The 112,401-nt window shown below is 54.9% G+C and overlaps 2 protein-coding genes across 5 annotated transcripts; both read left to right on the top strand.

Moving 5' to 3' along the window:
- The first annotated feature begins 5,008 nt into the window (after window positions 1-5,008).
- Window positions 5,009-40,404, top strand: CCDC69 (coiled-coil domain containing 69). Its single transcript, XM_008255430.4, has 9 exons — window positions 5,009-5,196; window positions 20,326-20,395; window positions 22,365-22,471; window positions 24,945-25,032; window positions 34,423-34,496; window positions 36,143-36,244; window positions 36,712-36,831; window positions 38,303-38,400; window positions 39,080-40,404. Exons 1-9 carry the CDS (start codon window positions 5,149-5,151, stop codon window positions 39,255-39,257), a joined length of 885 nt encoding a protein of 294 aa, XP_008253652.3. The 5' UTR covers window positions 5,009-5,148; the 3' UTR covers window positions 39,258-40,404.
- Window positions 40,405-64,601: 24,197 nt separating this feature from the next.
- ANXA6 (annexin A6) lies at window positions 64,602-111,504 on the top strand. 4 transcript variants are annotated; one of them, XM_002710318.5, is made up of 26 exons: window positions 64,602-64,743; window positions 75,195-75,238; window positions 81,702-81,792; window positions 82,439-82,533; window positions 82,936-83,049; window positions 83,963-84,053; window positions 84,776-84,855; window positions 87,477-87,533; window positions 88,241-88,334; window positions 89,309-89,404; window positions 90,396-90,454; window positions 91,310-91,432; window positions 92,557-92,615; window positions 93,854-93,932; window positions 95,577-95,658; window positions 96,741-96,835; window positions 97,445-97,558; window positions 97,660-97,750; window positions 98,463-98,542; window positions 98,872-98,925; window positions 102,334-102,351; window positions 103,004-103,097; window positions 103,805-103,900; window positions 107,411-107,469; window positions 109,058-109,180; window positions 110,789-111,504. In XM_002710318.5, exons 2-26 carry the CDS (start codon window positions 75,221-75,223, stop codon window positions 110,846-110,848), a joined length of 2,022 nt encoding a protein of 673 aa, XP_002710364.1. In that variant the 5' UTR covers window positions 64,602-64,743; window positions 75,195-75,220; the 3' UTR covers window positions 110,849-111,504. The 4 variants fall into 4 exon arrangements, with proteins under 4 accessions (XP_002710364.1, XP_051699507.1, XP_002710365.1 ...); XM_051843547.2 differs by having other exon boundaries at window positions 64,612-64,743; window positions 81,702-81,796; window positions 82,443-82,533; XM_002710319.5 differs by lacking the exon at window positions 102,334-102,351 and having other exon boundaries at window positions 64,612-64,743.
- The last annotated feature ends 897 nt before the right edge of the window (window positions 111,505-112,401 follow it).

Below are 112,401 nucleotides of genomic sequence, written 5' to 3'. Positions count from 1 at the left end.
AGGAGCCTGAAATTGCATCTGGGTCTCCTACGTGAGTGTCAGAGGCCCAAATACTTGTGGCCATGTTCTGCTGCTTTCCCAGGTGCATTAGCAGGGAGCTGGATTGGAAGTGGAGCAGCCAGGACTGGAACCAGTGCCCATGTGGGATGCTGGTATTGCAGGCAGCAGCTTTACCACGGTGTATGCTGGCCCCAGTATAACAAACCTTAATGATTTATGTATTGGATAGAAATAGCATTGTGCTGCTAGTGACAGAATCTCATTGTCGTTTATTCTAATGTGTGAAAAAGTTTGGAAGTAGTTGCTCAAGGCTGATATTGGGCTCCATAAAGATCAAGGCTCCTGCTATCATTTTGTTCAAGGTAATAAGACGGCTTCTGGATTTAACCATCATGTCTCTGTTCCAGGTAGGGAAAAGGAGGGACCAGAAAGAAGGGGAGGCCTGCTTCCAGCTAAATCATTCCCCTATTAAAAGTGTTCCTGGGGGCAGGCTTTGGCACAGTGGTTAAGCCGCCACTTTGGACACCCACATCTCGTATCAGAGTGCCTTGCCTTCAAGTCTCAGCTTGCTTCAGACTCCAGCCTTTTGCTAATGCGTACCTTGGGACACAGCAGGTGATGGCTGAAGGACTTGAGTCCCGGCCACCCACGCAGGAGACCCACATGGAGGTCCAGGCTCCTGGCTTTTGCCTGGCCCAGTCTCAGCTGCTATGGGCTTTTGGGAAGTGAACCAGTAGATGAAAAATCTCTCCCTCCCACCCCTCTCTCAAATGCAATTAAATATTAAACAAAAAATTTTAAATATTTGATGTTTAAATGAAAACAGTTTTCCTGGCTGCCCCACCCAGCCGTTCCCCTTGTGTATCAGCGGCCTGTGTGCAAGGGATTCTGGGTCAGGAGCACATTAGCCCAGTGCTCCGCAGTCCCACAGAGTGTGAGGATTCTGTAAGGAAGGAAGAGAGAAGAAAGGCAGCTGAGTAAGGCGACTGGCAGTCCCGGCCCCTGCCTCCTAAGTGCCGGGTGGGGTGGGGTGGGGTGAGGAGGAAGGAGACAGGGCTGTGTAACCCTTGGTCATTTAGGGAGAACTCACGGAGCACGTAAGCAAGTGTAACTGGGAGGGGAGCTGCCACGTGTGCCCAGAGATGTAGAACCACCGCTGCAAGGCTCCGGGGGGACGGGGCCATGAGCTGCCCCTTGATGTTAATGCATAGAGAGGGGCCGGAGGAAGTCGGCCTGGGCAGGGGCCGCGTGTCTGAGGACAGCTGGGCTCACACAGAAACACCTGCACTCCAAGAACTTTCAGGACTGGAGGGACCTTTAGTTACCTCTGAACTGAGAGGTGCTGCTGGCACCCACACACGGCCCACAGGGGGCTCAGGATACCCCCACTGTCCCTTCTAGTCCTTCCCCATCAACTTTGCTACCAACCGGAGTCCCTCATGGCCTACCTCCCCAGCCTCCGCCCTCACCCCTGACTGACTCACTGAGATCCAGAGGGAAAGAAGTGATTTCCTCATGATGGGAAGTGTTACACACACGCTGTATCATCCCCCAATGGGAGATTATTAAAAAAGATTGTATTAGTCAGGGTTCCCTACTGGAAACAACAGAAGCCAACATCAGATGCTATCCCAGTTTCAGGTTCTAGAATTTGGGCATGAATGTCCTTTGGCTTTAGTATTCCTCCAGGAAGCACTCCCTGACCACCTCCATCTACCTTGCTCCGTTATCTTTCTTTAATACCAATCCCTTCTGCATGGAGCACACAACTTGGCATCAGTTTTATGTCCTACATTGTATTATTTACCATGTTTAATGTAAAAAAAAACCAGATTATAACAAATTCAAGAGCAAGAACTGAGTCTTTCTTGTTCCTTCACTGTGCTAAGCCATAGTGCTGTGTGCCTGGGACATAGGAGCTTGAGTAATCAAAGTGGGAAGATTCTGGGAAAACCAGTCATCCTTCTTGTCCAAGAAGTGGGCACACAGTAGGACCTGCTTGTTGATAGCTAATCCTGGTGACGTCACCACTGTTTGCAGTATTTCTGCACTGCTCCCTCCCCTTGAAGTTGAGCACGGCCCTGTGACTTGTCTTGGCCCAGGAAATGGAGTGGACCTCAGGTTGTCACCTCCAGGGGATAACACTGCCGGCTGTGACTCTTCTCTGTACACACTCTTTGCCCAATGCCTGGAGCCATGACAGAGCGAGGCTGCATTGTAGGATGCCGGGGGACGCTCTGTGCACAGAGCCTCCTACCTGCCCATGCAGGACGTGAAGAGTGAGCCATGGCTTAGCTCCTCTCACCCGGTCACAGGGATCTTTTCCATTATTGCAGCACAACCTAACTCCACCTGACTGGTACAGCAGCATCAAAAATCACACCGCAAACTTTCTCAAACTCAAGCTGCTAAAACAAGGAGAAAAGTCTTCCAAGTGCCTTCTTGGGCAGGAACTCAAAGCACAGGACAAACAGTCAGCAGTGGGAGAGTGGCAAATGTGAAGCTGCGCTCCCAGGGGGCTCAGCAGAGGCCCTGGTAAGGCCCCTTGGGAACAGAGGCTCCTGGGCCAACTCACACCCCTACTTTCCACCTACAACCCAAGTCGCCTACGTCAACAGTTGACATGGAAGTTCAAGGTCAATTTTAGAAAGTTCAACTCTTCAGTCTGTAGATGGAGACTCTTGGAGAGGAGAGACAACGGGCTCGGGTCGCGTGGCTGCTTGAGGCCTCCTCATGTGCGAACCGTAGCCAGCTCTGCTCTTGCTGTGAGTTAATTCAGAGGCACTGTCCATGTGTTTGGGATTTCACTAACTTGTCCATGGACAAAAAAGAAGTCACAGTTACATGTATAGGAATAAAAACATACTTTTTAAAAGTCTTTTTTTTGTAATTGTAATTGTATTACTACAATAGTAATAAAGGGGTACTACTTTAATACAAGAAAATAAAGAATACCTTTAAAAATCCAAAATCTCACCCATCCAAGTGAAATTAATGTTTTTTTTTTCTGAAATAAAAGTGGATTTGTTGGGGCTGGCATTGCGGGATAGTGGGTAAAGTCGCTGCCTGTGATGCCAGTGTCCCACAATGACACCAATTGTGTCTCGGCTGCTCTGCTTCCAATCCAGCTCCTTGCTAATGGCCTGGGAAAAGCAGCAGAAGATGGTCCAAGTGCTTATGCCCCTGCCACTCACATGGGAGACCTGGCTGAAGCTCCTGGCTCCTGACTTTGGCCTGGTCCAGCCCTGGCCATTGTGGCCATCTGGGAAGTGAAACATTATATGAAAAATCTCTCTGTCTTTCTCTCTCTTTCTCTGTGTGTGAGTGTATGTCTCCCTCTCCTCTGTAACTCTGACATTCAAATAAATAATCTTTTAAAAAATGGATTTGTTACATTTTATAACATTCAAAAACATCTATCATCAGCATTTTTACTGGTTACATGAAATTCTGTTTTCAAGGATCTATCTCAATTTACTTAACCAAGCTATTTTTTTATAAGTAGGTTATATGGGGGGGGGGGTCTTTTTGGGTTTTGGCTTGTATGATTGGTTATTTTAAATCCTGAGCACTGGGGCTGGCATTGTGTTGCAGGGAGTTAAGCTGCTGCCTGCAATGCCAGCATCACGTATCTGAGCAGCAGTTTGAGTCTTGGTCACTCGGCTTCTGATCCAGCTCCCTGCTAATGCACCTGGAAAAGCAATGAAGGATGACCCAACTACGTGGGCCGCTGCCATCCATGTGGGAGACCTGGCTATAGCTCCTGGCTCCTGGCTTCCTCCTGGCCCAGCCTGGGGCTGTTGCAGCCCTCTGGGGAGTGGGATGGAAGATCTCTCTCTCTTTCCTTCTACCATTCAATTAAATCAATCTTTTTAAAAAAACAGATCATTCATGAGCAGTGTTTGACAAATGCTGTTTGTTTTAACACTATTTCCTCCTCACCTGTTGAGCACATCCTACAGCAAATGTTCTCAAATGTTTGCCTGGCTCAGAAGCACCTGGAGGGCTTGGGAAGCCCTAGATTCCTGAGCCTCATCCCCAGAGTCTGTGATCTGTAGGTCAGGTGAGACCTGCGGATTTGCACAGTTCCCTGGGCACGAGGCTGCTGCTGACACGGGTACCACACTAAGGCCCTACAGCCCCTTTTCCCTGGGAGCCTTTCTTAGACCTTCCTGCAGCTGGCTAATCCCCGTTCCATAGAGGGGGACTGCCTCTCGACGTCTCCTGTTTTTCCCCGTTCTTCACTCTGAGGTCCGTGCAACAACATCCCTTTCCAAGAGTTGCTGGGCCTGACTCCACACAGATGCACATGCTCGGTGAAGTTCAAAGCTAGGGCTCTTGGTGTTGCACTGCCACTCCCAGAAACCCCTGCTCCTAACCGAGTGAGAACAAAGTTTCCTCTTCCCAGTCGCCCAGGTTTTGTGTCTTGTTCTTACTGCATCTGCTTATCTGTCTCACAGATGGATAACATCTGTCCAGGATGGAGAGGGAACATTACAAGTGCTTATGGATTGCCTCACAAGCCATCGACCCGGAAGCGACAGACATGACGAGGCGTGACTGTTGGACGTGGTATTACTGTTATTTATTTGTAGGGGAGTGGTTCAAGGCTTAGGTTCTGGATTTAGAACTGGATTCTATCTGGGCTCTGGTTCTTATCTGTGTGACCTTAGCAAATCTGTGTGCATCTCTGAGCCTCATTTCTCTCACCTGAGATACAGAAGAAATACAGACCATTGTTGCAACGGCTGGGGCAATAACTATGGTTAACATGTGTCAACAGCCGGGAACACAAAGCAGCCCTCAATAAGTAGCAGTAAATAGTTGTTCTAATATTTCCCTTTCTCAGCTGAGCGTCCGGAAAAGCACCTGTCGCTCCTGCAGAGCGATCCCCTCCTGCCCCAGGCCGAGGTTCCGTCATTTAGAAAGATTCTGGTCACCTGCCCGAGGCGCCGGCGGCCCTGCTCTTCGGGTATTTACGGCGCGCGGCCGCCCCGGGCCGGGCTCAAGTCTGCGCTTCCAGGTTCAGTTTCAGGGTCCAGCCGGCAGCCCCGGCGGCGGGCGCGGAGCGGGCGGCGCGGCCCCGACCGCGGGGTCCTCTGGGGGCCCCGGAGTGGGGAGGCGACGCCCGGGAGCCCCCGGCGGAGGATGGGCTGCGGACGCAGCAGACTGAGCTGCTGCAAACCCCCCAAAAAGGTAAAGGGCGCCGGCGAAGTTTGTCCGCTTCCGAGGGCGGGGGTGCGGCACCGCTGCGCCGCAGGGGACTCGGCGCCCAGCGCTCTCGCCGGTCCGCGGGAAAGCGCGCTGAGCGCCGCGAGAGGCCGCGCGGGGACCGGGAGGGCTCCGCCGGGAGGCGCTGCGTGCCCGGGGCCCGGCTCCGCTCCGCCGCGCCGGGCAGCCGACTTCACCGGCACGGCGCCCAGGCCCGGGGACGCCCGCGGATTCCCGCTGCCTGTCTCAGGCGGAGAATCGTGTGGTGTGCGTGGCAGGTGTCCTCCCACTTCGGCTTGGGGCTGCTCGCTGTGTGGTGGTACACACGCGCCGGGACCTCTCTGGGCCGGGTCGGAGGCAGACCCTGTCGCTCCCGGTCGGTGCCCTGTGGCCCAGTGGCCCGCGGACTTGCAGCCGCAGCATCCCCTAGAGCTGTCAGGAGCTCAGGCTCTGCCCCAGACCCTACCACACAGAACCTGCTTTTTAATCAGGTGCCCAGGAAGTCACCAAAACGCCTTATTTGAGTTTGAGAGGCGCTGGTCCAGGGCCTTTGCCAAGCCCCGGCGCTTTGCCTGTGGGCAGCCCTTGGGGTAGCTGGGAGGGGCCAAAGAGGGAGGAGGTCCACAGCCTCCTGGGCCCTCGGCTCCCTTCCTGCCCCTCCCCCAAGGAGCCTAGAACCCAGTGTGGCCTGGGGGCTCCCCTCAGGTTTCTTGCCTCTAGGGGTTTGACAGGCCTAGAAGGTCAGAGTCTGGAGCCCGAAGGGCAGCCTCCTAAGAGGACATGAGACGGGAAGGGAGGACCCTCAAGTCCCGGCCCTTTCCCTACTATAGCCTGTCTCCAGGCCAAGTGGGAGTAGACAGTGCCTTCCACGCCACGCTCAGTTCCCCTGAGACCTCAGGCGGCCCCAGACTGTGACACTATTTCGTAAATTTGTACACAACTTGCTGTGTTCTCTCTCTGGCCGCTTTGCATGTGTCTGGAGCGCAGACTTTTTTGCCTGTTGGGTGCTGGGTGCTGTGCCTCGTCCAGGGATGTGAGTTTGCGTCTCAAGTACAAATTGGCTTTCTTTGCTCTCCTTTTATTCTGAGCTCAAAAACACACACCAAAGCTCTGTCCCAGAAACCCTCAGGTCTTTCCCAGCTACTTTGGGGAAACCGACGCCAGGTTCTCCCTGGGGGAGGAGGGGCTGGCTGGTGATGGGACAGCCAGACCCGAACCTGGCCTGAGTGTTAAGTCTGAGCAGTTGGCAGGTCGGCATTGATGCTGAGTCCATCCTGGCTCAGCCACAAACTTGTTGTGTGACCCCCACCGGGCCCTCACCAGTCCTCTGGGCCTCGCTTTCCTCCCTCAGTGAGCAGGATGGCCTCTAAGGGTCTGAGAGAGTCTGCACCTGTGTCAGCCTCCCAGCCTGCAAGGGGCCACCGGTGAGTTCCAGGCTTGATCCTTGCACAGGCTGGAAGATGAGGCCCAGGGAGCATGGCTTCCCTTACCTCCTGGTGCCTCTGAGAGCTTTACCAGCCAGCCCAGAACAGCCTGGGCTGGACCCCTCCCACCCACACCATGAAGAGCAGGTGCACCCAGCCTGAAGATGGGAGGTTAAGGCCTGGAGAGAGAGGGCCTGCACTTGACCTTGTCACAGAGCAGCACAGCAGAATGCAGGCATCTCGTCCCCTGTTCTCTATCTCCACCCTTCTCTGTACTTCCAGTAGCTGCCTGATGACTACAGAGCCTGCACCCAGAGCAGGCAAAGCCAGGCTCCTGCCCAACACCAGGCAGCAGCTGGACTGCTTTTAAGTGTGTGCCTGTTTGCATCCTGCAGTGCTCCTGCCTGGTTTCTCATGCCGATGCTGACCCCTAGAAGGCCTGAGCTCCCAGGTCCATCCCCACTGGGCTGTCAGTCCCCTAGGGAGAGAACAAATCTAGGATGGGATGTTGGAAAGAGTCCAGACTATGAAAAGCTCAGGTCATGATCATCCTGCCCTGCCCTGAGTGGCAGTCTGCAGAGTCCTTTTGCACCCTACCTAGCCTCACCCAAGCCCCATGTGCCAGGCTGAGCTGCAGGATCTTCCCCAGTTTACATGCGAGCAGGGATGTGTGCAAAGTCGTGTATCCATGGGTGACAGAACTGTGCAGCTGAACTTGGCTTTCTGCACGCCCCACTTGATGCTCTAGCCTTCTGCAGCATGCATGCCGGTGCTAAGTGTTTGAATGTGTGAAGGCCAGCGGAGGGTTAGCCCAGGGTGCCACGGGAGCATCCCACCCAGCCTTAAGAGCTACAGGAAGCCTGCTTGGATAGGGGGTGGTTTTGAAGCTGTGGCAGGAGTTTCTCAGGCCTGAGCCAAGGCTGCACCACTGGAAGCACAGGCTGAGGGCGCTGTGTGTGTGTGTGTTGTGGGGGGGGCAGGCAGCCAGCAAGGAGGCTGCAGCTTTGAGCAGGAGCGACCCTCACTAGGGACAGGGACAAAGCCACTAGGACCCCTCCAAATTCAACATCAGAGGCTATCGCTTAAGTTCTGTGGTCTGCAGTGCCCGCTGGCCTTGGATGATCAGACCTTGGGTGGATCTAGGACCTGTGGAGGGCTCTGCCTGGGCCTAAGTCCCTGCCTTCATTGTTGGGAGTGAATGAGTGGGTTCCCTGGCAGGCTGTAGTTCAGGTGCTGAGAAACCATCTGGATTGTGGTCCTTCCTAACCCGTTCTTCTAGGCAGCTAATGTGGTCCTATCCCCCAGGTGGGCTGGGGAGAAGGCCAGGCAAATGAAGCACTAGGGGCTTCCCTGTAGGGGTGGCATGGGGTGAGGAGAGCACTTGCTACCCTCAACAGGTTACTACCAGCCTCCTTGGGGCAGTGGGGCAGGGAGGCATCCATGGCCAAGCCCCTGGGTAGCCTGCACCTGCAGTGTTGTAGACAGGGTGTCTAAGCTGTGCAGTTCCTAGGACCCCTGAGCTCCTTAGCACTGCTATAGAGCTGGGCTTCAGGCACCAGGTAGTCAGGGGCCCTGCATGAGCCCTTCTAGGGAGCGGGCCAGGTGAGAGAGAAGGAGAAATGTAGAAGTGAATGTTGTAGAAGAGGCTGGTGCGGGCCTGAGTTATAAAACAGAACTGTAGATGCTAAGAGGCCCTATTATATCAGGCGCTGGGCAAGGTGCTGATTCAGTCCTGGCTCCATCCAGGATCCAGTAAATGATCTTGGAAGTGAGTTGGCTTCTCCATGCCTCGCTTCCTAATCTATCAGATGGGTGTGCTATTAACTCCTGTGTCATAGGGTTATCTCAAAGATTAGATGTAAGAATGCGTGAAGTAGAGTCTCTGCTAGGCTGACTGGAAGAAGGAGGCAATGAGGCCTAGATCGAAAGTCGCACGGTTACAACATCCCTGCCCGGAGTGCTTCCAAGGAAGGCAACCAGGGAAGCTGATATGGGGGAGGCCGGGGGGATGCAGCCCAGAGGCTGGCCACTGCCCTCAGATCTCTGCAGTGCTCTCAGGGGCCATGGGAAGCAGCCTTGTTACCAATTCTTCTAGAAGACAGAACAGTGGGCAGTGGGGGAAGCTACAGGGAACCAGATTTCTACTTCGCAAGAGGAAGAAGCAGCTACCGGGTAGTAAGTCCCCCGTCATTGGAAGGGTTCAAGTAGAAGTCAGGCGACATTTTAGCAAGGGTCTTAGGATGTAAGCCTGGGACCAGCAAGTATTTAGGATTCCATTTCATCATTATTCTAATGATTTTGATTATTTTGAGGCCATCCAGTTCTTCCAAGTGGGTGGCAGGGGCCCAGGGGCTTAGGTCATCTTCCACTGCTTTCCCAGCTGCATTAGGGAGAGAGTGTGATCAGAAGTGGAGCCGCCAGGATGCAAACCAGCCCTCACGTGGGACGCTGACACCTTTTGATAACAGGCAGCAGGTTAACCCGCTGAGCCACAACGCCAGGCCCAGAAACATGGTTTTCTCTGTGCTACCCCATGTCCAGGTCAGATGCTTGGTAGTTACATTCTCCACTCCCACCCTGGTCACTGACGAGCATCCTAACCTGGGGTTAGCATGACCTGGGGCTCCATGACGAGTTAGGGAAAGGTGACTGAGAGAAGTGGCATTGTGGCTGGGTTTGAAGGTGAAGAGGGGTATTGGGAGGGTGTCCTGGGCTGAAGAGATACAGGAGAGGCTCTTGACACCAGGTCAGTGGGAACGCTGCAGATCTTAAAGCTTGGTTTGCCAAGGGCAGGATACAGGGGGAGTTTGAAAAGGAGTTGCCTGTTCAGTTGTGCAGAGGCAGCACCTAGCCTTCTGCCCCATCTCAGGGCCTTTGTTGTGCACTTGACCTTTGAGCTAGAAGGTTTTGTCCAACTGAGAAAATCATGCCCCACAAGTCATCCCAGACAAAGGCAACACAGGCTTGTAGACACATGGTACCCTGGCAGACACAGGAGCTTGACCGCTGGGTTTCTGTGTCATAGGGACAACTGTCCCTTGCAACCTAACGAAACCAGAAAAATTCCTAATTATCGTTGCCTTTGTGACACAACCTTTGGCAACATACTTTCTGCGCAAGTACAGGTCCTTATTTCTGTTCATTGCTTTGCTGTTGAATTTGCAGGCAGCCAGAGTGAGCCTCCTGTGAGCCTGGTGTGCAACCTGCCACTTGCTGGGACCCCCATTTTTGCCTCACTTGGGTATGAAGTTGGGGCTTATGCTTCATGTCAGTATTTGTGTTTCTATTGTATCATAAAAGGGAAAAAATGGCCAAGTTTAAATTAATCACGCAGAGCAGGTTGCTGTGTGGGTCAGGATGGTGGTGCCCAGCGGGAGGGACTACCAGCTGCCACCTCAGTGATCAGAGATCAGCTAGGGGACAAAAGTCTGGAATCTGCCTGGAAAAGGAGCTCTAAGGGGTGAGGACCCTCCCTCTGCAATTAAAGGTGGGATCCGAAGGACCACACTCGTGCCAGCTCTGACGTCTGAGGTGTCTTTGGGTTTCCATCCCCAAGGCCTGCCCTTATTCTCCCAGTGCCTCCACCCTGGGTACTGGGGGCCTGCAAGAGGGCCAGACAGGTAACCTCACAGAGCAGGGCTGGCAGGTGCAGGGAGAGGGAGCTCTGTCACCGCACCTTACGTCCAGACAAGGAGTGAAAGGAAGCCCATCCACCTCGGGCCCATCTAAGTCCGAGCGTTACCCAAACACAAGCCAGCCTCCTTCCCCCACCCAGTGAATTCCAATCCCTAAAAATAGTTTATCTTGTGTCACTTTATATTCAAACCTGGACCTTCTAGAACATCTAGGGCAAACACCTCACAATACCTAGAGTATCTCCCCCAGATCAGCGATGCACCATCTGACCTACTTCCAGTCCTCTTCCCCCAGTTGCGGAGGAGGGGGTCCTTTTACCCTGAGTGCACAGTGAACTTTGTAGACCCCTTCCTGTCCTCCCACTGCCCCCTGCTACCCTGCCACCTGCCCTTTCCTTGAGAGAAGAGCCCAGACATCAGAAAAGCTGATCTACACTAGGCTCAGTAACAACCCCCGTATTCGTGTACACCCAGGAAATATGAATGTGACCTTAGTTGAAACAGAGCCTTTGCAGATGTCTTCAAGTTAAGATGAGGTCAGCAGGTTGTAGTCATGACAAGTGTCCTTATAAGAAGAGGCAAAGTTGGACAGGGACACACACAGGGAGGACACCGGGGGGGGGGGGCAGCAGCAGAAATTGGAGTGATGCATCTACAAGCCAAGGATGCCACTGGCTGCCCACCTGCACCAGGACTAGCAGCAAGGCGTGGGATGTGGTCTTCTGGACCCCCCCAAAAGGAACCAAACCAGATGATGCTCTGCCTTTGGGTTTATGGTTTCCAGAACTGTGAGAGAATGAACACCTGTTGTCTTCAGCCACCAAGATTGGGGTGGTTTGTCACAGCTTCCCCGAGAAGCTTCTGTTTCTTAAAGTTAATGATGCTCCCCCTCCCCGACCTCTAAGGCCTCAGGCCAGCTTGCCATCATCATAAAGGACTGTAAGAACCCACTGCCCCCTCTTTGGAACCAGAGCTCGGTAGCAGGGCAGCAGCATTCCCCGATGACCCAGGAGAGAGACTGACAGGTGGCTGGAGAGGGAGCAAATACTGTCACTCGATTTGAGCAGAGAAGAGCGAGAGGAAACCCAAGGAAGTTCACAAGGAGGTGCTTGAACGTGGCCATCTGCTTCTGGTCGCCAGTGCTGCATCTGTAGAGGGGAGAGCGCTGGACTGGGCGGCAGGAGTGGTCCTGCTGCTTCCTCTTTCACTGCCTCTTCTCTGCTCGGGTCTTGATCTCCCATCTGTGCAGTGACTGACTGCTTTGGCAGATTTTGAGAGAGGTATTTTTTTCTTGTTAGTGTCTGCTGTTCGTGAACAATACTTGAATGCACTAGTGTTTTGAAAATTCTTAGAACTCAGGTAATGTATTTATTTAATTAAAAGCCAGAGAGAGAGAGAGAGAGAGAGAAATGGGCAGAAAGAGGTAGAGAGACCTTGGATCCATTGGTTCACTCCCCATTTGCCCACAGAGGATGGGGCTGGGCCAGGCCAAAGCCAGGAGTCCAGAACTCGCTCTGGGTCTCCTGCGTGGGTGGCAGGCACCCAAGTACTTGAGTCATCACCTGCTGTCCCCCAGGTGTGTGTTAGCAGGAAGCTGGATTGGAAGCTGGGGCAGGGCTAGAAGCAGGTGCTCCATCGTGGGATGTGGGCCTCCCAAGTGATAGCTTTAACCACTGCGCTGAACGCTCACCCTTCTAATTAATTCTTCTGCACATGTGAATGGCATTGCATCCTGTTAAGTCCCTGCATGGATCGAGCCAGTGCCCCACTGATGGACATGAGGCTGGTTCCAGGGTTGCCCGACCATCCCCGAGGTGCCTCCTGGGCCAAACCAAAGGAGACCTCTCACTGCTCAGAGTGCACTTGTGGTTCCCTGGGGTCCCCTGCACGTACCGTGGGAGGTGGCTGCCTGCCCTGTCACGCTCTGCCCACAGGCACTCGTGCCCTCACTGTTAGCACTGTCGCACACCGGCTGCCCAGGCCGGACTGGGGAGTGGAGGGCTTGGGATCTTCCCCTGCCCTCCTGAGTCAAGGCCCCTCCTTTCCCAGCCTCCAGAGGAGCCTCCTGTTTGACAGGAGAGGACAGCTGAGCGCTGCAAGTGGCTGGCCCCCGCCCTGCCCAGAGCCAGGGAGCAGAGGAGGAGCTGGCAAGATGATGTGCTCTGCCGCTCCCTCCCCGCCCCCAGGCTGTCAAAGCCAGAGGGCTCTTACGTGTCCCATTGCCCAGCTCCATGCCAGATAGGGAGGGGAGGCTGCTCCCTCAAGATCACACAGCAAGGGGCAAGCTGGGGCCCTGACTCTGGACTCCCAGTTGGCCACTGGGTTGGGGTGACAGGTGGCCCTTGGCGATATGTTTGGGTCCTCCACCTGGCTCTCCTCCCACCCCCACTCCAGCCACTGACACCATTTTCTGTCCAGCTCCTGCAGGGTCCCCCTGCCTGCCTGCCTGGCTGACCCAGATGCTGGATGTGCTATCTAGTGCTTATGCCGGCTCTGGGCCCAGAGACTGGCTGGACCAGAACTGTGAGGGAGGCTGATAGGGGACAAGAGAAGAGGGGCTCTGGGGAGGGAGGAGATCAACAAGGCAGAGGACGGAGCTTTTCTTGAGACCACCGACTCATCCAGCCTTGCTGGCTTGGCCTGCCCTGCGCCGGCTCAGCAGGTGCAAGGCACCGAGAGGAAGTACTGCTTTCTGTCCCTGAGATCTGTTTCTTCTGTGGGTCAGGGAGCGGCCAGGGAGACCACATCTCCGCCAGCCTGGGGTGCCCAGGGTGGGCGGGGGCAGCGCTGCTGTCTGTGCTGGTGCGCCCAGCTTTGAGGCCGCTGAAAAGTTGCCTCGTTCTGCCCCCCGGGCGGGCTGTGCATGACGGTGGCCCGGACTGTGTACAGGAAGAGGCCGAACTGAATCTTCAGTTTGTGTGAAAGTGAAATCACATCCAGGCATCGCTTTGGCAAAATATTCCTGCCCATTTAGAGATGGAGCAGCTGGGGTGCGTGTTGACCGTGTTCTCCCTTCTGAGCCCCTGTGATCTGGGTGCGAGTGCTTCAGTTTCTCCACAGCCCAGAACATTTAGGCCCCGCCCTCCCCAAGCTCTGGAGGGGGCCCCTGGGGCCTCCACCCCCACCCCCACCTCCTTCCTGCCTCTACCCTCAGCCAACGGGCTCTGCCTGTGGTTACTCAGATCCGAAACTAATGGTGCCTGGCCCCACCCAGGCTGAGGCCAGACACCGGAAAGGCAGCTCTGATACTGTGCAGGGTGTGACCCAAGTCCCTCGAGACCTGGGACCACCCTTGTCCTAACGGCCCAGCTGCTTGGATAAATCTGGTGCATGGACTTGGGAAACGGAAGAGACTCCAGGCCCGGCCGTGAACCTGAAGGCTCCTTTGCTCCATGCTCCTCTGGCCAGTCACCTGCCTCAGTTCAGGGGTTGGAATAAGCTACCTCTAGGGGCCCTTCAGCCCACAAAGCCTGCAGCAGTCGCTAAGCAGGTGACAGCACTATGGGAGGTAGCCAGGGCTGTGGCTTATGGAACCAAGGATGAGCCAGGGAGCTCCAGTGACCCTTTGATTACCAGGGGAGGAAGGAGGACATGGTGCTTCATCAAAAATGCACAAAGCCAGGGGCTGGCACTGTGGCATAGCGGGTAAAGCTGCTGCCTGCAGTGCCAGCATCCCATATGGGTGCTGGTTGGAGTCCCAGCTGCTCCACTTCCAATCCAGCTCTCTGCCATGGCCTAGGAAAGCAGTAGAAGATGGCCCAAGTCCTTGGGTCCCTGCACCCCTGTGGGAGACCTGGAAGAAGCTCCTGGCTCCTGGCTTCAGATCGGTGCAGCTCTAAACGTTGCGGCCAATTGGGGAGTGAACCTACAGATGGAAGACCTCTCTCTCTCTCTCTCTCTCTCTGCCTCTCCTTCTCTATATATGTAACTCTGACTTTCAAATAAATAAATCTTAAAAAAAAATATATTAAAAAATGTACAACACCAGAGCTAGCTGTGGCACAGGTTAAGCTGCCACCTGCAAACTCAGCATCCCCTGGCTGCTCCTCTTCCCATCCAGCTCCCTGCTGATGTGCATGGGAAAGCATGAGAAGATGACCCAAGAGCTGGGCCTCTGTATCCATGTGGGAGACCCAGATAGAGGTCCAGGCTCCTGGCTGCAGCCTGGCCCAGCCCCAACCACTGCAGGCACGTGGGGAGTGAATCAGTGGATGAAGATGCTTTCTCTGTCTCTCCCTCTCTCTGTAACTCTACTTTTCCAGTAAATCAATCTTTAAAAAAAATACACAATGTCTTAAAGGGTGGAGCAGTGGTCCTGAAAAAGTCCAAGTGTTTGCAGGAAGCAGTGAGTGTTCCTCAAGGCCACACTTCGACTCTGCTCTTGCAGCATCCCGAGGTGGGGAATGTCCGGGCGGCTTCCCGGCTTGCTGCTTCTGTTTAATTTGCACTTACCTGGCGAGACTCAGGATCTGGAGAGTGCTGGGCCTAACCCGAAGGCTTCAGTTCATGATGGCCCTGACCCTCCCAGTGCCGCTACCTGCCTGGTACTCAGCAAAGCTCCCTACGGCTCTGTGGATGCCAGGGGTCTTTGTCGAGCACTTTGAGAAGCTAAGCGCTGTGTGCTCACTCACCAGAGGGCTTTGCTTGACCAACCTCAGGGACGTACCACGGAGGTACAGGCTGCTGCAGTTGGGGACCCTCAAAAATGGCTCCATCCAACGTGCAGGATGAAGTCGTCCTCTCCTTGCTTGCAGCCAGTGGTGGGGAGCTCGCCCCTGGCAGCAGCAGCTCACCCCACCCTTGCTCACAGCAGCCTGCCTTTGATAATGACAGTACTGAGATTCTTGAGTTCTGATTGATTGCAACTTCTCCTTGAAACGTCCGGTGCTGGGCCACAGGCCTGCCCTCCAAGGCTGCCGATGACACAGCAGCAGTTTTTACCCTGTGACACCAAAACCAGCAGTTTTCTGGCCTGTTCCTGGTGCTGAGTGACTGCGGTCTGTTAACGGCGCCTCCTGTGATGTGGCTTGGAGTGTCTCCTTCCATGTTGTGTTGCTTTCTTGGGGACACCTTCCAGTTTGTCAGTTTACCCTAAAAAGTGGGTGTCACCAGGCCCAGTCTGAGCTCTCCTGGCTGCTCCATGGCCTGGACGCTGCCCTCCCTTGCCGCCTTCTCTCCTGTCTGCTTTCTGCAGCCAAGCCCTGCTGCGCTCCGGGTTTGCTTTGGGCTGCACCTGCAGCAGGGCTCCCATCTGTGTGGCCCACAGAGCTGGCCCCACTGCTGTGCCAGCGCTCGGGTGTCCACGCTCCATTTCCAGCCTCGGGAGGAAGGCGGTCCTGGCCCTTCAAAGAGGGGGTGCTGAGAGAGGGAAGAGGGAAGTGACCTAGCTGAAGTCACACAGGGAAGCTGACCTCCTCCCTCCGGCCTGGCTTCTCCTGGCCGCCTGTGCCGCCGGCTGCCTCCTCTGCAGCGTTCATGGCCTCAGGAAGCCGCCATGGTTCTTCCAGCGCTTGGCCCGGAAGCCCCCCCCCCCACCCCGCCTCCTTTCGGAAAGGAAAAATCTGTGTCCCCCCTCTCTGCTGTCCACCCCCACCCCCACCCTGCAGGGTGCACCCTGCTCTGTGACCTCTCAAGAGGATGTGGCCAGGGCCCCCGCCTGGGGTTTTTCCAGTCAGTGGTTGGTTACTGAGTGTACCTTGGCATTGGGTCCTGTGTCCCCAGGCTTTTGTGAACATCAGGATCTCCTGGAGGGAGACACGGAGGCTTCCAGCACACATGCTGCCCCCTGGAGTTCTGTGGGTTATGTGACCTTGGCCACTTGGGTTAGGCCAGCACCAGGGTGGTGCTGTAGACAGTATTTCTAGAAATATGGATCTGCCATCATGGCGGGCACTGGGGCAAACCCATGGTGGGTTTCAAAAATGGTCCCCATCCTCAAGGAGCCCTTGGGAGAGAGAGACAGCCACTCGGGGTTAGGTACCCAGGGTGCCTGGGGCAAGGAGGGGACACGGGAAGTGACTCGCCCCCAGGAGAAGCCACAGAGAAGTGAGTGTGAGCTGAGCTGGAGAGGGAGTTGGCAGTGTGTGTCGAGGCAGTGGCCTGCAGTGGCGTGGGGTGTCTTGGACACGTTGGGTGTGCCCGTCGAGGCCAGGAGTGCCACAGGTAGCGCTCGGTTGTTTGCTTTGGTTTTGACCTAGCAACTTGGCCAACGTTTTTGAAGAAGTCAGAACAGAGTGCTCCAGGTTGGCAAGGCTGCTGTGCAGCTGGCCTCCTTGTGCGCCGGCGTGGGGGAGTACAGCCAGAGAGCTTTGGGGGAGGCAGAGCGGGTACTGCCAGATGTCTGAAACGTGCTAGCTGCTGGTGTGTTCATTCAAGCATGGGTTGCAAGTGTGAAATCGGGGGCAGCCGAAACATGCGGGGCAGCCGAAACATGCAACAGTAGCGATTCGATGAGTGAATCGACCTTAGAGATGCTCCACTCGGATATTCACAGGAAAGCTTCTGTAGAATAGCCGAAGCTCCACAGCAAATGCTCACGGTGCGTTTGAAAAGGTGAGAGATAAAGAGGTACAGGCAGTACTCCGCTGATAGGCACGTGAGCAACACGTGCCACCATGCTCCAGGGTTCTCTCCAGCTAAGGAGGCTTTCTTGGGATATTTTCCACGTTTCCCATACTTTATGCAATGGATGCTTGCTTAGTAATGCTTTAGCTAGAAGAAGATGTTTTAACTATTTAAGTATTAAGAACATGAGGGGCTCGCATTTCACACAATAGTTAGGATACTACCTTGGGACACCTGCATCCTGCATCAGAGTGCCGGGGTTCGTGTCCCAGCTCCGCTTTCCAGAATACACACCCTAGGACACAGCAGGTGAGGGCTCAGGTACCTGGGTCCCTGTCATCCTGGTCCCAGCTCCTGGCTTCAGCCTGGTCCAGCCACAAGTGTTGTGGGCATTTGGGAAGTGAACCAGCAGATGGGAGCGCTCTCTCTCTTTCCATCTGTCTTTCTTTCTCTCTGCCTTTCAAATAAATGAAAATGTAGAAAAAGAAAATAGGGTTGGGATGGTAGGACAGGAGCAGATTGTGACGAGCCTCGAATGTCGTTCTGAAGGATTTACCCTAGGGAGGGTTTGTTGGGATCCAGGGCCTCCAGCATGCGACTGCATCCTGCCTGGGCTCCCGGAGTTGGTCATGGAGAAGGGTTCTCCACCATGCTGTACTGGCGATTTGGGAAAAAGCACTATTCTGTGAGCTTATGATCTTATTTCAGGTGACAAAACTTGAGACCCAGAGGTAGCCTAAGAGCTCCGCCGAGGCACTGTGGGGTCTTTGTTCTTGCCATGTATCTCAAACACAGAGCAGTCATCTTGTGCAATATTTAAGCTCTTAGAATGTCCCAGGCGCTACAAGTGCAGGATTTCATCTAATCCTGAAACAGTGCCGTGAGGAAATTAAGGCCTAACAGGGACTTGTGGTCATGTGGTGCTGAAGTTAGGTTTGGAATCCAGATCTGATTGTAGAAACCCACAGTTCTAGGGTGTCCACCCTTGCTCTAGGGTCTCCACCATTCTGACACCTGGTTCTTGTGCTGGCTGGGCAGCAGGGCTCAGTGCGAGCATGCCTGCAACCTCCCCATGCCTCAGTTTCCACAGTTAGAGTCACCTTTGCCTCCCAGTGCCATGGAGAAGAGCCAAGTCGGGTGAACACCATGGAATCCTTGAGTTAACCTACCAGATCCCTCGTCTCTGCAGGGGAGGAAAGAGTAGCCCCAGGCAGGGATCCATCTAAGTGCATAGCAGAGCCAGGCCTGGAATCCAGACATTCCCACCCCCAGAAGAACATCATCCCGATTTGGCATACCCGGGGGTGGCTCCTTCCTGCAGCCCAGCGCGGGAGGCTGCGTCCTGTCACTTCCCCAGGTCCCTGTGTTGACAGCTTTCCTGCCTCGCCTGGGTCAGGCTGCCTCCTCTCCCGCTGGAACGAAAGGCCGAGTCTCCACCAGGGTGGACAGAGGGTTACCAGGTCAGGCCTGCCACTGCTGGGCAGGTTTGGGGCATCAGGCCCAGGGAGGCTTCACGCAGTTTGCCAGAGGCCAGGCTCTATCCAGGAGGTGCTGACTGTTCTAGAAAAGTCCCTGCCATGTATCCTCCGTCCTGAGACAGAGATCTGCTTGCTAGCGGTTCTGCAGTGCTTCGTGGGGTTCAGGAAAAAATTTTTAAAATTGTATTCAAATAATTTGCTTTTCCAAATCTGTTTCCATAGTGAAAAGTAAAGTTTTTCTTTGATCATGATCATTCACAATTGAACATTTTCATAGCCTTTCCATAGGATAGGCGGACTGATTGTTTTTTAAAAGTGCTTCATAAAGTACTGTCTTGCTTTAAGAAATAATCCTGGGAAAGGCGTCAGTGGTGCCGTGGGTTAAGCCGCTGCTTGCATCCCATATCGGAGTGCCAGTTAGAGTCCCAGCTACTCCGCTTACAATCCAGGTTCTGGATGGCGGAGTTGGGAGGGGTCAGAAGATGAATCAAGTGCTTAGGTCCCTGCAACCCATGTGGGAGTCCCAGATGGAGTTCCAGTCTCCCGGCTTCAGCCTGGCCCGGCCCCAGCTCTCGTGGGCATCTGGGGAGTGAACTGGTAGATCTCTCTATCTCTTTTTCTGTCTGTCACTCTGTTTCAAGTAGATGAAAAATAAACATTTTAAAAATTCTTAAAGTGTACCAATGGGCTTAAATTTTTTTCCACCCCGAATTCTGGTCCAGTGCCCGACCTGGCCGACTTTTGACCTGTCTGGGCTGTGTGCTTGTGTAAGTTCAGTGGTTGTATCAGCTCTCCTCCCCTGGAGGAGCTGTTTCTGCTCTTTGGGAGGTTAAAATGGCCTTTATTTTATAAAGTCAGAGTGATTATCTGCAAATGATTTTTTCAGCATCCTTGCTTGTCGACCCATATCCACCCTCCCACTGAAGCTATCGCTCCTCTATGAAATCTGGGCACCACTGACCATTTTGTGACGTCGAAGGCCCTTCTGCATCAGTTACGCCTTTGATCAGATTCAACAACACTAACCAGGGTTGGTTGAGGTGTCCACTGGGTAAGGCTGAAATCGTGACTTGGCCAGTTATCCTCTAAGGGGCTTTGTTGAAGTCCTAACTACCCAGCCTCAGCCTCCTCACCTTTAAAATGGGGATGTTGGGGCCAACATTGTGCTGTAGTGAGTTAAGCTGCCACCTGCAGCACCACCACCCCGTATGATGCCAGTGTAAGACCTGGCTATTTCACCTCTGATACAGTTCCCTGCTAATGCACATGTGAGAACAATGGGGGTGGCCCAAGTACAGGGCACTGAGCTCCTGGCTTCAGTCTGGCCCAATCCCGGCTGTTGTAACCACTTTAGAAGTGTACCAGCAGATGGAAGGTATCTCTTTCTCTCTCTCATTCTCCTTCTAGTCTCTTTCCTCTTTGTAACTCAGCTTTTAAATAAATAAAAATAAGTTGCAGATATTCATGTTTTCCTGGGTGATTCCAAAGTTTAGCTAAGACAGCATAGTGTCTGGCACCTCCTGTGAACCAGGTCTCGTGGTAAAACCCTGGCTTGAAATTCTAGCAGCACATAACCTACAGCAGAATGTGAATGGAGGTTGAGTCACAGGCCCTGAGCAGAAAGGAATCCTCTGAATGGAAGGCACAGAGGCTTGGGGTCCCTGAGCACCACAGCCAGGTGAGGGTAATAGCAGAGCGGCTGACCAGATCCTAGGAAGAGGAGCAGGTGGGCCAGGAAGTCCTCCACGGCGGGCCGCAGGGCTGTCAGGGAGGTCACCCAACGTCAAACCCCCCCACAGAGGGTTTCCCTGGAAACCCTATTTGGGGAGCCCGTCCTCAAGCAGAGGGAGGCCACCCACGGCTGGTGAGGGAGGCAGCCTCGGTGGACAGGCCGGGGGCAGGGTCTGCTGTCACTGAAAGTCTGGCTTTGCCTCTGGAAGGCTCCTACTGCAGTGACCATCCTCACGTTGACCCCTACCCACTCCCCTCTCGTCATAATCTCATTTCTTCTAGAGACGCCAAGAAGCAGATCAGCCACCCAGACCAGAGCCCCAGGAACTAGGTCCCCTCAACAAGGACACAGGTGAGTAGCCAGCCCCATTAGTGCCCTGACTGCCCTCGGGAGGTGTCTTACCTTGTCATCAACAAGGGTGATCTCGCTACTCAAATGTCTCATTCGTTCTTAGGTAGGTTACATTAATAGGAGTATCACGTCTAAAACCAAGGAGGCGATAGTCCTGACCTGTGCTTTCCCGTTCTGAGGGGTGGATCCCGCAGCTAGAGTGTCATGTGGAGTTCTGGAAAAGACACCTGCACCAGGATCCAGAAAAATTGAGTTGGAAGGGTGGGTGGAGGGGGCACGATCAGGCTGGTGCATTCTGCCCTGAGAGGAGAGGCTGAAGGAACAGACAGCGTTCTCCTGGTAAGAAGATATGCCCATCAAACAAAAGCTCTCTCCAACTGTCTGAAGTGCCCGAACAAAGAAAGGCCAGCCTTGTTCCTGTGACCCTGGCTCCATGCTGGAGTCTCGGGGCAGCCACAGCCTGCAGGCAGAATCGAATCGAGCTCCGTCGCAGAGAATTGTCTGTACGGTTGTTGGTTTCAACCCGTCAGAGCTCCGTGGTGATAGAATGAGCTGCTTGTGTCTGGAGGTGTTGCGTTACAGCCCAGAGGTGGCCAAGGGCATTGTAGATGAAATTCAAGTACCTGATAAGCAACTGGACCTGAATTCAGAGGTTCTGCACACCAACCGGATGTCAGGAGAGCCTCGCGCAGCTCCGTGTGGGACTGCTGAGGCCTGGTGCCGGGGCGCCAGCATCTCTGGGGATGGGGCTGATGAAGCGGCACTTCCGATAGGGAGATGTTTTCCTAACAAGCGTCCCTCCAGCTGCAGCTGGGCTGGCACAGGTCTCGTGGGCCAGTGCTCGAGCCTGATGCTCTGAGAGTCTGAGGCTCCGTCCTCTCCACTGTCCCCTAACGTGTGCCTGGGAGCTCAGGACAGAGGGACACCAGCTCACTGCTCCTGCTGCCCTGATGGGGCAGCCACAGTGTTGGCTTCTCTCTGGTCCTCCTATCACATCCACGTCTGCTGCTGGACCCTGCTTCGGGAGCTCTCCAGCGATAATGCTGACAACACTAAGTAGCATGGCCTCTGTGTGCCTTGGTTTCCTCTTCTGTGAAATGTGGATGATGGTAGAACTCGGCACAGTGGGTTCTTTTGAGGGTGAAGTGAGCAATGGCTGTGTGGCTCTCAGGACTCCTTCCCTGTTTTACTGTTTTTGTGTCAGTGTTTTCTATCAGTCTCTGTCGCCCCATGGGGTAAGTACCGTAACTCTGCTTTCAGACTGGAGTATGGGTTAACTAAGGCACAGAGAGGGTGGTCTCTCTCTTCAGTTACACCCAGCATGTGTTTAAGAGGTACTGGCAGGGCCCATTTTGGGGTTTCCCCGAGCAAGGGCTGCACTTCCTGTTAGCAGCTCCTTCCTGCTTGTGGGCAGCCCCTCTGTCTGCAGCCGGGAAGATGCAAACGGTGAGGGGGTCACGTGCTCGGATGCTCACAGCCCCAGCAGGAAATCAAATGACATCTCAGTAGAGAGCAGTGAGGACCCTGGCCAAGTGCAGAGGAAACCCTGGCCTAAGGAGGAGGCGGCTGCCCCCTCCCCCTCCTTGACGCCAAACCTTGTGCTGCCGTATTTTGGATGCTTCGAGAAAAGCTGGCAGCCAGCATTATTAGGGGACAGCTTCGCAGTTACTGAATCTCAGCAGCCAGTGTTTTTCTAACCCAGAGTCAGGCCGGAGCACATAGACCATCCGAGTGGGCTGAATCTTCCCCGTGGGCGGCCAGCCCTGCTGTAGATACCAGGGACCCCGGGACCACAGGCTCCCGCCTTGAAATAGGGTCTCCAGTGCCCCGCAGAGATCGGGCCCCAACTGAAAGCATTCTGGATGTTTCTGAGAACTGTCGCCAGCCCCTCACCCAGCCTCCCGCACGCACTGTGCCGGCCTCGGCTCCCCCGTGCTCCGTGTGCCTTTTTGTGCTTTCTCACCTGCAGCCACAGCTGTCCAGTCCTGTGCACCTGAGGGGGCTGAGCAGCACCAGAAGGACATCAGCAGGATTCTCCAGCAACATGAAGAGGAGAAGAAGAAATGGGCCCAGCAGGTAAGCCTAGGTCACCCCCACCTGTCACTCAGCTGACCCTGCTGCCGCCCAGAGCCAGGACCTGCTCTTGGTGCTCCTCGCTGTTCTAAGAAGGCAGAGCCCTCGATGGGCTGCACATATATGAAGGGGTTTCAAAATGTGCATGGGAAATGCTTCTTCTGAGAAAAGCTGCTCAATAATAAGCTTATTTTCTCATTGCACTTTTCCAAAACCTTTTTGACGACCTCTTGTGTTTATATCTGGGCTAAATCCGGTACAGCAAGCGGCTCCTCCCACAAAGCTGATTGTTTATTTGATAAGAGCAGAAGTCATTGTTGCTGCTGGATTAATTAGTTACCCTTCTGGGCCTGATTTGTGGCTGGAGGGAGCGCGGAGCTAGTTCTGGCCACTGTGTTGTGAAAGAAAGAGCCAGCGTCACTTCTGGGCCAAGCATTTAATTGCTGGTTCAAGACTTTCGCAAATTGCTGGCTCAAGACTTTCGCGGTCTTTCTGTCTGGCTAAGTGTCTGGCGTGGTCTGGAAGAAGGCTGCTGCATCGCCCTGTCCCCCTGGCTGGTGGTCGCTGGGCGGCTGAGCTCCCGCCCACCTGAGGTGGACGTGCCGTGAATGCAACATACACCTTTGTTAGAAGCCTCTGAGACTGCGCCGTTGTTGCTTATGGCAGCGTAACTGCGCCTCTCCCGACTTAGAAGGGAAGCCCGATGGGAAACAGCATTATTTACCCCAAACGGGAGTGCCCTGTAAAGGTTAGCATACTGGGAAATTGTCACCAGGCCTGCGGGACCCAAGGAGGCTCTGTGCAGGCGACACCGAGCCCTCAAAAATTATTTGGAAACGAAAATGGAGGGCTGGTCCGCACAGGTAGCCTAGAATTAGCCACGCGTCCAGGGCGTGAGAGCGGAGGAGCAACTGAAGAACAATTGCAGAGGAACGGAGACTGGAGGGGTGGGAGGAGGTGTGAGGCCTGAACTCCTCCAGGCCAGGGCTTCCCCTCTCTCTGTCTCGGCTTCCCCCTTAGCAGAGCAAGATGGTGGGGTGGCAGGAAAGATCCTACGATGACGCACATATAGTTTGCTCTAAGTCATCTTTATTGGTTATTCAGTTATAAATATGTAACAAGCTCAGTGTGTGTATTCAAAATGCTGACTTTTTAAAAAAGAGATTTATTTATTTGAAAGGCAAAGAGAGAGAGAGAGAGACAGAGAGGTAGAATCTTCCATCCACCGATTCACTCCCCAAATGACTGCAACAGCCAGGACTGGGCCAGGCAGAACCAGGAACTTGGAACTGCATCTGGGTCTCCCACATAGGTGGCAGGGGCCCAAGTACTTGGGCCATATCTTCCACTGCCTTCCCAGGTATATTAGCAGGGAGCTGGATTGGAAGCAGAGCTGCCGAGACTCAAATTAGAACTCCGATATGGGATGCTGAGTCACAGGTGGCAGCTTAACCTGCCATGCCACAACGCCAGCCCCCAAGTGCTGGCATTTAAAGTCTCTTTCTCAGTGGCCCCGTGTTTATAGACCAGTTGCTCTATTAAATTCTATGGGCGTCTGTTCTGGGAAGGTTTCTGTCCGGGTGTCCTTGAGCAGAGTCACTGAGGACACACATGTGTAGGGGGGATGCTGCCCAGGCTCCGCGGGTCAAGTGCACAGCCCGGCTGCAAGGTGCTCAGGAGGTGGAATGCTGCAGCAGTACCCCAGGGAGCACCCCAAGCACACTGACACATTGCTTGCTTAGCCAGTTAGAGAAGCACGCCTTTTACGAAAGGTGGATCACCTGTATGTGTGTGTCTACGGGTCTTCAGCATGTTACGGTAGAGGCGCCGTCCTGATGTTTTTTGGCCCTGACCTTCCAAGTGGAGTCTGTAGCCCTGACACCTGTCAGGGTGCCCACGAGCCATCAAGTCGGGTCCCTTCCTTGTCCAGAGAGAGGGCCGCTGGCTGAGGTGGGCACGCAGCGAGTAATCATGGAGGGTTGAGGCTGGAGCCCCCTTGAAGCTGCACCTCCCCTCTGGCCGTGGGCATCCACGCTGCCCTTCCAGGCAGTCTTGGTGCAGGACAGTGGGCATGACAGGGAGCTCTGTGCTCAGGTCCCTGAGGGAGCAGACTGGTTCTGTGCGAGCCCAGAGGAGAGATCCAGGACCTGATGGCAGGTGTGGTGGTCGCTGGGAACAGTCAGCTGGAGGAGGAGCTGTCTCCTGCTCCTTTTGCACACTCAGAAGGCTTTCTTCATGCCTTGAGGGGATGCCAGGATTGGAAGCCTCCTGGCCCCTTTCGATCTGGATGATTCTCTGGGAACCCACTTGTGAGCCCTGAACAAGTCCAAGTCTGTCCTGCCTACCGTGCCTGTGTCATTCCTGTCTCTCAGAAGGGGGTGGGACTCTGATCCCCAAAGGGCAGTGGTGAGTGCGTGAGAGATGGCTGTGCTGCACCTGCCCAGTCTCCATCCTGCTTGGGACCTTGTTCCCCTAGGTGGAGAAGGAGAGGGAGCTAGAGCTTCGGGAGAGACTGGAAGAGCAGCGGAGAGTCCTGGAAGGGAAGCAGGAGGAGGCCCTGCGAGGTGAGGATCGGGACGCTCCACGGGGGAGGGGGAGGGGGACAGAGGCTTCCGCACCTGGCCGCACCTGCTGCCTCCACTTGGAGCCTTCCACGGGCTCCTCGCTCTCGCTCTGCTTCAGAGCTGGAGCCTACAAGGCTCTGGGCCCTGGAAGACACTGTCACCCCCACAGGAAACCCCACATCCAACAAGTAGTCACTCCATATCCCCACGCCTACCCCAGCTCTGAGTGGCCACCAGTTTGCTCTGTCTCCATGTCCCTGTCCATTCTGGACAGTCACATAAATGAAGTCATAAAATTGTGATGCCCCCCCCCCCAACACTTGGCTTTCTGCTCCCAGCATAACGTGTCCGAGGCTCATGTGTGTTTCAGCAGGCGCTATGCTCCCTTGCTTTGGGGGCTGAATAGCATTCAGTGGAATGGACCCACCACTCTGTTTATCCACTCATCAGGCCATGGACACCTGGCCCATGGACACCTGCACCCCTGAGCCTCTGTGAACAGTGCTGCTAGTTCAAGCAGGTGCTGTTTTCAGTTCCCCTGGTTCTACAGCTAGCAGAGTTGCTGGGGCATAAGCTAATTCTGTACTCGGCTTCGGAGAAACCACCCAAGTGTTCCCCAGTGGTTGCCCATTTCACGTTCCCAGCAACAAGTCTTGTGGGTCCCAATTGCTCCATCACCTTTCAGCACTTGTTATTTTCTATAATTGTTCCTTTGGTTGCCATCCTAGTGAGTGTGCAATGGTATCTCTTTGTGGTTTTGATTTGCATTTCCCTAAAGACTGATTTTATTAAGTGTCTTTGCATGTACTTGCAGACCGTTTGTTTATCTTTGAAGAAGGTTGTGTGTAGTCTGACGCTGTTCAAATTTACCTCAAAAATGCTGTAACTGATTTTACCTTTCCTCATCAGTGTTTGCATGACTTTTCTCCAAAAGAATTTATCATTTTAAAATACAGTTGTGATTAGTTCATATGTAAAATTTTATATCCTGTTCTTTCCACTCAGCCTTTTTTTAAAAGATTTATTTATTTACTTATTTGAAAGTCAGAGTTATACAGAGAGAGAAGGAGAGGCAGAGAGAGAGGTCTTCCATCTGCTGGTTCACTCCCCAATTGGCCACAAAGGACGGAACTGTGCAGATCCGGAGCCAGGAGCCAGGAGCTTCTTCCCTGTCTCCCACGTGGGTGCAGGGCCCAAGGACTTGGGCTATCTTCTACTGCTTTCCCAGGCCATGGCAGAGAGCTGGATCAGGAGTGGAGCAGCCGGGACTTGAACTGGCGCCCCTATGGGATGCTGGCACTGTAGGTAGTGGTTTTGCCTGCTATGCCACAGCGCTGGCCCCTCCATTCAGCCTTGTATTAAATGCTTTTCCAAGTAGTGATGCTGCTACTAAAATACTTACAAAGGCTAAAACGTTACATTCCTGGTTTTCATTGTTTTCTGTGAGTGCAGGCATCTAGATTTTGGGTATTCTAACAAACACTGCCCTAAATGCCTTTCACATAAAGATGTGCGCACATCCCAGTTTATGTCCTTAGAATCCCAAAAATGGAACAGCTTGCACAGAGGAGGTCTGAGCAGTTTTAAGAATCTTGAGGCCGGTGCTGTGGCTCAATAGGCTAATCCTCCGCCTAGCGGCGCTGGCACACCGGGTTCTAGTCCCAGTCGGGGCGCCGGATTCTGTCCCGGTTGCCCCTCTTCCAGGTCAGCTCTCTGCTGTGGCCCGGGAGTGCAGAGGAGGATGGCCCAAGTGCTTGGGCCCTGCACCCGCATGGGGGACCAGGAGAAGCACCTGGCTCCTGCCTTCGGATCAACGCGATGCGCCAGCCGTAGCGCGCTGGCCGCGGCGGCCATTGGAGGGTGAACCAACGGCAAAGGAAGACCTTTCTCTCTGTCTCTCTCTCTCACTGTCGACTCTGCCTGTCAAAAAAAAAAAAAAAAAAAAAAAAAAAAAAAAAAAAATCTTGAAACATTGCAACATTAGCAGAAAACATTTTGACATAGGATTAAAACCCTTGCCTGGGGATTTGAAGAGTTGCATTTCAGTATTAACACATCCTGTTACAAATTGCTTTGGAGTTCTGCTGGGTGTTACAGTGTACTGATGAGGGAAAGTCCTACTGTAAAAGCCAGCTGGGAGACTGTTACCTGTCTCAGGTTCTCCCCATCAATCAGAGTTCCTGTACAGTTATTTTTTAATTGCTTGGCACAGAAGCAGGATCTTCAAAAACTTAATGTAAAGTACACATTATGAAAATGCTAGGCATGAATTTAAAATTTTTCATGCACCAAAATCAACTTAACCTTGTACTTGGATTTTTTATGAACTTCTTGAAGTGTCCTTGTATGAAGTACCTTTGTGTGAAGCACCTCCAACGTGTTTATCACTTGGAATAGGAGCATAGCACAGAGGAACTATATGGGATTTCATTTTTGGGGGGAAGATACACAGATCACTGGGAGAGACTGGTGCTGGTTTTCTATGTTCAATAGCACTCTGTTGTCTGAAATTTTCTATTTGTGTGTGTGTGTGTTTTAATTAACATATAGTTAAAATTGACCCTTTTTTACTTTAGTGTACAATTCCATAAGTTCTACCATATGTGTAGATTTTTATTTGAGGATTGATTTGTAAAAATTTATTTGAAGGAGAGAGAGAGATCATTCATCTGCTGGTTCACTCCCTATCTGGCTGCAGGGGTTAGGACTAGTCCAGGACGAAGCCAGGAGCCCAGAGTTCCATCTGCATCTCCCACATGGGTGCAGGGGCCCAGGACCTTGGGTCAGCTTCTGATGCCGTCCCAGGCACATTAGCAGGAAGCTGGATCAGGAGTGAAGCAGCTGGGACTCAAACAGGCGCTCAGATACAGGATGCCAGCACTGCAGGCAGCAGCTTAACCTGCTGAACCACCATGCCAGCCCCACATGTGCCCCTACAAAACAGTCGGCCGCCCCCCAAAAGCCCTCTGAGACTAGCCTCTGTCCTCCCTGAGCTGACCTCCGGCAGGCGCTGGTCTGGTCTCCATCATTCTAGTTTGTCTTTATGAAGCTATTATACAAATGAATGGTATTGGCTTTTGGAGAATATCTTGGCTTCTTTAACTCACTGTGACTGAACTTGTTGCTCGTGTCCATAAGTCGCTGTAGCACTGTGAAGTTGTATTCCACTGTTTACTCGTTCACTTCTAAGACACTGATTTGGGTGGCTTCCAGCCTGAAAGAGAGCTGTCCTTAACAAGCAGGCACAGGTTTTGTGGGAATGGAAGCTTTCCCTGCTCTTAGGTAACTGAAGTGGGGTTGACAGGTCATACAATATGTTTGCTGAGCTCTATGACAAATGGCTAACTATTTTCCAGAATAATTACCTCTTTACATTACCATCCGTGACGTGTGGGTTTCACAGTCCTTTCCTCTTGCCAAACTTCTTGTTACTGTTTTTTATTTATTTATTTATTTATTTTTAAAGATTTATTTATTTATTTATTTGAAAGTCAGAGTTACACAGAGAGAGAGAGAGAGGTCTTCCATCCATTGGTTCATTCCCCAGATGGCTGCAGTGGCCGGAGCTGCGCCGATCTGAAGCCAGGAGGCAGGAACTTCTTCCGGGTCTCCCACACAGGTGCAGGGGCCCAAGGACTTGGGCCATCTTCCACTGCTTTCCCAGGCCATAGCAGAGAGCTGGATTGGAAGTTGGGTCTTAAACCAGCGCCCATATGGGATGCTAGCGCTTCAGGCCAGGGCATTAACCCGCCGCACCACAACGCCGGCCCCACTGTTTTTTATTTTAGCCATTCTATTTTTAAAATAATTAATTAATTTATTTGAGAGATATAGGGTTACAGAGAAAGGGAGAGAAAGAGAGGTCTTCCATCTGCTGATTCACTCCCCAAATGGCCGTAACAGGCAGAGTTGGGCCGATCCAAAGCCAAGAGCCCCGAGATTCTGGGTGCAGAGGCCCAAGCACTTGGGCCATTTTCTGCTGCTTTCCCAGGTGCGTTAGAATGGAGCTGGAGCCCCATGTCAGCAGGAAGTAGCTCTAAGGACAGATCATCGTCCCTTCACCCCTCCTGAACTTTGGGGCTGGTGTAATCCCATACAGCAGTTGCTTTATAAAAAAGAAAAAGGGGGAATGTTAGTAAAATGGCGCAGTCTTATCTGTGGCACAATTTACATCCTGGACACCATCCTAGGCTGTAGCCCCCACCACCATTGCTAGGAGTCAGGGGACCAGATGGCCCAACCACAGGTGTCAGTTCTTCCCCCACCCTAATGGGATTCCCTGTTCCTACTTCCCTGCTCCCCCCTCACCCCCCACCCTGGCAAACGTGTAACAGGGCCTGCTTCCCACACACGTGCTCTCTCTCTTACTCTCTTGCCCTCTCCCTCTAGCCTGTCGGCCTTCCCCCAACCCAACAATAAACCTTTCCTCTAAAAAAAAAGAAGAGAAGGGAACTGGATTGGAAGAGGAGTGTCTGAGACTCAAACCAGCGCCCATATGAGATGTCCGCACCACAGGCAGAGGCTTAGCCTACTATGCCATAGCTCCAGCCTATTTTATTTTATTTTATTTTATTTTTAAAGATTTATTTATCTATTTGAAAGGCAGAGTTACAGAGAGGCAGAGGCAGAGAGGGACAAGAAAGAAGTCTTCCATCCATTGGTTCACTCCCCCAAATGGCCACAACAGCGGAACTGGGCTGATCCAAAGCCAGAAGCCAGGAGCTTCTTCCGGGTCTCCCATGTGGGTGCAGGGGCCCAGGCACTTGGGCCATCCTCTACTGCTTTCCCAGACACATTACTAGGCAGCAAAAGTGGAGCATCCAGGACTCGAACTGGCGCCCATGTGGGATGCTGGCACTGCAGGTGGCAGCTTAACCCACTGTGCCACAGCACCAGCCCCAGGTTGACTATCTCATCCATCACGAGGTTCCTGGAGGTGTTCAGTGCTTTCTCTTTGCTGGATTTCTGTCTATTGACTACAGAAGAGAAGTAATGTCACTGACTGTGACTGCCCTTGTCTGGTGCTTCTTTTACTTCATCTGGATTAGTATAGCCAGTATAGCTTCTTTTGGTTATTAATTCTTTTTCTCTTTTACTTTTATCCTACCTAGGACATACATTTGAAGTGAGTTTCTTTTTTTTCTAAGAATTATTTTATTTATTTGAAAGACAAAAGAGTTACAGAGAGAGGTAGAGCTGGAGAGAGAGAGGTCTTCCATCTGCTGGTTCACTCCCAAATGACTGCAACGGCCAGAGCTGATTCGAAGCCAGGAGCTTCATCCAGGTCTTCCATGTGGGTGCAGGGGCCCAAGGACTTGGGCCATCTTCTACTGCTTTCCCAGACCACAGCAGAGAGCTGAATCGGAAGAGGAGCAGCCGGGACTTGAACCACCGCCCGTATGGGATGCTGGTGCTGCAGACTGGGGCTTTAACCCATTGTGCCACAGCGCCAACCCCTTGAAGTGGTTTCTTATTAATAGCTGGGATTTTTTAAAATCCCTTCTAGCCTACTGTTTACTTGATTTGAGATGTTCAGACCATTCAGCCTATCGTTTTAGTATTTGTTTTGTTTGGTCTTTCTGTTTTTAATCCTCTATTCCTCCTGTACTGCTTTCTCTTGGAGTATTTGGACATTTTTAGTATGCCTTTTAAACTTATCTGTCATCTTTCTTACTGCGTCTCCTTGGATTTTTTTTCACTGATTGCTCTAAGGATTACTATATATTTACTTCACCAGCTGCTGAGAGTTAACGTGTTAGCTCTACGGGGCATGTGGAAGCCGTCCCCTCAGCAGCTCCGTCTTCCCTCTCCCTTTTCATTGTACTTGTCGTACACACATTCCATCTGCACACACTGAATACTCATCAGGCCCTGTTATCCTGTTTGCTCTTCTTCATCAGTGATCTTTACAAATCTCAGGAGAAGCAGCAGGTGCTGCAGCACAGCGGGCAAAGCCACTGCTTGTGATGCCCACATCCCATATCGGATTCCCTGCTCCTCTCTTTCCAATCCAGGTTCTGGCTGATGCACCAGGGAAGGCAGCAGCTGAGGGCCCAAGTACTCAGGTTCCTGCCACCCCATAGGAGACCCTGGGAACTCCGGGCTCCTGGCTTCAGCCTGGCCTAGTCCCAGCTGTTGGCAGCATTTGAGGAGTGAACCAGGGGATGGATTTTCTTTCTCTGTGTGTCTCTCTCCCTTCCTTCCTTCCTTCCATTCCCCTACCTCCATGCTTCCCAGTAAGTAAATCTTTTTTCAGAAGAGCTCAAGAGAAGAAGCATCTGTTACAGTTACCAGTCCTGTTGTCTTCTCATATTCCCAAGCCTCCAGGTTTTTCTCTGGTGTCACTCAAAGAAGATCCTTTAACATTTCGAGCAGGCCTGCCAGTGATGAGTTCTTACTTTCCCTTCGGCTGAGAGTGTCTTGATCTCTTTCATTTGAGCAATTTCAAAATTTTCTTCTTCCTTCCACTCTCCTAAGATTTCTGATGAAGAAACTTTTGTTCCCTACAAGTACTTTTTGTCTGTTTCCATTTCCGATTGTTTTTCTGGGTGTGGATTTTCAGAAGCGACATATCAAGGTGTGGATTTCTTTTGGTTTACTTTGGGGTTCAGTGAGCTACTTTCATCGTAGCTTTACAATTTGCCAAATTTGAAAAGGATGCAACTGTTCTTCAACAAACTTTTCAAGTTTTTCTTTTCAAATAAGTTTTCTTCCTTGCACCCTTTCTTTTCTTTTATTCTGATGACACAAATGTTAGACATCGCGGATTGCCTTAGAGGTCCTTGAGGCTCTGCCCATTTTCTCTCTCTCTCTCTTTTTTTTTTTCAAGATTTATTTTATTTTATTTGAAAGACAGAGTTACAGACAGTGAGAGGTAGAGAGAGAGACAAAGGTCTTTCATCCACCGGTTCACTCCCCAGATAGCCACAATGGCCGGAGCTGCGCTAATCCGAAGCCAAGAGCCAGGAGCTTCTTCCAGGTCTCCCACATGGGTGCAAGCACCCAAGGACTTGGGCCATCTTCTTCTTTCCCAGACCATAGCAGAGAGCTGGATCAGAAGAGGAGCAGCCGGGACTCGAACCGGCACCCATATGGGATACCTGCGCTTCAGGCCAGTGCGTTAACCTGTTGCGCTGCAGGGCCAGCCCCTCTGCCCATTTTCTTTCTAATCTGTTTTCCTTAAGAAGTGGGGATGAACACAGTCTTGAGAAGAAGGCCCAAGTCAGCAGCCTAGAGCGCCATTTGGGCCTCCCCTGTGGGTGCAGGGACCCAAGCACTTGGGGCATCCTCTGCAACTTTCCCAGGTGCATGAGCGGGAAGCTGGATTGGAAGTGGAGCAGCTGAGACTTGATTCAGCACTCACATGGCACTCTGACATCGCAGGTGGCGGCTTAACCCACTGCATCACAACGCCAGCCCCTCCATGGAGCATTTATATATTGGGTGCCATAAAGAGTTGATTATTCCAACATCTTTGGCGCCTCAGGGATCACATCCTTAGAACATCTTTTCTTGGCCAGGTTGAGATTTTCCTGTTTTATGCTGAGCACCTTTGGATGGTATTCTAGACATTTTTTAATATTTGAATACATAAGTCTCTGGGTTTTGTTTAAATCTGCTGCTTAGCGCTGTGCCATAGCCGGTAAAGCTGCTGCCTGCAGTGCTGGCATCCCTAATGGGCGCCGGTTCATGTCTTGGCTGCTCCACTTCTGATCCAGCTCTCTGCTATGGCCCGGGAAAGGAGTGGAGGATGGCCCAAGTTCTTGGGCCACTGCACTATGTGGGAGACCTGGAAAAGACTCCTGGCTCCTAGCTTTGGATCAGCCCTATTCCGGCCATTGCAACCACCTGGGGAGTGAACCAGCAGATGGAAGACCTCTCTCTCTCTGCCTCTCCTTCTCTCTGTGTGTAACTCTGACTTTCTTTTTTTATTTTATTTTTTTATTTGACAGGTAGAGTTATAGACAGTGAGAGAGAGAGATACAGAGAGAAAAGTCTTCCTTCTGTTGGTTCACTCCCCAAATGGCCGCCATGGCCGTCACTGTGCCGATCCGAAGCCAGGAGCCAGGTGCTTCTTCCTGGTGTCCTATGTGGGTACAGGGCCCAAGCACTTGGGCCATCCTCCACTGCCCTCCTGGGCCACACCAGAGAGCTGGACTAGAAGAGGAGCAACTGGGAGTAGAACCTGGCACCCATATGGGATGCCAGTGCCGGAGGTGGAGGATTAACCAAGTGAGCCACGGCGCCGGCCCCAACTCTGACTCTGAAATAAATAAATAAATCATTTTTAAAAAAATCTGATTATTCTGTGATACTTCACATTCTGTTCTTGCCCAATCTGCCACTGCTGTTTACTTTCCAAAGTCCCCAAATCACTGTTCTATTCATTCTGTCAGGTTTCATCGCTGTGTGCAGCAGGACAGACTGGGTAGAGCGTGTCGCCACTACCTTACCTAGAACGAGAGCCTGTCTCCATCAATTAACAACTTTGGCTGGATTTTTCAAAACCTAAGGCTGTCATTTGTATACAACCGGCCTGGGCAGCTTTGACAGCTGTGTTGCATTTATGTTACGGAAGGTTCTCTTCTGTGTCGCTACTGTACCCCCGGCCCCTTGACTCAGTTCCACTCTCCATTCTTGTCCTCTCTGTCTGGTTCCCGTCCTGCCCACTGATTAGTCATCCTCTGAAACGAGGGTGGAATTTCCTACCGGAACTCTGTGGAAGAGGTGGGATGCTAAGTAAAGCTGCACTGATTTGGGGAGCGATGACGGTTCCAGCTCTGGGTAGCTCTGCCCTGTGTGGGAAGCCCTGGCCCATCCTTCCCTCCCGGGAGCCTCCGGTCACAGTGACAAGAGGGCTGGGCCAGGCTCGCTGGCCGCATTTTACAAATGAGGCTTCCAGGCTGTGAGATATTTGACATGATCTTCTCAGGGTCCCTTGGTTGGGAGAAGCAGAGCCAGAACCAGCCGGATCTCCTGGCCACAAAGCTGGTGTACGTACCAGTTTTGTGCTTTGGTTGGACAACCAGTGATTTCATGGTTTCGGGAAAGAGCCAACACAGCTGACGAAGCGCTGGCCCCGTGCACTTTCTGTGGCCTCATAGGGTCCATGGTGAAAAGTGCTCACGGCCTTTGGGTCGTAGCCTCCGTGAAGCATGAGTGATACACACGACCTGGTAGGGCTCTCCTTTCTTCCCAGGCTATAATTTATCTCCATTACCATGCCCACTTATTAAGTCCCTACTCCGTTTCTGGCATAGCCCCCAGGCAAGCCTAGGAGACACAAGGCTGAATAAGACCGTTCCCACACCCCTTGCTGCCAGGGGCCCCAGGTGGCCACCGCGGGCTCTGAGAAGTGTCTAAGCTTATGGAGGTCTCTCTTCCCTACAGTTCTCCAGGCCTCACATGAACAAGAGAGAGAAGCCCTTACCCAGTCCTTCCAAAAAGCTGAAGCTGTCCTGCAGGTGAGAGGGGCTGGGTGCTGTCCATGGGAAAGGGAGGACTGGCAGGAAGGTGGCGTAGAGTCCCCAGAGCAGCCCCAGCTGTTGGCCTTGACCTAGGCGTGGGCTACTGAGGTGTCTTCCTTGGACCCAGGCCCCTTGATCTGGTGACCAGGCTATTAGCTGAAGAGGACTTGTTTGAGATTAGGTTTGCCTTAATTTCCCAGGGATTGTTGTGGGGATCTTGGAGACTGCCTGACCCACAGTGGTCCTGGTGGCTCCCAGGGACCTATGGAAGCTTGGACAGAGGCACTCACTCAATTCGGCTGCTCAGGGGAGACATCCTAGGGACAGTGAGATCTCAGCAGGAACCTGACAGATGTGTTGGAATTCTCCAGGTGAAAGAAAGGCAGGGAGAGTGACCTAGGCAGAAAAAAGCAATGTGCTCAAAGCCATGGAGGAAGAGGGGAAAATGAGGACCTGAGAACCCTAAGAAGCTCAGGGTGCCTGGGGTGTGGAGTTGGAGAAGGAAAGAGAGGCTGGAGGTGTGGCAAGGACTAGAAGGTGGGCGCACAGGAGCCGTCGTAAGGGGTGAGCTCGGTGCCGAAAGTAATGGTCAAGGCTTCGCTGGAGGAAATTGCAGGCAGGGGAAACGTTGGAGGTGAAGGGAGTAGTGTGACACCTGGCGGAGGAGAGAGTGCGTGGAGGCGAGCAGTGAGAGATGAGACTTGGATCATTCACGGAGCATGGTTAGATGGGCTGCTTTATTATTATTATTATTATTATTATGACAGGCAGAGTGGACAGTGAGAGAGAGAGACAGAGAGAAAGGTCTTCCTTTTTACCGTTGGTTCACCCTCCAATGGCTGCCGCAGCCGGCGCACTGCAGCAAGGAGCCAGGTGCTTCTCCTGGTCTCCCATGGGGTGCAGGGCCCAAGCACTTGGGCCATCCTACACTGCCTTCCCGGGCCACAGCAGAGAGCTGGCCTGGAAGAGGGGCAACTGGGACAGAATCCGGCGCCCCGACCAGGACTAGAACCCAGTGTGCCGGCGCTGCAAGGTGGAGGATTAGCTTACTGAGCCGCGGTGCCGGCCATTATTATTATTTTTTTGACAGGCAGAGTTAGACAGAGAGACAGAGAGAAAGGTCTTCCTTTTCTGTTGGTTCATCCCCGAAATGGCCGCTATGACCGGCGTGCTGCGGCAATCCAAAGCCAGGAGCCAGGTGCCTCCTCCTGGTCTCCCAGGCGGGTGCAGGGACCCAAGCACTTGGGCCATCCTCCGCTGCCCTCCCAGGCCACAGCAGAGAGCTGGACTGGAAGAGGAGCGACTGGGACAGAATCCGGTGCCCTGACTGGGACTAGAACCCGGTGTACCGGCGCCGCAGGTGGAGGATTAGCCTAGTGAGCCACGGCGCCGGCCTTTGAATGACAAGCTTTGAATGACAAGCTAACACTGGCCTTGATTACAGGACACAGTGCCTAGGTATGGGAAGTGATCACATGTGGTATAGCGAGAGTTAGGGTGGGTGTGTTGGAGTCGATTCGCCCTGTGTTATTATGTGGGGCAGACTGAAGAACTCAGAATCTTCCCTCCTGAGATGCGGTGCTGTCCACCCCCAGCCCACACGAGCCAGGCTGTGGTCATGTTTTCTCTGCCCACTTCCCCAGGAGACCATGAAGGGCCTGACCTCCCAGCTGGAGGTCTTCCAGGCCAAGATGAAGAGGGTGGAGGAGTCCATCCTCAGCCGAGACTACAGGAAGCACATCCAGGTAGGTGGCCTTTTCTCCTTCAGTCTTCAGGGAGGCCAAGGTCGGGTAGCAGGGAGGTCTGGCCGCTCTTTAGGACCACGGCTCCAAGTTGACACCCCTACCTTCTAAAGGGTCTCGAAGCAAGAGGGTCCTCATTTCCCTGAAGGAGAAGGTGAGGCTCAGAGGGAGGCGTGTGGGACAGTCAAGTGCCCAGGCTCTGCACTCTGAGCTGGGTGCAAATAGTAAACACCTCTTGGCACAGGCCACTCACCTCTCAGCTGCACTTGCCCTGTCTGTGAAGGTGCTGGTGCACACCTCCCACGGTGTTCTTTGGGTGAAACGAGATTAAGCACAGTAAGCACTTAGCATGGGCCGAGAGAGAGGTGGGGTGGACAAGTCCGGCAGTGAACGGGTGGCAGAATTGGGGGGGACAGCCCGCGCCCCACTGCACGTGCTCTCTGATGAGGCCACACTGCATCCCTGTCTAGGATTATGGGAGCCCCAGCCAGTTCTGGGAGCAGGAGCTGGAGAGCCTGCACTTCGTCATCGAGATGAAGAACGAGCGCATCCATGAGCTGGACAAGCGGTTGCTCCTCCTGGAAGCCGTGGTCTGTGACTGGCAAGGCTGGGGCTTGACTTGTGCCCTTGGGGTGTTTCCTCGGCTCAGTGCCCGAAGGGGAGGTGGCTTGGAGGAGACCTTGGCCTGCTCCCAGCCAGCTTTCACCTCCTGACCGTGCTGACCAGCTAAGGGCCAGGCTGTGGCCAGTCCGGGTCAAGCAGTGGCTCCTTGTCATCTAGGTCCCGTGCCTTTTCTTGACCACCAATGTTGCTGTCATTTGGGCAGTGCTGGGGGCAGACAGCCTGGCTTATTGGGAGAGATTGGCAGATGTCACGTGTCAGGCGGGGCCTGAGGAAGGAGGCAAGGCCAGCATCAACAAGGACAGGGCTGGGGAGCTGTGGGTGTGGGGGACACAGGTGGCCTTGTCCCCAGGAGAGCAGATGGCCCAGAAACCCAGAGCCAAATCTGAACAGAGATCGTGTTGCTCTGGGAGAACTCTCGCTGCCCTGTGTGCCACACACCCTGTATTTCAAGCAGAGTGTCTCACGTAGTCCCTGTAAATTATGTTGAACATAAAAGACAAACTGAACTTTATTTATATCGATCTTGTTCTTCTGGCTTCTAGAGAATACAGAATATCCTTTCTCTGTGAATAATGGTGATATGAGATTGTCAGGGCTTTATTCTAGGCAGAGAGACAGAGAAGATCTTGCATCTGCAGGTTCACTCCCCAGTTGCCTGCAGTATCTAGGACTGGGCCAGGCTGAAGCCACATGGAGGGCAAGACCCTGTGCTTCATCACCATCCACTGCTTCCCAGGCACGTTAGCAGGCAGCTGGATGGAAAACATGGAGCAGCCGGGCACTGTGATGTGGGATGCAGGCAACCACTGTGCCACAAAGCTCGTCCCTGTGTTCTCTTTCAGACACTCTCTGGTGGCAAAATTAAAAGTGGGCAGCCCTTTGCTAACACCCTGGGTTTTTGTATATTTTTTTAAAGATTTATTTATTATTTGAAAGTCAGAGTTACACAAAGAGAGGAGAGGTGGGGGGGGGGGAGAGAGGTAGAGAGAGAGAGAGAGAGAGAGAGAGAGAGAGAGAGAGGTCTTCCATCCGCTGGCTCACTCCCCAGATGGCTGCAACGGCCGGAGCTGTGCCGATCCGAAACCAGGAGCCAGGAGCCTCTTCCAGGTCTCCCACATGGGTGCAGGGGCCCAAGAACTTGGGCCATCTTCTACTGCTTTCCCAGGCCAAAGCAGAGAGCTGGGTTGGAAGTGGAGCAGCAGGACTCAAACCAGCACCCACATGGAATGCCGGTGCTTCAGGCCAGGGCGTTAACCCACTGCCCCACAGCACCAGCCCCTGTTTATTTTGTTTTCAATTACCATATTGCTCTGTGACATGTCCTGTCTAGTCTAGAATGAATCAGTGTTTCAGGGACTACAGATCAGGGGGCAGTGACGGCACACGCTGTGCCCTGGGAGCTTGGCGGTTTTCCGAGTGCATTCTTGTTTGTTACAGAAAGAAAAAAATCTGGTGTTGGAGGAAAAAATCACAATCCTGCAGCAGGAGAACGAGGACCTCCACGTCCGAGCCCGGAAGCAGGGGCTGGTGTCGAGGTAGCGACCCCTGCTCCTTCACCCCAACCCAGCCTCACCCTTTTTTTCGGTCTTTCAATTGGGAGGGTCTGAGTGGAGTCTGGGAGATGGATTGACAGGTGGTCCTAGTGCCTGTCTAGGCATCTGGCTCCTCTTTCCTTGGAAGTCAGGAAACCCAAGTGACCAGCTCTGCCTGGAAACTGAAGTCCCAGTACCCGATTTGTACCTGCCCGTCTGCAGTCTGGCTGAGTGGGCTCCATGGGAAAGCCCAACGCGAGCAAGAGGCACTCAGCCCTGTAGAGCTGCACAGGCCTCGTGGAATGAACTAGTGCCAAGGCTTTGTCAGCGAGATCAGGCTTCCTACAGGCGTCCTGATTTATTGAATCCTTTACCTGTTCTCTAATCTGATCTTCTGGTTCCTCCAAGTCCTGGATTCTTTCGTTATCATTCCCATTTTGCACAGGAGGGACCTAAAGTTCAGTGGGAGCCAATGACGGGTCCAGGATGACACAGTAGGGATTTGGAGCAGCTGCGAATTGTCTGCCTGCCAGCCCTAGCTCCTTGGTCACCAGACAGACAGCAAAGGTGGCGGGACGCTGGGGTGGGCTGGCGGCCCACGTCGGGGAGGCTCCTGGAGGGACGGGTTGGTCCTGCAGCGGCTGTGCCCAGGAGGCAACCCTGGCCCTGTCTGCATCCACAGGCAGCTCTCGGAGGACCTGCTGCTGGCCCGCGAGACCCTGGAGAAGGAGTCACAGTTACGGCAACAGCTCCAGCAGGAGAAGGAGGAGCTGCTGTTCCGGGTCCTGGGGGCTGATGCCTCCTCTGCCTTCCCCCTGGCCTCTGTTCCCCCCACCGAGGTCTCCTTCCTGGCCACCTAGGCTGTGGGGCCTGGGCCCGCCATGACACCTGTGGTCACCGCTCTCTCCAAGGACTTTCTGGAGAAGACAGCGGGGACTGGCCATGTTCCCGGGAAGGAAGGAGATGGGGGGTTGAGGGTGAGATAGGGAGCCAGGGTGTGTGCTCCAGGAGTCCCCCGGGGGCGTGCATCTTGTAGAATTGCCTCCCTCAGGAAGGCCAAGACTTCTCCCAGGGCGACCTGTGCTCCTTGGGCCAGCCAGCAAAAGAGGAGATGCCCCTGGGCCCAGCTTGTTGATTTGCTGTCTTGTCAACCTCCTGTAGGGATTCCCAGCCCTGCCCTGGCCTTGTCTCAGCCTCAGTTTACCCTTGCTCTAAGATGGTTCGGGCAGTGAGTCGAACGGCTCTGTGGTGTCTGAAGGTGAGACTAGGGTTTGCAGCAGCAGGAGGGGGCAGACCCTGCAAATCAGAAGTCAGACTGGGCCAGCTGAGCAGCAGGGAGGGAATCCCTGAAGGCCCTGGGGACTGGCAGGGCCAGGCAGCCAGCTTGGCCCAGGAGCCACAGCCAGAGCGCCTCCTGCCTTTCCTAGGCATAGCTCATCTCCTCAGTCCTCCTGGTCCCCTAGGCTCATGCCCCCTGGGCCCCTGGGCCACCTTAGTGGGGCTGAGTACCCTCAGTAGTCAGAGCGGGAGCCCCATTCCCCTACAGAGGAGGAAGCTGGGTGGTGAGCGGATCCCACAGTCGGGACCGCAACCCTGCCTGCCACCCGAGGGTCATCCTGCTGCTCTTTGGCTTCTTCCCCGAGCTGGGAAGAGTGGATCTGTGACTTGGCCCCTCTCCTCCTTCCCTTACCTGCCCCAGCTCCACGCCCTTCTTACTCCTGCTCTCTGCCTTAACTTCTCCTCTTCCCACTCCTGACCCAGGCCCGGGAAGTTCAAGTGTGACCCGGTGCCAGGGAGGGGAAGTGTGCTGAGCTGCCCCTGGAGCCATGGTCTGTCGGATTCTGTGGGAGCCGGGGGACGGCTCTGGAGGGAAGCACATGTGTACTTGTTCATGCAGCTTTCTCCAAAGCACATCTGGGACACTAGTTGATGGGACATTCACAGCCACAACCTGGAAAGAGTCGGTGGCCAAGTATTGTGGGAAATAAAACAGATCTGCAACTGGCAGGATTTGGCAGAACCTTTAATATGCTAATGTGCATTGCCAATTTGCAAGAAGGGAGCAAAGCATCCAGCATTTCCCAGACTTCTTAGGCCAAGCTTCTAACCCCTCCTCTCCACCCCCACCCCCCAGCAAGCACTTCAAGCTGCAGAGTGCACTTTAGAAGCACGGTTTTCTTTGAAAGGGTCAGGGCTGGGGAAGAGTGTCCCTCACGTAACCTGTGGGTGAGTCGGGGGAGATGAAGTGTGGTCATAGCCTCCCTCTGGGCAGGACAGCTATGGGAACCAGAAAGAACCTGCAGAATCTTATTTATTTGGAATTTCTGCTTTCCTGGGAGATGGAAGGACTAAGGACTTCTCCTGGCTGTTTGGTTTGATTTCAGTTTTGGTTTTGCTTGTTTTCAATAAATCCCAGGGCCTCTGGGGCCCACCGGCAGTTCTGGGCTCCCTCCGCAGGACCTGGAGCCCACTGGCCCTAGCTTTGCGCCAGCCTCAGAGGTGGGGCCAGAGGTTGAGCCAAGGCCACCTTGAAGGACGGCTCTCAGAATGGATGGGAGGGAGTGAGGCTGAAGGTGAAGGGAGGGATGCAAACAAGGCCTGAATGAGAAGGTGCCTTCCTGGAAACACTGAGGCTGCCACAGGAGCCGACCCCCACTGTGGCAAGGGAGACACGAGGGCTTCAGGCCACACGGACACGGGTGGTGGCCGATCCCATGCCCTGAGGGTTGGTGGCCCAGCGTGTGTAGACACCAGCATCCCCAGCCTGGGCTTCTTCCACGTGTAGGGTACTCTCTGCCTCTGGCTGCACTTGACCCTGCTGGAGGACCACAGCCCTCTCGCTGATGGACAGGGCCTGGCCCAGCCATAGGGGACAGAAAGTAACTGTCATCAGGTGCCATCTCAGACTTGCACCCCAGCAGACAGGTTAGAGGCTCTGTGCATCCTTGTAGGGAGAGGGAAATGACTTGCTCAGGGTCCTACCTCGGCCTGGTACCAGAGCAGCTTAAAGGCCAGGTTCTTTGTGAAAACCTTTAAGCTTCTCAAGTCCCTGGAGAGAGGCTGGGATCCTCTCCACCGCCCAAAGAACGTTCTGGAGCTGACAGCCTGGACCAGCATTTTCTGATGTGGGGTTGGGGACCCCCTGGTTCTGTAAGGATATCGAGAGGGGCTGCCTCTCCCAGTGGGGTGATGGGGATTCCATTCTCAAAAATGCTTGGCAACACGGAGGGGAGACAGGGAAACTGACCCCAGATTCCCTCGCGTGTGCACGTGTCTTTGGAAACTCCAAGCAGGGCCGGTGCCGTGGCTCACTAGGCTAATCCTCCGCTTTGCGGCGCCGGCACACCGGGTTCTAGTCCCGGTCGGGGCGCCGGATTCTGTCCCGGTTGCCCCTCTTCCAGGCCAGCTCTCTGCTGTGGCCAGGGAAGGCAGTGGAGGATGGCCCAAGTGCTTGGGCCCTGCACCCCATGGGCGACCAGGAGAAGCACCTGGCTCCTGCCTTCGGATCAGCGCAGTGTGCCGGCCGCAGCGCGCCGGCCGCGGTGGCCATTGGAGGGTGAACCAACAGAAAAGGAAGACCTTTCTCTCTGTCTCTCTCTCTCACTGTCCACTCTGCCTGTCAAAAAAAAAAAAAAAAAGAAAAAAGAAACTCCAAGCAGGTGGTGGCTCTGAGAGGCAGTGTTTCACTGCGTGCACGTTTCTGGGCAGTGGGCAGGGTGGGAGGGAACTTGCTGGGATTCTGCCGTCCCAAGGAACACGGCTGGGGAGACGCTGGCAGAGCAAAGCATTCACTTCCCCTTCTTGGGTCCCAGTTTGCTCTTCTGAGCAGGAGGATCCCTCTCTATCTCCTGCGGTTTCTGTGGGGCTCACCTTGACCGAGTCGGGTGACTCCAGCTCTCAGCCCATGCAGGAAACGCAGACCTAACCCCCAGGCAGTCAGTGGTCTGCTCACACCGCCCCAGTCAAGGGGCAGCAGAGCACCCTGGCTGGTCCCCTCGGCCTCCCTCTGAGGGCTGCGGAAAGTGTGATCTTAGCAACAAGGCGCAGCCTGCCGAGCACCTCGTTTCTTCCTCCTGTACTTTCCTTACGTGGCCTGGCACTCAACACCAGCTGCTCGTGGCTCTCTCGGCCCTGCCCTTTCCCTTCCAGCGTACATACGGTCAGCTCACAGCTCAGACATCCTCGGTGGTTCCCAGGAGCCTGGGACGTGAGGCCTCAATTCCTCAGCCTTACCTCACCCTTCCTGTGCCTTCTCAGGAGGCAGAAGTGTGGACAGGTAGGCCTCTGGGTCTTGTGTGGGGGACACGCTCACCCTTGCTCTTGGTCCTGCTGCCATGAACCTGGAGGCCTTCCACTCCCTGAAACCCACCCTCCAAGGAGCATATCAGATTCTAGCGGCCCTTTCAAGGCCTTCTCAGGTCCTCAGTGTCGGTAGGATACTGTTTGGCACAGCTGTTCTCCAGATGTTTGACGTGGATGCAATTAAGTTCTGGAAGAGGAAGGAATACCACCACAACACCGTGAGAAAGTCTGGGCCCACAGCTGCAGCCCCAGAAACAGTTGCTAATACATTTGGTCCATTTCCTGACACCCAGCCACAGGGCCTTGCACTTGCTCAAGCCCCATCTTTTTGTGCTTGGGCTCAGTCTGGTCTCAGCTTAAACGTCCCCTAGGAGTTGATGGCCTCACTCCCCATTAAATGGATCCTGTCTGTTGCCCTGTCTTGTTCTCATTGTAGCACTTGGCCACCCCTCCATGGTCGTGTTTGTGGTTCCCACTTCTTCCCTGCTTATGCAGTCACCTTGCAGATAGAGGAAGCTGTTTCTCGTTTTGACTCATCTTTGTGGCCTTAGTACCTAGGACAGCGTCTGGCGTGTGGTGGGAGCTCCGTACTTACTGTTGGATAAGTTAACGTTCTTGTATAGTAAGCTGAGAAGTAGCTCTGTTTGACAAAGGAGGAAATAGAAGCCTGGAAAAGAGAAGTGACTTGGCCCCAGAAGCAGTGTTAGAGTTGGGGCTAGCATCCAGGCTCATCACACTCTGGGTCCAGCTGTGGCTCCAGTCTGCCATAGTCCTCATAGGCCCTCCTCGGAATCCCTCATTCCCACCTCCCTGTGCCAGGGCAGCCACCCCTTACCTTCTGCCCTGGATACTCCCATGTGAAGTCTGCGGCGATATCTGGCTCACCCACAACTGTGCAGTTCCCACTGAAGTTCTCCCCTAGCTGGACTACTGTTGTGGATGCTTGGGTTGTGGGTTTGGGGGAAGAAGATGGGTCTGCCATGGATAAGACGGGGAGAAGATGGGGACAGATGTGTTGACCTGATTGTTAGACTGGTTGGAGTGATAGGTAGATGGATGAAGGGAAGGATTGGGTAGAATGGTTACATTGAGAGAGGACAAGTTGAGGTAGCAGAACTGGTCAAGGATATGTGGTTATGCTAATGAGTTTAAATAATTCACGGAGGGACAGATGGATGAGTGAATGGAATAGTGTGACTTGATTGAGAATTGGTGGATAAAGAGACCAAAAGATGCAGTTGAGCCCCATGTCTGATTGGCTAGTTGGTTGGATAATTGGTTGGCTACATGGAGTGTTGTTGAAAGCTGATTTGTATTAAGGTGCTTCAAACAACCCCAGCCCTCACACCCGAGGGTCCTCAAGAGTTCTCTCTCCCCACATCCGCCTCTTCCATGCCCACTCAGAGCCCAAGGCCCATGCGCAGTTGATGTCGATCAGCATGCACTTGGTAGAGGCTTGTCTCCTGCTCCTCGGCTGGCCCAATGGGAAAGAGCAGGGAGGCTCGGGGGCGGTGGATGGTGAAGCCTTCCTTCACCTCCGAGGAGATGTTGGTCCCATCCACCGGGACTTCCTCCCGGGGAAACTCCTGGTGCATTGTCACCTGAGCCAGGGGAAGCAGGGCTGGCTGATGGGTGCACAACTGAACCCCACCTCCTAGTAATTCTCTGTAGGGACAAAGAGCTCCTCTGGGTCTGGGAACAAGGGAGAGATAAATAAGCCCGGGACAGAGATTTGTTGCTTCCCGAAACCATCCAGGAGCAAGAGGGCCCTCCAGGGAATTTGAAAGCACGCTCTGCCTGCCTCCACATTCTCTTCTAAGGGATCCTGGACTGAGGGTGCTGGAGACAAACCTACTCGCCCCAGCTCTGCCTTTGGGTTCCTCCACGTCTTAAATCTCTATCTCTAGTCTTCACTGTGCTCAGTGATGGATTCAGACTGGTCTCAAAGAGCTCTTCGATGCAAAAAGCATTCCAGGAAACAGTGAACCTGAAGTCTGGATTTCTGGTTCGATTCCCAGCCCTGCCACCTATTAGCCATGGGATCTTAAGCCACTCGCTTTCTTCCTTGAGCCTTGGCTCTTCTCATATGTCAACTGGGAGCCATAATCACATTCTGGCCTACCTTGCAGAGTTGATGAGAAGCAAATGAGATATTGGATACAAGGCATCAGGCCCAAGGGAGGCAAACATTCATCAGACTCTTTCAAGGCACTTTTAACAACACAATGTTGGGTCAGATTCTTGGGTGTGCGATGGTGCAGTAAGCAGGAATTACCTGGAGACCAGCTTTCTAGAGCGGTGCTTCCCGATAGAACTTTGTGTGACAATGGAAATGTTCGGTATCTGTGTTGCCCAACGTGGAGTCACTATCCACATGTGACTGTTCGGCATTTGAAATACAATGAAGGCAACTGAGGGACTAAATTTTTTTTTTTTAATTTAAACAGCCTGTTTAATGGCTTCTGTATTTGGGTGACGGTGACATGAATCTAAAATTAGGCAAATGCAATGGTTCTTAATTTTGGCTGCCCATTTGCCCTCTTGGAGTGCTTTTATTTATTTATTTATTTTTTAAAAGCTTATTTGAAAGGCAGAGTTGCAGAGAGAAGGAAAGATAGAGAGAGACCTCCCATCCACTGGTTCACTCCCCAAATGGCCACAATGGCCAGGGGGAGGCCAGGCCAAAGGCAGGAGCCAGGAGCTTCATCCTGGTCTCCCATGTGAATGCAGGGACCCAAGCATTTGGGCCATCTGCTGCTGCTTTCCCAGGTGCATTATCGGGGGGCTAGATCAGGAGAAGAAAAGCTGGGACTTGAACCTGCGCCCATATGGAATGCTGGTCCTTTGGAGTGCTGTTAAAATGACCAATTCCTGGGCACTACCCCAAGAGCAAATAAATCAATCACGAGCTGCCTTGGTGTAGAGCAATGAGGGTGGGTATCTGCAGTGCCCCTACTGTGCGGCCAGAACTGGGAAGTGCTGGTTGCTTACTCCCAAATCTGCCTGGAGATTGGATTGCCTGAAGGACTTGTTGGCATTACAGGTTTCCAGACTCCATCCGCTTGTATTAGGAGGGGGGCCCAGGAATCTGTTTTTAACAGTCTCCCAGGTGATGCGGCCATCAATCATGATCATGAACCTCTAGAGCCAGTGATGACTGCCACTGTGGTTGGATGTGAGTGACATTGCTGGCTCCAGACATGTGTTCCTCCCTTGGCCAAAGTCCAGCTCTGTGGCTGCTCAGTTCGCCATGGAACTAGCCAGAGAATCTCATGAATGTCACAAGGATCTGAAAGACTAAGCCGGCACCGCGGCTTAACAAGCTAATCCTCTGCCTAGCGGCGCCGGCACACTGGGTTCTAATCCCGGTCGGGGCGCCGGATTCTGTCCCGGTTGCCTCTCTTCCAGGCCAGCTCTCTGCTGTGGCCCGGGAGTGCAGTGGAGGATGGCCCAAGTGCTTGGGCCCTGCACCCCATGGGAGACCAGGAGAAGCACCTGGCTCCTGGCTTCGGATCACCGCAGTGCGCCGGCCGCAGCATGCCGGCCGCAGCAGCCATTGGAGGGTGAACCAACGGCAAAGGAAGACCTTTCTCTCTCTCCTCTCTCTCTCTCACTGTCCACTCTGCCTGGAAAAAAAAAAAAAAAAAAAAGACTGGCTAGTGTGCTCTCCTTGTTCTACAGATGGGTTTGAGGGGAAGCCAGGGCACCTGGAAAGAAGACGAAGGTCTTGCCCTGGTGGTCCTGGCCCTCCATGCGCTGGCTGTTCCAGCAGTGGTGAGCCCAGCCGGCTTATTCCCCCCTGTGTCTGCATTGGTGGAGTTCACCGCCAACAGCTGTCAGTGCTAGCTGGAGTGCTTGATTCTGGAAGACAGTGGGCGGGGACAGGGCAGGAGGTGGGGACAGCCCCAGACACCTACTGGGCAGCATGTGGTCTGTGGACAGTCCTTCTTCCTCACCCGCCCACCTTCCTTTGCCCGATGGAGCTGTTAGGATTTGCATTGGCCCCAGCCGCAGCTTCTGATTGGCTCACCTAAACCCACCGGCCTCAGGCACAACTTTTAATTGGTCCATCTCCTCCCCAGTGACTGCTGACACTCTGCAAATAGAGTCCCCTCGCTCTGCTCTGCCCGCGTTGGCACCTTCCCTGGTTCCCTTTATTTGGGCCAGTAGTGTTCTCCAAGCATCTCGCGGAGGAAGGCAGAGACGCAGGAAAACCCATTTAAAGAGGCTGAAGTGAGAGAGGATAGACATCCCGCTCCAGCCTCTGGCTGGTTTTCTGCTGGCATGAAGGGGTCAGCTTGTTTGGCTTCCCTACGACGGCGTCCCTGGCAGAAGGGTGATCTGACATCCAAGCACAGGCAGGTCAGACAGCTCTTTCTACTTGTCTCCCTGCAAGCAGTGTTTGCCCCCTCCTCCCCTGAGACACCCTTGCCCTCCTCCTCCAGGTAGGCAGGCACCCTCCCGCGGACGCCTTCCCCGGCAGGCACAGCTCCAAGGGCTCCCCAGCCTGCAGGCTCCAAGAGTCCCCTACCTTCTGAAACTGGCCCTTCCCTAACACCTGGGTCAGAACGGAGCAGGACGAAGGGCTGGGGGCTGCAGGGACTGCAGCCTCAGTGGGGTGTTTGCCTCAAGGCCCCTCTTTCTGAGCTTTGGAATTCTGCCACGCTCCTGGGTTCCAGCTGCAGAGAGGCCAGGGTGGGTCTGGGGTCACCAGCCTTCACCTTGAACTCTGTCCTGTCTTCACTTGAGCTGTGGAGGCAGCTTGAGTTCAGTCACCTTTCACATTTAGTACACTACACAAGGAATTCTTGGAGAAAAATTAGAAAAAAACAGACAAACCAAGAGGTAGGATTGCGTTTTCCCCAAAATGTAGCCACTGTTCTCTCATTTTGAAATGTATTTTCTAAGGCTTCCAAATGCAAGTACTGTCAATATTTTTGTTAAAAAGTAAAATGTAACAATATACATATTTTTAATAATCTGCATTTTCACTTAGGAATGTGTTGTGATTACGTTTCCATATCAGTGAACATTTGTGCACCAACATTTTGAATGACTTCCATAGTTTTTGTTTTTGTTTTTTTTAAGATTTATTTGAAAGGCAGAATTAAAGAGAGGCAGAGAGAGAGAGGTCTTCCATCCACTGGTTCACTCCCCAGATGGCCACAACAGCCAGAGCTGTGCCAATCCAAAGCCAAGAGCCAGGAGCTTCCTGTAGGTCTCCCACACAGATACAGGGGCCCAAGGACTTGGGCCATCCTGCACTGCCGTCCCAGACCATAACAGAGATCTGGATTGGAAGTAGAGTGGCCAGGACTTGAACAGGCACCCATTTGGGATGTCAGCACTGCAGGCAGCAGCTTCACCCACTATGCCACAGTGCCGGCCCCTTGCATGGTGTTTTATGACAAGAATGTACCATGAGTTACTTCCTTCCTGTTGAATATTTAGGTTGGTTCACATTCTTAGCCAAAACACACAGTTGTGGAATAAACACGCACCTTTAAATAGACTGCATCCTTAGAAGGAGAGCTGGGGCTGTTCTGCAGAGGGGACCTTACACACGTGTTATCCAAGCTTCCAGTGATATTTCAAAACCACCTAGAACATACTCCAAAGCAAGTCAGTGAACTTGAGTTTAGATTCTCCAGCGACAGGGAACTCAGTGCTTCGCTACATCAAAGCTACTGCTACCAGCGATGGAACTTGCACTGTAGCCCCTTTATATCCATTCCCCTATCTCAACCTCTTAATACTGCACAGTAAGAATTATTCTGATTTTACCTGCGTGGAGGCGGAGAGTGACAGGCGCTAGCCTTGCCAAGGTGCTGGCCCAGTGATTCAGACACCTGTCACGCAAAGAACGCGGGATGCCAGCGCCAAAGGCAAGGATTAGCCTATTGAGCCGCGGCGCCGGCAAACAGGATATTTTTTAAAAACTCAAATATAAAGCCAATGCCTCTAAAGTCCAGTGTTTGTGGCCAGGAGCAGAGCCAAGCGAGGAGGAAGGCAGAGTGGGAGAGGAGCTAGGAGCCCCCTCTGCTCGTTTTGATGGCTTGACTGTTCTAATTGCCAGGCGGCTGTCAGGAGGAAGTCTCTGGAGTCCGGTCACTCTCCTGCCTGCGTCTGGAGTTGACATCTGACCAAGGGCTGGATTAGAGGGGCTCCCAGAGCTGGGTCTGTGCTGGCTGGATTCAGGCAGGGCCCACCGCAAGCCCTGACTGAAGCGTGGCTGTAAATACACCTTCCTCAGCAGAGGGCCCCGCTTCTGGGACCGCATGGCTGCCGGGCTGTCCGATGCCTACAGCTTTGGAGCTCCTGGGCTTGTGAAGTCAGCTCGGCCGACTTCCAGGAGGCCCCGAGCGTCCTGCGGTTCAGTTCTCACAAAGCCCCACGGGAGCCTTCCCTGAGGGTCAGGTCAGTTATGTGGTTTGCCCAAGGTCACCAGATCAGATGCATCCTGTCTGACACTACCTGTCCAGGTCTCAGTTTTCCCATCTGTAAGATGAAGAGATTGAACTAAACCAGAGACTTTCAAGTTTAAAAACCAAACCAGTCAAGAGATGGATTATAGAAAGCAGAACCCTTCCTTGAAATACTGAAAAGCCAGTGTTAGAAAAGAAATGAGGAGCAGGCATTTGAGACATCTGGATCCCACTTGGGAGTGCCAGCTGCAGTCCCGGCTGCTCCACTTCTGATCCAGCTTCCTGCCAGTGCACACCCTGGGAAGCAGCAGGCGATGGCTCAGCTACTTGGGTCCCTGCTACCAAGTGGAGACCCAGATGGAGTTCCAGGTTCCCAGCTTTGGTGAGTGGACCAGGAGATGGAAGATTCTCTCTCTCTCTCTCTCTCTCTTTGTGTCACTCTGCCTTTCAAATAAATAAATAAATATTTTTTTCTTTTTTTTATATATATATATTTTTAAATTTTTGACAGGCAGAGTGGACAGTGAGAGAGAGAGACAGAGAGAGAAAGGTCTTCCTTTGCCGTTGGTTCACCCTCCAATGGCCGCCGCTGCAGCCTGCGCACCGCCCTGATCCGATGGCAGGAGCCAGGATCCAGGTGCTTTTCCTGGTCTCCCATGTGGTGCAGGGCCCAAGCACCTGGGCCATCCTCCACTGCACTCCCTGGCCATAGCAGAGAGCTGGCCTGGAAGAGGGGCAACCGGGACAGAATCCGGCACCCCAACCGGGACTAGAACCCGGTGTGCCGGCGCCGCAAGGTGGAGGATTAGCCTATTGAGCCACGGCGCCGGCTTTAAATAAATATTTTTTAAAAGAAGAAGAAATGATAATGTTGTGGTTGAAGAAGGCTGAGGCTGGAGAAGTCCCCCCCACCCAGATTCTCAATCACCATCCCCCTCCCTCCCTGCCACCCACCTCCAGGCCCCCAGCACCTCCTAAAGCAGGCAGAAGGCAGTCGAATTGCGCAAAATGTCATTTTTTAAACTGTGAGCTCTAGGGGCTTCTCGCTGCTCTGAGATCCCCTCATCTCCAGTGTCCCCCTTCACCACCTCCTTTCCCTTCACCTGCCAAGGAGAAGTGGCCAGCCTTTTGCTGAACTGCTGCTTTCTAACCAGGAAGAGACCTCGCATCCCTTCCGTGTGAGGCTCCCTAAGCAGTGCCTGACAGCACCAAGTGGGCAGACGGTGTCCGAGTGGGGACACCTAAGACAGCCATCTTATTCAGAGCTTCCACTGTCAAGTTCTGGGCTACAAATCTTTCAGGCCCTGCCCCAGAGCAGCCGTAAAAGTATTCGTCTTTGTAAGCATAAAGCTGTTGGGAGTCAAAGAGCCTAGAGGTAAACACTTGTTCTTAGGATTATGTAATCTTAGAATAGCTGCAGGGGGCTTAAAATTAAAATAGTATTGCTGGCTCTTATCAAATACATATGTCCTAGGGTCTAGGTTAAACATACACACACATACATATATAAAATCATTTAAAACCACCGTATAATTTCAGGATTATTGTTATCCCATCTAACTCCCTCCCACATAAATTGAGTCTTACAAACTTAGTCTCATCAAATCTTGTCAGTGAATGGTGGGGGCAGGATTGGTTCTATCCAATTCCAAAGTTCCACGCCCTCTGAACCACAACATGAGTCCCAGAAGGCTGGACTTATATCCTAGCCTCTGACTTCCAGCTCACAGAGCCCTTTTAGGTCTGCAAAAGGCTTAGAAGTGCAGGGGCCACCCTTTGGCTGTCCAGAGAGGAGCCAGCCCAAGCGGCACAGGCATGCGTGGGGCTGAACTTGGAGCTTAGCCTCCTGACGCGGGGTTCCAGTGCTCATCACCCTTCCCCAGCCTATCAAGATGGAGCTCCTGGGCAAGGCAGACACACGGGGTCCCAGGACATCCCAGGGGAGTGAAAAGATTCATGGGGATGGGAGATGTTCATACCCGAGATGACAGCAGCGAGCAGGCAACAGGCCAGGAAGCAGAGGGCTCTGGGGTCCACGGTGGAGCCATTGGGAGCTGATGGTGAGGATGATGTGGCCCCGCAGAGTGCAGGGGAGAGGCTGCTGGGCTGGTAGGGCTATGAGCAAGGAAGTGGCCGGGGACCCTGGCATGGGGGGCAGGGGCTGGTTTCAAAGGCTTCTCCAGGGCTCCAAATAAAATTCCGGTCTCTGGATTCCCCCTGCCAAGGTCAATGGAGCTATTCAGAGCCCTGATCGGGAAAAAAACACTCCTAGAACCAGGAGCAGAGGGTCCCCAAGGGCAGCCAGGCAGGGCTGGGAGGCAGCCAGAGGGGAGCACAGATGGCAGGGGGGTTTGAGAGGCAGGAATATTTGAGGACAAAACAAGTGACTGTGACTAGGAGCAAGGTGGCCTTGAACCAAGGACTTACAGCTTAAACTTGAATTCGTTTCAAGTTTTGAGGGAGTGATGCTGTCTTGAAATCCCAGAAAGAGGATCTCACAGCACTGAATCTTTTCTTATTTTTAAGATTTGTTTATTTATTTAAAGGACAGAATTAGAGAGAGAAAGGGGCGCAGGGAGAGAAATCAGTCTTCCACCTTCTGGTTCACTCCTCAAATGGCTACAATAGCCAGAGTGGAGCCAGGAGCCAGGAGCTTCTTCTGGGTCTCCATGTGTGTGCAGGAGCCCAGATACTTGGGCCATCTTCCACTGCTTTCCCAAGCACATTAGCAGGATTGGAAGTGGAGCAGCCGGGACTTGAACCAGCGCCCATATGGAATGCGGGCGCTGCAGGCCGTGGCTTAACCCACTCCACCACAGCACCAGCCCCAGGGCACTGAATCTTAATCTCACAGAATATTAAAACCAGCCTGGTGAGCAGAGTCTGAGTGTGGGAGACACGGAACCTCTGCATGGAGAGCGAAGGGAACCGTAAGACACAACTTCCCTGCCGGCCAGAAGCAAACCTGAGCTCAAGGTCAGAACCAGCCAGAACGAGCTCTCACCCCTTATGAATAGGTTAAAGCCTTATCCATTTAGTGAACAATAGCAAAGCTCCTATGTATCTGCTCATTATTACCACCTTGTTGCTGCTGGATGGTTTATATCACTGTATCAGTGCATACCAACAGCAGTCTCGGGAGCAGGTACCTTTGTAATTCTCATGTATTACAACTCAGAAAGCAGAAACTCAGACAAAAAATAGGTCAGCGGTTCATGGTCACTTGGCCAGGGTGTGGCGCATCCAGAACCCCAGGGCCTTTTTGTTTGTTTGCTTTTTAGTTTGCGACTGTGCCGTAAGACGCTCTGTTCCCTGGCTTTTTCTGATGACAGCAGTCTCCCAGGGACCCCACCCGACCCTTCCAGAACTTTCCCCGTGGAGCTCTGCCTGGGAGATTGGTGAGATCCACACCCACCCTCAGAGAAGCCTCTGAGACCCTACACGTGCTGTATAAATGGAAGCTGTGAGTTTGCTTATGGGACCCAGAGGACAGCCTGGGGTCATGAAACAGTCTGGGGTTAGGAGTCAGAAAAGCCCAGTTCCAGCCAGAGTTCAGAGACCGAATGGCTCTGTCACTGGGGCAAGTCCCAGAGGCTCCCAGGCTCAGGCCTCACGTCACTTAGCCAGGACGATGGGGTCCGTTCTGTCTGCTGTGCAGTGACCTTGGTTGCCACCATGTTTCCTGGACAGCGGAAAACAGCCATGCACTGCATAACCATGGTTTAGTCAGCAGTGGGACACAGATGCGAGTCTGACGGTGGTCCCTATCCCCTAGTGACGCTGCGGCTGCTGTCGCCTCAGCAGAGGGCGGCACTCACTTGTCTGGGGTGACGCTCACGGGAGCGAGCCCGCTGCACTGCCTGCGGCTCATATAGAGGTATGGCACGTGCACTTACGCGCCGTGTTGAAGGTCGTGTATTGACTGTACCGCCCCGTTCATCGCTGAAGTGTGCTCTTCCTTCTTACAAAGCTAGGCTACTGTGTAACAGGTGCCTCCTTAGGCCAGCAGCCGTCTTACACATCCCCTTTCTCTCTCAATTGTGTTGTTTTCTTGCGCTGATTTAACCGCATGTTGTTTTGGACATCACGGCCCCCAAGCGTACAAGAAAGCCACTGCTGATGCTGGCAGGAAGAAGTCTTACTGAGCGATTGACCAAAAACACGGTGCAGAGTGAGGAAGGACCACGAGGGTGGGAAGTTGGGGACGGCACGCCCCGTCCCACTGAAGCCACGATCTTGACCAACAAGAACAAGGCGACAAAAGGCGCTTAGTTTCATTGCTTTCTGGCAATGAAACTAAGAAACGTTTGAGAAGGGCCTCAATGGAGAAACTTCTTTTTTTTTTTAACTTTTATTTAATGAATATAAATTTACAAAGTACAGCTTATGGATTACAATGGCTTCCCCCCCATAACGTCCCTCCCACCCGCAACCCTCCCCTTTCCCACTCCCTCTCCCCTTCCATTCACATCAAGATTCATTTTTGATTCTCTTTATATACAGAAGATCAGTTTAGCATACATTAAGTAAAGATTTCAACAGTTTGCTCCCACACAGAAACATAAAGTGAAAAATAATAGATGATTTTTTAAATGATGATGAAATCAGATCAGACCTATTGTCATGTTTAATCCCAGTGAGAGTCAAGTTGGGAATTGATAATTTCTTCTTCTTCTTCTTCTTTTTTTTTTAAATCTTTACTTAATGTATACTAAACTGATCTTCGATGGAGAAACTTCTAATGACCTGGATTGAAGACAGACGCAGGAATGTCTCATGCTCCACCATGATGCTCACGGCCAAAGCAGGGAGTTTGTTGGTGACAGTGAAAGAAAGGGCTGGGGCTGGCATTGTGGCGCAATGGGTTGATGCCCTGGCCTGAAGCGCCAGCATCCCATATGGGCGCCGGTTCTAGTCCCAGCTGCTCCTCTTCCAATCCACCTCTCTGCTGTGGCCTGGGAAAGCAGTGGAGGACGGCCCAGGTCCTTGGGCCTCTGCACCCGTGTGGGAGACCCGGAAGAAGTTCTTGGCTCCTGGCTTCGAATCGGCACAGCTCCGGCTGTTGCAGCCATCTGGGGAGTGAACTATCAGACGGAAGACTTTTCTCTCTCTGCCTCTCCTCTCTCTGTGTAACTCTGACTTTCAAATAAATAAATAAATCTTTAAAAAAAAAAGAAAGAAAGAAAGGACTGGGCCTGACCTCGAAGCTGAATTTCCTGCTAGCTCTGGGTGGCTTCAACCATTCAAGTGCCACGTGCACCACACAGCCTGAAAGCCAGCAGCAAGTCTGCGTGCAGAGGGAAATGGCTCGCAACAGCGCGTCGTCAGTCCGCGGGGCCTTGCCATCCTGGAAAGCACCTTCATCCCCAGGGATGCCAGGTCCCAAGGTGTGAAAGGCAGGATGACAGCCTCGCTTGAGGGCAGCGGTGCAGGCTACAAACGGAAACCCTTTGTGATGTGGCACAGAGATTGGCCCATGCAGCGACGTCACACACGTCCAAAGTTGAAACCGCCCTTGCACTACAGGAGCAGCATGAGGTCACAGGCCACCCAGCTCCTCTTCCACGACGCCCTCCAGAATCGCTCTGCCGGTGAAATGGAGAAGCCCCACTTGAACTCACGCACATGTCCAGCTGTGACTGACCCCTCCTACTCTGCATAGCTTCATGCCTGTATCCAGCGCCAGCCCTCCACACACCGCCTCCTTGGTCCAACCATGGGCTCGAGGAGTTCCACTGGCTCCTGAGGCCGAGTACCTGACGAAGACCTTGGCCCAGGCTGTTGCTGCAAATGAGGAAGACACTGGTGCCATTCTGGAGGCATCAAGGGCCGTGCTCGGGCTGGGGGAATGTGTGAATGGCACCCGGACGAAGACACTCGGGAGATTCAGCTGCGGCTTCAAAGGGCTTGCTGAGGGTGCGGGTGCAAAACTTGGGAGGGCTGTGGGGAGATGGCACCTTGAGCGTGGAGGTGGGTGAGGACGGCACTGATGCGCTCCAAGAGGTGGCGCCCGAGGAATCGATGAGTGAGGAGTTGTGGGAACTGGAACAGGAAGGCGTGGCTGAAAAAGACGCAAGAGAAACAGAAACTGCGCAAGAGAAGAGCCCACCCCACCCCCCAGGAAAACTCACAAGGCAGGGGTCAGCAGGAACTTTTGCAGGCCTCAGGGAGCTCCTCAAAAAGTTTGGAAACTTAGGGGTGGGCTTTGGGGCCGCCCTTAAGACACCGCTTGAGTGTCTTCATACCGCCGGTGTCTGGGTTCAAGTCTCCGCTCACTTCCAATCCAGGGTCCTGCTAATCGCACACCTGGGAGGCAGCAGGTGATGGCTCAAGTGATTGACAGCCACCTACCTGAGACACCCACTAGGAAATCTGGACCCCCGGCTTCGGCCTGGCCCAGTTGTGGCTGTTGCGGGTATTTGGGGTGTGAACTAGCAGGAGGAAGATCTCTCTCTCTCTCTCTCTCTCTCTCTCTCTCTCTGTCACTTGCCATTCAGATAAATGTAAGTAATTTTTTTATAGTTTGAAAGTGCAGACCTCAACACGAACACAGAAGGATGTTCATGGTGCTTTATCTGCTAATGAGCAAATCTACGGTGAAGAGAAGCAAACCAAACAATACTGCTCTGTGGTCTTGCCTGTGGTATTGGGTACTGTGCGTGCTGCACAGGTTTGTACCCTGGGAACAATGGGACATGGCGTGTGACAGGCTGAGGCGTCTGGGTTTGTGCAGATGCACTCCCTTATGCTCACATAGTAACAGAATCACTAGCAACGCATTTCTCAAACCATCCCCTTCATTACTGCATACCCAGTGATTCTAAGATTCAGGGGCTGCCGGCGCCACGGCTCACTAGGCTAATCCTCCGCCTTGCGGCGCCGGCACACCGGGTTCTAGTCCCGGTCGGGGCACCAGATTCTGTCCTGGTTGCCCCTCTTCCAGGCCAGCCCTCTGCTGTGGCCAGGGAGTGCAGTGGAGGATGGCCCAAGTGCTTGGGCCCTGCACCCCATGGGAGACCAGGATAAGCACCTGGCTCCTGCCATCGGATCAGCACGGTGCGCCAGCCGCGGCGGCCATTGGAGGGTGAACCAACGGCATAGGAAGACCTTTCTCTCTGTCTCTCTCTCACTGTCCACTCTGCCTGTCAAAAAAAAAAAAAAAAAAAAAAGATTCAGGGACTATCTCCCTGCATCTCTCCATAGAGGACAGTTGGGCAGTACCCATCAAAAGGCTTAAGAAGATGCACTACTATGTTATCTGGAATCCAAGTTTTAGAAAACAATGTCAAAGCCATGCTGAAAAAAATTAGACAATCTAAATATCCAACCATAGGCAAATAGATAAATTAAATGGAACTTAATGCAGTTATTTAAAATATCTTAGAGAAGACTAATCACATAAAATGTGTTCATAATAAATTTTTAAAAATTATTTATTTGAGAGGCAGAGTGACAGAGAGAGAGCGTCCATCTACTTGCTCACCCCTCAAATGTCCAAAACAGCTCAAGCTAGCCCAGGGTGAAGCCAAGAGCCAGGAACTCCATTTGGATCTCCCATGTGGGTGGCAGGAACCGAAGGTGGGCCATCACCTGCTGCCTCCTGGGCCCATTAGCGGGAAGCTGGGTCAGGAAGGCAGAATAGCTGGACTTGAACCAAGCACTCTGATATGAGAAGGGGTTGTCCCAAGCATCGGCTTAACCCACTGTACTACAATACCGGCCCCTGAATTAAGTTTTGAAAATGACAAAGCAGTACTCACAGTAAGTTCCCATTTTTTTTGTAAATAGGAGTGTGAGTGTGTTGCTATGACTGTTGACATTACTATATAATGAAGGAATGATATGCTAGCAAAGTGTTTTGGTGGCAGAATTACCGCTTTTTTAACTTTTGATGGGCTACATGAACACTTTTTTTTTCATAATAAGGACAGTGACAGAGGTGGTTCTGTGATTTTTTAAGCCTGTGTTTGTCATGCACACTGCTTGTCCACCTCTCCACCCTCTAAGCCACGTTTATTTCAAAAACTGAGGGTTCTTCTGGGGCTGGGACGCCCACAGCAAGAAATAATCTGCTTCATGCCAAGTGGTTAGAAACCCCTCATGTTCTCACAGGCCCTGAGTGGAGTTGTGGAGGAAGGAGGTCTTCCGCGTGGTCACTGAGACGAATCCTTTGGGGCTGCTTCCTCTAGGGAGCAGAGGCAAAGCTCAACTGCACAACTTCTGATGGGGCCCTGCAGACCTGGGACTTGCCAGCAGGTGGCAGCATTTGTCTATGTTTAGCTTCTCGCCGGCCGCTTAGCGCTCTTGAACCCGAGGCGGGAGGCGAGCGGCGAGCGGCTTGGGCGTCCCAGTCCGTTGTCCAAGGCCTGAGTCGTGGTATCACACACAGCACCTCCCTTACACACACTTATGCATGCGCCACTGCATGGGGGAAGGCACCAGGCACAGTGCCAGGAAGATGAAGTCATCTTAATGTTTGTTTTCCTTCAGGGTTTTTTCCCAGGGGCCAGTGAGGCTGTGTGGCACCTGCTTGCCTGCTATTCCACAGCTCTGTGTGGTTCCTTTTTGTGCTTAAAAAAAAAACACACAGTGCTGGGCCCGGAGCAGTCTCTGTATTTCAAGCAATTTTCCTAGGACCGATTCCTGGAAGTGGGACGATCAGCTCCTAGAGGACCAGCAGTGTCTGGACCGCAGCTCTGGAATTAAGACCCGGGCTTTGCCCTCAAGGGGACCTGGGCCACTGGGGCTGACTTTGGGCAAAGATCGTAATTTCTCTGACCTTCGGTTACTTTTACTGCAACTAAAGGGTACAAACAGCTCCTCTGCTTAAACACTAGATCCAGTTCTCTCTCCGAATAGTGCTTTAGTCATTCTCCCCTTTCTCTTATGCATCCCTTTTGCACTGTCTGATCATTGCCATCAGCATACAAGAAAACTGCTTTGCTATCCATCTCTAAAAAAAATCGAGCCCTGTTCTCTTGATACCAAGCCCCCTGCCAGGCTCTGTCCCGTTTGCTTGCTGGCCCTCGAGGCCCCACTCCCGGAACAAGTCACTGAGACTCGGCATCGTAAGTTGGTTCCTAGGGGCCCTTTACCCGCTGTGTTCCATCTGCTCTGCTCTCTGCAGCGATGGAACTGGCAAGGGCAGAGCCTGGGCTCAGTGGTTCCCATGCCTGTGGCCCACATGGGAGGATCTGGGTTCTCGACCCGCCTCCACCTCCTGAGTCCAGCTTCCTGCACTGCAGACCCTGGGAGGCAGTGGTCGTGGGTCAGGGTCCACTCCTATGGGAAATCCAGATGGACTTTCCAGTTCCTGCCTGTTGCAGTCAGTGATCCAGCAGGGTCTCTCTCCCTCTCCCCTCTCCCCTCTGCCCTCTCCCCTCTCCCCTCTCCCCTCTCCCTTCTCCCTCTCTGTCATAAATGCAGAAACATGGACTTTGACGTACCTACATCCAATGACAGCTTATTGGGCCTCGCCCTGCATGACCGAAAAGCAGCCTTTGGCACCACAATCGCGCCGCCTCCTCCACGTGCTTGTATCCCTTGCCTTCCACACACTTCCAAACTCCCATCCCATGGAGCGAATTTTCCCAGTTATGCTTCTCCTCAGCTCCTGATGGAAGTGTCTCAGGTGCGGGCCTCAGTCCCCACCCCTGTCCAGAGGCTCATCTCTCACCCTTAGGACCTGTCTGTCCGAATGCCTAGTTGGCTTCTCCTCTTGAATGCCCAGCAGAACTCCCAGGGGGTAAGGTGGCTCCAGGGACATGAGCCTGTGCGTGTGGGGGGGGCCAAGGGCTAACAGGGCCTCCGTGAGATGGAGCAAGGAGCAGGCTTTGCAAGCAACCAGCGTCTACACATCAAGTCTCACAGATGTCCAGTAACCTGCCTGTGTGGGCCCCAGCCCTCTCCCTGGGGACATTTAGGGGACTCTCACCCGCCCTTCCCCCAGGGCCCTGTGACGCAGTTCTGGGAGGGACTGCACACCCTCAAAGCCCTCCCCTCTGCACTGTTCCAGAAAAGGTGTCCGGGCAGAGAACAAAGGCCCACGCCCAACATGCTTAAGAGCTGCAGTTTGGATGCAGATGGGGCTCGCTGCCCGCCCGGCCTGTCAGGTGCACCCTCCCCATGCTTCCTCTTCATTAAGCTTGGCTCCCTCGCTTCACGTCTGAACTCTTTCTTGTGGGAAGACAAGAAGCCTCTGACCCCCGGTGACGCTAAGCAAACTGGTGAGAACTCCTGGTCCTCTCCCGCTTTCTCCCAAATTATTCTTCCTGCGGCCCTGCTCACCTCCGTCCTTCCAGTGGCTCGGGCCAACATCCTTGCCATCTCTCTGGCTTTTCCTTCTCCTATCACATCCATCGCCCTGGGAAACCACGCCCATCGGGCTTCCCAGCCTCGAGGCACTGCCCGCCACCTGCACTTGCAGCCACCCTCCCCACTTGCCTGGATCCCTGCAGAACAGGGTCACTGCTCTCTGGCACCCTCGTCCTATGCAGTAATGTCAAGTACTGCTAACACGAAAGTCTAAAAAACACGAGTTAGGGGGATACCCTTTCATTAACTACCGGCGCTATCTCTTTACCTTACAACAGTACATAGCTATATTTTGTTTTACCTTACAATAGTACCTTGTATATTTTATTTTACTATACTTATTTGCAGTTGTGTCAAGAGATAACTATTTCTTGGGCTATTTCTACAAGTTGTTAGAATCTTAAGAAAGAACTCAGTATCTTTTTTTTTTTTAATTATTTTGAGACAGAAAGAGCTTGCATCTGTTGGTTCATTTTCCAAATGCCCAGGAGCTGTGAACACACCAGGTCTCCCACAGGGGTGGCAGGGACTCAACCCCCCAAGCCAGCACCTGATGGCTAGAGTATGCTTAGCAGGAGACTGGAATTATGAGTGGAGCATGGTTGAGTCCAGGCACTCTGATACAGAATAATTTTTTAAATTTGTTTTTATTTATTTGGAAGGCAGAGGGGGAGAGATCTTCCATCCATCAGTTTGTTCCCTAAATGCCTACGAAACCCAGGGCTCAGCCAGGCCAAAGCCAGACCATGTGGGTGTCAGGGACCCCGAGTCATCTGCTGCCTCCCAGGGTGGCAGTAGCAGGAGTCTGCATTGGAAGTGGGGCGGGACTCAAACCCAGGCGCTCTGATGTTGGGGGCCGGAGTGTGATCTGCGGCTTAACTGCCAAGGCACAGCATCCGCCCAGGCGTGATTTTAAAAGACCACCCAAGCCCCTTGTGTTGAGGCCGGTGTTTGGCACAGTGGGTGAGATGACCCTGGCGAGTCCTCGTCCCCTAAGAGAGTGCCTGGGGTGCAGCCCTAGGCCTGCTCTTAACTCCAGCTTCCTGCGAATGTGCCCCCGGGAGGCGGCAGGTGAGGCTCAAGGACTTGGCTCTCTGCCACCCACATGGGAGACCCAGATGGAGTCCCAGGCTCCTGGCTTTCGCCTGGCCCAGCCCTGGCTGTTGTCGGCATTTGGAAAGCAAACCAACAGACGGAAGATCAAACTCTTAGTGTCCCCCTCTCTCTGTCTCTTCCTCCTTTTGAATAAAAATAAAGTTGACAATTCAGTGTTAAAAAAAGAAACAGCTTCTTTTTACCAAGTCATATCTAGAATACATAAAGAGCGCTTGCAACTCAACAACAAAAATAGACAAGCAACCCAATTAACAAAGGAGGAAAGGACTTGCATTCTTTTTCTCCAAAGAAGATGTACGAACAGCCAATGCGCTCAGGGAAGATGCCCCTGCATCGTTGGGCAGCAGGAAACCAAAACCACTATGAGATACTCTCGCACAGTGACCAGAACAGCAGCAAACCAGAAATCAAATATGCACGTCGTCAAGGATGTGGAGAAACGAGGACACAGAATGGCGTCTCTACTGTGAAGAGGAGCTCAACAGCTGCTCAAAAGCCAAACACAGACGTAACACGTGACCCCGCAATTCCACGCTTGGATAAAATACACACGAGAACTTCAGAAACAGGCGCTCCAGGAAGTGTCCACAGGACATCGTGGCAGCAGTTTTCATGCTGGCCAGGAAGCCGAGGCGAGCCAAGCGAAGCGTGGTGGAGCCGCACCGGGAGTGTGGCGCTGCCGTGGAAGGGGAGGAAGCTCTGGGACACGTTGCAGCGTGGATGCCCTTCCAAGACACTGCCCCAGATGGAAGACACCAGACACAGAACACGCACAGTGCCTGGTTTTCTGTACGTGCAGTTCAAAGCAGGCAAATCCAGAGAGGCAGCAGGCACAGCGGTGGTTGCCAGGGAAAGCGGGAGTGCCCGTTTCACAGGGGCAGGGTTTTCTTTGGCAGTGATGCAACCTCTTGCTGCAGCCGGCGGTTGCACAACGCTGTGAACGCGCTGAAGTCACGTTCCCCCTTTGCTCGACACCTCGCGTCGGCTCCCCCAAGACAGTCCCTTTGAGGGCCCACAAGCCTTTCCCACCCCTCCTCTCCTGCTCCTCTCCCGTCACTCACTGGGTCCACACCTGCCCACTTGCTCTGCTCTGACACTGAGGTTTTAACTCCTGCTGCTTCTTTGGCCTGAACATTTTTTTTTTTTAAAGATTTATTTATTGGGGACAGCACTGTGACGTGGTAGATTAAGCCTCTTAACAGACAGTCCACATGGGCACCAGTTCGAATCCCGGCTGCTCCACTTCAGATCCAGCTCCCTGCTGATGGCTTGGGAAAGCAGCAGAGGATGGTCCAAGCGCTTCGGTCCCAGCACCCATGTGCAGACCCGGAAGGAGTTCCAGGCACCTGGCTTTGGCCCTGGCCCAGCCCTAGCCATTGCAGCCATTTAGGGAGTGAACCAGTGAATGGAAGATCTGTCTCTCTCTAACTCTGCCTCTTGAATAAATAATAATAAGTCTTTTAAAAAGGAGACCTATTTATTCAGAAAGCAGAGTTACAGAGAGAGGAGGGGAGACAGAGAGAGGCCCGAATGCTCTTTTCACAGATAGCTGTCTCTGCTAACTTCCTCATTCCTCCACATCTTTGCTCAAATCTCGCTGTCTCGGTGACAACTCTGCCCATCTCCACTTCCCCCCATCCCCACCCGACAGAAAACTGCAACTCTGTCACCTGGGGCTCTCGCTCTGCTTTGGCTTCTCGTTGTGCACAGAACTCGTCACCTGCTACCCTGTCAACAACTTGGTGGCATTTTCACCGCATTTTCGCACGGACTTTTGGAAGCCCCTGTGCTGTCCTGTTTGCTTATTCCCCAGCGCAGGAATGCAGACTCCAGGAGGGCAGAGATCTTTGTTTTGTGTGCTGATAACACTCCTAAAATAGCGCCCGGTCCAAAGTAGCTGCTGCATAAATATTTATTAAACGAACAGTGGGAACGAAATGGGACATTTCCAGTAACAGTGCCTGGTGCACAGAACGCTGCTGAGTGGCAGCTACTGCGGTGACACTGGGGGGCCTCCACCCCCATCCTCACTGGCCCCCTCCTGTCCTATCTCTGAAGCTGTGGCTTTAACAGACAGCCGATTGTCACTTAGGACAGGGATTTTTCACTTCTTGGTTCCCCACTGGCGTCTTCTCTCCCGTCTGGCTGGCATCTAACATCTCTCTCTCAGAGGCCGACCTGACACTGGGTCCTCCCATCCGAGCCCCAGCTGGAGATATCGCTGTATCAGTCTCACCATCTGCTCCCCAGAGAGGAAGCCACCCCCCCACGCCTCACTTGCTCACTTCCACTTCCCTGCTCAACCTCTGGCATACAGCAGGTGCTCAATAGCTGTTGGCTGGGGCACCGGAAGGGCAGAGGACACAGCTTCCAGCCAGACCTGCTGTGCACACCTGCTACATCCTTGACACCTAAGGCTGAAGTGTCAGGTCTGAAGGGCTGGGTCAGCTTAAGCAAACTCCATACTGCCTGCAGGCGCCCTTTGCTGTTTTCTCTGTCTGACCACCAGCCTCTGCCCCGTGAGAGCGGGCAGAGGACTTTCTGGAAATTGTCAAGCTTTGACATATAGGGGTTGATTTACCATGTTCTGTTTAACAACGTAGTCTGTACCTGTAAATCAACTTGCAAAAATGATAACAGTGAAATGTTACCCCACTCTACCCCGGTCCTTGGTCCCGTTTATCCCTCCCCTAAATGAGACTGTGTTTTTTTTTTTTTTAAATTTTTTTAATATTTTTGACAGGCAGAGTGGACAGTGAGAGAGAGAGAGACAAGAGAGGTCAGTTTTCCTTTGCCATTGGTTCACCCTCCAATGGCTGCCGTGGCCGGCGCGCTGCGGCTGGCGCACCGCGCTGATCCGAAGGCAGGAGCCAGGTGCTTCTGCTGGTCTCCCATGGGGTGCAGGGCCCAAGTACTTGGGCCATCCTCCACTGCACTCCCTGGCCATAGCAGAGAGCTGGCCTGGAAGAGGGGCAACCGGGACAGAATCCGGCGCCCCGACTGGGACTAGAACCCGGTGTGCCGGCGCCACAAGGCAGAGGATTAGCCTAGTGAGCCGCGGCGCCGGCCGAGATTGTGGTTTTAAAAGCTTTAAAAGACTGACTCTTGGTTCTGCTCCAGTTGAGAGATCTGGAGGTGATAGCTTGCTCTTAGCCACTGGCTAACAAAAATTCCAAATTCTTGGTGTGTGGTGCTTCTCTGTGACTTGCTTCAGGCACAACAGGACACCCATTGGAAGCAGCTTTGGGCATCCCTGTCTTTCAGATAAGCAGACGGTCACCGGGGTCACCCAAGGCACCCTGGAGACCGAGCAGCTGAGGGGCAGCCCCTGGGGTAAGACTTGGCCCATCTCTCCTCAAGCAGGACTTCTGCTTGCGAAAGATGGGAGGCTGCTGCAGCTTCTCCCGCTCGGAGAAGTCTTTATAAATCCAGGGGCCCGGTGATTCTGTGTCCTCCGGAATCCCAAGAGTTTATCGTTTTTCTTGACCTCGGCCGTATCTACAGCCCTGGATGGAGCCCAGCTACTGGTCTCCCTAGCCTGCCTTCCCGTGGAGCACGGTACACCCCAGAGCCCCGAGCGACCCGCTGAAATCGCCCAAATTCACAGCCCAGCCCAGCCCCGGCACCTGCGAGCTGTGTGACCTTGGTCAGGGAACTGCACTTTGGGCTCTCCTCTGGAAATTGGGTCAACAATGCCTCTGACCTGAGCGGGCTGTTGAGGAATGGAATGTGATCAGGCCGATAAGGTGCTTGGCCTCAATTTTGGCAAACCTCGATATTCTGTTTCTCAACCAAGCTTTAGCGCGTTGCAAGAATCTGGGGGAAAAGTGTCCAGAATCGGGCCTCCGGAGCCCTGGCTTCTACCCCAGCAAGCCCGGGCTGAATCTCCCCCCACGCATTCTGGGCCTCGGGTCTGGGGTCTGGGGACCCACGCTGGCTGTCCCGGCCCGGTGACTTGCTAACGCCCCCAGCGCCAAGGAACGAGGGGTGGGGGTGGGGCAGGGTGGGGAGGGAGGAGGCGCGCGCGGGATTGGCCTGCGCGCGCCACGTGTCCGGCGCGGAGCCCGGGCCAGTCCTCCCGGCCCACCCCCGCGCTGCGGCAGCTGCTTCTCGGCTAACGGGCTCCGACTCAGCGAGCTCTGCGTCCGTGCTCCGTGCGTCCGTCCTCTTCCAGGGCCTCCGCCGCGCGGTGAGTGCGGGGAGTCTGGGGAGGGACTCGCTCTAGGAGACGCCGCTCCCGGGGCTGTGGGGGCGCGGACGAGCGGCTAACGCCCTGGCGTCGGCTCCTGGGCGCCCTGCGACGGGCTCTGGGAAGGGGCGCAGACGGACGCGGGGTCGCAGGGGGTACTGGAGCGCGCGGTCACCCGAGGGCGTTGCGGGTTGGATGCGTCTCGGGGGCGTGCAGCGAAGCAAATCTCTGGCCGCTGCCGGACTGCGCCCAGGCTGGGGGAGGGGAGGGGAGCTGAGGGGAGAGGAGAGGGGAGACCCAGCTCTGCAGAGGGTGTGGTCGAGGGCCCGGGGCTCCGGGGCTCGGGCAGGGCAGGGCAGGGCAGGCTGCTGGTCCCGCTGCCTTTAAGCCGGGAAGCTAAAGGTCCTTTGAAAGCTCTGGGTCGGGGATGGCTGGACGTCCCGGCCAAGAGCCTTGGGTAAGAATGTACCGGGGGCAAAGGCGGAGTTGGGAGAGCGGGACCCTCCGGCGTCCAACATGGCTCATGCGCGGTCCCGGGGGAGGGCACTGTGCGTGCAGACGCCGGCGGGAGCCGCTGTCCATGCCTTGGGCCCCGTGGACCTGCCCACATTGGCCACTGCTTGTTCATGAAGGACTCCCACAGGGTACAGGGCCCCCTCTTTTTCCTGCCTCCCCTGAGCACATTGTACGCCTTGCCTGAGCTTGGGGGCTTCAGATGACCCCCAGGCATTAGCACCGGGGTGAAATGCCCCAAATCCGAATCCCAGCCTTGCAGACCACCTGCGGTGTGACCTTGAGCCTGAGGACCTCCCTTGCTTATCCTGCCGATAACCCTAGTTTCTTTCTGGGGAAAGATGGCTGTGACTGTGAAAATGCATTGAGATCCGGGCAGCGAGGCAGGATTACAGGTTTGGGAATGTTGATTATGGAGTTGGGGAACTTGGCTCCACCCTTGTGGGTCCTGCCTGGAGCAGGGGAAGGGGAGCCCCTTTGGGAGGGCCGGTCAAGCCCCTGCTTCCTTCCTCCCCTCCTTTTGTCCAGACGGTGAAGGGTCTTGCCTTGCAATTCCAAATTTGGGCATATGGCCCAGGGTTTGTGGAAGAACTCTGGTTTCCCGCCAGTTAGCCCAAGTCCTTCCACCCCTTCCTCCTTTACCCAAACGCACCTTAGAGTGCGGCCTGCGGAGCCAGGCAGGATCTCCCGACCTGCTCAGCCCGGTGGCATTTCAGCCCCTGTGGACCCTGACCTGCCAGCTGCCAGGCACTGAGCCGTGCGGTGAGCACTGGCCTGGGAGACTGTGGGTTGCAGTTCCTGGTGTGCTGGGGTCCTTGAGTAACCCCCCTTGCCTCTCTGGGCCTTTGGTGGCCTGTGCCTAGCAGGTCTGCCGACCTGGCTGCCACTTGCCCTGGGGTTCAGCTGGTCTTAAGATACAGGATTCTGGGAGCTGGGTGGGGCTGCCGAGAGGCGGCTGCACAGGCCCCGGGCCGCAGCTGTGACAGTCACTCAGGCATCTTCCTCTGCCGGCTGCCCTTTGTTTCTAAGGCGCTGGCTGCTGAGATACCAAAAGCAGTTGCCGCGTTTGGGTTTGAGAGTGGAGTGTGGGTATGAGTGTGCAGAGGAGGGGGCTGCCCGCGGAAGTCCAGGGCCTGGTTTCTCCGGCCGCTTCCCTGGGGGTGGGGTGGGTGGGTCTCTGCGGTGTTGGGAAGCTGCCAGCGCCTGGAGCATCCGCACTGCATTGCAGCACCCAGAGGGTGCCCTGGGACGCCGGCCCCGGCCCCAGCCTCAGCCTCTGCCCTCTCACTCACCAGCCAGGTGCCTGGCCACATCTGCTACCCTTCTGGGCCTCGGTTTCCTCCTCCTAAGAGGCAGACGATGTGGGCCCAGGGCAGCTGGCTGGTTAAATGGATTGGGTCTGCATGGCTCTGCACTGTTCTAGCGTTTTCTGGGGAGGCTCAGTGGTAGCACCAGCCTCTCCCCACCCAGCCTCTTCAAGGACTTCCTGGGTGGGGCAGAGCACAGGATGTGGTCTCTTCCCTGATTGCTGAGCGCACTTCTTGGCCGGGGGTCCAGCTGTCTTCCCGTTTCTTTTCCTCTCACAGTCGAGTCCCCCTGTCCAGAGACTGGGTACAGAGGACTGATGGCCGTTGAGTTCCTCTAGCCTCAGGGCCCCCTCTGTAAGCGAGGATGAGGTTGACACCTCCCTGGGGTTGTGAGAAGCAGCTGTGGAAGTGCCTTGTAAGCTGCAGAGAGCAGTAAATGGAGAAGCCAGGGCTGCTGCTCGGGCCAATGAGCTCCTTCTGTGATCTCAGCAGGGCGTGGCGCTGGCAAAGGCAGGTGACCAGAGCCTCACGCTGCCCTTCTGAAAAATGGGTGTCCTGGTGCTCCTGCTCACGACTTGCCGGGCGCTCACTGAACCCGTGATGTGCGAGAAGCTGTGATTACGCCCATTTTGCAGATGGGGCACTCCAGCCCTCTAAAGTGTAAGGATGACCTCATAGTCACACGCACTTGCAAGGTGCTTCCTAGGAACCAGGCCTTCTTTTGAGCACTGGACTCTGTGTTCTTTTCACCCTCACCTTGAGTTCTGGGAGGTAGACACTGTGTCTATCCCCATTTTACATAACGAAACGGCATGGCGAGGTGACCTGCTTGCCCAGAGCTGCACAGCTCCTGCGTATGCCGTGCAGGGAGGCAGGCTCCAGCTCTGTACGTGACACACTGCACTTCGCTGCCTCTCACGGAGGAGACCTGAGCTGGGATTCAGACCTAGGCGAGGACACTCTCAGTCCTGGGGCAGCCAGATGGTCCCTTGGGGCCTTGGGCAGCCCAGGATCAATGGGTCTGGGTCAGGAGAAGGAACGACACTGCTCTCTAAGAAACCCAAGTGCCTCGAGCCGGGGGGTGTGCCCGGGCCCAGGGCCAGCAGCGGCACTTAGGCAGGCGCCGCCCAGGGCCAGGCTCCTGGAGCCCGGTGGGGCTGCTCCTGGGAGTCTGCCGGCACACTGGGGCGGGCAGGAGTCAGCAAGAGAAGGAAGGATGCTTTGTATTTTATGCGAGGCGCTATTCTAGGGTACAGGAAGAAAATATCAGACCACTTATAATACATGCTTTTATCCTTATTGAAAAATTCTGTTTATTTTACTTGAGAGACAGCGAGCTTCCATTCACTGGTTCATCCCTCAAATGTCCACCACAGCCAGGACTGGGCCAGGCCGAGGCCGGGAGTCCAGAACTCCATCTGGTCTCCCCAGTGAGTAGTAGGGTCCCAGCGCCTGAGCCATCATCTGCTGCCTGCCAGAGTGCACGTTAGCAGGAAGCTGGAGTCAGAAGCAGAGCAGGGACTTGAACCCAGCGCTGCAGTACAGGATGCAGGTGTCGCAGTCACTGCCGAGCCAGATGCCCATCCTGGTCCATGCTTTGAATGTCACGTGGGCCATTTTTTCTTTTGTTGCTTCTGTGGGGTCCAAGGATACTTCAGAAGGTTCACGTCAAATTCGAAATAAAAGTGAAGTTTACTTCGGTGCTAGGAAATTTGAAATCCATGTACATTCCTTTCTCAGTGCATGTCTTCCTTGAACTTACTGAAGATTTTTCTTATAGCATGCAGGAGAACTTGCTGACTGCTGTAATGACTGCCAGCTTTGTGGGGGCAGCAGCCTCGTCTGTCTCATTTTCTGGTCTGCTCCCAACTCCCACCAGCGGGCCTGGCTTGCAGGAGGTGCACAATGAGTATTTGTGAAAAATGAGCCCCTGCCTGATTAGTGATTTTCTTTATGACATTGGGCAAATCACTTGTTTCCTCTCCTGGCTGTAGAATGAGGAGCTAAGCAGTCTTTGAAAACCACTAAGCTAGATGGTTCCATTTGTTCTGATTTTTCTTTTTTTATAGAAAGCTTTTATTTAATAAATATAAATTTCATAAGTACAACTTTTGAATTATAGCAGTTCTTCCCTCCATACCTACCCTCCCACCTCCAAACCATCCCACCTCCTACTCCCTCTCCCATCCTATTCTTCATTGATTCATTTTTAATTATCTTTATATACAGAAGATCAACTCTATACTAAGTAAAGATTTCAGTAGTTTCCACCCACACATTCACACATAGTATAAAGTACTATTTGAAGACTAGTTTTACCATTAATTCTCATAGTACAACACATTAAGGACAGAGGTCCTGCATGGGGAGCAAGTGCACAGTGACTCCTGTTGTTGATTTACAATTGACACTCTTATTTATGACGTCAGTGATCACCCGAGGCTCTTGTCATGAGTTGCTAAGGCTATGGAAGTCTCTTGAGTTCACAAACTCTGACCTTGTTTGGACAAGGCCATAGTCAAAGTGGAAGTTCTCTCCTCCTTCAGAGAAAGGTACCTCCTTCTTTGATGGCCTGTTCTTTCCGCTGGGCTCTCACTCACAGAGATCTTTCATGTAGGTCATTTTTTGCACAGTGTCTTGGCTTTCCATGCCTGAAATGCTCTCACTGGCTTTTTAGCTGAATCTGAATGCCTTAACGGATGATTCTGAGGCCAGAGTGCTGTTTAGGGCATCTGCCATTCTATGAGTCTGCTGTGTGGCGTGCTTCCCATGTTGGATCATTCTCTCCTGATTGATTCTATCAATTATTAGCAGACACTGGTCTTATTTATGTGATCCCTTTGACACTTATTCCTATCATTATGATCAGTTATGAACTTAAACTGATCACTTTCATTAGTAAGATGGCATTGGTACCTGTGAACTTAATGGGATTTGGAGTCCTATGGCAAGTTTTTAGCTTTACCCTTATAGGTAAGTCCAAGAGAGCACATGCTGAACTGTACATATCCTCCCTCTCTTACTCCCCCTCATATTCCCAACAGGGATCCATTTTCAATTGGATTTAAACATCTAAGAATAATTCTTGTGTTAAGTAAAGAGTTCAACCGATGGTATAAAATAGAAAAAGAAAATACTAAAAAGAATAAAATAGTGAGCCATTCCTCGACATGTTCTGATTTTTCAAGGAGGTTGCTTAAGAGAAAGCATGCAAGCCACTGGGTGCATGTCAGTCACCAGCACCAGGAGCCACCCGTGGTGGTTGGGGGTACAGCAAAGATGCATACACAGTAATTGTCATAAAAAAGTATTGACATAAAATCATGACTCACATGAAAATGATTGTGTGTCAAGGATTTTATGCCACTTATTTTTTTTAAAGATTTTATTTATTTATTTGAGAGGTAGAGTTACAGAGAGTAAGAGAGAGACAGAGAGAAAGGTCTTCATTCTGCTGGTTTACTCCCCAAATGGCTGCAACAGCCAGAGCTGCGCCAATTCGAAGCCAGGAGCCAGGAGTTTCTTCTGGGTCTCCCACACAGGTGCAGGGGCCCAAGGACCTGGGCCATCTTCTACTGCTTTCCCAGGCCACAGCAGAGAGCTGGACTGGAAGAGGAGCAACCGGGACTAGAACCAGGACCCATATGGGATGCCGGCGCAGCAGGCGGAAGATTAATCTAGTGCGCCACAATGCGGGCCCCTATGCCACTTATTAATCAGTGATTAGACCAGGCAAATGTTATGACCAGCTAAAAAAAAAAAAAACAAAAAAACAAAAAAACAGTAGACACCTTTTTGCTGAAAGAAATAATTGATTAGAGGCAAAACTGGTTTTTCCACCGCAGGACAGAAGCAGCTGGTCTTAGAGTTACTTCGTGTTGCCTGGCTGTAGAACAGCCTACGGGCTATGAGAGGCCAGGGTCAGATGCACACGGCGTCCTCTGAGCTCCCTTCTGAGCGGACGGCGGTGGGGACAGCGGTGGTTCTCGGCCTTCCTTGCTGTGCCCCAGAATCACTGAGGAAAGTTTTTAGAAATTTTTTAGAAATTCCTGGTGCCGAGGCCTCACCCGGACGGCTGAGTCACTCACCGGGGGTTGGCCTTAGGTCATTTGGAGAAAGTCCCCAGGTTGTAATAATGAAGCCAGAGCTGAGAAGCACTGGTCTCGGCTCTAGAAGGTTGAACGGCAAATGCTGGGGGCTGGGGGCTGGGGGCTGGGGGTGGGGCCAGAGAAGACAGGTAGGGTCATCCAGGGCCCTGAGTCCTGAGCTAAGAGGCTGCCATCGAAGGGTGTCTTTGCAGGCCTGTGAGCAAAGGCGTGGCCTGGGTCAGCGAGAGCCCCCCCTCCCCCCCACTGCACACCTGACGCACAGGTGCAGGGAAATTTGAAACGGTCTTTTTTCTGCCCAGTTTAGCTCATGAAATGAGCTGACACAAGACAGAGTAACTGGCAAAAGCGTGCCTGTGGACCCAGACGCCATCCACGAAGCAGGAGACCCAAAGCGGGGAAACTAGCTGAACCTTCCACAGAGCTCAGCAGCGGGCTGGGGGCTAGGAGGGGGATGGGGGGGGCAGGCTTTGGAAGGTTGAGGGGCCGCGGTGCATGGCAGCAGGGGCTCCCAGGAACAGCCCGCTGTGGTCGTTGCTGTTGGGGCAGCCCCAAGGCTGCTCCTGGACAGAAAGGGGGTACAAAAAGGCTGCTTTTCAGAGCCATTCCTGTATCCATGTTTTGAATCACCAACGCCGAAGCGACACATCTGGAACGGGGTATTTTTATCTTCTACAGATGTCTGGGTGGTTTCTTCCTTTGCCTGATCTTCCAGCCCCTTTCTTGTTTTTCTAAACAGCCCCCCTTGCATACCTGGTTTCACTCCCTGCCACTCAACATCTGCTCCCTCCCCCTGGAAGTACATTTTGGCCCTGCAGAGCCCCAGCTACCTCTGAGGGACAGAAATGCCTGTTCTGACGTGGGCCTCGCCGCTCTTCCTGGCTCACCCGCCCCCCTTCACTCCTCTGGCTCCAGGGTGCTGACCGTGTGCCCTTCCAGCAGCCTCAGTCCCTGAGATGCGTCTTTCGCTGGCTAGTCGTGCCGTGGACGTCAGCAGATGCAGAGGAGGAGCCGTTAGAAAGTTGTTCTGGCCTCGCCAGGTCCGTGCTGGGCTGGCTGACCCTGCACCCCGCTGCCTAGACCACTGCAGCAGTGGTGGTGGGGCAACAAGCCACCACGTACTAAACCTTGCGCCTCTACCTGCCTTACTGCATTGAGTTTTCACAAAAACCTTACCTGATTGTCATTTCAGAGCTGAAGAGACAGACTGAGGCAAAGAGAAAGGATATAACTCACCCAGAGTCCTGAGTCAGGAATTTGCAGTGTCAGGACTTGAACTTGGGGCCTTGACACCATGGCCTGTGTTTAGGTCAAGGCTAGGCCACGGCTGTTGTACACATCCGGGTTCATCGTGATGAAAGTCGCCATTCACTAAGTCTTTACTACAAGCCAGGCCCTGCGCTCAGTGCTTTTCATTGGTTATTTCCTTATTTCTGGGGGCATCTTGCCGATACAGAAGCTGAGATTTAGTTTAGATAACTTACCTAGCTCACACTCTCGTGACGGTCAGTTGTGCCTCAAAACCCATGCCTTCGTGTGAGCTGGGCACGACCCTGCCCCTGTCCAGCTCTCTGTTTGGGCAGTGGTGAGCTGCTCCTCCTAGAGCCAGCCCTGGCCCCCCAAAGGGGGAGGAAGGAGATGAGCTTGACCACAGGCCAAAGGGCCGGGGCAGGGGGTGGCCACAGCTGCACAAAACACCCTGGCCACTGGAGCCTTGAATGGCTCTCTGGGAAGATTGGCTGTGATGAACCCTGCTGGGTGTCCAGACTGCCTGGGAGGACAGAGGCACGGGTCTGTAGTGGCCGTGTTTGCCAGTCTTGAGCCCCCGTTTCGGCCAAGATGATGAACTTGCGCACTGGAGGCTGGGGAACAGGGAGGAGTCCTGTGACTTGGGGGAGAACCCTTCTAGGACTGGAACTCTCCTGGGTCAGTCTACAAAAGCCTCTCACATCCACTCTGGACTTTCCCAATAGTCTACCCATTTTACCGATGGAGAAACGGAGGCCCAGATAGAGGACCCGCTTGCCTGAGGGCAGCAGGAGCAGACTGGAAACCAGGAGCTGGGTCCTTCCTTTGGCCTCCTCTTTGCAACCAAGGCCTGCAAGGCAGGGATGTTGGCTGTTCTCTGGGCCCTGGAGAATTGCTGGTCCTCCCCGAGATGCCTTTGCCCCGTCTCTGCTGAGGGGCTTGGAATCGTGGCTTGTTCAGGGGCCCCCTGGGATTTTACACTGGATAAAAACCATTCGGCCGACTTTGCGCAGTAGGGTCTGGGTTGCTCAGGAAGGGCCAGAGATCCCCATCCCCCACCCTCACCCACCCCCAAAGGCAGGCCATGGGCGCACCTGTGGTTTCCTCCAGAGCTTCCCTGAGTCCCTGGGAGGCGCTGCTGGAAGGAGCAGAGAGAGCGGCCCGTGAACCATGGTAGGGCCAGGTCATGCAGAGGAAGCTTGCCTTCCACAGGCATGCGAGACACACATGCACACAGACATCCAGAAACTTCTCTCAACCGAGTGTGTTTCCCAGAGGCCTGGAGGCCCCTCCTGGGAGCCGTCCCTCCTCCAGATGGGCCTGGGCCGCAGCCAGCAGCTGAAGTTTCCAGCAACAAGGCCAAGGGAAAACGCTTCCAGGCTGCAGGGGCAGGTGACGGGCCGCCCCTCCTTCTCCCAGTGTCAACTGACTTCCTGGGCCTCGTGCAGTCCCTGCTTCTCTGCCAGGCTTGGGGTTTCCTCACCCTCTGCCCCTGCTGGCCTCTTGGCTTGGAGAAATCCAGAGCTGGCGCCTAGCCCGGCCTGGGGTAGATGTGGGTCCTCCCTCCCGAAACACACACGCACCCTGGGAGGGGGTGCAGCTTCCATTTCCTGGTGAGATCCGTGGATTTGTGCGGAGGGGCCCCTGGTCACCAGGGAAACCACTTCCTCTAGCTGAGCTGGCCGCCTGGAGCAGCTGCAGGCCTAACTCTGTGGTCTCCGTCCCAGGGCAAACCTGGCAGCTGTGCAGTGGGGCCAGGAATGCTGCTACCACCTACTGGGGGCGCTGCACCCTCACCGTGCCCGGCCGCATGAGGCAGGGGAGGGAAAGCCCGGGCTCTGGGCTTGCGATAGCTCTGAACTTGGACATGAGCAGTGCAGGAGCCCATTGGCTGTTAGCTAGCGGGCAGTAACGTGCATGTCTGAACCCAGATCTACCTGCAGAACCCACATTCTCTCCACTGTATCACGCCATCTCCAGTGACCCCTGAGTGAGGGCCGGGTTGTGGGCTGAGGTCAGGGGTTCTTTGCTCCAGGACTTTGGCTCGCTTTGGAGGGATATGTAGGACACCGGAGAGCCTGGAGTGGGATGTGGGTCTTATTAAGTCCTACGGAGTTATTTTTACCGTGAAAACGCAATACATGGACGTGGTTAAAAACCATCAGGTCGTGGTTTAAATGGAAAGCAGTATTCCTTTGTTTGTGCTCTGTTATCCCAGGGAAAGTGCAGACTTTAATTTTTACCTTTCTTTTTCCTTTTTTTCCCCCCAAAGATTTATTTTTTTATTTATATGAAAGGTAGAGTTGCAGTGAGAGAGAAGGAGAGACAGAGCTCTTCCTTCTGCTTGTTCACTTCCTAAATGTCCACAGTGGCCAGGGCTGGGCCAGGCTGAAGCCAGGAGCCAGGAGTTTCGTCCGGGTCTCCCGCGTGGGTGCAGGGGCCCAAGCACTTTGGCCATCCACTGCTGCTTTCCCGGGCATGTTAGCAGGGAGCTGGATCAGAAATGGAGCAGCCAGGTCTTGAACCGGCTTCCATAGGGGCTGCCAGCACTGCGGACGGCAGCCTAACCTGCTATGCCACAGCGCCGGCCCCAGCAAGACGTTCAAACCTCCTTTATATTGGACTGTCTCCTTGGGGCCTGGAGCTGTGCCAGCTCAGAGTAGCTGCTGAGTAAATGCTGGTGACTTGTCTTGGGCATGACAGCCCAGCAGAGAGGTGCAGAGGGTGCCCGGGGCCCCCAAGCCTTCCCACGTGCAGACTGAAGCCCCGGGCTGCAGCCATCCTTGGCGACTTGGAAGGAGGGCATTAGGCCAGACAGCATGGGTGCTGGCCTTGGAAGTTGTTGGATGCAGCTCTGAGTTGTGTGACCCTGGGTCGCATCAGCTCTGTAAAAGGGGAATCTGATGCCTGAGGATTCCGTGACAAAACAGCGGAGCCTGTGCTCCATGTGGCCTGGAGGAGGCGCACGCTCAGTGGTGGGGCAGGGGTCAGGCCCTCCCTCCCTCTCCTCTCCAAGCCCCTTTCCCATCCTGGTGTGACTGTCTGAGCACCATCTGGTCTGTGTGTTGTCTGCTGGGGAAAATGTGCCAGAGCTGAGCCAGGTCTTTGGGTGTAAGTTCACCTGAAGAGCTGGAGACCACTGGGCAAGGGAGGTGCAGGGATGGGGGAGAGCTGGCAGGTGGGGGGATGGGGGAGAGCTGGGCAGGTGGGGGGATGGGGGAGAGCTGGGCAGGTGCCGAGTGCGGAGAAGCTCATGAGTGCTCTTTCTTCTTCACAGTGGTTTCTGCCGCAGAACCCAAGACCATGGCCAAACCAGCACAGGTAAGGGGCTTCTCTTTCCTGAAGTGTGGGCTCTGCCTTTGCTGGGTCTGGGATGCCCCTCGAGGCCTGCTTCCAAGACCCCTGGTGTCCTTGGCTGGAAACGAGCCGGGGAGGTTCCTGGGCCCTGCTGACCCCTGTTACGAGGCATCAGTAACAGCACACAGCATCCCAGGCAGTGCAGGATGTCTCTCAGCTCCCATGACTGAGAACCCCAGAGCTTCAGGTCTGGTTGCATCCAGGGGCCCAAGGACAGACTCAGGATCCAGCCCCTGTGAGCTGGGCTCTGTGTGACTTCCTCCTTGAGTAGGATTGTGCTTGCTGGGGCGTGCTGGACACCAGCAGCTCGGGGCTTGCATTCTGGTGCCTTGGGAGCACAGGGGCTAGCAATGGAACTCCCTCCCCTGATTCCAGGGAAAGCCCCAGGTTTGGTTCTTATTGCCTAAGCCGGGGTCACATGCCCAGTGTTGGAGCCAGGAGGTGGCATTGATCGCACCTGAACTGCCTGTCCCAAGAGCGGTTCCCCAGGAAGGGCAGTGGGACCCTGGGCAGGGGAGAAGGCAGTAGAGAGTCCTCCGTGCTCTGGAGATGGGAAAGTGGACTGGCACAGCCATGTGGGGTTACATTTCCTGGCCTCCGACGTCTGTGCTGTCAGGTTTTTCTGGGGGGTAGAAGTTGAGATGTATCAGAGCTTTAGCTCCTGGGTGTGGTTGAAGTTGGGACTGCGGGCAGAGCTAGAAGTCTCTCTGTGACAGGGTGTGCTGAGAGTGATCCCCATTGGCTGGCCTTCAAGAAGGAGGCATGGTTTGTGTGACAGTGGCATTGGAAGAGGAGAGTAAAACTGAGGGATGCCCGACTCGGTCCCTTCTCTCCTTTCTCCCGCCCTGGAACTAGTGGCCCAGAATGTAAACACAGGAGCCGTGAGTCCGCCCTTCTCTTGGGCCTTATTTCTCCCCTGAAGCCGGAGAGCCCAGCAATCACTGGAGTTGTCCCTGTTTTCATGACTTGCCACCCAGTGAATCTGGGCCTAAAGGGTATTCGCAGTTTTTAAGTGCACAGAGTGTAACCGAATATAGGATCAGGACCCTCAAAACAAAAATCAACCAAACAAAAAAACCCCAGCGCTGGCCTCCCTGGCAGCCACCGAGACATCCACTCTGCACAGTGGGCTCGCTGACCAGGCAGAGAGAATGTTAGCGGTTATGGCAGGGATCCAGGGCGGAACTTCTGCTATTTCCCCATTTCCCAGGCACGGTTGTTATCAGAGCTGCTTCCTGAGATGTGTCGGAGTTGCAGGATTTTAGATGACCCAAGTGGACAGACCAGGCCCTGGGAGGGATCTTTGGTCTCCTGGTCTTGTGCTCTCAGGCCGTGCCGTCTGCCTGGCTGACCAGTGGTTTCTTGTTGCAGTGAACCTGGGGCCAGGAGACTGTCCACGCACAGCCCAGGGTGGCAGGGCCTTGGGGGGATCCCTCCCCCAGTGGGGTGAGGTGAAGTGAGCCACGCACAGTGCTCTAGTGGGGGCAGTAAAGGAGCTCTGGGGGCACCAGGAGGGCACCCCATCCCGCTGAGAGTGGCGAAAGCTGCCTGGGGAGAACCACGCGGGGCAGCAGCAAGAGGGCTGAGGAAGAGCTGGCACAGAGGGTCAGGGAGGGGAGGAAGTAGTGCGTTCAGCGAGAAAAAGGAAAATTTGTGCAAGGATTGGGGGAGCAGAAGAGTTAAAAGAAGACGATACTGCAGAGGTGTGAGAGAGATGTTCTATCTGCAGAGCCGGAATCCGCGTCTACTGCTTCCAATTGCAGCCCAGCTTCTGGCACACAGCCCCCTCCAGCCCCTACCCTGACACGTGCACACACACACACACACTGAGCACACACTGCACACACACCCGCACCCTGTGCATACAACACTGCTGCGCAAACACATGCACACCATGCACGCATACATTGTGCACACCACACACACACACTGAGCACACACATATGCACCATGTGCACACACAAACTGCACACATGCACACCATGCGTGCATACACTGTGTACACACACCACACACACACACACTGAGCACACACATATGCACCATGTACACACACAAACTGCACACATGCACACCATGCGTGCATACACTGTGTACACACACCACACACACACACTGAGCACACACTGCACACACACCCGCACCCTGTGCATACAACACTGCTGCACAAACACATGCACACCATGCATGCATACATTGTGCATACCACACACACACACACACTGAGTACACACATATGCACCATGTGCACACACAAACTGTACACATGCACACCATGCGTGCATACACTGTGCACACACACCACACACACACACATTGAGCACACACATACGTACTCTGCACACACAAACTGTGCACACATGCAACCATGCATGCATACACTGTGCACGCGCACACACCAAACACACACTGCACACATATGCACCACATGCACACTGTGCACACACACTGCTGCAAAAACACATGCACACCATGCATGCATACACTATGCACACACACATGCACACCACACACACACACACACACTCACAGCAAACAGTTTCCTCATCTCTAGTCTCATTACCCCCGATTCCCTCCTCTGTGGTAACTGTGCTGTTCTCATTTTTCCTTCCAGAAGAAGGGAACTTGAGACCCAAAGACCTGAGGAAATAGTGTAGTGTCACAGGAGGTCACAGGAGGCCTGGCTCAGTTTTTGAACGTGATGGTGAACTTAAAGATCCTGCAAGGACAGGGCAAGAGGGGGCAGGTGTCCTCGTGCCTGGGACTCCTGGGAGCTGCGGAGTCCTGACCTGGATCAGGGCTGGTCAAGGCCACCTTCAGTTGCAGTCAAGTTCAGGAAGCCTTCTCTGGACCATGGCTGCCTCTGTACCTGAGAGGCCCCGGGACTCCTGTCCCAGCAGCGGCCTGGGTGGGACCCAAGCCTGCAGGGCCCCAGGGCCCGGGCTGTTCCCCAGCTGGCACCAGGGCCTGCTGAATATTTCAGGGTGGAAAGTCCCTCTTCTGCTCCCCCTCCCTCAGCCTCGGGTACCTGCAGCCAGGAAGGCATGTGCTGAGCGGCAGCCGGGAGGCAGGGTGAGCTGCATGAGGAGGAGCCGGGGCCGCTGCACAGCTGGCCCTCAGAGATGGTCCTTCTCAGCACGGGTGTGAGAATGACTGACAGACAGGGAATCCAGACCTGGAGGGCGGGAGGGCTGCCTGTGTGTGTCTGCAGGGGACCGTGGCGGGTCGCGGGGTGGCAGCAAGTCACGTAGAAGCTTTTATGATCCTTGTGTAAAGAACCACGTCGGACGCTGGCCTTGTCCTGTGTCGCTGAGCTTGTCTGCCCGTGGGCGTTTCGGCGCACGTCATTAGCCGTCCCTTCCTGGCACGGTGCTGCCTCACCTGTCAGCTCAGCCCCTTCCCCTTCAGCAGCCTGCTCTCTGGACGAGGAGGGGGCAGGGCTGCCCTCCTCTCCGGGGGCCCTCCCGGCAGCCCTAGCATCTGCCTGGGAGCTTGGAAGAATGTCCCCGTTCGGAATGTGTCTCGGTTCTTGTCACCACCAACACATCCCCGCCAGCTGACAAGTTAAAGATATTTCTGGATCCCACACATCAAGCCCAAGAAAGGTGCCCGCTGGGACCACATGAGACATGCTGCTCTGTGTGACTGCAGAAAGCCGAGCCCTGGTGCCAGGGCTCCCTGTGAGGGGTGAGCAGAGCAGGGCCTGGTGCTGGGGCCTGGCTTTGTCACAGGCCCAGGAGCCGCCTGCGCAGCGCTGGAGCAGTCTGCCTCTTGCCGCAGCTCAGCTCTGGCACACACCTGACCTCCCTCCTGGCGGAGGTCTTGGTGACTCTGGAGCACTCCGGAACCTGGCCTTGCTTTCCTGGCTGTCCCTCGCCTCCTCCCAGGCTTTGCCGTGAGTTTCCTCTGTTGATGCCTCTCCCTTCACCACCCTTGCCCTCTTTCCTCTCCTCATTGGACGCTCAGCAGGTGGTGTTTGCTTGAATGAATGAGTGAATGGCAGGTCGCCCAGCTACCCCAGAAGCACAAATGCATGACTCTGAAGCTTTCAGGGTCCCATGGGTGGCACAGCACTGCTGCCTGCTTGCAGCCTTGGAGCCAGGGTCAAAATGGCCCAGGGCGGAGAGCAGTCTTCCCCTCAGGAGCCAGCTCCAACAGAGGAGGCCCCTGGGGCCCAGACCCAGCGCAAGTGCCCCAGTGTTCGAGAAGCAGGACAGGCCGGCGCTGCTGGCCAAGGGGGAGGCCCTGTAGGGTCGTCCCCCTTCCCTAGCTCCCACCCCCAGAGAATCCAGGGGACGGGAAGAGAGCTCTGTCAGGGAGCGCCTTGGGTTCCCTTCCCAGCCGGCTCCCTGGCTTGCCGTGTGCCTTGCATATGTCCCCTGCACTGTCTGACGTGGGCCTTTGGGACACAGGTGGTCATGCGGAGAGCAGTGGGCCTCTTTCTGTCCTCTCCCCTCCCTCATTCCTCGTGAGCTGGAAGCTCTGGGGGCGTGGGCGGGGGCTGGAGCTGGTGTGCATTAGAGCAGCTGTGGTTCATGGCAGCAGGCTGGCTGCACAGGGCCGCTCAGACCCTGGCCCCAGCATCGTCTTTCGGAGCTTAGTACTCTAACGCAGGCGTGGCAGGCACTGCTGGGAGCACCGCTGGGTCTTCGTGCCAGCACGGGCTCCTCCATCCCATAGTCCGGCTCTGAGCTCACTGGCGGCTTCCTTCATTGGTTCAGCCCATGGCTGCCAAGCTGCCTTGAGTCTCTGTCCCAATCCAGTGCCCCGGGCTGGGGAGCCCGCCGGTCCCCCTAGGCACACTCATCTGTCTCCTTCGGGGCACAGCCCTTGCTGCGGGGTCGAGGAGCACGGGCAGAGCTGAACTCCGGGGGGACCCAAGGAAGCAGTCACTGGGTCCCTGTCAGTGCTCCTGCCCCTCCCCCAGCCCGGAAGCTGGCCTTGTCTACTCTGCCTTTCACATGTCGCTAGGATGAGGGTGTCCCCAGAGGGAGACAAAGCATTCGGAAGGGCAGGCTACCAGCTGTCTGTCATCTTGTCCACTCAGTCCCCCGGGCTTGGAGCCTCCTGTGCTTTGGGCGGGGAGGGGACCTGGTACCTGCCCTTCCGGCTCTCTGTGCAAACTACGCGCCTGGGGTGGAGTCCTCTGCAGGATTGGCCCAGCCTGCAGCCCTAAGGTCTGACGGGAGCCAGAGGGAGCTCTGGCACAGCCACCGCCCTGTGCTCGTGGAGCTGCCCCCGGGCTTTGGCGTGAGTTACCCTTTCCTTCTGTGCCCAGGGCTGTGCTCGGGTTGCAGGGCATTCACAGATGCTGGGAAGAGGGCTGTGTCCCTTTCTGGTCACCCGCCCTGTGAGAGCTTTAAATAGCGATCCCACACCCACGCCTGCATACCTCGGAGGAGCTGGCCTCCGCAGACATAAACCAAGGAGCGTCTTCTGTGCAGGCCCCCTCCAGGGGGCGGCCCAGCTGCTCCCTGCTGCTGTCCAAGGGTGTTTGTCACAAACTGCGGCAACCTGATCGCACTCTGTGCCACTGGACCCACAGCAGGTCGTGAAAGAAGGGACTTGGTTCCTCTTCCTCTGTCAACCTTCAGCCCTTAGCACCAGGCCTGGGACAGTGTCTGCTCAGTGTGCCGTGTGCTTGGTGGCAGACTGTGGCGTCCTCAGCACTGCCCGCTTGCTCGTGGCTGCTCTCCTGGACCCCACACTTCTCAGTGGTGTGTGGCTGACCCACATCTGACTTCTCTGTGAACCAGCTCCATTGTGCATTCAGGTTCAGGTTCAATGTCTAAGATCCCCTGGCTCTCTGCCCCTTCTCATTGCCCTGCAAGGACCAAGCCAGAATGTCCTCAGGCGCAGGTCATAGCTCAGTGTCCGGGGCTGCTAGGGGCAGCATTGCCTGCTGACATTGAACCTGCAGGTGGTGCTGGAGTCCCTGGAGCTGGAGACCCCACCCTCAGTGACTGGGGAGCAGGGGAGGGGTCTGGGTTTGGTGACCTGCACTCGGCTTTCCTTCGGGGCTTGGCTTCCTCACCTGTGCTGTGGCGGTGCTGAAGTTTTGGGACGTTGCTGAAAAGGGTCACAGTAGCTGAAGTGAAGGGCCTCTGTAAACTGCAAGTGCCATGAAGCACGGGGGCCCTTGTGCCCCTTCCCGAGTTCATTTCCTTCCCCTCCATGCAACCAGGCTTGTCAAACCTTGTGTGGGGTCCTGCCGTGGCCACGTCTCCTGCCTTGGGGGAATGGCCCTGTAGCTGGTGGAACAGGGAGGCACCCGCCCCCTTTCCCAAGGCTCGTGTCCTTGCTCTTGGTTTTGAGGGAAGGGCGCTCAGCCTGGACTGGAGTAAGGTGTCTGGCCTGAGCGTGTGGCTGGGAGCCTGGTACGGGCCCGGGGGTCAGCAGCTCACCCTCCTCTGCTCTCCCCCCACAGGGTGCCAAGTACCGGGGCTCCGTGCATGACTTCCCAGACTTCGACCCCAGCCAGGATGCCGAGGCCCTGTACACCGCCATGAAGGGCATCGGTGGGTGTGAAGCCTCCAGGAACGGGCAGTCGGACAGTTCCCAGGGGGTCTGGGTGGTGCCCTTCTTTGGGGGGATGTCAGGTGGTGGAGTGCACATGTTCTGTTTTGCTTGTCTCTCATCTTCTTATGAAAGTATTTCAAGCTAATAAAAAGGTATAAAGAATATCCCAAGCTTCACCCATCAGCCTTCCACGCAGCGTGAGACCATGTGCTCCGTGCTCGCCGGTCCAGGTCTGCTCAGCAGCTCCCCTCCCAGTGGCGTCACACCTGCCTTTGGTGCTTGCTTCTCACTTTCACTCGTCCCGTGGGTGAGAAGATCCCTGGCCTGGGTTTTCCAAGCCAGGCTCACTGTGGACCTTGGGATAGCCCTCGCCCCCTTGTGGGCCTCAGCTTCCTGGTGTGTGCAGTGGGGAGCTGGGTCACGGCTGCTCGGAGCTCAGTCTTGTGTGTGCTGTAGCCTTCTGGGTGCTGAATCAGAGGTGCCCACAGATCTTCCACGTCACACACACACACACACACACACCTCTGAGCAGACGGCTCAGAGCTGAGCTCTGCAGGGTGCCGCCCGGCCTGTGAACAGGGAGGGAAGCAGCCCCAGTGGGCTTCCTGGAGGAGGCAGGGTTATAGGCGCCCTCCCCTCTTGCAGGCAGTGACAAGGAGGCCATCCTGGAGCTGATCACCTCCCGAAGCAACAGGCAGAGGCAGGAGGTCTGCCAGAGCTACAAGTCCCTCTACGGCAAGGTAACCACGGCAACCTGGCAGGTGGGGCGCGGTGGGTAGGAGATCGCGCCCCTGTGGGTTCCTTCTGGGTGTTTCCTGCACAGCGTGCTCCCGGTCAGCTCTGTGCTGAGCCTTCTGCCTGCTCTGTGCTGGCCTGCACGCTGGCTGTCAGGGCTACACTGGGGAGTAAGACCCGCGTGGTGTAGACGGGAGAGAGGCACACAGCAGACGAGGAAACGGACAGTGGCAGGAAGGGGCCCGGTGCTGTGTCCTTGCACCTGCACAGGCGAGTGCTGGCTGCATGCTCGCCTCCAGGAGGGGCGACTCCGTGAGATTACGTAGCCCAGCGCCTGTCTGAGTTAAGCACTCATCAAGTGTGGTCCTCATCACTGTGACAACGCCCCCCCACCCCATACCCCTCAGGACCTCATTGCTGACTTGAAGTATGAACTGACGGGGAAGTTTGAACGGCTGATCGTGGGCCTGATGAGGCCACTCGCCTACTGTGATGCCAAAGAAATTAAAGACGCTGTCTCGGTAAGAAGCGGCGAGGGTCCTTCCGTGTGTGTTGGGGAGGGAGCGTGGTTTATGGGAAGCTTCCAGGCTTTGTAGCCAGCACCCACCCAGCAGGTGCATCCTGCTGCAGGATCAGCTTGCCCAAACCCTGCCCAGGAGGGCCACCCCAGGGCCACATCCAGACAAAGATGTAGGACAGGTGTCAGTGGGAAGCAGACTCCATGCCCGAGGCCCTTGGCTCAACCCCTACACCCGAAGCTTCTGGTCTCCAGGAAGCAGGACCAGTTGTGTCCAACGTGGCAGAGGCCAAGGGAGTAATAGAGAGGTCAGTGGGGCCTGACCCCAGGCCCAGGGTGGCTTCAGAAGGCAAGGATCAAGTTGAGCCGCAAAGCTTGGAGAGGATTTGATGGCTGGGTGTGCAGAGGTCACTCCAGGCCAGGGGTGGAATAGCAGGAAAGCGGAGGTGAGCCCGGCATCCAAGGAGCAGCTCCGGCTGGTGGAGGTGAGGGATGCTGTCTGGGAGGAAGAGGCGGATGGAAGGCCTTCAGGTGTAGCCAGCACTTGGTGGTTCAGAGCGTGCCATGACCTTTGGCTCTGATGAGCTGTTTGGACGTGAACCCATTTCATAAATGGATGCACTGAGCAGTGTGAGAGCTTCTGCCCTCCCCAGTCTTCCTGGGAGTTTGGCAGAGCAACTGATGCCATCTCCATTCTTACAGCTGAGAACAGAGAGGCCCAGAAAGGTAGCTGGGGAATGAGAAGTCACAGAGCAAGCTGCTGGCGGATGCTGCTGTGTTTTGGGTCTCAGGGCAGCGGCTCCTGTTCGGGGCCCAGGAGCTGCGGAAGGAGCACCCTGTGGGCGGGGGCTTTCCTTGCCCTTGGCCAGTGGCCTCCCGTGCCCACCGTGGCTCACACACTGCTTCTCCTCTTCCAGGGCATCGGCACTGATGAGAAGTGCCTCATTGAGATCTTGGCTTCGCGGACCAATGAGCAGATCCACCAGCTGGTGGCAGCTTACAAAGACGGTGAGACGGATGACTGCCAGCCTGCCCGGCCTCCTTCCTGCCCCCTGGCCTCTGACCTGTTCATCCGTCCAGCCGATAAACACCTGCTGTGTGCAGGGCAGCTCGCGAGGCACAGGGGCCTGGTAGTGGTGCCTCACGGGCTTCCAGATCAGTGAGGTAGTGAGGTAGTGAGGCAGACGGACAGGATGCTGAGTGGATCTAACTTCCCCGGGGAGGCGCTGCTTCAGACAGGCCGTCAGGGCAAGCGTGTCTGGGGAGGAAGCCAGGAGCCAGTTGTGTAAGGAGTTGAGAGAAGGTCCTCTGGTAGAGCCGGGAGCCGGGATGGCCTCAGTATCCAGGGTGAGGCTAGAGAGATGGAAGGCAGGGCTGGGCCCACGGGACCCTGAGCCCACTGAGAAGGGAGTGAGAAGGCCTCAGACTGTGAGAAGGCCACCTTTGCTGTCATGGAGGGGCCATCTGAACCCATTGCGGGCCCCATGCAGGTGCCGGGTGGCAGTATGTCCAGCAGGGTGGTGCAGGGTAGGGGAGTGGGCAGATTCCGTTCCGTCATGTCGTGGGCTACTGAGAACTGTGCAGATTCGCCCTGGCCCTGCCGTGGTGACTGTAGCCGGGGTTTAGGGAGCTGTCACAGGTGTCTGATCCTTTGGGGGCAGCAGCAGAACCTTTTATGCCGGATCCCTGAGATCCCGGGGAGGAGACGAGCTCTTGTGTTCCTTCCGCAGCCTATGAGCGGGACCTGGAGGCGGACATCATCGGCGACACCTCTGGCCACTTCCAGAAGATGCTTGTGGTCCTGCTCCAGGTCTGTCCCCTGGAGCCCTGTCCCAGGGTGCAGGCAGGGCCATGGGCGCCTTCCCCCTGCTTCTCAGAGGGTAGCCTTCAAGGGGCCCCCTGGTGGCTCCTCAGGTGTAACGCCCTCCCAGAGTGTAACGCCCTCCCAGATGGTACTGGCTCACCCCTCCCTCCCGCCAGTGCCCATTTGGTCCCCTGGAGCTTGGATGGGTCTGGGCGGTGTGCCTGGGTGTGGAGTCTGAAAGGCCAGGACCCTGGTCTGGTTCCGTGGGTTGCACAGGCAGGTGCTTCAGCTGACGTGCATGTCCCTCGCACCTACTGGTCTCTCGTGCCCAAGAGTGCCCTTGCCCATGACTTTGCTCCTCTGCACATGATCCCACCCCTTCTCTCCGGCCTCTCCAGCCACAGCACCTGCTAGCAGGGACCTGGCAGTGCCGGAGCTGCCTGTGTGGCATTTCCATGGCCAAGCACTGCTCTCTCCATGCAGCCCACCCAAGGGTTCTAGCAGGAAAATACAGAAAGAGACTGCAAACTGGGGTCCACGCTGAACCCAGCTGCCGCATTGGATGTTTTTCTTTATTTTCCCATCCAGTGTTTCTGGTTTTTTTTTTTTTTTTTTTTTTTTTTTTTTTTTTTTTTTTTTTGACAGGCAGAGTGGACAGTAAGAGAGAGAGACAGAGAGAAAGGTCTTCCTTTGCCGTTGGTTCACCCTCCAATGGCCGCCGCTGCAGCCGGCGCACCGCGCTGATCCTGGCAGGAGCCAGGAGCCAGGTGCTTTTCCTGGTCTCCCATGGGGTGCAGGGCCCAAGCACTTGGGCCATCCTCCACTGCACTCCCTGGCCATAGCAGAGAGCTGGCCTGGAAGAGGGGCAACCGGGACAGAATCCAGCGCCCCAACCAGGACTAGAACCCGGTGTGCCGGCGCCGCAAGGTGGAGGATTAGCCTATTGAGCCACGGCGCCGGCTCAGTGTTTCTGGTTTTTAAGCTTTTCATTTATTTTATTTGAGAGAGAAAGAGAAAATCTCTCATCCACGGGCTTGCTCCCCAAATACACGCAACAACCGGGGCTGGGCCAGGCTGAAGCCAGGAGCTTGGAACTACTTCCACACGGCTGGCAGGGCCCCAGGCACCATCACCTGTTGCCTCCCCGGAGTCATGTGGACAGGAAGCTGGAATCAACAGTGGAGCTGGGGCGGGGTTGGGGGGAGTGTTGGCTGCACTGTGACGTAGCAGGTTAAATCCCTGCCTGCAGTGCCGGCATCCCATATGGGCGCCAGTTTGAGTCTTGGCTGCTCCACTTCTGATCCAGCTCCCTGCTGATGGCCTGGGAAAAACAGCAGAAGATGGTCCAAAAGCTTGGGCCCCTGAACCTATGTGGGAGACCCAGATGAAGCTCCTGGCTCCTGACTTCAGCCTGGCCCAGCCCTGGCTGTTACAGCCATTTGGGGAGAAAACCAACAAATGGAAGAACTTTCTCTCTCTCTGCCTGTGCCTCTCCCTCTCTCTAACTCTGCCTTTCAAATAAATAAATACATCTTTAAAAAAGTGGAGCTGGGGCTCGAACCCCGGCACTCCAATATGGGATGCAGGCATCCCAAGCAACAGCTTAACCATGGTGCCAGATACTTGCTCACCACCCCTCCCCCATGTGTTTTGAAAACTCACGTTGAGTTCATTGGTGATATTTAAAAATAGGGGAGATTTTGCTCACCACCCGGATTTCTAACAGACTCTTGATTAATTGAAAGTCTGGCCTGCATGCTGCATGAGTGCACTGGGTGGGGGGTGTCTGTGTCCCCCCATGCCCCTACCCAGCCCGTCTCGCTGCCATGCACTTATCTTCCTGGCCTTCTGGTGGGTGCACTTATCTGTCTGGCCCTATGGGAATCTCTGCACTCCCCTCTGTGGAAATGGCATCAAGTTGTCCCAAGCCCATCTCCAGCTAAACCTTCGTGAAGCTCTGTGTATTAACTAAGCCACCCACTTCCCCATTTCATAACAGTTCCTGCCAGTTCTCCTCCCATTACCGTAGGAACCCATGCCCCTATTCACAGGCTGGGGAGTTCTCAGGAGTGGGAGAGTGTGCCCTGTGCCCCATTTCCAAGCTGCTTGTTCTGGAGAGGAGCGTCCTGCCCCCAGACCCTAGAGTGAGGGATGCTGCCACCTCAGCATCTGATGGAGCCACAGTGGGGCACAGGCGTGAGCCTGCCTCACGCTCAGCCCCGGAGAGGGCCCAGGTCCTGAAGTGCACAGGCCGGGGGGAGCAGGAGAGGCAGCGTATGGCAGACCCCTGCCCATGTGCAGGGCAGGGCCCCATGTGACTGGCCTCCTGTCAGAGGGGTCGTAGGGAGCATCCCTCTGGGATGGGGGCACTGGAAGGACCTTGGTGGTTCCCAGGATTCCCGTGTTCGGGCCCAGCCCCCAGGATGTAGGGAGAGGCTGGCGGGGAGGACCCTGTGACTCCCCACACCATCAATGCTGCCGTCTCGGTCCAGGGCAGCTGTCAGGCACTGCTTCTGGCCACCTGCAGCCTACCAGGGTTCCCCCAGCCTTCCCCGTGTCTGCTGTGGCATCCAAGCCTTCTCCTCTGGCTCCATGGTGTTCTGCTCATGTCCTTTGTCTCTGCCCAGGGCACCAGGGAGGAGGACGACGTGGTGAGCGAGGACTTAGTGCAGCAGGACGTCCAGGTAAACAAGCACTGATGCCGGCCTCTGGGGCACAGCAGGGGAGCCTTGAGCGGGGAGAGGCGGGGAGCAGCCACATCACGGCCGTCGGTCATGCAGCGCTCCCTTGCAGAAGAGACTGGCGCTCTCTTTCACAGCCACATTGTGCATGGAACCCTTGACGAGCTGTGCTTCGAAGCTTTGATTTTTTGTTCACTTAGTCTTTCAGTTACTACATAGGCATCAAAGCAAAAACCCCTACTGTGTGTTAGGCACTCTGCCAAGCACTGGGGAGGCACTGATGAGCAAAACGAGATGGTAGTGGAAGAGATGGGTGTACGGTAATGACACAGATGCCTTTACCATCAGTGTGCTGTTTATTCCGGGTGTTTTGAGCCCCCGTGGTGTGCCAGGGGTGCTGCCGGGGCAAATACAGGGAATGTTGTCCCTGAGGTGCAGTAGTGGGGAGCCACATCACATACATTATATAGAATCAGTATGCCAAAGTTACGAAGGAGCAGAAAGCTAAACAGCGCCCTGTGTGGGATGTCAGGCAACATTTAGAGGGAAAAAGGGGACTTTTAATCTGGGCCATGAAGGTTGAGTAGGAGCTTGCCCAGAAAGAATGGAGGGCTGTGCGGTTTCCGGCTGCTGGGATGCCCGGGGCTCAAGGGGCGGCGCAGTCTCCTGAGGTCTCCTGTCTCAGCGGAGCTGCGCCTCTTCCCCTCTAGGACCTGTACGAGGCGGGGGAGCTGAAATGGGGAACAGATGAAGCCCAGTTCATTTACATCTTGGGAAATCGCAGCAAGCAGCATCTTCGCTTAGGTAAGCTCCAGACAGGACTGACCGTTTTCCCCGGAGGTGGTGCCAAGCATCCCTTTCTGGTTTTCTTTCCTTTGCTACAGATGGAACATGACAGGTGCTGGGTCCCCAGCACACACACTACTCCCAATCTCATTAGACAGTGGTTTGGATAGTCCAGGGGTAGGAAGTGGTTTCTTGCCATGAGCCTTTTGGAGGTTTAGTTTTTAAATTTTTTTAAAGATTTATATATTTATTTGAAAGGCTGAGTTACAGAGAGGCAGAGGTAGAGAGAGAGAGAGAGGTCTTCCATCCTTTGGTTTACTCCCCAAATGGCTGCAACTGCCGGAGCTGGGCTGATCTGAAGCCAGGAGCCAGGAGCTTCTTCTGGGTCTCCCACGTGGATGCAGGGACCCAAGGACTTGGGCCATCTTCTGCTGCTTTCCTAGGCCATAGCAGGGAGCTGGATCGGAAGTGGAGCAGCCAGGTCTTGAACCGGCAACCATATTGGATGCCAGCACTTCAGGCTGTGGCTTTACCTGCTATGCCACAGCGCCAGCCCCTGACAGTTTATAACATCATTCACAGGCCATACAGAATGATCAGCTTAAAAATCAGCCTGCTATAGATTTATTGAATTTCGAGTTCTGCCCTTGGCTGCCTGGGCAGGTCCAGGCCAGATGACTGCATGGACCTTATATGGCCTGTGGGCTGGACGTTCCTGGCCCCGGTGTGCTACCTCACCCAGGTTGTTGACGGGATGCTCCACCCTTGCATCTGAGTAGCAGCCCTGTCCTCACATGGGAGGATGAGGCGCACAGTCCCTCCCTGCTGAACACAGATGGCTGCGTGGTGGCTGGAAACACAAGGGACCTGAGCAGCCGCCCTGGGTTCCCGTAGGGCAATCAGAGGCTGGCCCTGCCCCGCCCCTTTGGAAATCTGTGTCTTCTCGGTGCGAGGGGGGGACGCTCTCAGACATCCTGTCTGTGTCTTGCCAGTGTTTGATGAGTATCTAAAGACCACGGGGAAGCCAATCGAAGCCAGCATCCGCGGGGAGCTGTCCGGTGACTTTGAGAAGCTGATGCTGGCCGTGGGTATGTCCTGACCCTACATCCCCAGGGCTCCAAGGGGTTCTGGGATTCTGGCCCAGGGACAAGGGCCTGGGAGTTGGGGGAGTGGGAAAGGGGAATTGTGCCGGCTGGAGTTGGAAAGGAGCAAACCAGAGGGACCGTGAGTTCTGAAGGGTTCGACGGGACAGCATGGCTGAGCCAGGAGAACAGGAAGTCACGTCTCAGGTCCTGCCTTTTGCGCTCCTTGCAACATGACAGGGGGAGAAGTGACTCTGATGGTGGACTTGAGTGGAGCGTCTTCTGTGTGCCGTGCATCGGGCGCTGTGCTGAGTGTTGCATGGTTGAAAAAGACCCAGGAGTTACTGCGTCTCACAGAGGCCGAGTCGCCTGCTAAGGGGCAGTGTGGTCACAGATGAGGGAGGTTGTCACCACGAGGGACGCCAGGAGCTGACTCAAGAGCCAGGCCTCGGTGTCCTCATCTGGTGCATGGCGGAGGGTGGCCTGCCTGGAGCCGAGTTCCTCTGCAAGTCTGGCATTGCGAGAGTCAGTGTGGCTGGGTCAGGGCATCATCTTCCCACCCAGCGCCGTCCTCTGCCAGCCCTGTTGCCAGCAGTCAGATCGTAGCCTGCACTGCAGGCAGGATCCAGAGTGATTCAGCGGCCGGTCCCTGGGGTAGCAGATCCTAAAGGAGCACCTCTTCCACGTGCTCCGAACTGCACTCCCACGTTCCCAGCCTCGCCGAGTGCCCTGGGGGACCCCGAAGGACTAGAAAGATGGAGTGGGCTTTGGGATGGGACACTCAGATCTCAACAGGCTTATCTGCCGCCTGCTTTATTCCCAGAGTTTGTGACGGACCTGGTGCATCTGAGGGGCTCCGGGCTGTGGGCTCTCAGGAGCCAGGGTTCCTCCTGTGTGTGATGCAGGTGGCCCCCGTGGCAGAGGGGCAGAGGGTCAGGCTCTCCCCTCCCGCTACCTGGGCAGCCAGGCTGACCCTTCCTCTCCTCCCTCTCCCCAGTGAAGTGTGTCCGGAGCACCCCGGAGTATTTTGCCGAAAGGCTCTTCAAGGCCATGAAGGTGAGCGGTGGCGTTGCTGGCGATGAGGCTGGGGGAGGGAGTGAAGTTAGGGTTCTAGCAAGTTCTGAGCCAAAGAGGTCCCCTCAGGGATGGCCACAGGCTGACCCTGGCGATGGTGCTGTGGCCCTGGCGAGCTCCAGAACCTGGGATGCTGCCTGGTCACACGCACACCACACTGCACCACATCCCCACCGTGTACCTGCCCTATTAACCAGAGTTCTGTACCGCATGCATAGGCAAAGCCACCTGGCCAATGTGTGCTTAGACTCACGAGCCTCAGCCTGTGCCGGGCAGGCCCACTCTGCACATGTTACCTGGGAATGGTGCTTCTCACCTGGCATTTTACACGTGTGACCCACTGGGGAGCTGATGGCATTTTCATGGCACATAGGAAGGAGTGAATGCAGTTATTTGCTCCCGAAGGCCCGAGTGCTGAGGCCTGGGGGCCCACACCTTCCTGGCCCTGCCTGGTGGTCCCATTCTCGGTCCACTCCATGGGCCCTGGGAAGGCTGCGTGGCTCGGCCCCAGAGAGGTGTTTACAGGTGTTCATAGAATGCTCAGAACGGTGCAGTCAGTGCTGGGAAAAGACTGAGAACAGCACAACATCCATCAGGGGTGGTGGGGAGCAGTAAGGCACAAAGGAACAATTGCAAAGCTCTACATGTGTTAGGGAGCGTTAGCAAGTGATGGTGAAAGTGAAGGAGAAGCAAGACGGGGCTTAGGGAAGCAAGGGGGCGTGTGGGGAGCTGCAAAGGCAGGAGCACCATCCGTGGCTTTCTTCATTTTGCACTGGGGGCCGTCAGCACTTGGGCCTCCGCTCAAGCCCCTGCTCCCCATACCTGCCTGTCTTCCAGGGCCTGGGGACTCGGGACAACACCCTGATCCGCATCATGGTCACCCGCAGCGAGCTGGACATGCTGGACATCCGGGAAATCTTCCGAACCAAGTATGAGAAGTCTCTGTACAGCATGATCAAGGTCAGTGGTGGACCGGGCTTGGCGAGAGCCAGCAGCGGGCTTGGGAAGCGCTCCCAGGAGAAAGGGCAGTGTCCCGGGGAAGCAGGGGACCCCTAGAAATTCCAGGAGCTCTGTGTGGCTCCTTCGAGGAATTCAAGGAAAGGCAAGAAAAGCAGGTGCCAGGGGTGCTTGTGGGAGGGCAGGGCAGGCTCACCAGGGCCACACAATCAGAGTTAAAGGTGAAGGCTCTGACCCAGGGCTGTGAGAGCTCAGGCTCCTGGAAGAATGGCCACAGAGACCACAAATGAGAGTCAACTGGGAACCCCCAAACTGTGGCCAGGCGATTGGTGATGGACAAGTTAGAGCGTTTTCCTACTTTTTGTTGTTCTTGGGTGGGTTGAATAAGGGGTGACAGGAAAAGACATCCAAGTTGTGTTCCCCAAAGCAGGTCTCCAGAGAGGAATTTTTTGTAGCTCTTATGTGCAAAATATTCAGTGGAGAAATGATTTTGGAAAACACTAGAAGCTGCAAAGACAAACCTGTGGCTTTAGCTCAGAACTTCTCACAGCCTTAAACACCTGCAGTCCGTTCCAAAGCCCCAGGAGGGCTGTAGAAGATGCCTTCGGCGTCAGGGCGCGCCTGTGTCAGCTTGGCACCTGCTGGCGCTTCTGCTCACAGACCCGTGTTTGTGTGGTGGGTGTTGCTCCGGAGGGCTGGGCCAGGGCGTGACCGGCGGCATCCGGGGCTGGGCCATCTCACCTTGCCGGGGAAGGCAGCACAATCTCATCTCAGCTCCGTTCCCTGGGAAGAGTCATGTTGGTGGCATGGTGGGATTGACCAGTGTTGGGCGAATTCACACCACAGAAATCAGCAAACACTACAAACCTGGGCATTCTCTCTCCTCCCCACCCTTCTCTCTCTCCCCCCACCCCTCCTTTCTTTCTGACTTTTCCGTGGAGGGCCTGATGTTAAATATTTACCCACACGGCACCACGGGGTGACGAAAACCAAGGCTGCCATGTGGAAGTGCTTGGCCCTGCCCTGTTTGGCTTCTGCACATTTTTGTCCACCTGTTTTAGGTATGCCAGGGCTGGGACAGAGGTGACCACTCTCTCTCTCTCTCTCTCTCTCTTTCTCCCCCCCAGAACGACACCTCTGGCGAGTACAAGAAGGCTCTGCTGAAGCTGTGTGGAGGAGATGACGAGTAAGTGGCTGCTGGTCTGCCGCTGTGGCCGGAGGCAGTGGCCTCAGGTGGCAGGCGGGGGCTCCCCCGGCTCCCCTCCCCACGGCTGCTTGGGGGGGAGCCGGGGAGTCCCCTGAGCCAGGAGCTCCGCACAGGTGAAAGATGGCCTCTGCCGATAGCGGCCGAGTTTGTGGGTCTGTGTGTCAGTGTCCGTGTGTCTGACGTGAGTGTGGTGTCGCTTCACGGAGATGTCTGCCCTGGTGGGCTTGGAGAGCCCTTCTGGGGCTGTGGGCCAGAAATCTGAGTAAAGGGGCCCGGGCCCCACTGCCTGGTGGCTGCTTCTGTTCTCTTCATTTACTAAATGGGCAAGACGCAGAGCCCTGCTCAGCGTACCTGTGGCCGTGTCTTCCGGGGGGGCCTGGACAGCGCGCAGGCCAGGGAGCAGGAACGGGGCAGCTCCGCGTGGGGAGGGCAGATGCGCATCCTCAGTTTGTGAAAGCACAGGTGTGTGCACTCACCCAGCCTTGGGGAGCCTGAGATGGTGGGGTTCAGCCAAGGGCACAGGTGGAGAGATGTGGTGGAGGGAGCACCCCAGGATGCCCCCGGACCCCGTACATGACCGAGGCTGCCCCCTGTGGAGCAGAGAGGCAGGCAGGGCCTGGGCAGCTCTTCACAGGGTAGTCCTGGGCCAGTTTCCTTCCAGAGACTCATCAAAACCCAAGCCAGGAAGGGTAGGAGGGCCTCCTGGTAGCCTTGGTGAGAACTGCGGGCTGCGCCGCTGGGTCGACACCTCCCCAGTGCCCGCCGTGGCCACAGGGAAGACTCGGACAGGAGTCACTCGGAGTCTGAGGAAGACGGGGGAGGTGGGGGGTTGGAGAAATCCTGGCCCTCGTGGGCTCTGGAGCCAGGAGGCCCTCTGGGAAGAGACAGCACCTGAGGGTCTTAGGGTGGGTGCTCAGAGAAGCAGGGAGGGCTCTCGTGAGTGGATGCAGATAGGCTGCAGGGAAAGCAAGGCCTCTGTGTGTGGCTGTGTGTGCATATGCATATGCATGTGTTACGTGTGTTGTGTGTTGTATGTTGCTTGTGTGTGTACTGTGTATATAAGTGTGTTGTGTCTGTATTGCTTGTGTGTTGTATATGTGTATATTGTGTATGTGTTGGTCGTGTGATGCATGTATGTTGTGTGTTGTGTGCATGTGTGTAGAGTCTTGCCCATGATGACACACCCTCCTGTCCTCTCCCAACCCCCTCCATTCCAGTGCTGCTGGCCAGTTTTTCCCGGAGGCTGCGCAGGTGGCCTATCAGATGTGGGAACTTAGTGCAGTGGCCCGAGTAGAGGTCAGACCCTCCCCACCTCCTGCTTGACCCCTGACCAGAAGCTTCCACTCCTCTGCTCGCACCTTCCTGCTGCTCTGGGTGGCACCCAGCTGACCCCTGGTGGCCAACCCGAGACTGACTCTCACGTCCGAAGCTTCCTTTGTTCCCTTGGAGTGATGAATGGCAATGGGGCACTGTGGTGGGCGCATTTGGTTTCTGCGGTAACTTCTAACTCGCTGGGAAGTCTCTGGGCCACTCACTACTAACAGGGCTTGCTGAGATGGAGACCTGGCTGGCTCAGGGGGAGGAGGGTTGGCTGTGCCATCCTGGTTCCGACACTGGGGCTTCAGGGTGTGCGAGCTGAGCACAGATGGGCACCCCTGTGTGTGCTGGGGGAGTCAAGGTTGTCCCCGAGCATCTTCAGACCTGGAGTCCACCACGGATGGGAGTGAGGGGGTTTCAGAGAGGGACCCAGGGCAAGCCACTGCAGAGGCTGTAACACTTGGTTCACACCTGGAAGTCCGGTGCCATGGATCCTGCCACGTGCTGTACTGCCTTGGGTAGGCGCCCGCCTCTCTCTGGGCCTCCACGTCTCCATCTCTAATAAATTGAGGGGTTTTACACATGCCAGTCTCAGGGACCTGCAAGGGCTCTTGGGCACTGATGTTCCAGGACAGTGTTCCCCGAATGACACCAAAGGCGAGAACTGTGATTGCAAGTGGTCTCATCGAGCGATACGAGGAGTGAATTTAGTTGGGGGTGGGGGAAGGGCGCAGCTCTGTGGCCTCAGATGCCCCTGAACCTCACAGTCGGGGAGCCAACTCCATTCGGGGTCCTCAGCCCTCCTGATGACTTCAGTGAGTCTCGGGTGCCTCCTCTCGGCACTAGTTGCTGATCGTCCTTCGCAGAGAGAGCCGAGAGCGCCCTGAGCTTAGGCGGCTGTTAAATTTGGCTATAGAGAACAGGTTTTGTCTTTAATCCCATCTCTCTTCCCGGGTTACCGCCTCTTGATGACACGTGACACCGACTTCCTGGTCCGCAGTAGCAGTACGGAGTTACTGTCGTCCCTTACTTTGCATAGCAAATGTTCTTTGGGTGCCTGTGGTGTGGCAGGCTCCCTCATGGGCACTCGGGATGGAAGAACGGACACAGCGGACACAAACCCCTGCCCCGAAAGAGCATTTAAGTGCGCCTCAGAGTGGATGTTTTGAAGCAAAACAAAGAAGCAATAGCAGAGGGCGTGCAAAACTGTGGCAAACAGTGTGAAACTCATTCCGGGGTGACTGAAATCTGGGGAGCTCGGTCTGGGGGTTTAGGACATTCCTGCTGCCTTTTCAGGGGGAGTGTGCGATTCGGAAGGACTGGGGAGCCCCAAGGGGGTCGGCAGCCATGGGGGAGGGGGCCTGGCGTCCTCTCCCTTGGCCAGCAGTTGTCTCCCCCAGGCCGAGGCGCTCTCTCGCTCGCTCTCTTTGTCTCTCTCTGTGTCTCCCTTGGCTCTTGGCAGGGTCTGTCGGCTGTGCCCTCACTCCCGCCTCTTTCCGCCAGGCTGCTTGGTTTGGGGCTCACGGGGCAAGCCTCCCACCCCCTGCCCTCCGCATGCACCTGTCCTGGCCTGGCCGCTGTGGCCCCGACCCCTACTGACACCACGCCTTCTGCTTCTCGCAGCTGAAGGGAACCGTGCGCCCTGCTGGGGACTTCAACCCCGACGCGGATGCCAAAGCCTTGAGGAAGGCCATGAAGGGAATTGGTAAGGATCGTGAGGGGTAGCGGCAGTCTGTGGGCAGTGGGCTAGGCAGGCCTAAGGGCCAGGCCCCAAACCAGGCTCTCTGGGAGCAGGAGGACTGGACCGGACCCCAAGTCTCCATCCTCGTCTGCTAGCACCCTCAGTATAGGGAGGAGGGCTTTTGTAGGGCACTTGGGAGAGCCCTTCCTGGGGACCTGGGAGTCCCCAGCCCCCTGGGAGCAGTGTCCTGGTATGAGAGAAAGTCCTAGGTCAGCAGACCTGGTTTCGGGCCTTGGATTTGCTGCTGACTCCCCTTGTTACTTTAGGCCAGTCCTCTGGGTCTCGATTTCCCCATGTGTGTATAAGGAGGGCCGGGGCCTTATTACCCCAGAGCCTAATTCTGGAGTGAGAGCGCCCCCTGCTGTCAGTTCAGTTCTTCCCTGCCTGCATTTGGCCCCCAACCTGTCATCAGCAGCAGTCTCGGGCTCTTGGGGGAAGGCCTTCCTCACCTGGCCTCATTTCTGTTTGTCTCCCGGGAATGAGACCTGCTGAGCACGTGCAGGGCTGTCAGATGAGAGGCGGAAGCATGCTTTGAGAGACTGGGGCCCGTACCAGATCAGACTTGAGGGCAGGAACCAGAGGGGCAGGAAGTGCTGTCCTCCTGCCTTCCAAGGCCTCCCTGCTGTGGCTCCAGGGACTTGGGGTGCAGCTCTCGGGATTGAAGAGAAAGGCCGTAGGGTCACCAACAGGACTAGATGATCAGTGTCAGCAGGCTCCCTTAGTAACTACTCCAGCCTCTTCTGTTACAGATGTGGAAACTAAGGGCCAGACAGGGGCAGCGGGCAGCCATGGCCAGTGCCAGGACTGGAGCTCAGAGGGCCCGAGTCCAGCCTGATGCTGTGAGCCCTCCTGGGCACCCTCTCAGTCAGTGCCATGACAGAGGAAGGGCAGGGAGGAATCCCGGGCAAGGCAGCAGCCTGGGCCAGAGCCCGGGAGCATGGGAGCACGCGGCTGCCCTGCAGAAGACTGGCCGGGACCGTCAGTGGGGGGTTCTGGGGGCAGCTGAGCCGGGGCCTCCTCTGAGGCCTGTGGCTTTGGTGACTCAGGAACCGATGAAGACACCATCATCGACATCATCACCCACCGCAGCAACGCCCAGCGGCAACAGATCCGCCAGACCTTCAAGTCCCACTTTGGCCGGGTAAGGACCTCCACCTGGGCCTCCCCGATGGCGCTCGGCGTGGCACCTGCAGCTCCAGGGGCTCTGGGCCTTGTGACCCCCCACCACCACCACCACCAAGGTCGAGCCATGTCACGGTGTCTCTAGTGCCGATGTGCGCTGCTGCAGACACATCGCCATTGTTCCGCTCCTGGTGATCAGTGACACTTGTGTGGGACAGCCCAGAGGGGGCCAGACGGGGGACCAGAGCTGTCTTCCTGCAGTGCTGTGGGCAGCCCGTGGGTTCTCTGCAGAGAGAGCTGGCTTCAGGGCCCCGTCACTGCATGTCCACTGCCTGTCTTGAGTGGCATGTGGCTTAGGCTGCTGAGTCTCCCCCAGGGTGGAACTGGAGTCCTTCAACCCCCTCCCCCTTCCTGTCCTCCGCCTCCACGGACAGCGGATCTTCCTCCTGGCTGGCTTTGCCCCCTCCCTCTTTGGCATCATCTAAGTATTAAGCCCAGCGTCAGCACAGACAAATGGCTCCCAGGCTGCCTCCCGCACACCCATGTCCTTGTCCCACGTCTCCTCCCTGTCCTGGGGCACAGGGAGGCAGGTGCAGATGTTGGTGTGACCGGGCTCTGCCCTTTGCAGGACCTAATGGCTGACCTGAAGTCTGAGATCTCTGGAGACCTCGCCAGGCTGATTCTGGGGCTCATGATGCCCCCAGCCCATTATGATGCCAAGCAGTTGAAGAAGGCCATGGAGGTAGAGTGTGGGCATCCAAGGGAAGGGGTCCGGTCTGTGGGGGTGCTGGTGGGGACACGGGCTGGACTGTGGCCGAGATCACCTTCGTCTGTTCATCCTAGGGAGCTGGCACAGATGAAAAGGCCCTCATCGAAATCCTGGCCACCCGGACCAACGCCGAAATCCACGCCATCAATGAGGCCTATAAGGAGGGTGAGTTGGGGGCGGGGAGCCAGGAGAACCAGCACCCCCAGCTCTGCGCGCAGCTCTGCCGGCCTCCTTTCTCTCCGTCCACAAGGCTTTCATGAGCCCCTTGGCGGGCCCATCCCTGTGTCTGGGGAAGAACAGAGGCCTAGAGGTAGGAGAGGGGTTGGGTGGAAGTGGGAAAAGAGCGTCCCAGCCAGCTGGAGAGAGGGAGGGCAGCTCCGGGGGTGCCGCCCAAGCGTCCGCACAGGGCCCCTGCTCAGAAGGGCCCTCTGCTTGGCTGCATGCGAGGCTGTTGCTGTCTTGAATTCTTCCATTGTTAAGCAAGTGGCTCCGTATTTTCATTCTGAAGAACCTTTGGGTGTTGGTTAAAAATCTTGAACCTTTTGTAAGCAGCTGTCAGATGGTAGGACTTGTGAGCAGGGGTGTGACAAGGTCAGAGCTCTGCCTTTAGTAGCAGCTGCCGTGCAGGGGGGAGGTGGAAGATTCGGTAACCCTCAGCAGAACAGGGGGATGGAGAGGACGCGGTAGGCTGATGGGGTGGGTGGGGTGCCCAGTGTCTCACGGAACCTGCAGGGGCCATAGTGCCCCCAGGGGAGCCTCCTTCATCCCCACCTCCCCCCACCAGTCCTGCTGTGGCTCAGGTCAAGTCAGCACCCAGGACCCGTCCCCGACCAGTCTTTCTGAGCTGGCCACTGCCCACCCCCCTTCTCTGTTTCAGACTATCACAAGTCCCTTGAGGATGCTCTGAGCTCAGACACATCCGGCCACTTCAGGAGGATTCTCATTTCCCTGGCCACGGTGAGTAAGTGGCCCAGGGGAGGGCCAGGCCTGGGTGGACGAGAGGGTGTGCGCCTACGTGCCTCCTGAGAATCCCACGGCCTGCCCCTGCTGTTGCCTTTACAAGGCTGGCCTGGTGCCACCCTCTCCAGGCAGCCCTCTCTGGTGGCCCTTGGCCTGGTGCGTCGGGCCTGCAGGACGAAGCCACAGGGTGAGCTCTCCTGTGTTGTCACGTGGGAGCTGCCCTCACCATCCACCGTTACTGAGAGCTCACTGTGTACCCCGGCAGCTGACCCCGTGCAGGCAGGGGGCGGGTCCCTGGGGACTGACCTTTCTTGCCCTTCCTGCAGGGGAACCGTGAGGAAGGGGGAGAAGACCGGGACCAGGCCCGGGAAGACGCCCAGGTGAGACCCGTGAGCCCACCCGCCCTGGCCTCTGCTGGACTGTGCTGGCCTGGAGCAGCCTCCTGGCAGGGGCCTGGCTCGTTTCACTGGCGACACACTCAGCCCCTCCCTGTCCCCTGAGAAGTGAGACTTCCAGGCTTTCAGGATGAGACTTGCAAACGCGGTGCTGGCTGGTACTTCCTGCTATGCATAGCAGCGTCCTTAGACCTGGAAGGGACGGACAGCCGGTGCAGGTCAGACCCCTCACGTTATAGTAGGAGAACAGAGGCCCAGAGAGGGCGAGTGCCTTCTGAGAGTTACACAGCATCAGTGGCCCGTGTAGCACAGACCCAGGGGGAGCCAGGGCTGGGAACTTGCTGGGAAGGAGACCTGAGTGCTGCAGGTCTGGGTTTATCATCTGCCTAATGGGACGCAGGCCAAAGAGGGCATCTCGGGGGACGCCTGGGAAGCCGGGCTGCCCTGCTTCGCCCTGCCCCTTGGATGGGTGAGCTCGAGGCCTAGAAATGACTTCTCCTGGAGGCTAGGAAACCCTGCATTTTCCCTGAAGATTACTGTAGCTGGGCAGTCCCAGGCCATCTGCATGGTCTCCTCTGACCTGGGCCGTGGTCCCTGCCACCCACTGGTCTGGCCCAGGCCCAGGCTTCTGTGTGTTCTTCTGCCCACCCCACAGTCTGTGAGTTCACCCCTCATGTTACAGTTGGGGTACGAAGAGGCTGATGGGTGCAGGGTCCTGTTCCCAGCTCCACCAGCAGAGGTGTGGTGTGTCGCAACAGTGTCTGAGCTGAAACCCGACAATTGGGCGCTTGTCATGGCCATGCTCAAAACGTATAATCTATGCTGAGGCCGAGGGTACAGAGCCCAAGTGGCAGGGTCTGATCTGAACGCCCACGCCTGTACTCCTGGCCATTGAGTGTCCTCCAATACCCAGAATGGCCATTTCCTGTTGATGTGTAGTTGTCCAGCCCTTGCTTTTAGAATGCGGATGTCAGAAGCTGCAGGATTCCATACCAATGCAAGATGCTTCCGCCCCATTGCGGGCACAGCTCTGGGGGCAAGGCTGGGGACTGCAGGACACGAGGTGGCTTGCTGATGCCACCTTTCATCCACTCAGGCAACAGGTGGTCGTTAAGTATTGCCCTGAGCAACCTCGTTGTGCCGTGGTTAGATCTCACCCCCATTTTTTCTTCCTGCAAATGCTTCCAGCTGGTGCCTGCTCTGTCACTGAGGCTGTGCTTCCAGCTGCTGCCAACAGGGGGCAGTGGTGGGCCTCGCTGGCTGCTGCTTGGCTGGGAAGAAAGGGAAAGAAGGGGAGAGAGAGAACCTGGGTGGAAGCAACCTAGGGACCCTTGAGCCCGAGCCCTGCCCAACTCAGCCACTCTGCAGATTTGGGATTGGAGACACTGACCTTGGCGTGGACTCGTTTTCTTATAACCGCAACATTTTGTTCACAAGGAATATATATTCTTCTATTAAACTTTCAGAACTGAGACATAGGCAAGAAAAAAAATTCGTAACCACTAATGGCTACAAATAATAGCCATTATTAATATTTTGGCATGTCTGGTCCTACTTATCTTTCTGTGTATGTTTAAATGGATTCTTGACATAACAGTCAAAAATCCACTCTTCCATATTCGACTCTACTGTTTTTTATTTGGGCAGCTCCCTTCCTAGTAGCAACTCCTATCAGGCTCAGGGAGTTTTCCTTGGAGAGGGTTTTAGAGGTGAGATGGGGGTGCTAGAGCAGCATGTGTGTGCAAGTTGGAAGGGGTCACTGGGCAGAGCCATGTGCCCGGCCCCTCTTCGAAAGAAGGTGCTGTAGTGTCCCGTAGTTGATGTTTGCTTGTTACACTGCTTCCTTCTCAGTCTCGCTCTGAATGTCTACAACATCCATGTGCTCTTGGAAGTCTGGGCTTATATATTTTTTAAAATTATTTTTTATTTGTATGTATTATTTTATTTGTGAGAGACATAGGAAAAAAGAGAGAGGGAGCTCCCATCGGCCAGTTCATTCTCCAAATGCTTGGCAGCCAGGAACTCAGTCGGGGTCTCCCACAGGGGTGGCAGGGACTCAGCCACGTGAGCCCTCACCTGCTGCCTCCCAAGCTGTGTACATTAGCAAGAAGCTGGGATCAGAGTAGAGCTGGGACTTGGACCCAAGCACCCAGATAAGGATACAGATGTCAGAAGCAGTGACTTAACCACTAGGCCACACGTCCTCCCTGGGTATACTAGCAGTGGGGCAACAGATATGCAGTTTCCATGTTGTCACCGTTCACAGCGAGTGTTAACAGCTTCCCTGGTCACTCAGCCTTCCAGTTTGAACAGTAAGTAATAGACACAGCCTGTTACAGGCCCACAGTGAAAGGAAGACTGCCCGTTTCGAGGTCATCAGTTCCCAGATTCTTTTAAAAACTATAACAGCATTATTGAAATACAGCTCAACTTGCCCTACTCTTGACCTGCTTAAAATGTGCAGTTCAGTGTTGTGTTGCTTTTTAGGGTCATCACGGTCTTGTACAGCCATCATTACAGTCAACCTTCAAACCTTTCCTCACCCCGGAAAGAATCCCCCTACCTGTTAGCAGCCCCTGCCCGCGCCCCCAGCCCTGGGCAAGCACTGATCTACTTTCTGTCCCTGTGTTTGCTTATCCGGGACACTTGATGTAAATGGAGTCCTGCGCCGCGTGGCCTTTGCCACTGCTTCCGTTAGGAAGGAAGAAGGCTTCCAAAGCTTGAGGCTGATGTGTTTATGGAGCGTGCTCTCCGTCTACCCCGAGATGTAAAGCGGTCAGAATTTACGGGAAAGGCAGTGGCCCAGCTCGGCCTGGGTGCCGAAGGCCGGCTCTGCTGTGGCCCCAGGCTCTCCCAGTCCCAGCTGCTCGCCTGGCAAGCTGGCGTCCTCACCGCGGGGTTGTGCCTTCTGCACAGTGCTGTGATTCAGATTAAAACCCCAGCAAGACCCCTCCCATCCAAGACCACTGACTGCTTCCAGCCCTGACCCAAAGCGGGCAGTCAGCGCAGTCTGGGCGGCACTGGGAGAGTGAGTGAGTGAGTGCCTCCCCTCTGAGAGCCAGCGGCACACCGGCTGGGCCCTGCTCCCAGTTACTGGCCCCCGGGGTGGAGTGCCCGGCCTCTGTGTCTGTGTCTCACCCCAGGTGAGTGCGTCTTCAGCTGTTTCCAGGCCTCGCCCCCTTGCTTAGCTCTAGCCCGAGAGATCACAGAAAGGTGGATCTTTGCCTCTGCCCCGGCTCCCACTGAGGTCCTGAGTTCTTTGGGGGGTTCTCAGGGTCTCTAGCCAGGCCCCTGCCTCCGCCCGCCCCAGGGCCCCCAGTGCCAGCCTCTTGGGGCTCCCCTGACTGTTGCTTCCCCTCTCTCCCTCCTGTCTCTCCACCTTCCTGCTCTCAGGTGGCTGCTGAGATCCTGGTGAGTGTCCCCCGCTCTTCCTGGCTTTTAAAAGCTTTTCTGAGTCGAGTCTGGCCGGGCCCAAGGGGGCAGAATCGGGCTGTGATTTGGGGGCCTTGCTCCGTGGCTTCTCTCTCTCCCCTTCAGGGCCCCCTAAGGACCCTGCTGGGTCAAACCTGGGCCAGGCAGGCGTTCCCCGAGCGTCAGGCCGTTCTTCATCTCTGGCGTGGTTTTTTGCTATGTAACCATCAGCTGTACACAGCTGTCTTTCCATCGACTCGGTGTTTTGAATCTGAAACAAGTGATATAGTGGGAAGTTTAGTCGGTGGGTGTAGAACCCATGGCTGGCCGGAAGGTGACAGTAGAAGTGTGGATGTTTGGCACGTTCAGTGACGCTCGCCCGGGCCCTGGGCTGCACATCTGCCCCTGAAGGGGACTTTCAGAGGGGGAGGGAATGACACTGGCTAGGCCAGTCCAAGTCAGTGCACGGGGCTCTGGGCATGGGAGAGGGACTGTGGGGGCTGTCATGCTGGAGGCAAAGGAAGGAAGAAGGGGCCCATCCCAGTCCCAAAGGTGGAGCTGCCTCAGCCAGGGCAGAGACAGGAGAGTGGATGATAACCACGGCCTCCTTGGTTCCTCCTCCCGACTCCTCGCTCTGACCCCGGCTCTGCAGGAAATAGCAGACACCCCGAGCGGAGACAAAACCTCCCTGGAGACCCGCTTCATGACGATCCTGTGCACCCGTAGCTACCCGCACCTGCGGAGAGGTGAGGCCTGGCTCCCTTCCCTTCACCCCATGCGGGAAGAGCCCCAGATCTGATGGGTGGGTCTCTCAGCTCCCTGGACTAGAGAAGCTGGTTGCCCACCCCCTCCCTACCCTAGCAGTGGAGTGTGGCGGCTCACCAGGTCTTGAGAGCCCTGGGTTCCGGTTCTGGCACTACCATTAACACATCACTCAGACAACTGCCTTCGCCTCCCTGGGGATGGATGGCTAAGACAGGGGATGGCGAGTGGCTTTCACCTCCCAGGCCAACCCTGATGGGTGGGTAGTAGCTTAGCACAGCACCTCGTGCACGGTTAACACTTCCTGAGGACTGGCATCCCTGTGATCTTTGCTGATAGGAATCTCTGCCCCAACTTGATACAGGAGGAGGAGGAAGCCCAATAGGGGAAAGGGAGAGCTGGGGGCAGAGCCATGACTAGGACCCCTCTTTGTTTTGCCACCCCCACTTGGCTTCCTGGAACTTGGCCAGCCCAGGAGGCTCTGGCTTGGTGCAGTTTTGATTCTGAGTCCACGGCAGCCCAAGGCCATGATTGCCCTGTCCCAAGGACGCTGCCCAGGGCATCTACCTGCTGCCCTTTCTACTCTCCAGCCAAGGCCTGTGGACAGAGCTAGATGGGAAGGGAGGGATGATCTCCCACTCCCCTCTGAATTCAAGCTCACCCCCACCTCCGGGGCCTCTCTCCGGGTCAGTCTTCCAGGAATTCATCAAGATGACCAACTATGACGTGGAGCACGTGATCAAGAAGGAGATGTCCGGAGATGTCCGGGACGCCTTTGTGGCCATCGGTAACTGGCAGGGACCATGGGAAGGGGCTGGGGCACTGGGGACTCGGCCCGATTCCCTGCCATGGCAGCTTCCTGAGCCACTGGGCTGCAGAGTAAACACTGCCGCAGGTCACCTCCTGGGGTCCTGCCAAATGAGTGATTGTCGGGGCATCAGAGGACTCGTCCTCCACAGCAGGACAGGGTGAGGACAGGGCTTCCCCTGGGGACAGGCCAGGAAGGTGACACACGTCAGTCACAGCCTGTGTACTTACAACACACACCAGCCACAGTACACATACACGCACACACCCTGTCCTCATGCAGCACCTGGCTCTCTTTGCTTACTTTGTTTTTCTTTTAATTTTTATTTTCATTTTATTTGAAAGGCAGTAAGACAGAGACACAGAGGCAAACAGAGGTATTCCATCCTCTGGTTTATTCTCCGCAAATGCCCGCGGCAGCCAGAGTTGGGTCAGGCTGAAGCCAGGAAGCCAGAACTCTGTCCAGGTCTTCCACGTGGGTGGCAAGAACTCTGCTGTTTGAACCACTGTCTGTTGTCTCACAGGTTGCGTGTTAGGAGGAAGCTGGGCTGGAAGGGGAGCAGCCAGGACTTGAACCGGGTGCTCTGATATGACGTGGGCATCCTAAACAGCCATCCAACCACTGCTCCATATGCCTGCCCCAGGATGCTCTTCTGACTTAGTTTGAGTGCTTAACTTAAAAAAAAGGTCTTTCCCTTTTTGGATCTCGATTTCTCCAGGTGTAAATATGGATGAGGAGGCCGGCGCCATGGCTCAATAGGCTAATGCTCCACCTGTGGCGCTGGCACACTGAGTTCTAGTCCCGGTTAGGGCGCCGGATTCTGTCCCGGTTGCCCCTCTTCCAGGCCAGCTCCCTGCTGTGGCCCGGGAGTGCAGTGGAGGATGGCCCAAGTGCTTGGGCCCTGCACCCACATGGGAGACCAGGAGAGGCACCTGGCTCCTGGCTTCGGATCAGTGCGGTGCGCCGGCCGCAGCGGCCATTGAGGGGTGAACCAACAGAAAAGGAAGACCTTTCTCTTTGTCTCTCTCTCTCACTGTCCACTCTGCCTGTAAAAAAAAATATATATGGATAAGGAGACACAAGCAAGGGTTAGACTTGTATATTTTTTAATCTCACCAGGAGGTGGCAGTGAAAGATTTTCACATAATCACCATCAATTCTGAGTTGTACCTTGATTTCAGAGTTGCTGAAATGCGGGGCAAGGGTGTTGGAGCATGGGTGAAGTAGAAGTGTCGTTGCTGTTGCTGCTGCTTCGTGTGCCTTGGGCCTTTGCCACCCAGGAGCAGTGCCTAGAGGCAGGGAAGCCTGGACTCCAGGCGGAGTCTGTGCCTTTCCAGCTTCTCGCGGTACATCCTTGGGCAAACCCCAAAGCCTCTGCAAACTGGAGGTGACAGTGGTACCCAATCGCTATGGTGGATTCTGAGATTTAGTGAAGCAACTAGAATAGGGCCCCCTGGCACACAGTGCACACTGGGCAAATAGTTGCTTTTACTGGGATTTCCTGCCAGGCCCTCGCAAAGCTCACTGCAGTAGCTTTGGTTTGTAGTGGATTTGGTGCTCTTAGCAGCCAGTTCAACCAAGGAGGACCCCGAGGTTCAGAGAGGCTAATACCACGATAGGAGCCAGGGCTCAAGCCACAGGCTGCCAGCCTCCAAAGTCCATGCTTTTTTTTTTTTTTTTTTTTTTTGACAGAGTTATAGACAGTAAGAGAGAGACAGAGAGAAAGGTCTTCCTTCCATTGGTTCACTCCCCTAATGGCCGCTACGGCCGGCGCTGTGCCGATCCGAAGCCAAGAGCCCAGGATCTGGGGCACACAGTCTCTGACCTCCTGGTCTCCCATGCGGGTGCAGGGACCTAAGCACTTGGGCCATCCTCTGCTGCACTCCTGGGCCACAGCAGAGAGCTGGACTGGAAGAGGAGCAACTGGGACTAGAACCCGGGGGTGCCGGCGCCGCAGGCGGAGGATTAGTCAAGTGAGCCACGGCGCTGGCCCCAAAGCCCATGCTTTTAACACCTGCACATCTTGCCCTGCTTGTGTGTCTCCTTCACTGTCTACTTCCACCTTGAACACACAACATGTGTACACATACATGTGCACACACACAAACACAACACCATTAAAGGGCTGGTTGCCAAGGAGAGAAGTTTCTGCCCAGTGTGAGCCTTAACCAGACTGACAAAGCCCTGGGCTTGGGGTTGGGGGAGGGGCTTCCTAGACTTGGAAGGATTTGATGGCAGGGCGGGGGGTCAAGTAGTGGAGGGCAGATAAGAGCTACATCTCCACTGGCAGGACAGTGACACGAGGGGAGTTGCAGGGAGCAGGGGTGGTGAGGTAGCACAGGAGGCAAGAGCTTTGACTTTGACTTTGGCTTGCAGGCCGAGGAGTGTGGGTCTGTCTGGGAGGCGGCAAGGAGCCGTTTGAGGAGCTGGGGAAGGGAGATGTGTGGGATGTGATTTTGCTCAGGGCACTCCTGAGCCTGCAGGGGAGTCTCTCCCAGACGTGTGCCCTTGGAGTGAGCAACTCCAGCCTCGTGCTCCTGGCCCTCACGGAGGTATTTAATATCCGGAACCATTCCAGCCCACTGGGACTGGTGTCTGCTTCCTCCAGGGCGAGCTATCTGAGATACCCCCAGTGCCTGTGTCAGGCGGGTTCAGGAGCCTGGAAATCAAGCAGTTGCTCATGGCCAGAGAGCCCCAGGCCTTGGGGAAAGACCAGGCTGGGGCAAGCAGGCAAGCAGTGTCTGTGGAGCAGGCCCACCAGCGCAGAGAGACTGTGCAGGCCTGGGGGCCGGTGCAACCCCCGGGATTCACTCGCTGCCTTCAAGAACGCCAGGGACGCCCTTTCTTAGGGGCAGTAAATCAGTAGTTCCAAAACTGTAAGCTGCAGCAGAATAGGGTGGTGGCCATCCTGGTTTGTGTGGGGCTTTCAGTGCTAAAACCGGAAATGTCCCAGGCAGAGACAAGTTGGTCACCCACCTCCGGAAGTTTCGGATTCGGCATACATGGAGTGGGGCCTGAGAGTCTGTGTTTCTGTGAAGTTCCTAAGTGACGCTGGTGTTGCTGGTCTGAGGACTATTTCTGGAAATGTGTCTAGAATCTGAGTCTAGAACCTGTATCTAGAATCTGAGTCTAGAACCTGTGTCTGGAATCTGAGTGTGTCTAGAATCTGAATCTGAAGGGTGGAGCTGAAAAACCTGAGCTTTGACCAGGAGTCTCGGGTGACTGTGATGCACTTGAAAACTGGAGGCCCTTGGTTTCCTGCGGGCTTCATTCTCTCTGAATCCTCTACTGACAGGAAGTGGCACTGCCAGCTGCTGGGAGCCAGGCTTAGGGATGAGCCATGGGGTGAGGTGGGGGTGAGACCCTGAGATTGGCAGTGATCTGCAGCAGCTGGCTCTTGGGAGGAGAGGAGGGACGGGGATCCAGCCCAGGATCTGGGGCACACAGTCTCTGACCAGGTTCCCTGCGTCTCTCCCCCTTTTCCACCAGTTCAAAGTGTCAAGAACAAGGCTCTCTTCTTTGCTGACAAGCTTTACAAATCCATGAAGGTAAGAAGAAGTGCTCGTTTCTTTGCTCCTCTCCCTTCAGGTACTGGCAGGTGCACAGACAAACATGTGTGCACAGGCGCACATTCACAGGTAGATTGGGACCTGCAGCCACTGCCCCCTCCCCCTTGATGTCGCTCAGCATTGAGACAGTAGTTCACCATGGGCTTTACCCCCCAGGGGACATTTGGCAATGACCAGACACATTTTTAGTTGTTGCAACTTGGAGAGTGTCCCACCGGCGCCTGCAGGGGAGAGATTAGGGCTGTCATTAAGCTCTGGAGACACAGGGCTGAGCAGGACACTCATCTGGAGCTCACATTCTAGCAGGTGACACATGGCCAGCCTCCCAGCCCAGCCCCTGGAGCTCCCCTGCCATAGGTGGTTCAGTGTAGGAAGGAGCCTGAAACCCCTTGCAGCCCTCAGTCCCCAAATGACAACTCTTACTGAGCTCTTACATGTGCCTGGCCCCACGCTGAGTGTTCTGCCTCTGAGCACGGCCGACCCTCATGGCAATCCTGTGAGGTTGTGCTAGAACCCTCATTGCATAAAGGAAGAAACAGGCCTGCATAGGTTAAAACCTCTCCCAAGGTTGCATGGCTCCTAAGTGACAGAGCTGGGACTCACACGTAGCTGGGGTTCCTAACTCCCTGGGGACAGAGGCAAGCTGGGGCTGCCCACACACCCCCATGCCCTGTGCATGCTCCTTGAGCTCTGGACTGTTTTCTTAGGGCCACAGTGACAAATCCCACAAACTGAGTGACAGCAGAAGTGGTTCTGATTCTGGAGAAATGGTTCTCCTGGTTCTGGAGGCCAGACAGCCAAAGTCAAGTTGCTGGCCCGGGCTGGTTCCTTCTGGAAAGCTGTGAGGGAGAGAGTATCACATGCCTGTCTCCGAGCTTCTGCTGATTGCCAGAAATCCTTGTGTTTCTTGCTGTGGATGCATCCCCCGATCGCTGTCTCTGCACATGTCCTCCCTCTTCTTCCTATAAAGACAACAATTCTTTATTTAAAAAATTTTTTTTTAAATTTTTTTGAAAAGGTTTATTTAGTTGAAAGGCAGAGTTACAGAGAGAGAGAGAGAAAGAGAGATAGATCTTCCATCCACTGATTGACTCCCCAAATGGCCACAGTGGCCAGGTCTGGGGTGATTTGAAGCCAGGAGCCAGGAACCAAGATCTTCTGGTCTCCCCAACGGGTACAGGGGCCCAGGCACTCAGGCCATTTGCTGCTGCTTTCCCAGGTGCATTAGCAGGGAGCTGGATCAGAAGTGGAGCAGCCACGATTCGAACCTGCGCCCACATGGGATGCCAGTGCCACAGGTGGCAACTTTACCCACTAGGCCACAGTGCAGGCCCCTAAGACACCAATTCTTGAATTTAGGTCTTGCCCTAATTCAGTATGACATGTGCAAAGACCCTCTGTGTGAATCAGTCACGTTCGGAGGTTCCCAGTGGGCATGAATTTCGAAGAGGATTTTATTTAACCCCTATAGGCCCGGTCCTAGGCTCAGGGGTTTTGGTCAAGCTCTGTGGGGCAGAGGTAGGTGGGCATCTACTATCTTGCCTGATCCAGCTTCATCCTGACTCAGGGCGCTGGCACCGATGAGAAGACCCTCACCAGGATCATGGTCTCCCGGAGCGAGATCGATCTATTCAACGTCCGGCAGGAATTCATCGAGAAATACGACAAGTCCCTCCACCAAGCCATTGAGGTGAGGCAGGGTCAGAGAGGTCACGGGGAGCGGAGTGCATGCTGGATCCTAACCTAAGATGAGGAGTCTTTTTATGCCCATGGTCTTTTTCTCAGGAGTTGAGCTCTTAAAACAGTGCGGATTTTCTAAATGAAAGGAACACCCTGGAATTGCCTCATTGTTTATACCAAAGTAAATTCCAGATTCCCAAGCAAAACAGCCCATTTTTTGGGTCGTGTTTAAAAACAGCTTAATTGAAGTTTCACTTACAGAGCATAAAATCTGCCTGTTGTAAGGAGACAATTCAGCAATTTTTACTAAATTTACCGAGTTTTGCAACCATTGTCACGTTCCAGTTCCCAGACATTTCCATTCTGTCCTGAGTTCCCTCTGCTGGTTTCCTGGCTTCCACTCCTGGGCACAGGCTGTGGTTTCCAGTTCTGGATATTTCAGATAAATGGAATGCTGTACTGTGGGGCCTTTGCTGTACTTAGGCCCTCTTTGAGTTATGGACCTCTTTTTGGTCTTTGAGATTGGCCAGGATGTGAAAATTTGATGGTGTCTGTATTCGGTCGGCAAGACTGAGAGCATTCCATGGGCTGTTTCACACAGACTCAATGGGAATGGTGGTTGTTAGCAACCTTTAAAAGGTAGTCAGGCAGTTTCGAAGTGTGAAATGTGCATGCTGGGACTTGGTAATTCTGCTGGTGGGAATTTATCCTATAGGCATCGCCACACAGGTTCCTAAAGACGTGTAAGAGGGCGTCTGTGCCCGCACCATGTGTAGGAGCAAGAGATGGAGGGCCTCCAACAGAGCTGCTTAAATAAATTACAGTACATGCATGTGACAGTATCATACAGCCGTGAGAAGGCGTGAGAAGTCTGTATTGATCTAGAATCTTCTTCTCAGTCAAAAACACGCATCCAGACAGAATATGTGTCCATTTGTATAGGGAAGCAGTGTTATATGCTTACGCATACTTGTATGTACCCAGACTGTTGTCAGAAAACCATTCAAGAAAGTACTAACAGTTGGCTGCCTCTGGATTTGGAGAACTAGGATCAGCGATGGGAGAGAGGCTTTTATTATATGATCTTTCCTTGCATGGGAATTGCTTACAACAATATATAACTTTAAAGATCATGCATATTTTTCTGAAAGCCGTATATGCTCAGACTGCTCAAAGCCGCCTAGGAAAGGGGCTGTGTGCTTAGTGGGAGGAAGTCTGGCCTCTCCCCCAGCCCGACTGTCCCCCAGACCATGGCGCCCAGCGCCCCCAACAGCAGCCTGGGCAGTTGGTGCTCAGTCACAGTTCTCCGAGTGTGGGCTCACACAACACAAGGGGGAAACGCGACAGAGATGCTTCCAGAAGGAGGGGAGGTGGGAGAGCTGCCGAGCTCTGCAGGGGTCAGGTCCTGAAGGGGCTCAAAGCCAGGCTGAGAGCTGGCGCCATCTTCCTGAGGGACGCGGGAGCTGCTGCGGGAGCCCCCTCTGTCCCTGTGGCCTTTGTCCAGCCGCAGCGGTGGTGAACTACAGCAGCCAAGGGGGACGTCCGGGTTGACGGGCAGCTGGAAGGAGGGGACATGGTGGCCTTCTTACTCACTGTGCTCTCCCTCTGCTCCTGCCAGGGCGACACCTCGGGGGACTTCCGGAAGGCCTTGCTGTCTCTCTGTGGTGGCGAGGACTAGGTCACCAGCTGTGGGCGGCAGCACCAGCCACCACCCCCAAGCCGTTGTTCCAGCTCCAGAGACTGAGGGAGGGCCCGGGTTGGGGTCGGGCCAAGGAAAGGCTTCCACCTCCCGAGCCATTGAGCGCCCAGCACAGCCCCGGCTACCCACGGCCAAGCGGCTGAAGAGCCGTAGCCCCAGACCCCAGCCACCTGTGCTCCCTCTGCCTCCGAAGTCCTTTCCAACTTCCGTCCCTGGCCACAGCCCCTGTCCTGGTTTGCGCTTTTTCACATCCAGAAGCATACGGACGCCGTCTGTAAGATGAGTGATGTGTGCATTTTGAATGCAGGGGCGTGGCTGCGGGAGGAGGAGCCTCTGAGCCAGGGCCAGCTGGCCATCGCCCCAGCCCTGTCCAGAGAGGCTACGCTGGAGGACCGGGCTGGGGGCAGGAGGCAGGAGGCCCGGGCTCCACCTGCAGCTGCCACGCACTTGCTTTCTGACCTTGGCTGCTCTCTTTCCCTCCCTGAATCTCTGCTCTTTTAGCTACAAAGTGGGAGTTGGACAGAAAAAAATAGAAACCTCTAACTTTGACATCCTAAAGTGTGCCTCCACTTCATGCCCTTGCCACTCTTTCTGTCTTTGGAGAAGAAATAAAAAGAGACACACAAACACGTAAACACGTTTCCAGCGAGGGCCTCTGCTGCCTAGAAGCTGCAGCCTGGACCTCCCTCCTTGGAGCTGGAGGCCCTTCAGCCTGCCAGGCGGCCAGCGAGTCCACTTTGAGCTCTCCCAGGGTGAGCTTGCTTCAAGCCCGGGAAGGCTGGCCCGGGGCCTGCCCAGGGTCTCAGCACCCCCCTCCCCGCCCCCCGCCTTGCCCTCTCAACACCTTGACATTTCTCTGTGTGCCCTTCATCCATCGCAGCCAGACCTGAACTTCCTCTTTTGATGTGCTCAGGGCACCAGATGCGATGGTAATCTGGCGAGGCCCGTGGAAAGTTTCCACTTTGTGAAAGTCACGGTAAGCGGGGAGACTCAACTGCAGGCTCTCGGCCCCCCCTCCCCCCAGCCCTGTGGGTGACTGTGGCAGAGGCTACCGGCTGGCCAGAGTGCTTTATCTGCAGGCCAGGGGATGCTGACCATGGGGCCGTGCAGACAGAGACTTGTGAGTCTGGTCTCGCCCCTCACTGTGTGACTGCAGACCAGCCGTTGCTCTGGCTGTGCCTCAGTTTCCCCATCTGTATATTGAGGGATCAGAGCCAGCGATTTCAGAGTGCTTTCCGTGTCTGACGCAGCACGTCTGAAACGAAGAGGTTACCTTGTCTTACCTTCCCTGCTTCCTCTCCTCCGCCAGGCTGTGATGCTGAGAGGCAGCTGAGAGTTTTGGGGGATGTTTGCCCAGTTTAATTTAACTGTTACCCAAAGATAAATCGGCAGAAAGGCTGAGAGCTGGGAGTTAAGACCTTTGCCACTAACTGACTTTGAGCATTCCAGAACCTCAGTTGCCTTATCTGTAAAATGGGACTCCAACTTCTACTGGCCTTGGAGTAAACTTTGTGTGAAAGAACTAAGCATGG

Source organism: Oryctolagus cuniculus, chromosome 6, assembly GCF_964237555.1.
Source record: "Oryctolagus cuniculus chromosome 6, mOryCun1.1, whole genome shotgun sequence".
In the NCBI taxonomy this organism is placed as follows: domain Eukaryota; kingdom Metazoa; phylum Chordata; class Mammalia; order Lagomorpha; family Leporidae; genus Oryctolagus; species Oryctolagus cuniculus.
This window is presented reverse-complemented; position numbering and strand designations above follow the sequence as displayed.

Coding starts and splice junctions, on each gene's coding strand:
- ANXA6 (XM_002710318.5), top strand. Junction 96,836..97,444: donor TCAAGTCCCACTTTGGCCGG/GTAAGGACCTCC, acceptor TGCCCTTTGCAG/GACCTAATGGCTGACCTGAA. Junction 109,181..110,788: donor CCCTCCACCAAGCCATTGAG/GTGAGGCAGGGT, acceptor TGCTCCTGCCAG/GGCGACACCTCGGGGGACTT.
- CCDC69 (XM_008255430.4), top strand. CDS start 5,149: ATGGGCTGCGGACGCAGCAGACTGAGCTGCTGCAAACCCCCCAAAAAG. Junction 5,197..20,325: donor GCTGCAAACCCCCCAAAAAG/GTAAAGGGCGCC, acceptor CATTTCTTCTAG/AGACGCCAAGAAGCAGATCA. Junction 36,832..38,302: donor TGCTCCTCCTGGAAGCCGTG/GTCTGTGACTGG, acceptor TGTTTGTTACAG/AAAGAAAAAAATCTGGTGTT.